Source organism: Gouania willdenowi, unplaced genomic scaffold (genome assembly GCF_900634775.1).
Source record: "Gouania willdenowi unplaced genomic scaffold, fGouWil2.1 scaffold_3_arrow_ctg1, whole genome shotgun sequence".
In the NCBI taxonomy this organism is placed as follows: domain Eukaryota; kingdom Metazoa; phylum Chordata; class Actinopteri; order Blenniiformes; family Gobiesocidae; genus Gouania; species Gouania willdenowi.
Genome location: NW_021145162.1, coordinates 36,873 through 181,051, shown reverse-complemented (window position 1 = coordinate 181,051; position 144,179 = coordinate 36,873). Strand labels below are relative to the sequence as shown.

General features: G+C 38.9%; 1 protein-coding gene and 1 pseudogene across 4 annotated transcripts; both read right to left on the bottom strand.

The window, feature by feature from the left end:
- Window positions 1–28,449: 28,449 nt before the first annotated feature.
- On the bottom strand, window positions 28,450–33,943 carry LOC114460110 (importin subunit beta-1 pseudogene; annotated as a pseudogene).
- A 20,700-nt stretch (window positions 33,944–54,643) lies between these two features.
- Window positions 54,644–115,395, bottom strand: mios (missing oocyte, meiosis regulator, homolog (Drosophila)). Of its 4 annotated transcripts, XM_028442165.1 has the most exons (13): window positions 115,285–115,395; window positions 113,330–114,137; window positions 108,568–109,054; window positions 106,165–106,263; window positions 105,839–106,093; window positions 86,954–87,123; window positions 79,998–80,063; window positions 79,768–79,926; window positions 75,190–75,342; window positions 61,702–61,906; window positions 59,590–59,719; window positions 54,921–55,023; window positions 54,644–54,830 (listed from the first exon to the last, which is right to left on the bottom strand). In XM_028442165.1, the coding sequence occupies exons 2-12, from the start codon at window positions 114,119–114,121 to the stop codon at window positions 54,933–54,935; spliced, it is 2,607 nt and encodes an 868-aa protein (XP_028297966.1). In that variant the 5' UTR covers window positions 114,122–114,137; window positions 115,285–115,395; the 3' UTR covers window positions 54,644–54,830; window positions 54,921–54,932. The 4 variants fall into 4 exon arrangements, with proteins under 4 accessions (XP_028297966.1, XP_028297965.1, XP_028297967.1 ...); XM_028442164.1 differs by lacking the exon at window positions 54,644–54,830 and having other exon boundaries at window positions 54,872–55,023; XM_028442166.1 differs by lacking the exon at window positions 54,644–54,830 and having other exon boundaries at window positions 54,872–55,023; window positions 113,330–114,166; window positions 115,287–115,380.
- Between the last annotated feature and the right edge of the window lie 28,784 nt (window positions 115,396–144,179).

Here is a 144,179-nt window from a genome sequence, read left to right as displayed (position 1 = left end):
CCTGACCATAGGATAGACAGGCAACCAAAGTTTCCAAAACACCACGGTGCCATGTACTGAGTTCACCTCTGTACCGATATGAAAATAGATTAAAACCCCAACCCTAACCTAAAGTGTAGTGAAGACTACAGGGAGTAAAACACTAATAATGGGAATCAAAAAAGATGAATCCAATAAACAAATAATATATGCATCCACATATACAATCTTGGTATGATGTGAACTCAGATCATGCTTTCGGTGAGTTTTACTTTTTTATCTTTGTTTTTATTTTGTTTAAACGTGTGAATGGAATCAGATTTCTCCCTTTGGTTGTTTGGCTTAAATGTTTTCATTTTGACGAGAGTCAGCTGCTGTGTTTCTGTGCGTTTTGTTTTTTTGTTTTTTTTGTTTTTTCTCTCAGCTGAGAGAGACCCCCATACACACACAAACAGAGAGAGAGCCACACCCACACACACAGAAAGAGAGAGAGAGAGAGAGGCCACACCCACACACAGAGAGAGGAAGGCACATCCACACACACACACACACACACAGAGAGAGCCACACCCACACAGAGAGAGAGAGAGAGAGAGAGAGGAAGGCACACACACACACACACACACACACACACACACACAGTGCCATTACACCACAGACACTATTTTTATTTTTATTTTATCTGATATATCTGGGTTCACTCTAAAATGACTATGAGCAACACACACTCAAACACACACAGATGAATACAGTATTTCATTTTATTTTATTTTAATATTACTGTTATCATCATTATCATTTTTTATTATTTTATTGTTAGTTTCTGTTGGCTTTGCGGTTGTCCCTGAAGACACGACATCTTCAATGAAAGCTCTTAATGAATGAAATCACCTTCAACTCTTATGCTAATGAAATGTCAACATCATTCAAAGGACCAAGTTTCAGAGGGAAATCGACTATCAAAGGACTCGACTCTCCCATTCAGCAAAGCAATGCTGCAACGAAATAACTCGCTCAGTCCCAAGTCAACTCTTCATCGTCTATGGAATGGGCCGCATGCCAATGCTGGGATTAACACATCCTGCCCCATCATCAAAGACTGAGAACCTGTGGGCGTCGGAGTTGGTTGGACACTCCCCCACCAATGAGTTGCGGGTTAAACGCCACGATTACTGCCTGAACGATTGGCAGCAACTGCAGACTGATCACACGTCTGCTGGAACATCTTCACCAAAAAAGACACTGTTTCAAAAGCCACGAGGATACCAAGCAACAAGAAGTCCACCACAGCCTTTGGTGGTAGTGCTATATCACCTTAGCCCTGAACTTTGGCATGGAGGGGGACAACTAGCAAATAGCCAACAAGCTTCTCCTTCGATAGGACAATACTAACCCCTCTATTTTCTGACTGTATGCTAGATTATTTTGTTTTCATTTATTCTCTCACACACTTTGAGAAGATGTGCTCTAAGCAGACAGACCAGACATACAGTCACACACTCACGTTCATAACTATGAGCTGAAACACAGGACCACCATAACTTCACACAGAACCCTTCTGTTTGCCACATGAGACCATGTGTCCATCATTTATCTTTGGTTTTATTCATTATGTTGCTTATTTATTTACACTGCTTTTGCCTTTATGAGAAAAGAACAAACAAAAGGGAAGAAAATAGTGTTACTGATAAGGTTGTTTTTGTTTGCTTTTCTTTCATTTTATTTTCTTGTTGAGGGGAGACCCCCCCCCCCACAATGCAAGATATGGTTACATTCGTTGAAGAAAGAGCCCTCTGTTGCCTCAGCTTTTGGAGTTGAAGTTTTAATTTTTTATTTTTTTTATTGGCCATGATTTTTTTGAGCTCACACGTTTTTTCTCCTTTGTTATTTCTGAACGATTCTTCTTTTTCTCTTTTGTTTTTACTCAATTTCAGGAAAATTGAGACAGAGATTGAGGACTGCAGCCTCAACCAAGTTTACATTTTGACATTTTTTGACCGATACCCTCGTAAACAATCTGAACCTTACTCTTTTGAAGCTGCTTGCGACAAACAGCCTAGTTCAACATTCGTTTTCATTTTGCGCGCCTCCTCCTTACCGCGTCGGACTGTCTTGCCGGCCCGAAGCCACTCGACAGCAGGGGGGGGTACCAAATTTTTCCTGAGAAAACTGTCCCATTAGTTGCTATGAGTACATAGACAATTACTCTTCAAACAAGAAGTCCTGGTTTAATGTGCAGAAAAAGGATAAACCTTGCCAGGGAAAGCGCTCTTTGAGGGATAGTGGTCCACCTGATTTGATACATGCTTGGTAACTGAATACCGTTTTGAACAAATTTCTACGTTCCCTTAGAGTGAGGGTTATTAGAGGTTGCGTGCTCCGTTCAAAGTTGAGTAATGTCAGAGGTGCCCACTAAAGTCCTGACAGTTCTGTGTTGAGGTGTTTATAGAGAGGTTCTCCTGCTAATTCTGAGGGTTTTTATATCTCCGGAGTAACGAGTGGTCGAGTTTATAATTCTCCCAGCTTTATATTTTCATGAAGTCACAGGTTGAGAGGTTCCCCCCCCCCCCCCCCCCCATAATTCTCCCCAGCTTTGTATTTACAGAGTCAGAGGTTGAGAGTTTCCCCCCATAATTCTCCCCAGCTTTATATACAAAGTCGGAGGTTGAGAGTTTCCCCCGGTTGCGGACCGGGGTTGAGTTTGGTTATTAAGTGCACGGCCGTGCCAATTCTGCCTGATCAGCAGCTAGCAGACTGTCAGTACTACCATGGGCAATAATCTAAGTGTAGACTCCGCAAAGGCGGAAGTAAAAAGCAGCGTACCTCTTATTAATCAGATGATACCAGTGAAAAGCAATTAATTAACACTAAAAGGTTGCCAAGCATGAGGGGACAATAAGAGCTCATTGACCCCGAGAGATGAGGTGGACTGGCTATCGCCGCTGGTGGGTTAGATGAGGCCTATATTCTACTTAGACACTATGCAGCAAAACCTTGTGAATGCATGGACGTGAAAATTGAGGCATGAACGTGTGCGTTGCATGAATGACGGAATGATGACACGTTACGTATGCCTGAGAGAACCGCATTGTGAGTGTGAATGTGCCGTGGACGTGTCATTGAGTGATTGACCGATGAATGGCTGTTTGACTACACATGTTCCTCTGTTTCACCTTCCTTTCCTCCTGGGTTTTGATGCACTAGATCTTCTCCCTGTTTTTGCCAATTATGTAGTGGGGTGTTCAGATCTCACTGCTGCTTGTTAATAGAATTATGGTTTTAGGCCTTGGGCCTTCTAAAAAGTTTACCAGGTTTTAAAGGTTATTTTTCTGGGTGTTTAAAAACACCAAACGACATTTTTAATATATAATACCACTTTCAGTGGAATGACTGGCTTTGACCTTGACTGACCTTACTGTTCATGTTCAGTGTCCATGTTTTTGTTGTTGTATGTGTATACTCGTTGTGTACACTTGTCTATGTCTTCGTCTTAGTTGTTGTTATTGTGTAGCTTTTTCCAAAATACAGGTCGCTGGCTGTATACTCAAAGGAGACGAATCAAATCCAACTAAAGAAAAGAGATATTTAAAATTATTCATTTAAGTCTTAATGTTTTCCTCTCTTTCTGTTTCTGAGTGTTTCCTAACAGACAATGCCACCGCCTTCTCGACTCCGATCCTGCCTCCTTCAGCCGTCATGCCTGGTCACTGCTTCTTATGATGAAGGATGAGAATTAAAGGGAAGTATTGTCCATAACTATAACTGGGAAGCAAAGGGGAAATAGATTGAAATAGACACGTGACAGTATGACATATTGTGGATGTTCCAACATAATATCTATTCCAGAGACTACAGAGACTTCCAATCCAACTGAGAAAGTGGGGACAGATCTTCAAATTTCCAAAAGGAGCGTACAGTTGACCCTGGCTTTGACCTTTATGGCTGAGGAGGAGGAGGTCGAGGAGGCTGGAGGGCACAAAAGCAGGCGGACACAAGAGAGAGGAAAACGGAGACACATCCAAAATGATCAGATAAGTGATTTTCCAATGATATTTATCATATGGTTTTAAGAATCCAAATGCATTCTTATGTAAAAAAGGGAAGGGAGGGGCCAACGTCCCTCTGATTTTTGATTTATATTTTATCATAACCCTAACCCTATAAAAAAGGAGTAAAAAAGAAGCTTCCATCCTGAAAGAATGAAAGGCAAAAGGCTCGTGACAGAGCAAAAAGGCAAGACCCGCTCTAACTAACAGTTTCACAGCTTTAGCTTTTATACAGTTAACAGAAAAGGTTCCACCCTGAGGTGAGGAGAAGGAGGGGGTCAGATGCCCAACAGTGGAAACATTTGAGGATGATGAAGACGTGTATATTATGAGGAAGATTGGGCGCCACTCTTATCTTTCCTTGATAGTGTGTGTGTTCGTGTATATCTGCATGTGAGTTTGAGTTTCGCCTTCAGCAGAGACTCTGTGTTCCACTTCGTACAATACGATCTGTACTGTGACTCAGCTCTTCAAAAGTGCGAAGAGTAATGGAGTCATCATGTATTAAAACATGACAAATTGTACACATGAACACACATTTGACGATATTATGATGAATATAAAAATTACCATAACAATTGTTACACATCATCCTGTATGTGCATTATATACAGTATAAATGTGTAGATTTAACCAACTGTTGGAGAAACCATTTTATTAAATACAAAGCAAACGACATGTAAACAGAAAAACAAAGGTAGAAATAGTTTATTTAAATTATGAAATTAGTGAGTTGTTAAAGTGCTGAGGTGCAGTGGAGGGTCTTCTTCTGCAGAGACGTGATGATGAGGGGTTTGAGTAAAACCCAAAATTCCATGGTAATGTTGAGGGTATAAACATGCATATAAACACATTACTGGTATATTAACCCATATAAACCAAAAAATATAGAAATGGGACATTTTACGGCTGCAAATGTGTAACATATTACTGGTATTTTGAGAACAGGACACGTGTAGATTTCTGAGCAATTCATTATAGTTGTGCAGGACTAACAGGAACTCCACATACTGAAAATTGGTATTATCACATGTGCACTAACACGACACGACCTAAGAAGAGAAATAAAATAAGATTAAAAATAAATAAATAGTTGCAACAATTTGCAGTCTTGTTCCAGGTTCTGCTGTCATAATATTCCCATCCTTGTACTTCCAATGTTTAAATGTTTTGTTTTTAAGGTTCATGTTACATTTTGCAAAAGGTTGCACTTTATTTCTGGCTTATTGATTTTTGTTTGGAAAATTATTACCTTTCTTTCAGACATTTCATTTATTTGGGCTGTATTTGTGATGTTCTGTTTTTGGTTACATTGAGATGAATAAATTAATACACTACACTTTGCTCCTCAAGACACTGTGTTTGTTTTCATTCTACAGAGTTAGTGAGTATGTGTCCCAGAACACTGAAACACCATATATATATATATATTTATATTATTTATACATTAGCAGCAGTACAATGTCCAATTTCTGTTTTTTTCTGGGTTATATAATAGCCAACCACATGTGTCCTGTCCACAAAATACCAGTAATATGTTACACATTTGCAGCAGTAAAATGTCCCATTTCCATATTTTCTGGTTTATATGGGTTAATATACCAGTAATATGTGTTTATATGTATATTTATACCCTCGGAAATACCCGGATAGACCTGATGATGAGCTGCTACACTCCGTTACTGTCCCGCTGTCGGCTGAACAAAGAGAAGTCCTGACGGTCATGTTGTCCTCTTCCTCCATGAGTTCTCTGTGGTGTTGTTCATATATATCAGGTAACGCCAACTCTGAACTTTTCATCAGCTAACTACCACTTCTGACACCGCTATCATTGTGGAATACGGATGTTTATGTGCCGTAAAGCGTCGCGCGGTACCAACGTCATCACATTTTGCGCGCGAGTCGAGTTGTGCGTGCGCATGCGCGGCCAACCGTGCCAGTCTGGTACGCTGTTTGGACCACCTCTTCTAGCAGGACCATCGGGCCGTTAACCCCCCTCTGGTGCAGTTCACACCTATGCAGGCCAGACAATGGCCCCCCATGGTTTCACACATGCACAGAGCTGGTTAGGAACGGCCCTGGTTGCCAGTGTGAGTACACCCTAAAGAACAACTCAGCTTCTCATGGACAGTCAAAGATTGACTTTAGCACAACCATGTACGTAAGCAATGAGACAAATCAGATCTAACTGGGGCAGATTGAAACTAAAAAGACAGTTTTTAACAAATAATTCTAATTTAAATACTAAACTTAATACACATTAAACAACTCACATACAGATACCAAATAAATCAAATAAAGCAGGCACAATAGACCCATAAATGATAAATAATAATAAATCAATTAATAGATCTTTAACATAATGTTAGGGTTTGTTCTGTTTCCCCTCCCCCTTGTTTTTTTGTTTCTCTGCAGGGCTGTTGGGTGACGGGGGCGTGGCTGAGACCTGCAGCAATGAGGCACACCTGATCCTTGTTGATGAGCCTGATACAAAAGCTCTGTTCAGTCCTCTCCACGCTGCCAGAAAATTCCGTCACGCTCGGTACTGTTAGAGCTGTTTTGTTTGAACATTAAGGATTTTTGATACTTACCTGTTTCCTCCTGTGCTCAGGATATCTTCTGTGCCTCACTGCGTTCCTGGGTCCGTCCGCTCCCAGCCAGCCTCCGTCACCTCAGCCACTTCGTTTTTTTTTGTAAAATAAATTCTTAAAGCTTTCCTGTCTCCATCTCCGCTTTGGGGTCCAACTTGAAACCTTAACAGAATTTTCTGGCCACTATGGACCCCGCAGAGATGGAAAGATTCAGGCAAGCTTTGGCTTTGCAAGGGAGTCCTGTTGGTCAACATGAAAAGACTCTTAATGAGATCGTGGATTCACTCCGTCAACTCAATACCAATTTTTCTGAGTTGAGTAGCCGTCTTAACCAAATTACAACTCACATTGCCGCAGCCAACCCTCCACCAGCTCAAGTTGAAGCTCCATCTGCTCCTGCGCCTCCAGACAGTCACCATTCCCTACCTCGTGAACCGTTCATCCCCACTCCTGCCAGATATTCAGGTGAAATAGGGTCATGTGGTTAGTTTATACACCAGTGTATGCTTGCTTTTAACCAACAGCCATTCACCTATTCCACTGATAAAGCTAGGGTTGCTTTTATTATAAATTTGCTCGCGGGTAAAGCTTCAGCATGGGCTGTAGCTCTAGTTAATAGCAATTCTCCAGTATGTGATACCCTGGGTTCATTCACTAATGAGATGCGTAGAGTGTTTGACCACCCACTCCAAGGAAAGGAAGCCAGTAGCCGGCTACTTTTATTACGTCAAGGTGCTGGTTCAGTTAGCACCTACTCCATAGATTTCCGTATCCTAGCAGCCGGGACTGGGTGGGATGAAAGGGCCTTGCAGGGAGTATTCTTCCGGGGTTTGAGTGAAGAGATTAAGGACCAGCTAGCTGCCCATGATGAGACCACCATTCTTGAGGAACTCATTTCCCTAGCCATACGTTTAGACAACCGTTTAGCAGAGAGGCGTAGGGAGAGAGCAGCTAGGAGAAGCCAACCCCCTCCACTTCTCTACACCAATCAGCCTCGTCAGCCAACACCTGCAGCTCGTCCACCTCCACAATCATACTCCACTTCGGTTCCTGCTACTTCAACCCAGAGTACTGAAGAACCCATGCAGCTGGGCAGGATGACACTCAGTTCTCAAGAGTGTCAGCGCCGTCTAAGCCTCGGACTATGCATGTATTGTGGACAAGCTGGACACATTGTTGCTTACTGTTCAGCTCGGCCAAAAAGACCAGGCTCATTGACCAGCGGAGGGGCGCTGGTGAGCCACACTCCCACGGATCCCCCCTCCAGGCGAATCCAGCTAGAAAGTACTGTGTCCAACTCTAAAGACTCTTTTTCCCTCCTAGCCCTAGTGGATTCCGGAGCGGATGATAATTTTATTGATAATTTGTTTGTTTCCCAGTGAAACATTCCCTCCGAGCCTCTCCCTGAGCCTAAGAATGTCTATGCCCTAGATGGGAAACTGCTGGCAACTGTAACTCACCGCACCATTCCCATTTCTTTGCGACTTTCTGGCAATCATCATGAGACCATATCCTTGTACATCGTGAGTTCGCCTTCCTCTCCATTAGTTTTAGGCCTTCCCTGGCTTAAACGTCACAACCCACATATAGACTGGTTAAAGCTGTCCATAGTAAATTGGAGTTTATTTTGTCACAATCATTGTCTCCATTCAGCCATTCCTCCTAACACAAGCACACCTGCAAGCCTCAAGCCCATAGATCTGACCTTGGTACCAGTTGAATATCATGACCTCCAGGAGATTTTCTCTAAGGATCAGGCCTTATCACTACCTCCTCACAGACCATATGACTGCAGCATTGACTTGATCTCAGGTGCACCGTTGCCTACCAGTAAACTCTATAATTTGTCCAAGCCTGAGAGGGAGGCCATGGAGACGTACATTTCTGATTCCCTAGCTTCTGGCCTCATTCGCCCTTCCTCTTCCCCTGTTGGAGCTGGTTTCTCTTTTGTTGACAAAAGGGACCGGACTCTATGCCCGTGCATTGACTACAGGGGGCTAAATGACATAACGGTCAAGAACAAGTATCCTCTTCCCCTAATTGATTCCGCTTTTAGCTCTCTCGAAGAAGCCACCCTTTTTACTAAACTTGATCTCCAGAATGCTTATCACCTGGTCCGCATTAAGGAAGGTGATGAGTGGAAGACAGCATTCAACACTCCTCTTGGACATTTTGAGTACCTAGTTATGCCATTTGGTTTAACAAATGCCCCAGCTGTTTTCCAGGCACTCATTAATGATGTTTTACGTGACATGTTGAATCGCTTTGTTTTTTATACATAGATGACATTTTGATTTTTTCTCGCTCGTTAGAGGAACATGTCCAGCATGTACGACTGGTACTTCAACGTCTTCTGGAGAACAGACTTTATGTTAAGGTTGAAAAATGTGAGTTTCATTTACATTCTGTTTGTTTCCTTGGTTTTGTTGTCGAAGAGGGGAAGATTAAAGCAGATCCAGCAAAAGTAAAGGCCGTGGCTGATTGGCCAACTCCCACCAACAGAAAGCAACTCCAGAGTTTTTTGGGATTTGCCAACTTCTATAGGCGCTTTATTAGAGACTATAGTAAAGTGGCTGCACCTCTCAACAAACTTACGTCTATAAAGGTGCCTTTCAACTGGTCTGCTGAAGCAGGGGGAGCTTTTGTCAAGTTAAAGACTCTATTTTGTTCTGCTCCAATCTTGTGTCACCCAGATCCTTCATCACATTTCGTCATTAAAGTGGACGCTTCCGACTCTGGCATTGGAGCTGTTCTTTCTCAACGCTCTGTTTCAGACCAGAAGCTACATCCATGTGCTTTCTACTCCCGACGACTGACCCCTGCGGAGAAAAATTATGATGTTGGCAACAGAGAGCTGCTGGCAGTCGTTGTGGCACTTAATGAGTGGAGGCACTGGCTGGAGGGCTCGGTGCAACTGTTTATGGTATGGACAGATCATAAGAACTTATCTTATCTCCGCTCTGCACGCAGGCTAAACTCTCGCCAGGCTCGATGGGCGCTTTTCCTGGGTCGTTTCAACTTTACTTTGACTTACCGTCCAGGTTCCAGAAATGTCAAGCCAGATGCCTTGTCTCGCCAGTTTGCACCTCCTGTGGATGAACCTCCAGTGGAAACAATCCTGCCTTCTTCTTGTGTGGTTGGGGCAGCCCACTGGGAGGTCAAGAAGACCGTCCAGGAGGCCCTGGTTAACCGTCCCTCACCTGATGGGTGTCCTCCAGGTCGCCTGTTTGTGCCTCCTTCAGCCAGATTCGTGGTGCTTCAGTGGGGCCATTCGTCCAAGCTCTCATGTCATCCTGGATTTCATTGCACCCTCGCCTTTGTTCGGGAGCGTTTCTGCTGGCCCACTATATCCGCCGACACTAAACAATATGTTGCTGCTTGCTCTGTCTGTGCCCGCAGTAAATCGTCCCATCGCGCTCCAGCTGGCTTACTCCGCCCGCTGCCTATTCCACACCGTCCCTGGTCTCACATCGTGGTGGATTTCGTTACCGTTATACGTACACGTGTGTGTGTGTGTGTGTGTGTTGGCACATGAATAAAAACACTTGCTCTGATTGGCTACCATGGAACATGACGCCGCCTTAGCCAATCATAAGAGTGTTTATAACCCACCCCCTCACTACAGCTGAGTAAGAAGCCAGGGATGCTTTCGGATATTGGTTTATTCAATCAATGCATGTAACGCACCGCATTTAGCATTCAGTAATGATAACGACATAAAAAGTAATTAGTTAGATTACCCCGTTACTGAAAAACAAACGCCTTTACCTAACGCCGTTATTTTAAACTCCGTTATTCCAAACACTGGCTAAATGTGGAACTCACCCACCCATGCATCAATGGGCTAGTCCATTGTCTATTTATCAGTGACGTGCAGTCAGGGTAGGCAAGGTAGGCAGTGCCTACCAAAGGGTGAATTGATATTTTCATTATTTGTTTTACTTAAATATTATTATAAATGATTTATTTTTTTAATTTCCAATAGCCTACAGTACCTATAAGTTTAATAGTGTCAGCATTTTGTGCGTTTCATAGACCAAATGACTAAACATCACTATTTCTTGGTACGGTTGCACAGTCTCATTCCGCTGTAAGGCAGTAGGAGGCCACACCCACCTTCCAAAAGCACACGACTGCTCTGCCTCTGTTCCCATAGCGTGTTTTTATGTGTTTACGCATGTGCAGTCAGTTCCCCAAGTTTTGCTTAAAAATGCAGCTGCCGGGGTGGTGTTTAGCTCAGTGGGTAGAGCGCCCGCCCCATGTACAGAGGCTATAGTTCCTCACCTGCAGCGGGTCCAGGTTCGATTCCCGGCCTGGGACCCTTTCCTGCGTGTCATTCCCTGCTCTCTCTGACCCCCTTTCCTGTCAAGCAACTGTCATATAAAGGCCACTAGAGCCAAAAAAAATCCTTTAAAAAAAAAAAAAAAAAAAAAAAAAAAAAAAAAATGCAGCTGCCTTTGGATGTAACCGTGCTATGCTAAATGCTATACCTAAGTTAGCAGTGCATTAGTGAATTGATGTCACGTGGCCGCCACTGCTGTGTTGTCTAGCTAGAAGCGGGATAACACTACAGGATGGATGACAGCGCTAGAGATGATAAAGAAACTTTCTTTTGAGGAAAAACAACAACTTTTAAAAGATGGAGACCAACACCTGAGCTACCAGACCTTCAGCAAAGATAAGGTCAGAACATTGTTCATATTTTCTACAGTGAATGGAACAAAAGGAAGGATTGACTTTGTGGATGCTCCTCACTGAGGATGTTCTGAGTTGTTGTTGTTGTTGAGATATATCTTGTTGGGAGAGTATGGAGGCTATGTTAAATAATTGTTTATGTTTCTTTAGAGGTGTTTTACAATGTTGATTTTGTTTGATTAACACTTGCCGGCAGAAACATATGAAATTGTCATTGGTGGTCTCAATTTGCAACATGCCTATCCAACCCTAGTGGTCACGGCACGTCACTGTTATTTATGGGTTGTAAATAACAGTGACGTGCCGTGACCACTAGGGTTGGCTAGGCACACAGTCAGTGTGAACCAATACTTTAGTACAAATACGTGTGTGTGTGGCTGAGTAATGGTTTATAAGGACAGAGTGAAACATATAAGGTCATACAGTAAAATACAGTTTGTCACATCACAGTTTTACATGATTTTAAATATTGGCATGACAAAAGCAGTTTTAGGATCAAATTTCACCATGTTTTTATCAAGATATGTATTTTCTTATTGAGGAAATACAGTAAATATTGTGAATCTGTACAGTAATGTTGAGATGATATTTGATGAGTGAGTTAGCAGATCTTAGGAATTTCACCTCATGATTGTCATTTTTTATCATAAATTAAATTTTTCATCTAATTAATTTAAAATGAGTTTACATAGTGTACATCTTCAAATATAAAGGAATTGATAATTGGTTATTCAATTAATTGCAGGATGTTATTCATGATCAAAAGCCAAACCACATATGACCAGTGTTGTTCTATGAAAAAATGTAACTAGTTACTGTTACCAGTTACTTAATTCACAAAGTAACTCAGTAAGTATTTTGATTACTTACACCAAAAAGTAATGCGTTACTGGAACAAGTAACTTTTGAGTTACTTAGTAATTGTATTATTTTTTGGGTCATTAGTGTCTGTACAGCTTCATATCAGCGCTTCTGATAAATGAAATGTTATTGTATCCAACCCTACAGTTTATAATCATTTATATTAACAGAACTAAACTCTGCACATTATTAATCTTTACAAACACCAATCTGACTCAAACACTAAGTATTCTTTCAACACCAGTTTAATTACCTGAGACCAGCAGAAACTGAAAATGTTACAAGGAATTGTGAAATAAATAAAACACAAAACAACCTAAATATTATTAAAAATCAAAGATCAAAATTTAAAGTGGCTTCAGCATCATAAAACCGTTGTGTTTAGCCTTATAATGTTCCCTTACAGCTTTAGTACAAAAACTAGCAACAATGTTCAACATAAACACACAAAACCTTCTAAAACAAATTAAAGCAATCTGAATTAACATTCGGAATAAATTTTGACCAACTCTGCTTTACAAAAACTGCTATAAAACAACCATAAATGATATTCATATAAAGCAAAAACCACTGCTCAAAACTGCAATTTTTCAACCTTAGCACAGTAATGCAAAGTAAGCTGTGCATATTCCAGGTGCACATTCTGCTGTTGAAAATGCTTATGAATAAATAAATAAAAATAAATGTGGAAAAACTAATTCACAGCATTTTTCTCAGCTACACAATGCTAAACGTATCAGGCTGCTGTTAGCGGTGACTCAGCAGTAGCGACAGGCTGCTTATTTACAACAACATACCGTGCAATAGCTTTGCTGATCTATCCCTGGATAACGGTCACGGTCCGTTAAAATCCAGCCGCTGTTGTTTTGGTGCAGAGGCTTCCATCACGTCCATCAATGCAGCGTTAGCTTAGCTTCACTGATGCATCTTTTGGAGACAAATTGGTAAAACGATGCACGTATTTCTACTCTGAGAAGCTCGTCCTGCTCTCGCATTGACTCACCATGATTGGTGTGCGTGATGTAAACAGAGCCACGCCGACAATGCTTCTTCACCAAGATGGCGCCGCGAATGGTTGCCTCGGTACTGCGCTCTCTTGTAGTTGTTACGTTTTTCTTCTTTTTTGTAGTTTCTTGCTCCCCTTCTCTGGTCTCTTTCACCAGAGAAGAACTAATAAATGTTGGACAGTCCTCTGCTGATCGTTTTTCACCGGTTCTCATTGAACCAGAAAGTTATGCAGAGATTCTCACCAGAGGAGCAGCAGCTCTCTATGGAATTTGCAGGAGACGCCGCAGACGCAGACGGGGTAAACGAGCAGGCGCGCTCGTCAAACTGAGGCAGCGGGGATTACGCACTGCGCTTCCATCCATTCACCTGGTGAATGTCAGGCTCTCTGGCAAATAAAATGGATGAACTGCTGCTCCTAAACACCAGAAACTCGGACTTTTGCAGATCCGCCGCCCTGTGTTTTACTGAAACCTGGCTCAGTGAACTCATCCTGGACAGCTCTCTACATCTACCGGACTTTCAGCTCCTCAGAGCGGACCACGTAAAAGAGCTGTGGGAAGACGAGGGGAGGTGGAATATGCTTTACATTAACCAAGGTTGGTGTACAGATGTTACAGTGTTGAAACAGACGTGTAGCCATAATCTGGAGAGTTTTTTTATAAACTGTAAACCGTTTTATTCTCCTCGTTTGTCATGGTCTGTGTTTACATCCCACCTCAGGCTTGTGTAACAGAGGCGTTACAGCACCTGGCTGACCAGATAGCAGACGTGGAGAAACAACATCCTGACTCTTTGCTAATCATTCTAGAGGATTTTAACAGAGCAAATCTAACCCATGAACTCCCTAAATACAGACAACATATAAAGTGTCCCACCAGGGGGGCTAACACACTGGACCACTGCTACACTGTAATAAAGGATTCATATCACTCTGTTCCCCGTGCAGCTTTGGGGCTCTCTGATCACTGTCTGATTCACCTCATCCTGACCTACAGGCAGAAGTTTAAATCTGCTAAACCTGTAGTAAGGACTGTAAAGAGGTGGACAGAGGGGGAGGAGTTACAGGACTGCTTTGACTGCACTGATTGGAGGGTTTTTGAAGCTGCATCAGACCTAGATGAACTGACTGATACTGTGACATCTTACATCAGCTTCTGTGAGAACATGTGTGTGCAGACCAGGACCTTCTGCACATACAACAACAACAAACCCTGGTTCACACCTCAACTCAGGATGCTGAGTCAGGCTAAGGAGGAAGCCTACAGGAGTGGGGACTGGGTCCTGTTTAAGCAGACTAAGTACACACTAACCAAGGAGATCAGAGTAGACAAGAGGTGCTACACTGAGAAGCTAAAACAAAGCTTCTCAGACAAAGACCCTTCAGAAGGTCACCAACTACAGGAAACCCTCCCCCCACCCTGCAGGTAACAAAAGACTGGCTGAAGACCTGAATAGCTTTTACTGCAGGTTTTCACACCCACCCCCCAGCTCATTAGCATCAGCCCATCACCTGGACTCTGCCCTTCCTGCTCCCCCCACTTCCCCCCCTACCTCACCCTCTGACCCCCCACCTGCCCTGAAGATCATTGACAGAGATGTGTGCCAGCTATTCAAGAAACAAAAGATCAAAAAGGCTCCAGGACCAGACAGAGTATCTCCTTCCTGTCTGAAAGCCTGTGCTGAGCTGCTGGTCCACATCTTCACACAGATCTTCAACACATCACTGAAGCTGTGTGAAGTACCTTCTGCTTCTTAAGCTCCAGCATCATCTCAGTCCCAAAGAAACCTGCCATCACAGGATCAATGACTATCGACCCATTGCTCTGACGTCCGTAGTCATGAAGTCCTTTGAGAGGCTGGTATTGAGCCACCTGAAGGACATCACAGGACCCCTGCTGGACCCCCTGCAGTTTGCTTATCGGGTAAACAGGTCAGTAGAGGATGTAGTCAACATGGGACTGAACTACATCCTGCACCACCTCGACTCCCCAGGGACCTACGCTAGGATCCTGTTTGTGGATTTCAGCTCTGCGCTCAACACCATCATCCTGGACATCCTTCACCAGAAACTCACCCAGCTCACAGTGCCGGCCTCCACCTGTCAGTGGATCACCAACTTCCTGTCTGACAGGAAGCAGCAAGTAAGGCTGGGAGGCATCACATCCAGCACCCGGTCACTCAGCATTGGTGCCCCTCAGGGGTGTGTTCTCTCCCCACTGCTATTCTCCCTCTACACCAATGACTGCACCTCAGGGGACCCCTCTGTGAAACTCCTGAAGTTTGCAGACGACACCACCGTCATCGGTCTCATCAGGGATGGGGACGAGTCTGCCTTCAGATGGAGGTGGAACAGCTGGATCTCTGGTGGAGTCAGAAACATCTGGAACTGAACCCGCTCAAGACTGTGGAGATGACAGTGGACTTCAGGAGAAATCCCCTCCACTCCCCCCCCCTTACCATTCTGAATAGCAAAGTGGCTACTGTGGACTCCTCCAGGTTCCTGGGATCCACAATCTCACAGGACCTGAAGTGGACCTCCCACATAGACACAACCAGGAAAAAGGCACAGCAGAGGAAGTACTTCCTGTAACAGCAGAGGAAGTACTTCCTGCGTCAGCTGAGGAAGTTCAACCTGCCCCAGGAGCTGCTGATCACGTTCTACACCTCCATCATTCAGTCTGTTCTGTGCACCTCCATCACTGTCTGGTTTAGATCTACAACCAAACTAGACAGACACAGACTACAAAGGATAATCAGGACTGTAGAAAATATCATTGGTGTTGATCTGCCCTCCATCCTAGACTTACACCTGTCCAGGGTCAGGAAACATCACTGCAGACTCCTCCCACCCTGCACACAATCTGTTTAAACTCCTCCCTCCGGCAGACGCTACAGATCACTGTACGTCATAAAAACAGTTTGTTCCCTCAGGCTGTCACTGTGATCAACACTAAACAGTCATAGAGAGTCAGACCTGGTTCTGTTTCTGTGAAATAACCTGGAACTAACATAACAACCCTGGATCAACCTGTCACTGTGAATGTTCATGTACATAATATTTTCATTTAAATGTTCACCTGCACTACTCATCAATGCACTACTGCACTATTATCTTATTATTATTATTATATTTTATAATTATTATTATTTTTAATATTATTATTATTATTATTACTATTATTATTATTATTATTATTATTATTATTATTATTATTATTATTATTATTATTATCTTGTTATTTTATTTAGTTTGCACATATTAGTCTAACTACTCTTATACTTATATATTTATTTTTCTTTATTCTAGTTGATTGTTATTATTTAATGTTACACTATCTGAAAGAGCTCAGGTCACCAAGACTAATTCCTCGTGTGTATTCATACACTCCTCCATGAACCGCCACCTTAACGTGGTGGAGGGGTTTGAGTACCCGAATGATCCTGGGAGCTATGTTGTCGGGGGCTTAATGCCCCTGGTAGGGTCTCCCAAGGCAAACAGGTCCCAGGTGACGGGTCCGACTAAGAGCGGTTCAATAGCCATATATGTATAATAAAAAACAAAGGCAGTTCACGTCGCCCGGATTGGCGCTACCGGGGCCCCACCTTGGAGCCAGGCCCGGGGTTGGGGCTCGAGTGCGAGCGCCTGGTGGCCGGGGCTTTGCCCACGGGCCCCGGCCGGGCAGAGCCCGAAAGGACGACGTGGGCCCGCCCTCCCGTAGGCCCACCACCCGCAGGAAGGATCATATAAGGCCGGTGCAGTGTGGATCGGGCAGTCGTCCAGGGCGGGGGCCTTGGCGATCTGATCCCCGGCTACAGAAACTAGCGTTAGGGACGTGGAATGTCACCTCTCTGGCGGGGAAGGAGCCTGAGCTTGTGTGCGAGGTGGAGAAGTTCGGACTAGATATAGTCGGTCTCGCCTCGACACATAACAAGGGCTCTGGAACCAGCCTTCTCGATAGGGGTTGGACTCTCTTCTACTCTGGAGTCGCCAATGGTGAGAGGCGCCGGGCCGGGGTGGCTATACTTCTTGCCCCCCGACTTAGTGCCTGTACGTTGGAGTTTACCCCGGTAGACGAGAGGGTAGCCTCCCTCCGCCTTCGGGTGGGGGGACGGATACTGACTGTTGTTTGTGCCTATGGGCCAAACAGCAGCTCGGAGTATCCACCCTTCTTGGATTCCTTAGAGGGAGTACTGGAGAGTGCTCCTTCTGGGGATTCCCTCGTTCTGCTGGGGGACTTCAACGCTCACGTTGGCAGCGACAGTGAGACCTGGAGGGACGTGATTGGGAGGAACGGCCCCCCTGATCGGAACCCGAGCGGTGTTTTGTTGTTGGACTTCTGTGCTCGTCACAGATTGTCCATAACAAACACCATGTTCAAGCATAAGGGTGTCCATATGTGCACTTGGCACCAGGACACCCTAGGCCGCAGTTCGATGATCGACTTCGTAGTCGTGTCATCGGACTTGCGGCCGCATGTCTTGGACACTCGGGTAAAGAGAGGGGCGGAGCTGTCAACTGATCACCACCTGGTGGTGAGTTGGCTCCGATGGCGGGGGAGGATGCCGGTTAGACCTGGCAGACCCAAACGTATAGTGAGGGTCTGCTGGGAACGCCTGGCAGAGTCTCCCGTCAGAAGGAGCTTCAACTCCCACCTCCGGGAAAACTTCAACCATGTCTCGGAGGAGGCGGGGGACATTGAGTCCGAGTGGGCCATGTTCCGTGCCTCTGTTGCTGAGGCGGCTGATCGGTGCTGTGGTCGCAAGGTAGTCGGTGCCTGTCGTGGCGGCAATACCCGAACCCGTTGGTGGACACCGGGGGTGAGGGATGCCGTCAAGCTGAAGAAGGAGTCCTACCGGGCCTTTTTGGCCTGTGGGACTCCGGAGGCAGCAGACAGGTACCGACGGGCCAAGCGAAGTGCAGCCACGGCGGTCGCTGAGGCAAAAGCCCGGACATGGGAGGAGTTTGGTGAGGCCATGGAGAACGACTTCCGGACGGCTTCGAAGAGATTCTGGACCACTCTCCGGCGTCTCAGGAGGGGGAAGCAGTGCACCGTCAACACTATGTATGGTGCGGATGGTGCGCTGCTGACTTCGACTCGAGACGTTGTGGATTGGTGGGGGGAATACTTCGAAGACCTCCTCAATCCCACCGACACGCCTTCCAATCAGGAAGCAGGGCCCAGGGGCCCGAGAGTGGGCTCTCCTATCTCTGGGGCTGAGGTTGCCGAGGTGGTTAAAAAGCTCCTCGGTGGCAGGGCTCCGGGGGTGGATGAGATCCGCCCGGAGTTCCTCAAGGCCCTGGATGTTGTGGGGCTGTCATGGCTGACACGACTCTGCAACATCGCGTGGACATCGGGGGCAGTGCCTCTGGATTGGCAGACGGGGTGGTGGTCCCCCTTTTTAAGAAGGGGGACCGGAGGGTGTGTTCCAATTATAGAGGGATCACACTTCTCAGCCTCCCCGGTAAGGTCTATTCAGGGGTACTGGAGAGGAGGGTCCGCCGGATAGTTGAACCTCGGATTCAGGAGGAGCAATGTGGTTTTCGTCCTGGCCGTGGAACTGTGGACCAGCTCTACACCCTCAGCAGGGTCCTCGAGGGGTCATGGGAATTCGCCCAACCAGTCCACATGTGTTTTGTGGACCTGGAAAAGGCATTTGACCGTGTCCCTCGGGGATTCCTGTGGGGGGTCCTCCGGGAGTATGGGGTATCGAACCTCCTGATAGGAGCTGTTCGTTCCCTGTATGACCGGAGTCAGAGTCTGGTCCGCATTGCCGGCAGTAAGTCGAAATCGTTTCCGGTGAGGGTTGGACTCCGCCAGGGCTGCCCTTTGTCACCGATTCTGTTCATAACTTTTATGGACAGAATTTCTAGGCGCAGTCAGGGCGTTGAGGGGGTCCGGTTTGGGGGCCTCAGTATTGCATCACTGCTTTTTGCAGATGATGTGGTCCTGTTGGCTCCAACATACCGTGACCTTCAACTCTCACTGGATCGGTTCGCAGCCGAGTGTGAAGCGGCCGGAATGAGAATCAGCACCTCCAAATCCGAGTCCATGGTTCTCGACCGGAAAAAGGTGGAGTGCCTTCTCCGGGTTGGAGATGAGGTTCTGCCCCAGGTGGAGGAGTTTAAGTACCTCGGGGTCTTGTTCACGAGTGAGGGAAGGATGGAGCGAGAGATCGACAGGCGGATTGGTGCGGCGTCTGCAGTGATGCGGAGTCTGCACCAGTCCGTCATTGTAAAGAGGGAGCTGAGCCAAAAAGCGAAGCTCTCTATTTACAGGTCGGTCTACGTTCCAACCCTCACCTATGGTCATGAACTTTGGGTCATGACCGAAAGAACAAGATCACGGGTACAAGCGGCCGAAATGAGTTTCCTCCGTAGAGTGGCTGGGCTCTCCCTTAGAGATAGGGTGAGAAGCTCAGTCATTCGGGAGGGGCTCAAAGTAGAGTCGCTGCTCCTCCGCATCGAGAAGAGCCAGATGAGGTGGCTCGGGCACTTAATTAGGATGCCCCCTGAACGCCTCCCTAGTGAGGCGTTCAGGGCACGTCCCTCCGGAAGGAGGCCCCGGGGAAGACCCAGGACACGCTGGAGAGACTATGTCTCTCGGCTGGCCTGGGAACGTCTCGGGGTCCCCCCGGAAGAGCTGGAGGAAGTGGCCGGGGAGAGGGAAGTCTGGGCCTCCCTACTGAGGATGCTGCCCCCGCGACCCGGAAACGGCTAAGCGGGAGAAGATGGATGGATGTATTCATACACTCTTGGTCAATAAAGTTGATTCTGATTCTTCTGTTTTACCGTGGTTGGCACGGCATCCCGCAAAAAAATGTAGCACCACTGTGAACAGGAAGTGCACTGCTGCTAGCAAAGTAACGGGCAAACGCACCATATTGTAACGGTAACTGTATTATTTCTTTTAAAAATATTGCATTAGAGTATTAGTTACTGTCAAAAGTAACGTTAACACTGCATATGACCCGTGTTTCTACTATGGAGCCGTGAGTTTGGATGTCCGTGTAATCATAAGTTTGGCCTTACAGCTCATATCAGGACAAAAATTAGATCCATGGGGTCAAAAAATTGAAGAAGAGCTGGAGACTGTTGTAGCAAGACACAAATCTGGACAAGGTTGTTTGTTGGTGTTTTTTCTAAGAGCTCAGTGGTCTCCATAATTTTGATATGGTAAATGGACATGATTTATATAGAGCTTTATCACCACTGAAGCAGTCTCAAAGCGCTTTACATATCAGCTCATTCACCCAATCACTCTCACATTCACACCCCAGTGGGACAGGACTGACATGCAAGGCACTAGTCGACCACTGGGAGCAACTTAGGGTTCAGTGTCTTGCCCAAGGACACTTCGACACATAGTCAGGTACTGGGATCGAACCCCCAACCTCTCGATCAGAAGACGACCCACTACCACCTGAGCCACGGTCGCCCTATGGAAGACGTTTGGGTGGAAAAACCCAAATCTCTAGTAGAACTGAGATGTAAGGCGGTGTGGTGGACTCACTGGCAATTATTGAGAGGATTAAGTCCAAAATAAATCATCGTAAGAAGTTTTTGGAATGTGCTTTACAAGCCCAGTATGAAGAACAGTGTGACAGTATCCAGCATGAGGAGACGGAGAATGAGAATCAGAGTCTCAGCAAAGAATTGTTGCATCTCCGGGAACAGTTGGAAGCTGCAAAAACTGGCCTGTTAACACATACTACAGAAGAAAAAAGACTTAAAGAAGTGAACTTGAAGCTTCAGGAGCGTATACAAGGTTTGGAGTTAGAACTCCAAGAGCAAAACAATTGACTTGTAGCTCAGATAGAGAAAATGGAAAGTCACAGGATTTGGAGATTCAAAGTCTTAAGGACAAATTGAGTGATCTTCAGACTGGAATGAAGAAACAAACCAATCCCTTTCCTCCTGAGAACGACATGGAAAACACTGTTAAGGAGTTGATGGAACGTCACCAGGAAATGAACGGACTGGAAGGAGAAGAGACCAAACTAGAAACACTTTTGGAAGAATGTGAAGATGCAGAAACCAATGTTCCGTTGGGTGAACCAGTGGAGCTCCAGACTGGGACCAGTACTAGCTCTGCTGATGGGGAGCAGACATTTTCACACAGCTTGTAAAGCAGCTTCAACACTAGCGTTAGCATACGTGGTGGTAAAAGGACGTCACAGTTTCCTTTTCTCAGGCAACATATTTTAAACTGTCATGACATTAAAGTTCTGTCACTAGGCCAGCAGGGTCTGGACCATGTGAGGGGCCCTCAGGAGCTCTAGTCATCAATGAGCTCCTTATGAGAGAACTTTCATACAGGGACACATCAGGGCATATCACCTCTGAGGAAAACTGGCAGTTGACAGTTGAAACATGTCAGGAGATAAAACGTGCTTGTTCTCCCCATGCTGCGTGGGTTTCCTCCGGGTACACCGGCTTCCTCCAACAATCCAAAAAAGTGACAGAAAGAAAAAAGAACTGATGTTGACAGGTAGTCATGGTAACTCAGGATAAGTTAGAACTGTGAGCGCTTCACTGTAGTTACTTGACCCACAGTACTTTGGACCATCGTCAGAGCACACAGAGGTATGTAGAAACTAGCCTGATAGCACTGGTAATAGGTGTTTGATGAATGTGATGATGCATTTATTCTGTTGTTTACCTCAAAGATGTCTGGGGCGCCATTTGTAAAGTTGGATAATGTCAAAATAAAGAGCAACTTTTTGCAATATTTAGCAAACCACATTTAAAAAATGTAAGTTAATTTTTCTGTTACTTTTGAACAGATTTACAGCAATACTTGTAACATTTGGGACATTTTTTTCTCTTGTATAAATATTATGTAAATGTTAAATCTAAATATTAAATATTAAATGTTAAATATTAAATGTTAAATGTTAAATGTTAAATATTAAATGTTAAATGTTAAATGTAAATGCTAAATGTAGATGTTCAATGTTAAATGTAAATATTAAATATTAAATGTTAAATATTAAATATTAAATGTTAAATATTAAATATTAAATGTTAAATGTTAAATGTAAATGCTAAATGTAGATGTTAAAAGTTAAATGTTTGATGTAAATGTTACTACTAAATGCTAAATCTAAATGCTTAAATATAAATATAAATGTTAAATATAAATAATAAATATAAATGTCACAGGTGAAACTAAATATTTAGCTATTATGCAAATTCACAAGCATTTGTTTTATGTTATGCTTTAATTTGCATAATTAGCTTCACCTATGACATCTAGATTTAACATTTAACAATTACATTTAACATTTAGATGTAACATTTAGATTTGACATTTATATTCAGATTTAACATTTATATTCAGATTTAACATTTAGCTTTAACATTTAGATTTAACATTTATATTCAGATTTAACATTTAGATTTAACCTTTAGCTTTAACATTTAACCTTTAGATTCAGATTTAACATTGATATGTTTTTACAAGAAAAGACATTTCACGAATATTGCTGTAAATCTGGTCAAAAGTAACAAAAAATTCATACATGTTTTTAAATGTTGCAAAAAGTTTATTTCAGTATGCGTAACTTTACAATCAACGCCTCATAGAGACGATGAATCTGAATGTGTCTTAAAATGAGTCCTTGAACTACCGTGACCCTAAACAGATCAACATGGCGTCTAACGGGCTGAAAAAGATGATTTGCTTCCCCCACATTTATGCAACATTTATTTTTGACAGAAAGTACAAATTTATGTTGCCAGTCAGTCGCCAAATTTAGGTTTGTAGACTATTCTGCTTCTTTCTATAGACTATAAAGATCTTTAATACAAAAAAAATCCTACAACCTTAATGATCAGTTACACTAAGATTATTGAGTTATAAAGTATTTGTATTTGATGGCACTTGTTTTAGATAATTTGATGTTGTCTAATGTCTTCCTCTCTCCCCATTTGTTCCTTCACAGCATCTATCATTGTTTACCAAAGAAATGGAGATGGAGACGTCAAGTCCCCTGTTTGTAGCGCAAGAGTTTGTGAGGCAATATTATAGCCTCCTAAACAACGCTCCAGATGTTTTGCACAGGTAAATAAAGACTTCAAATGCTATAATCAATGACCAGAATAATTAATTAAAACGTTGTTAATTCTTCCTATGTTCATGGAGGACTTGATACAAATGGAAACCTGGCTGAACCTGTGAATGGACAAGCGGTAGGTTTTGCCAAATCTTGAAATAATTGTGATTCAATGTGTTTTATTATCACTGTTATGTTTTAACAAGAAAGCTTAGGATTTATAAATGTCGAATGTGGATTTTATTTTTTATTGTAAATTCTTTTTGTGCCATTTCTGTCTTTTAGGGAATCCATGAGAAGATGGTGTCACTCAGTGAACGCCACACAAAGATCAGGCACGTGGATGCCCATGTCATGCTGAATAATGGACTGGTTGTGCAGGTACTTGGAGAGTTGTCCATCAGTGGACAACCAATGAGGAAGTTCATGCAGACGTTTGTTCTTGCTCCAGAAGTGAGTATTTTTTTGCATCATCTTGTTCACCTCAAAAATAATTTTGTATCGTTCTGGTTTTAGCGTCACTACACAACATTTATCAATGTGGTCATTTTATTTCTGACTGAACAGTAGAGTTTTGTGTGAACAATCCAACGCCCTGTGAATACAGCTTAACGATGGTTGGAAAGAGAAGCCGTAGTTAATAAAATATACTTATTCACACTAGAAGAAAGAATCTGTTGACCACTGTATGGATTAAGTACAATAAGACTGGTGATGTCAGTGGTTACGGGTCATTTGTGATAAACACGGGCTTGAAAGTTGGGGTGTAACGATTCATTTTGACATTGTACTATGAATGTTTTCAGGGTTTGGATGCCAAAAAGTATGATATACACAACAACATCTTCTGTTATGTGGATGAAGTACTTGGTGACTCTGATGCTGAGCTTGATGAAGGTAAGATGCTCATTATTATTTTTCAATGATCTCTAATGTTAAATTTCAGTGTTTTACTCTTTTTCCTCATTATTCTGTTCAATCCTCTGAGAATCAAAGGAAGATGTGGAGCCTGAACTAAAAACCCAACAGACACCCAAGGTAAAGCAGCGGTCTGTAGTTTCTTTAAAACTGTATATTACACAAAGTCAATTTTTAAATGTAATCACGTAATTGATAATTAATTACACTTAATCATTCATTATAATTGTAATCACATAATTGATAATTAATTACACTTAATGATTAATTATAATTGTAATTGTAATTGACAATATCTGTTACAGTTGTAATCGTATTTTGATTGTAATTGAGTAAAAATTGTCAATTAGAATTTGATGAAACACAAAACAGTTCCATGGCGTACACATATGTAGTTTACAATTATTAAAATATGTTTCAAATCAAGTTTTCTAAACACCTGTAAGTTAATCTTTACACCCCTACAGGTGTAAGGGTCAGAAGAGTGAGTGTATCACATAATAATGATATAGGGACAATACAGTTTTACATAGTAACAATAACGTGAATGTAACTGATGTTTTGTACAAAGAGTTTAGAGCATAGCTACTGTAAATACCAACTCCTCTCCCTATTTGGGCTTTTACACAAGATATTATAATCAATGCACGACATTGTACGCATACAAAATCACATACAGTACAATCACCACAACACTATATGAAAAAAAGTTAGTAAAATTGTAATTGAACTGTAGCAATTGAGAATTGTAATTGACTTACAGGGGAAAAATAATATTTCAAATTTATCTGCAATTGAAAAAAAGTACTGATTACCATAATTATAAATGAATTGTAATTGAACATATTATTCTGAGGACTGTGTTGGGTTTGTGACTCAACAGTAGCTGACATTGATCAAAGATGAAGCCTTTATAAAAAGGTTTAGCTGCCATAAATATAGCTGTGTAATTAAAACAAAACCAATTCAAATAACGGGGTCATCTTTTGATTTTTCTTCTGTCTGTTTTATCTGGTGTAGCCCAGAGTTGGGTCCAAATCAAAGATGCAAAAGGCCCCCCTGGCCCCCCTGGCCCCCCTGGCCCCCAGAGCCCAGCACAATCATGACCGACGAAGCTTCCCTCCACAAAGACCTAGAACTGGTAAGGCTGAGAATGAGGGAGTGGTTCACGTGTTGGTGTTTTCTTGTGGGTTTAGTTGTAGGATTATGAATGGGCGCACACACACACACACACACACACACACACACACACACACACACACACACACACACACACACACACACGTCTCATGTTGTTTGTTTGCCTCTGTCACAATTAAATGGTGTTCCTTCAGAATCACAAGCAGGAAAAGTTCTGTTAATAAAGATAAATATTCCTCATCTGAAGGAATATTTGTCCTGTATTTAACACTATAGAAGTGACCCGGTGTGTAACTTCTCTTCTGTTTGTTGCTTTGACTGGCAGGTGGCAGAGATGGTGGACCTGGAGATACAGACAACAGACGTATTGTTCCATACCCTGACAGTCACCAGCTATTTGTCAGAAATCTTCCACATGACACCGATGAGAGCGAGCTCAAAGAATTATTCATGAGTAGGTTTTTTTGCCAAACACCAGTAGTTTCACTAGTCTAAATAAAGATATGCTAATTACATAAGGTTAAAAAAAGAGAGATAAGTTGAACCGATTTTTGTGGTAAAATGATTTTCAAATCATTTGATTCATTTGCCACCACATTTTGGTACAAATAAACTGTTATTGAATCGTCCTGCATCTGTGTTCCCGCAGCATATGGAAATATGGTGGAGGATTAACACCAGGGGTAGAAAGTTGCCCAAGTTTGCATTTGTGGTCTTTGACAACTCTGATCCTGTTCAAAATATCCTTCAGGATGAGGTCAGGGGCATTTATCAAAATGTATTATCAACTTTCATTCACATAGTGGTGGTTTGGTTCTTGATTTAACTGGATGGTGTAGTTGTGATTGGCTCACCTTGTTTTAAATATACTGACTTGGATTATCTCTACAGCCTATATGGTTCCGAGGTGAGGTGCGTTTGAATATGGAGAAGAAGAAGGCATGGGCAGTCCGTGAACGTGAACAAGAACGCCGCAAAATGAGGTGCAACAATAGGACACCGCCCCCCTCCGCGAGGCCGGCGGTCAAGGAGAAGGTCGCTCCACGACCCAGCACCACTAAGAAGAGAATTGCCAAAAGAGTGGATGAAGTCTAATGTGGTCTTCAAACGTTCTTGTTAATTAAGAAAATCTTCAATAAAAAGCGAACCATGTAAAAAACATCAAGTGATTTGATTGAATGACTCAACGTCCATAGAAATATACTATTACATTCAAAAATAAGAGTTTTAATTAAAGTTAATATCTAGCACAGACACACAGGTAGGAGTGGGTGATGTGAAAAAATAAATAAATAAATCACATCACAATTTTTTTGTAAAATCAATTTTTTTCATTCAAATCATTTAGACTATTTTATAGTTTTTTACCAGTAAATCAAACCAATTCACTTAATTAAAAGGAAAAAACAAATAAAAGATAATTGATGACAATGGGGGGAGTCTCCACGACCCAAAACAAACGGAGACAGGCAGACAAACAAACAAAGATTTCTCTTAGTTGAGCTCTGACTGATTCAGTGATCTGACACTGACTGAAGTCCAGGGTTCTGCCTTTATGGGGCTGCTGATTGCATTCTGCAGATGGAACTCATCAGCAATCATGCCACTCACTCACAGCACCACTGGAAAAAAGAAAAGAAAAACAGGGAGGTGGAAGACGTGACAATTTCACACAGTTTAGACAATCATATCCTTTACAAGATAAAACGTTACTGCTTTGGTTACATTAGGCCTGGGTGATATGGACCAATATTCATATCTATATATTTTTACTCTAAATGGCAATAGGCAATATAAACCATTTCTTTTTTATCAATAGTTTTACAAGAAAAACAATAATAGGTCAAAGTCAGTGGAGCCACAAAGACCCTTTTATTAATCAACAGTAGCTCAATAACAACATTTTGTGTCACTTTTGTCTTTTTCCGTCATTAAGGCTGAGTGTGATTGAATTATGTAGTGTTGCTTTTTTTAGGGCAGCTCTGAGTTGCTGAAATTCATTTTTAAAGAAAATCACATTCAGGACACTGTCTCTTTAAGAGTGTGTGACTCAAACACACACACACACACACACACACACACACCAGTATAAACAGTGAACAAAATTGGGTAGTTACAAACCATCTCAGACGGCGTCTGTGTCCTCTACAAACGCTTTCTTTCTGAAAGCATGTCGACAACTCGGTGCATGTTGTGTGAGGTATCGTTAGGCTCGTCAAGACAGACCTTACGTTGCTTCTGATTGGTTTATTATTGTGTGATGCCTGCCTAGATTTAGGCACAAGGAGACATGGATTGGTCTGGGATTGGTTATCTCAGTCAGTCAATCAGAGTTACTCGACCTACAGCAAGCTGTGGCAACCAAAGTTCATTATCATGAAAAAATAAAAAGAGTACTGAATGGGAAAATATAAGCGTGACAATTGTCAAGTGAAGCGTGCGGTGTGAGAATGCCTCAAATTGCGTGACTGTCACACTCAAAGCGTGAGGCTTGGCAGCTCTGCCTTAGCATGGTCTCTCTGCTTGATTGTTTGACTATCATGGATTCATTAATCGTCGTAGATGTTCAAACACTGGCTTACTTCTGGCTTTTCCACAGTTTCCTCCTCTTCTTTTCATTTTTTTCCCCCTGAGCACCAGATCATTAGTTTGGTTGTTTAGACATGACGCCACTTGCAGCATCAGTAAACAGTAAACAACTGGTCTGAGCTGCCTGCCCTGGGTCACGCTTCAGAATTGAACTGTCAATCGATTTGTGGGGCGGGAATAAAACTTTTTTGGGGATTTGCATTAAAACTAGACTTGTTAGTTATTAATATAAATAAAGGTAAAAAGCATTAAAGAGGACATATCATGGTTTTAAATCCTTCCTTTTTACATATAAATCATACAGTTGTTGTCTATGTAAAGCGGAACTGCAATGCTTGGGTGTGAATTGAAGATAAGATAACAAAATTATCTTATCTGATCATGCAGGGAAGCCAGGTGAAAAGCCAGAAAACCAAAGTCCACGTCACTCTCACACACACTTTGCTTGGAGGAGGTAATAACTAGTGCAGTGCCCATAGGAAGTATGTATTGCTATAGAAAAGTGGGAGGTTTAATATTTAGCACTGTAATGTAGCCTAGCATACATCTGCAGCAGAGAGAGAGAGAATCTTTAATATCGCTTTATTGTTTGAAAAAATAGACCAACAAAAAAGAGCTTCCACAGAAGAAGAAGTCATCCACCTCGGCTCAACGCTCCTCTGAAGTGTCTGATTGGTCAGATTCAGCCCCTCTCCTCAGCCATGTGTGGTGGAAAGAGAGCTGTCTGAGAGAGGTGGATTGTAGGAGGAGCCTGTCTGAGGTGGCGGAGTCAGTCAGAGGAGGGGTGATGTCATCTCTTGCTCGCTCACACATCTCTCTCTCACACACACACTCTCTGTTCATTCTGCGACCGACAAACACCAATGTTCAATCCAGTGAGTCATCAATGTGTTTACAGGCTGCTGCCATGGCAACCATCAGGCCTGGCTCTTCAGCTTCAGGAGCACCATGGTGGCCCAGGTCGCCAGTAATTTGGTTCTATTGATCTTGGATCGTCGTCCCTCTGTCAGCAGGTCGTTAATAGGCGGATGAACCTCCACCAGCTTCATCATGTCCTTCCCAAACACCATGCACAGTTCTCCGATGAGTCCAGCTGCACAGGCGACGACTTCATCAGAGTGATATTCATCCTCAGCGATGTGATGGATGAACGAGAGGATGAACTCCACCCAAGGCTGGATCAGCATCACATCAGGGTCCACGCTCTCCTGGTCTCCCTTGAGCCCTTGGATGATCCCGGTGTAAGCCTCTAAACATCCTTCCCTCAGCTTGTTCAGGTAATCCACCATCTCATAGTCCATCTTGTCCACCTGAGTCTGTGAGGCCTGCTGCAGTGTGTTTAACACAATGTGCAGATATTTCTTGAACTCTCCCCCGATGGCGAGGGCAATGTCACCGAGCACAGAGAGAATCTGAGGCTTCACCGAGCGATGCAAGTTCTCATTCCTCAGATTCTCCAGCAGCAGCTGCATGATCTCATCACAGTAAGGAAGGATGTTGGACATCAGAGCTCTGCACAGATCACACACTAGACCCACAGCAGCCAGACACACCTGATACTCAACGTAATTCGTCAGTCCGGTCACCAGGAAAGGTTTTAAGGTGTCCATGTATTTCTGGAAATCACTGCCCAGCACCTCCACCAGCGTGGACATGGCCAACAGAGCATCCTCCCAAACACCACCAGAGCCCGCCGTGCTCTGGAATGATCTGAGCAGAGACTCCATCACCATGTCAGAGATCTGTAGAGCGTCCTCATGTCGGACCTTCCTCAGAATGGGTTGTAGCGTTGCACACAGCAGTGACTGCAGGTCATTGAACAGGATTCTGTCAGATTTGCTCTGGATATGAGACTCCATCTGCAGCACCTGCAGCAGCCGCTCCAGGATGACCAGGGTGGTCTTCTGCACTGCAAGGTAACAGTCCTTCGCGCTGTTCTTCACAATCTCCATCAGAGCCTCGTACGCTGCAGAGCGCAGGTTGTTCTTGTGACCGTCGGGTCTGTTGGCGGTTTCCAGCAGTTTCTGGATGATGATCTCAAAGAATGAGGACAGGCAGTAGGTGCTGGGCTCATTCTGGCCCTCAGCGATCTCTGTGGCTTCATACGCTGCCTGAGCCAGAGATGAGAATGCCCAGCACACAATAGAGGCTACGCGAGGCTCCGCCCCTAGGCCTTCGATCAGACAATGCAGCAGTGGCACCAGGAAAACCTCGTTGATGGCAGCCTCTGGCAGCAGCTCACAAATCATTCCCACCACCCACACCGTGGTGTCCCTCACCACCACGCTGGGGTCCTTCATCAGCTCGATCAGAGTGGGCATCGCCTGGATAGCTAGTGGTTTGAGCTTGTTGGGCTCCGGTCCATCAAGGATGGATCCAAAGGCCATGACGGAGGCGTCTCGGTAGCGCCAGTCGGGGTGTTTGATGTGTTCTTGGATGAAGGGCAGCAAGTAAGGAACCACATCGTCCTTGCAGCACATGGACAACAGTATGAGACACACGCCCGCTGCTTTACACGGGTTCCAGTCGTCGCCATCGTTCTCTTCCTGTTTGATGAGGGTCTGGGTGAGGATGGGGACCAGAGACTGCAGCGCACCTTTAGCGTAAAACTTGCTGGTGTACACGGGGGGGCGTCCCTGCTCTGAGGCTTCTGAAGATTCGATGGCCAGATCTATCTCCTCTTCACACACGTTGGACCAAAACTCGATTCCCTGCAGCGCAACTTCATCGATGTCGCTCTTCATCGCCTTCACTGTGATCACAAACAGAGCGCTTTCCATGTACTTCTCCATGTATTGATAGTACAGAGACATGATCTTCACCAGGTTCTGCAGAGCCGCCAGACACACTCTGGTGTCGAGACACTGTGTGGCTTCACACACAACCTTCATGATGAAGTGTCTCTCCGTCTCCTTGTCAAAGTTGGCCTGGGTGAACGCCAGTGAGTTGAGCAGAGCGTTGGTGGCGGCCAGCCTCACGTTGTTGCTAGGCTCCTCCTTCCTCATGCCCTGGATGATGGCCGTGAGGATCTGGTTGGCATTTTCCTGCAGCTGCTCTGGATCAATGTCCTGGCAGATGTATCCGATGGCCTCCAGCGTGGACTCCTTCATGCGCTCGATGGTAGCTGGGTCCATCATGTTGGCCACCAGCTGAGGGATGAGCTCCGGCCACTGGTTGACGGGGATCTCGGCACAGGCAATACCAGCTACGCACTGAGAGGCTGAACTGGGACGGTACGTCTCCGTGCCCAGAGTCTGGAGAACGTTGTTCTTGATCTCGCAGCGAGTGTTAGCGTTGATGGCCAGCCATCTCTGCTGGTATTGCCTTTTAACGTCAGGGTCTTTAGATGTCAGAGAGTTCTTCACTTGCAGGCCGGCGGCCACCCGAACTACCTGCGTGTTCCCAGGATTCGCAAAAACACGAGACAGCTCGACCAGGAAGGTGGGCAGGTTCTCTGTCGCTGCCTGTTCCAGAAACTTCTGAGCCACCTTCAGTTCATTTTGATCTGGTGAGACAGTTTTTTCCAGAATCAGGATGAGCTCCATTCTGTCTCGCTGCTGCGGTTTCGGCTTCACTCGGAATTCCTTGGGATACGTTCACTCGGTTCCTCGGCTGTTGTTCAGCTCCCTGTGGACAGCTTTGGCTTCACTCGGACTTGTTTGATTGCTATGTGGCAGAGAGAGAAAGAATATTGATGTCTGACGTCACAACTATTATCATCAATAACTATGTAAATCATCAGTAAATATGTAAACTGGTAATTATAGTATTTTTAAAGATAGTCAAAACACAAACTAATTGCTTGTTTTTACCTAGTTTAGAACATCTCAAGGTAAGTTACGGATAGGTAAAGTATTTTTTACATGATAAAATGTAAAGTGAGCACATGTGATCTGAGACAATCAGATTGGCTATTCCTTTAGGCGTGATTGACATGTTGATGTCTACTCAGGTTGCCAAGGAGACAGCTTATTTAGAACAGGCAATAAACCCCCTTGGTTTCACCAAGGCAAGACAGGAAACGGTAACATTTGCCAAGCAGTGCCCATACCTGCTGTTCAGTGTAGACATTACTACTTTCTGACACACACACACACACACACACACACACACTATGGGGGGTGGATCACTTCTAAACTCATACACACCAGTCTAACACACGTGTACATGTATAACTTTCACTAAACTTACCTAATGTCAGTAGTTAGATGTAGTGACAGGTGTGGTGTGAGTGAAGCTATAGTGATCAGGTGACCATAACTATGTAGCACCATCTATGTGACATGTAAACACTTAGAAATAATTATTACGTGTCCCGGCGTGTACACGTGTGCAAGTCGTGTGTGAGTATTGAGTGTTGTATTCTGTCCAATCACAGCAATGATCTGACTCAGAGTGTAACACTACAGTCACTACCACTCTATGGATGGGTGTAGTGACACAGACTGTAACCAGACTAAATGGTGGTCTGTTATACATACACACACACACACACACCCACTTTCCAGGACAAAACATGCCCCGAATGCCACGTTGAAAGTGAATGAGGTGTTAACAGTCACAGCTCAGAAGGGTTTGGTGAAGTGGAAATGAGAAGGCAACAGAAGGCCTTACAGTTTGGATTATGTCTATCATTCATGTCATCATCATAGTCAGCACAAAGAACAAAGCTAACATGATCTGAAATAAGATGAAATATGGCCGTATAAACAGACTAACTTGTAGCTAGACGACTAAATTAACTGTGCAGAGTATAATATTTAGCACTGTAATATAGGCTACATAAATATAGTGAAAGTCTATTTTTACTTTATTTTATTATTTTTTATTAATATTATGACTCACCTTAGTTGCAAACGTTGCTCACTGAGGACACCTGCTGGTCAATAGTCACGGGGTGTTTTTTTTTTAGGATATTAAACCCACTTTAGTGGTTTTTAAAAGCTATTTGTGCAGTCACTGGTAGATTCTTCTTTTGTGTAGCTTTACTGCAGTTAGCAACCAACGCAAAGAGCATTACTGCCCAAAGGTTCTACACAGCTTTTAACTTACCATGAGTTATCATGACTACCTGTCAACATTGAACTGTTCTAACTTACCATGAGCTACCATGACTACCTGTCAACATTGAACTGTTCTAACTTACCATGAGCTACCATGACTACCTGTCAACATTGAACTGTTCTAACTTACCATGAGCTACCATGACTACCTGTCAACATTGAACTGTTCTAACTTACCATGAGCTACCATGACTACCTGTCAACATTGAACTGTTCTAACTTACCATGAGCTACCATGACTACCTGTCAACATTGAGCTGAGGAAAAAAGAAGAAAATGATTTAATTACTGAACTTATTTTCTTTTCAAATATCTTGTCAGAAAATATATGTGACTTACAACAAGCAGAGTTATTAACACTCCAAGTGAAATGATATAAAATGTACATTGATAAAGCTAAAGGAGCATTTATACGATCAAAGGCAAAATGTTTAGAAGAGGGTGAGCAGAATTACAGTTATTTTTTTTAAACTAGAAAAACAAAGACAATCTAAAAATAACATAAACACACTATCTATTAATGGTGCTATTGTGAATGAATCAAAAGATATATCTACATTTTATGAAAGTTATTACAAAAACGTACATAAATCTAACCTCTCACTATTAATAAATGAAGCGATGGTGGGTTCAGTGTAATAGATTTTCATACCTTACATTGTTCATTTAAAATCAAATGGATAAAAATATATCTGTTAAAACCAAAGTCACTATGAAATTTCATCTCAACACATGTATCTGAAGCATAAGGAGGGATAAACTTTGTCCTATAATGTAATGATAGCATCCAAACGCTTCTAGTTCAGCTCTACAATTTTCATAACCAACTGTTGTTATGTTGGTCTTTAGTTCACAAACACAAGGATTATATATGGAATAATAAGGACATTTGTTTTAAACTATTTTCTTTAAAAATGGGTTAACTATTCTTCATGTACATTAACTCTTTAATAAAAAGGCATCACCTGTTCATATAGTGAATTTCTCAATGTTTTCCAGTTTTGCCCAAAGAATTTGCTGATGTAATGGATGATGTTCCCTCTGGTGTGAAAATGTTGATGTCATCCTATGTACACACACCAAATGATGACTCATCACCTGAGCTGTTGATTGATAACTCTTTTTTAGTTATAAAACTAACAATAAATAGCATAGCATCAGTAAACCAGCATCTGTTTTTATATAGAACAATGCTTTTATGGACTATGTTTGGCTCCTGCCTGGGAAATACTTTGTAACTAATAACATTTGAGAAATATGCCTGAAAATGTTACATTTATGTTACCCTGTAAACAATATTAATTCATAATTTCACCCAAATATAGATCCTCTGCTCTGTCATAACGCTGAATAATCAATCACTCATGTGTTTGGGACTGCTCACATACTGTAATATTATGAAATGACATATGTTTGTTTGTGAATAGAAAGCTTAATATGAATATACATTTTGATTTTTTAAAAAAAGATGTTATTTTTGGTGTTTATGGAAAAAAATCCTCCAAAAAATCCTTTTTTGTAAATATCCTAATATTGGCAAAATACCATATACACTGTTCTAAATGATACAATCAGAAAGCTACATTTATAGTATTCCAATCACTTTTATCTTCATACATAATCACTTGAAAATGCTGCACCAACTCTAAAGCTGTGAAGATCAATAAACTTTGTACTGCATTTAAACTGTAAATTGTATGCATAATTATTTTTATCTCTTTAATATATTTTTATTCCTGTATATTAATAACTAATGTAAAATATTTCATTTGTAAATGTACGTAACTCAAGCCTCTTGCTTTGTAAATTGTATTAATAAAAAAAAGCTAAAAAAGCACGAGCTAAACATGTATTGGTTCATATACATAGTAACTAAACATGTATTAGTACATATACATAGTAACTAAACATGTATTGGTACATATACATAGTAACTAAACATGTATTGGTACATATACATAGTAACTAAACATGTGTTAGTTCATATACATAGTAACTAAACATGTATTAGTTCATATACATAGTAACTAAACATGTATTAGTTCATATACATAGTAACGAAACATGTATTGGTACATATACATAGTAACTAAACATGTATTAGTTCATATACATAGTAACTAAACATGTGTTAGTACATATACATAGTAACTAAACATGTATTAGTTCATATACATAGTAACTAAACATGTGTTAGTACATATACATAGTAACAAAACATGTATTAGTACATATACATAGTAACTAAACATGTATTAGTTCATATACATAGTAACTAAACATGTATTAGTTCATATACATAGTAACTAAACATGTATTAGTACATATACATAGTAACAAAACATGTATTAGTACATATACATAGTAACTAAACATGTATTAGTACATATACATAGTAACTAAACATGTATTAGTTCATATACATAGTAACTAAACATGTGTTAGTACATATACATAGTAACTAAACATGTATTAGTACATATACATAGTAACTAAACATGTATTAGTTCATATACATAGTAACTAAACATGTATTGGTACATATACATAGTAACTAAACATGTATTAGTACATATACATAGTAACTAAACATGTATTAGTTCATATACATAGTAACTAAACATGTGTTAGTACATATACATAGTAACTAAACATGTATTAGTACATATACATAGTAACTAAACATGTATTAGTTCATATACATAGTAACTAAACATGTATTAGTACATATACATAGTAACTAAACATGTATTAGTACATATACATAGTAACTAAACATGTGTTGGTACATATACATAGTAACTAAATAAGTATTAGTACATATACATAGTAACTAAACATGTATTGTACATATACATAGTAACTAAACATGTATTAGTACATATACACAGTAACTAAACATGTATTAGTACATATACATAGTAACTAAACATGTATTAGTACATATACATAGTAACTAAACATGTATTAGTACATATACATAGTAATTAAACATGTGTTGGTACATATACATAGTAACTAAATAAGTATTAGTACATATACATAGTAACTAAACATGTATTAGTTCATATACATAGTAACAAAATAAGTATTAGTATATTTACATAGTAACTAAACATGTATTAGTACATATACATAGTAACTAAACATGTATTCGTTCATATACATAGTAACTAAATAAGTATTAGTACATATACATAGTAACTAAACATGTATTGTACATATACATAGTAACCAAACATGTATTAGTAAATATACATAGTAATTAAATAAGTATTAGTACATATACATAGTAACTAAACATGTATTGTACATATACATAGTAACCAAACATGTATTAGTAAATATACATAGTAATTAAATAAGTATTAGTACATATACATAGTAACTAAACATGTATTAGTACATATACTTAGTAATTAAACATGTGTTGGTACATATACATAGTAACTAAATAAGTATTAGTACATATACATAGTAACTAAACATGTATTAGTACATATACTTAGTAATTAAACATGTGTTGGTACATATACATAGTAACTAAATAAGTATTAGTACATATACATAGTAACTAAACATGTATTAGTTCATATACATAGTAACTAAATAAGTATTAGTACATTTACATAGTAACTAAACATGTATTAGTTCATATACATAGTAACTAAATAAGTATTAGTACATATACATAGTAACTAAACATGTATTGTACATATACATAGTAACTAAATAAGTATTAGTACATATACATAGTAACTAAACATGTATTAGTACATATACATAGTAACTAAACATGTATTAGTTCATATACATAGTAACTAAATAAGTATTAGTACATATACATAGTAACTAAACATGTATTGTACATATACATAGTAACCAAACATGTATTAGTAAATATACATAGTAATTAAATAAGTATTAGTACATATACATAGTAACTAAACATGTATTAGTACATATACTTAGTAATTAAACATGTGTTGTACATATACATAGTAACTAAACATGTATTAGTACATATACATAGTAACTAAACATGTATTAGTTCATATACATAGTAACTAAACATGTATTAGTACATATACATAGTAACTAAACATGTGTTGGTACATATACATAGTAACTAAACATGTATTGTACATATACATAGTAACCAAACATGTATTAGTACATATACATAGTAATTAAATAAGTATTAGTACATATACATAGTAACTAAACATGAATTAGTTCATATACATAGTAACTAAATAAGTATTAGTACAAATACATAGTAACTAAACATGTATTAGTACATATACATAGTAACTAAACATGTATTAGTACATATACATAGTAACTAAACATGTATTGGTACATATACATAGTAACTAAACATGTATTGGTACATATACATAGTAACTAAACATGTATTAGTACATATACTTAGTAATTAAACATCTGTTGGTACATATACATAGTAACTAAATAAGTATTAGTACATATACATAGTAACTAAACATGTGTTGGTACATATACATAGTAACTAAATAAGTATTAGTACATATACATAGTAACTAAACATGTATTAGTTCATATACATAGTAACTAAATAAGTATTAGTACATTTACATAGTAACTAAACATGTATTAGTTCATATACATAGTAACTAAATAAGTATTAGTACATATACATAGTAACTAAACATGTATTAGTTCATATACATAGTAACTAAATAAGTATTAGTACATATACATAGTAACTAAACATGTATTAGTATATATACTTAGTAATTAAAACATGTGTTGGTACATATACATAGTAACTAAATAAGTATTAGTACATAAACATAGTAACTAAACATGTATTAGTACATATACTTAGTAATTAAACATGTGTTGGTACATATACATAGTAACTAAATAAGTATTAGTACATATACATAGTAACTAAACATGTATTAGTTCATATACATAGTAACTAAATAAGTATTAGTACATTTACATAGTAACTAAACATGTATTAGTTCATATACATAGTAACTAAATAAGTATTAGTACATATACATAGTAACTAAACATGTATTGTACATATACATAGTAACTAAATAAGTATTAGTACATATACATAGTAACTAAACATGTATTAGTACATATACTTAGTAATTAAACATGTGTTGTACATATACATAGTAACTAAACATGTATTAGTACATATACATAGTAACTAAACATGTATTAGTTCATATACATAGTAACTAAACATGTATTAGTAAATATACATAGTAACTAAACATGTGTTGGTACATATACATAGTAACTAAACATGTATTGTACATATACATAGTAACCAAACATGTATTAGTACATATACATAGTAATTAAATAAGTATTAGTACATATACATAGTAACTAAACATGTATTAGTTCATATACATAGTAACTAAATAAGTATTAGTACAAATACATAGTAACTAAACATGTATTAGTACATATACATAGTAACTAAACATGTATTAGTACATATACATAGTAACTAAACATGTATTGGTACATATACATAGTAACTAAACATGTGTTGGTACATATACATAGTAACTAAATAAGTATTAGTACATATACATAGTAACTAAACATGTATTAGTTCATATACATAGTAACTAAATAAGTATTAGTACATATACATAGTAACTAAACATGTATTAGTACATATACTTAGTAATTAAACATGTGTTGGTACATATACATAGTAACTAAATAAGTATTAGTACATATACATAGTAACTAAACATGTATTAGTACATATACTTAGTAATTAAACATGTGTTGGTACATATACATAGTAACTAAATAAGTATTAGTACATATACATAGTAACTAAACATGTATTAGTACATATACTTAGTAATTAAACAGTGTTGGTACATATACATAGTAACTAAATAAGTATTAGTACATATACATAGTAACTAAACATGTATTAGTACATATACTTAGTAATTAAACATGTGTTGGTACATATACATAGTAACTAATAGTATTACATATAATAGTACTAACAGGTATTAGTTCATATACATAGTAACTAATAAGTAGTAGTACATTCATAGTATAAACATGTATTAGTACATATACATAGTAACTAAATAAGTATTAGTACATATACATAGTAACTAAACATGTATTGTACATATACATAGTAACTAAATAAGTATTAGTACATATACATAGTAACTAAACATGTATTAGTACATATACATAGTAACTAAACATGTATTAGTTCATATACATAGTAACTAAATAAGTATTAGTACATATACATAGTAACTAAACATGTATTGTACATATACATAGTAACCAAACATGTATTAGTAAATATACATAGTAATTAAATAAGTATTAGTACATATACATAGTAACTAAACATGTATTAGTACATATACTTAGTAATTAAACATGTGTTGTACATATACATAGTAACTAAACATGTATTAGTACATATACATAGTAACTAAACATGTATTAGTTCATATACATAGTAACTAAACATGTATTAGTACATATACATAGTAACTAAACATGTGTTGGTACATATACATAGTAACTAAACATGTATTGTACATATACATAGTAACCAAACATGTATTAGTACATATACATAGTAATTAAATAAGTATTAGTACATATACATAGTAACTAAACATGAATTAGTTCATATACATAGTAACTAAATAAGTATTAGTACAAATACATAGTAACTAAACATGTATTAGTACATATACATAGTAACTAAACATGTATTAGTACATATACATAGTAACTAAACATGTATTGGTACATATACATAGTAACTAAACATGTATTGGTACATATACATAGTAACTAAACATGTATTAGTACATATACTTAGTAATTAAACATCTGTTGGTACATATACATAGTAACTAAATAAGTATTAGTACATATACATAGTAACTAAACATGTGTTGGTACATATACATAGTAACTAAATAAGTATTAGTACATATACATAGTAACTAAACATGTATTAGTTCATATACATAGTAACTAAATAAGTATTAGTACATTTACATAGTAACTAAACATGTATTAGTTCATATACATAGTAACTAAATAAGTATTAGTACATATACATAGTAACTAAACATGTATTAGTTCATATACATAGTAACTAAATAAGTATTAGTACATATACATAGTAACTAAACATGTATTAGTATATATACTTAGTAATTAAACATGTGTTGGTACATATACATAGTAACTAAATAAGTATTAGTACATAAACATAGTAACTAAACATGTATTAGTACATATACTTAGTAATTAAACATGTGTTGGTACATATACATAGTAACTAAATAAGTATTAGTACATATACATAGTAACTAAACATGTATTAGTTCATATACATAGTAACTAAATAAGTATTAGTACATTTACATAGTAACTAAACATGTATTAGTTCATATACATAGTAACTAAATAAGTATTAGTACATATACATAGTAACTAAACATGTATTGTACATATACATAGTAACTAAATAAGTATTAGTACATATACATAGTAACTAAACATGTATTAGTACATATACTTAGTAATTAAACATGTGTTGTACATATACATAGTAACTAAACATGTATTAGTACATATACATAGTAACTAAACATGTATTAGTTCATATACATAGTAACTAAACATGTATTAGTAAATATACATAGTAACTAAACATGTGTTGGTACATATACATAGTAACTAAACATGTATTGTACATATACATAGTAACCAAACATGTATTAGTACATATACATAGTAATTAAATAAGTATTAGTACATATACATAGTAACTAAACATGTATTAGTTCATATACATAGTAACTAAATAAGTATTAGTACAAATACATAGTAACTAAACATGTATTAGTACATATACATAGTAACTAAACATGTATTAGTACATATACATAGTAACTAAACATGTATTGGTACATATACATAGTAACTAAACATGTGTTGGTACATATACATAGTAACTAAATAAGTATTAGTACATATACATAGTAACTAAACATGTATTAGTTCATATACATAGTAACTAAATAAGTATTAGTACATATACATAGTAACTAAACATGTATTAGTACATATACTTAGTAATTAAACATGTGTTGGTACATATACATAGTAACTAAATAAGTATTAGTACATATACATAGTAACTAAACATGTATTAGTTCATATACATAGTAACTAAATAAGTATTAGTACATTTATATCAGAATCAGAATCAGAATCAGAAATGTTTTATTTGCCATGTACAGTTTTAAGGACAGTACAAGGAATTTGACTTGGTGGTTGGTGCACAAAACAAGCAACAAAAAGAAATAAAAGAAATAAAAACAACACAACAAAGAACAACCCAGCAACAATAATAATAATAATAATGATAAATATAAAGGATGAGGGATAAATAAAGGATAGATAGAGAATAAAGGATAAATATAAATATATATATACAGTGCAGCAGGTATCAAGCTGGTGGAGGTGGTGATCGGGTGGGGGGGGGGGGGGGGGGGGTTCAGTGGGTGACTTGGGGTGTGTTCATGTGGATGGTGGCAGAGGGAAAGAAGCTGTTTTTGTGTCTGGAGGTTCTGGTCCTGATGGACCTAAACCTCCTACCAGAAGGGAGAGATTGAAACAGTTTATGACCGGGGTGGGAGGGGTCGGCCACAATCTTTCCTGCACGCCTCAAAATCCTGGAGGCGTACAGGTCCTGGAGGGAGGGCAGATTGCAGCCGATGACCTTCTCTGCAGAGTGGATGATACGCTGCAGTCTGGCCTTGTCCTTGGCCGTAGCTGCAGCGTACCAAATGGTGATGGAGGAGCAGAGGATGGACTGGATGATGGAGCTGTTGAAGTTCACCATCATCTTTGTTGGCAGACTGAACTTCTTCAGCTGCCACAGAAAGTACATCCTCTGCTGAGCTTTTTTGATAAGGGAGCTGATGTTCAGCTCCACTTGAGGTCCTGAGTGATGATGGTCCCCAGGAAGCAGAAGTACTCCACAGAGCTCACTGTAGAGTCTCCCAGGGTGAGGGGGGTGAGGGGGGCTGGGTTCTTCCTGAAGTCTGCTATCATCTCCACTGTCTTTAAAGCATTGAGCTCCAGGTTGTTCTGGCTGCACCAGGACACCAGCCGGTCTGTCTCCCACCTGTAGACAGACTCGTCTCCATCAGCGATGAGACCGATGATGGTCGTGTCGTCTGCAAACTTCAGGAGTTTGACCGACTGGTGAGAGGAGGTGCAGCTGTTGGTGTACAGGGAGAAGAGCAGAGGAGAAAGAACACAGCCCTGAGGAGATCCAGTGCTGATGGTCCTGGAGCAGAGATGGTTTTTCCCAGCTTCACGTGCTGCTTCCTGTCAGACAGGAAGTCTGTGATCCACCTGCAGGTGACAAAGGGCAGCCCTGGTGGAGACCAACATGCACTGGGAACAGGTCTGACTTACTGCCAGCAATGCGAACCAGACTCCTGCTGTGGTCATACAGGGAACAGACAGCCCTTAGCAAAGGGCCCCGGACCCCGTACTCCCAGAGCACCCCCCACAGGGCACCATGAGGGACACGGTCCAACGCCTTCTCCAGATCCACAGAGCACATGTGGACTGATTGGGTGAACTCCCACGAACCCTCAAGCACCTGATGAAGGGTAAAGAGCTGGTCCTGTGAGCTGCGACCGGGACGAAAACCACTTTGTAGAACGGTCTGAGTTATTTATAAAAAATGTTTTTAAAAACTGTCGTACATGCAACCATTTCACCCACAGTCTAGAGCCCTGTCAGAAAAACAAACTATCACTGAACAAATATCACTGAAAATGATGAACTGCTATTTCTGCATAGTATTTCATTTGCATTTAGATAGATGACAATGGATTTTTGCTTACCATTTCCATGGGCTGCTTCCCATGATTCCTTGTGAAGTATCGCGACAGTCGCGTCTTCTCGTGCAATGTTCGCTTTGCTTTTCCCGCCCACCATAGGAACGCAATTGCCTCACTTTATGGCAACATGAATGAATCTAATTCATGTTTAGTTGTTTGATTTCATGCATCCTGATCATGATTTAATCATGTTCACCTTGGAAACATGAAAATATAGCTTTCACAATACATGTTATACTTTAGTTAACGTAACAACTCACCAGTTTGCTTTGTTTGAGTGTAGTTTATTTTTTTGTATAAATATTTAGTTTTGTGAATATTGAGTCATTTTCATGTTTTTGTTGTCGTTTGGTGCATATTTCTGTAATATATGTTTTTTGGAGCCTTTTTGTATAATTTTGTGCATTTCTGTTGTCACTTTAGAAAGGGGTCCAGCTGCAGAACCTCCATGTCCAGCTGCAGAACCTCCATGTCCAGCTCCTCCATGTCCAGCTCCTCTTCTTCTTCTATTGTTATGTGGCCAATCGGTGATGGAGAAAACGAATAAAGGTTTTCATTTTCCGTTTTTTGTTTTCTGTACCGAAGCAAAAGAGCTTGAATTTGAAAAACAAGGCGTTTTCCGTTTTTTTCATTTTGGTTTTGGAAACAAATATCAAATAATGAGTGTTTTTTTCGTTTTTTATGTTTTTGTTACATAATGAAAAACGAATGATACACGGATTCGTGTATCATTTATTGTTTGGTTATTTAATTTCAAAACCAAATTAAAAAAATGTATTGTTTTTCTGTTTTATTAATTTAAAACCACAAACAGGAAAGGCCAAATTCCAAAAAAACGATGAATTTCTGATTTGTTTTAAGTTTAACATAATCAAAATACCAATGGTAACATTGTCTTTTTTAAAAGTACAGTTGATTCTATATCTATACCGGAAAATATCTGGTTTTGAAACAAAATAACCGAAGAATTATTGTTGTAGAATTAAAGCGACTTTTTCAAAATGAACCTAGTTTAACTCACTGATGTTAATGTTTTAAACGTTTGTGTTTTTTTCAGATGCATGTTTCAATTTTTAAAAAGACGTCAAACCTGAGGTGATCTGCTGCACAACGTGCTGCACAACGTGCTGCACAACGTGCTGCATCAGGATCATTTTCACTAAACTACAATAACATTTAAAGGTAAGATTCATCTGCACACAGACAGACTATTGTGTAAATCTGATATCAATGCTGATTAAAATAATTGATCCTATTAGTTATACAAGTTATTTTTGTTCTATTCTTTGTCTGTAATAATCATTTTATTTTGCTTCTATTTGTTTTACAAATGTTGATTTGCTGTTGTACTTTACAGTGCAGAGATGTGTCATATAGAATACACCTCAATATGTGCAGCTGTGCCTAATGTCTACGTCCCTCTACTGAACCATCCTAGTCACTCCTTCTCCTTCTCAACCTGCTTCAACACCAGTTCCTCCACTCTTTCATCTACAGTATGATCTAAAATAGTCAAATATCTTCACTGTAGCCTCTTATTATTCTGGATAAATGTTCCTACACGTATCCAAAACAAACACACACCATCACCTTCAGGAGGAACCTGGTAGGCTACGCTCCTCATCATCAATGGTGACCTGGTGGAGAACGTATGGTTCTTCAGGTTCCTGGGTGTTCACATCCAGGAGGAGCTCTCCTGGGCCACCACCAGACCCATCCTCTCTGACCCCTCCCACCCTGCTCCCCTCAGAAGGAGATACGGATCAATCAAGTACCGAAGTTGTTACACCAGTTGTTATTGGTGTTTATGTAAACACCACCACCCTCATCTCCTGTCTTACATTTAAATCCAGCTCCAGGTCCAGTTTGTTCTCCAGGGAACAGACATTAGAACACAGGATGGAAGGAAGTGGTGTTCTCTGAGGATTAGCTTTGAGCTTGGTTGCTAGCTCCGCTCCTGCTTCTGATCACACCGCTTACGTCTCCTCCACTGGTGGAATCCGCTGGTACGAGGCTCCGCTACTCCAGCGGCTTATCAGAGCTGCCAAGTCTCACGCTTTAAGTGTGACAGTCACACAATTTGAAGTATTTTCACACCACACGCCACACTTGACATTTCTCACATTTATATTTCCCCATTCAATACTCTATTTATTTTTTCATGATAATGAACTTTGGTCCTCATGACTTGCCGTAGTTCCAGTAACTCTGATTGACTGACTGAGATAACCAATCCCAGACCAATCCATGTCTCCTTGTGCCTAAATCTAACCAACCACAGCAGGCATCACACAATAATAAACCAATCAGAAATAGAATAGAATAGAATAGTCTTTATTGTCATTGTACTCGGTCATTGTGCTCACATCGACCTACAGTACACCACAGAGCATAAATTAAGAGACAGGAACAAAAACAAGCGCATTGAGTATATACAAAGGTAATAAAAAACAACACACAACATTTAAAAAGGTAAAAAAAAAGGCATTTTTTCTCTTAAAACGAGACATAGGTGAGTAATTTACAGAAATAATTAACAGTTTAAGGTGCTAAAGTGTTTAGTGCTAATGGAGGGGGGGGGGTTAAGGGAGATTGTTTGTGAGTGAGTGTGTGTGTGCGTATCCATGGGTGTTTGCAGTCCGTATGAGGAAGAAGCTGTTTGTCAGTCTGCTTGTATGAGATTTTGTTGACCTGTAGCGTCTTCCAGAGGGCACCAGGTCGAACAGGGGGTGAGCAGGGTGTGAGGGGTCTCCTGTAATGGCCTTGGTTCTCCTGAGGCAGCAGGATGTGGCGATGTTTTCTAGGCTGGGCAGAGGGCAGCCGATGATTTTTTGGGCAGTGTTTATGACCCTCTGCACCGCCTTCCTGTCCTTGACTGTTGAGCCTGCGTACCACACACCCAGACAGTATGTCAGCACGCTCTCCACAGAGGAGTGATAAAAGGCCAACAGCAGCTTCGTGTCCAGATGGTTCTTCCTGAGGACACGCAGGAAGTGTAGCCGCTGCTGAGCCTTCTTGACTAGGGCCCTGATGTTCTCAGTCCAGGAGTGGTCAGCAGAGATGTGGGTGCCCAGAAACCTGAAGGTGGTGACAGTCTCCACCTGTTCTCCATTTATGAGGAAGGGGGTGTGGTCCTGTCTGATCTTCCTGAAGTCCATGATCAGTTCTTTTGTTTTCTGGATATTCAGGGTCAGGTTGTTTGCTGAGCACCAGTGTGATGGTTCCTCTACCTCGGCCCTGTACGCTGTCTCATCCTCGCCTCGGATGAGTCCCACCACAGTGGTGTCGTCCGCATATTTAATAATGCGGTTGGTTGGGTGAGTTGAAGAGCAGTCATAGGTGTACAGGGCGTACACTTATGACTGATGAAACAACGTAAGGCGGGTCTTGACGAGCTGGATATGATTGTCTAAACTGTGTGAAATGAGGCGTTCAAACACTGTTTAAAGTATGATTTTATTAATATGAGTGTGTTACCTTAATAACTAATAGAAATCACTAGACTGATATGATGCCTTGTTATGTAGCAAGTGATGCTAATGCTAATGCTACACTACTTACGTTAAACAAAGTAAAAACACTGTGTGACTATAAGAACATGTCAGACCTTTAGTTTGATGTTAATTATACTTAGAACTAGTCAGTGATGTGCCGTGACCACTAGGGTTGGACCACCAATGACAATTTCATATGTTTCTGCTGTCAAGTGTTAATTCAATTCAAATCAATTTTATTTGTATAAAGCAATTTACAACAAAATCATCTCAATGCACTTATCAAAATATAAAATTCATAATAAGAAAGAAAAAACCCAACAAGATCCACATGAACAAGTATTTATCATCAAACAAAATCAACATCATAAACACCATTAAAGAAACATAAACATTATTTACTATAGCCTCCATACTCTCCAACAACATATATCTCATGACACGACAGCACATCTGTTGTTTGTGTTGGAAACACAGAAACATGGAGAAAATGACAACAACAACAACTCAGAACATCCTCAGTGAGGAGCATCCACAAAGTCAATCCTTCCTTTTGTTCCATTCACTGTAGAAAGTACCAACAATGTTCTGACCTTATCTTTGCTGAAGGTCTGGTAGCTCAGGTGTTGGTCTCCATCTTTTAAAAGATGTTGTTTTTCCTCTAAACAAAGTTTCTCTATCATCTCTAGCGCTGTCACCATGACTGTAGTGTTATCCCGCCCACTAGCTAGAGAACGTAGCAGCAGTGGTCACATGGCATCTATTCACTAATGCACTGTGAACTTACGTATAGCATTTAGCATAGGACGGTTACATCCAAAGGCAGCTCTCTACACTGCCTTTGGATGTGAATGGATGTCACATTGGGGACCTGACTGCGCATGCGCAAACACGTAAAATCACGTAATGGGAACAGAGGCAGAAGAGCGACGTGCCTTTGGGAGGGGGCGTGGCCTCCCTCTGCCTTACAGCGGAGCGACTGTGCAGCTGTTCCAGGAAATAGCATTGTTTAATAATTTGGGCTATGAAATGCACAAAATGTGGACACTTTCAAACTTATAGGTACTGTAGGCTATTGGAAATGGAAAAATAAACAATTAATAATTAAAAAAATAAATAAAAAAATTATAATTAAATAATAAAAATATCAATTCACCCTTGGGTAGGCACTGCCTACCTTGCCTACCCTGACGGCACGTCACTGGAACCACTTTGATAAATTGTTTACATACTATTTAAAAAAATTTTTGAAAATGATCTCGTCTTAAATCATCTTTTATTCCTTTTTTCCATTTAGGGTGATGATTTTAATTAGGTGAATTGTTTTGTTTTATTGGTAAATAACTTTAAAATAGTCTAAATGATTTGAATGAAATAAATTGTGATATGATTTTTCCCCATATCACCCACTCCTATGTGTGTATGTCTGTGTTAGACATTAACTTAAATGAATTAAAACTCTTTTTCAGCTACTACCAGTGTTATGATCACTGGTAGTAGCTGAATTACACTTGTAGGTTATATGGTAAATGTTAAATGAACATGATTTATATAGAGCTTTAAAACCACTGAAACAGTCTCAACGCGCTTTACATATCAGCTCATTCACCCAATCACTCTCACATTCACACCACACATTTATCATCATAAATACATAGTAAACTAGCACATGCATCCTCACTTGCATTTTCCTGAAGAAAATGCAAGTGAGGATGCATGTGCTGGCCCGCGTCGCACTACATTAGCATAGCATTAACCTAGCAATAGCCTTAACGTTGTAATAACCTAGCAACAATCGCTATGAAGGTTGAAAAAGTTTGAAAAGGTTGAAAAAGTTGAAAAAGTTGAAAAAGTTGAAAATTTTTGATGAAGTTTGAAAAATTTGAAAAAGGTTGAAAAAGGTTGAAAAAGTTGAAAAAGTTTGAAAAAGGTTGAAAAGGTTGAAAAAGGTTGAAAAAGGTTGAAAAAGGTTAAAAAGGTTGAAAAAGGTTGAAAAAAGTTGAAAAAATTTGAAAAGGTTGAAAAGGTTGAAAAAGGTTGAAAAAGGTTGAAAAAGGTCAAAAAGGTTGAAAAAAGTTGAAAAAATTTGAAAAGGTTGAAACAGTTAAAAAAGGTTGAAAAAGTTGAATGGTTTGGATCAGTTTCAAAATGGCCGACGATGAAGAGGTGCACAAGAGGGTCAAAAAGGTTCGAATTTTTAATGTAAGTGGAAGAGAGCAAAAATTTCCACGAGAAATAACTCAAAAAGTTGAAAATGTTTCAATACACAGAGATATAGCAGAGATGTGCAGAATTTTCTGAAGAGTTTGATACCTTAATTGTTGAAATTGGTTAAAAATTGTGGGAGTAGATAGAGTGCACGGAAGAAGAATAAAAACATATAATAATAATAATAATAATAACTAGAATTTTTGCATTTCATGAAGAAAATGCAAGTGAGGATGCATGTGCTGGCCTGCGTCGCACTACATTAGCATAGCATTAAGCTAGCAATAGACTTAACGTTGTAATAACTTAGCAACAATCGTTAAAACCAGTTAGATTGAAAAGGTTGAAAAAGGCTGAAAAAAGTTGAAAAAGGTTGAAAAGGTTGAAAAGTTTGAAAAAAGTTGAAAAGGTTGAAAAAGTTCGAAAAGGTTGAAAAGTTTGAAAAAGTTAGCATTGCGTTAGCATCAGCGTTAACATTGTGCTAGCATTAACATTGCACTAGCATTGTGCTAGCATTAGCATTGCGCTAACATTAGCATTGTGCTAACATTAGCATTGTGCTAACATTAGCATTGTGCTAGCATTAGCATTGCGCTAACATTTACATTGTGCTAGCATTAGCATTGCACTGGCATTAGCATCACGTTAGCATTAGCAATGCGCTAGCATTAGCATTGTGCTAGCATTAATATAGCATTAGCATTATGCTAGTATTAGCATTGCGCTAACATTAGCATTGCGCTAGCATTAGCATTGCGCTAGCATTAACATTGTGTTAGCATTATGCTAAGATTAGCATTGTGCTAGCATTAGCATTGCACTAGCATTAATATTGCGCAAGCATTAGCATTGCGCTAGTATTGCGCAAACATTTGAATTGTGCTAGCATTAGCATTGCGCTAGCATTAACATTGCATTGGCATTAGCATTGCGCTAGCATTAGCATTGCGCTAGCATTAATATTGCGCTAGTATTAGCATCGGGTTAGCATTGGCATAGCGTTAGCAATAGCATTGTTTTAGCATTCAAAAAGTTTGAAAAGGTTGAAAAAGTTTGAAAAAGGTTGAAAAAGTTGAAAAAGTTGAAAAAGTTGAAAAATTTTGAAAAAGTTTGAAAAATTTGAGAAAGTTTGAAAAATTTGAAATAGGTTGAAAAATTTGAAATAGGTTGAAAAAGGTTGAAAAGTTTGAAAAAGGTTGAAAAGGTTGAAAAGGAGAAAACTGAACCAAACATAAAGTGATCAAAAATCACTTTATGTTTTTTACATGACTAGTACAGTGCTCGTTGGAAGTATCCATTCATGTGGGAACATAAGGAACCCCTTATTTATGGGTGCAAAATGTGGGTGCAATTTTCCTGGTTTATTTCTATGGGACATGAATATGATAAATGTGTTTGTTTTTTTTACCTACTTTTACATTTTTTTGTTTGGTGTATTTTTCTGTAATGTATGTTTTTTTGAGTCATTATGTCTTTTTGTGCATTTTTTGTATAATTGTTTTTGGTTGCCATTGTAGTGATTCTGGAGTCATTTTGTGTACTTTTTGTATAAATATTTAGTTTTTTGTTTTATTTTACTCATTTATTAAATTTTATTACAAATAAATACTGTATGTGTGTGTGAAATGTTTGAGACGCTGATAACCAAACTCCGTAGACATTGTAGCGCCAATCAGAAAAACCACAAAACTGAATGTAAAACAAAATGTAAAGCTTCAAACTACAGTGAAGAAAATAAGTATTTGAACACCCTGCTATTTGGCAAGTTCTCCCACTTAGAAATCATGGAGGGGTCTGGAATTTTCATGGAAGGTGCATGTCCACTGTATGAGAGATAACCTAGAAAGAAAAATCCAGAAATCACAGTCTATGATTTTTTAACAATGTATTCGTGTGATACAGCTGAAAATAAGTATTTGAACACCTGTCTATCAGCTAGAATTCTGACCCTCAAAGACCTTTAAAAGTCCTTCTCCACTGTATTATCCTGAATCAGATGCACCTGTGTGAGGTGGTTAGCTGCATAAAGACACCTGTCCACCCCATACAATCAGTAAGACCCAAACAGTCAGCATGGCTAAGAGCAAAGAGCTGTCCAAAGACACCAGAGACTAAATTGTACAACTCCACAAGGCTGGAAAGGGCTACGGAGAAACTGCAAAGCAGCTGGTGAGAAAAGGTCCACTGTTGGAAAGGCTCCAGATGTTTTAAGTTATTAGGCTAAGTCATTGTTTATTATTATTTGCATTTACTGTGTCCACCTTAAGGGTTCATGTTAACTCACCCGTTCCACCTTAAGGGTTCATGTTAACTCACCAGTTCCACCTTAAGGGTTCATGTTAACTCACCCGTTCCACCTTAAGGGTTCATGTTAACTCACCAGTTCCACCTTAACAGCATAAGCACTGATCATTAGCAGCTGCAGTAGAGAATAAACTCTGGTTAAGTTTAGTTTTCTTCCTCTTTAAAGTCCATTGTGCAGTGTTCACGTGTTGGTGTGTGTTATTGTTGGATGTAAGTACAGTGTTTGGTTAATTATTGAGTGAGTTCTGCTATAACGTTTGTCTCACGTGCTGTTGTGACTGTGTTCGTATATGATGCAACATCAGTTTTCTTCTTAAGTTCACACTGTGCTTTAAACATTTTCCCTTCATATTTCTCAGTGGTTTATTGTTTAAATCGTTTATTTAGGTTAATAAGCACTTTACTAAATGTATAGCATGTATATTGTGTTAGTCCGATGTCTGTTTGGACATGCCCAACATACGTGTTAGTTAGCACCGCCTTTTATTGGGTTGATTGACAGGTGCATTGCAGCCTGCCTTAGATCTCTATTTAAGTTACATTGATGCCGTTTAAGACCTTTATTTAGTTATGGTTTACTGCTTACATTATTTGTAATGCTACAGTAAATGTGTGTCAAAGTTATCGTCTTATTTGAGATTGTTTATTTAGCTTATGCGCTGTGATAACCTGTGTATTAGAATTATACAGTATTGTTATGTGATATTGTGTATATTTATTGTGGTATTATTTCTTGTCTGTATTCTACAGAACCACACTCATACACCTGTTCAGAGCTGTACCCATTATTTCTGTTATTCACCTGTGCCTGCAACTATTGACTAAAAGTTAAACTTCATCCATTCAAGCTCTCATTATTGTGTCCTGACCGACGCCCTGGGGGCGAATGAAGCTTAAACACACAACGAACCAACCTATTATACAGTCCTTCAGTTTAATCTAATCAACATCCACTGTTGGAGCAATCATTAGAAAATGGAAGAAGCTAAACATGACGGACAATCTCAATCGGAGTGGAGCCCCATGCAAGATATCACCTCGTGGGGTCTCAATGATGCTCAGAAAGGTGAGGAATCAGCCCAGGACTACACGGCAGGACATGGTCAATGACCTGAAAAGAGCTGGGACCACTGTTTCCATGGTAACTGTTGGTAATACACTAAGACGTCATGGTTTGAAATCATGCATGGCACGGAAGGTTCCCCTGCTTAAACCAGCACATGTTAAGGCCCGTCTTAAGTTTGCCAATGACCATTTGGATGATCCAGAGGAGTCATGGGAGAAAGTTTTGTGGTCAGATGAGACCAAGATTGACCTTTTTGGTCATAATTCCACTTTGCGTGTTTGGAGGAAGAAGAATGATGCGTACCATCCCAAGAACACCATCCCTACTGTGAAGCATGGGGGTGGTAGCATCATGCTTTGGGGGTGTTTTTCTGCTCATGGGACAGGACGACTGTACTGTATTAAGGAGAGGATGACTGCAGCCATGTATTGTGAGATATTGGCCAAAAACCTCCTTCCCTCAGTCAGATCATTGAAGATGAGTCGTGGCTGGATCTTCCAACATGACAATGACCCAAAGCAAACAGCCAGGAAAACCAAGGAGTGGCTTCGTAAGAAGCATATCAAGGTTCTGGAGTGGCCTAGCCAGTCTCCAGACCTAAATCCAATTGAAAATCTTTGGAGGGAGCTGAAAGTCTGTGTTACTCAGCGACAGCCCAGAAAGCTGACTGATCTAGAGAAGATCTGTGTGGAGGAGTGGGCCAAAATCCCTCCTGCAGTCTGTGCAAACCTGGTGAAGAACTACAGGAAACGTTTGACCTCTGTAATTGCAAACAAAGGCTACTCTACCAAATATTAACGTTGGTGTTCAAATACTTATTTTCAGCTGTATCACACGAATAAATTGTTAAAACACCATAGATTGTGATTTCTGGATTTTTCTTTTTAGGTTATCTCTCATACAGTGGACATGAACCTTCCATGAAAATTCCAGACCCCTCCATGATTTCTAAGTGGGAGAACTTGTAAAATAGCAGGGTGTTCAAATACTTATTTTCTTCACTGTACATGAGTTAGTAAATAAATTAAAGTATTATCTACAAGTCAGCGTCTTTTTTTAAAAAAAAAAAAATCATTTTTTACCTTTTACCAGAGTTTAACTTCCATGTACGGCACCACAGAGAATGTGTAGTTTATCAGATGGATTATTGAACGGGTTGAGATCAATACTGACTCTAAAACAGCTATGACATCACTATAAGGAAAAAGCTGAAGCAGGAAAATGTTGGCTTTGTTTCTCTTATACTACAAACATTTAACCATACATGTATCACAGCCATCATCTGTATTTTCTATTAAAATTAACTTGTTTTATCATGACTCGAGGATTGTAAGAAGATTGGCATGAAATTGAAAATGTCCTGTTTGTTGCGTCCCACCTGTCATGTCTCAATTCCCCACCAGGGGGTGTGCCCCACACTTTGAGAAGCACTGAAAAACAAAAACATGATGCAGTTGTTCTTCATACCATCAGAGGTGTGTTCCATAAAGGAGGTTTAACAAACTCTGAGTCTATCCATAAACTCTAGGTCAACATACCCTCCATAGTAAACTCTGTGTATCTGATTCATTACAGCTGGTATGAAGTGGGTTAATAAACCCTGAGTATGTAAACCTTGGGTTAAAAAGCCATCATCAATGGATCAAAGATTTAATCGAGCTGCCATGACAACCAAACGGAACACAGTGATTTATTCACCGTAATGGGTGAAATAAGTCGGTGTTTGATGAATATGATCCTGTTCTAAAGGTGTGTTCAGTCTTCAGTGATTATAGTGATTAAATCACCTGTAATTAATAACACTTTATGATCACTTCATCACTTTATCTCTTCAGTGACGTAACGAGTGGTGAATAATAATAATAATAAAATGTGTCTGAGGAGACGTGTCAGCATCATAGGATGTCTGCATAGAGAGTCCTCCTGTTACACTGGATATAAACACAGTGACTGATGCTTCATATCTAATCATTTATATTGATTTTTAATGTAATATTATCACCAGATTCATCTCAACATCCTAAAAAATGTCATGAAAAAACACTGAAGCGGGACACGAACCCACAACACTTCACTGCGCGATCATAACTTCGAAGATATAAGATCTACAGATTTAACTGTATAATAATATAAAACAATAATCAAGCCTTAAATGTGTATTAATTTAAATGATCATCTCCTCCTTTATATTATCTACAGGTTTATATTCAGTGAACTTTACTACAGATGTCAGTAGATGTTTTAATGTAGATCAACCTCTCAGTGTGTTTCACTAAATGATCTACATCTATAATGTTATAAAGAAAACTACTGTTATCACAATAAATCAACACAACATTATTAATGATGTGAACACGTCTGTGGTGTGTGATGTCACTAATGTGTTTCAGAGAAAAGTGTTAAGGTTCATTAAAGTGTTCAGGTGGGCGGAGCCAGGTAGAAACCCAGGGTTTCTTTGATAAAACCTGTCAGTGACCAGGTTTAGTTCATGGACAATGTTACCATGGTAACATACTCAGAGATAAACATACTGTACCTCATGTTTAGGAATGAGATACTCAGAGTTTGAACATAACCTGTTTTATGGAATAAACCTCTGATGATTTTATGTGTGTGTGTGTGTTTGTGTGCGTGTGTGTGTGTGTTTCTGTGTGTGTGTGTGTGTCTGTGTGTCTGTGTCTGTGTGTGTGTGTGTTATGATGGTCTGTTCTGAGCAGCTGCTGTTTTCCAACCACTTCCTGTTGTTGGAGCACCAGCCTGTAGCATCAGCTCAAAGCAGACGTGGCCCCTGACGTGGCCCCTGACGTGGCCCCTGAAACCCTCCTCAGATAAAGGTGACCCTCAGAGAGTCACATGACAAGCCTTTAAAGAACCAAACCAAACTTTAAACAATAAAACAAAGCTGAAAGCAGCTGACGTGTTTATTAGCTTAGCATAGTTAGCGCTCCTCACTGAGCATGTCCGTTAGCTGCTGTCAGCAGGAAGTAGGTTTCCAGTGGTGTCCAGCTGCATACACCTGCAGGTACAGGCTGAGACTGGACACTCAGTGTGGTCTCTGTGAACACAAAGCACAGTGTTAGTGTGTGTTTATACAGTAACACTGACTGTATATGTTTATGTTTATGGACAAACAGAGGAGAATGAAATAGTTTGGCAACATAGAAAAAAAAAAAGAAAAAAAGAATTAATAATTTGGAAAAAAGAGAGAAAAAAGTAAAAAATGTACAAAAACAACTTATTTGTCAAATCTGAAAACAATAAACTGCTCATACCACAATTTAACCACTGATAACTATAACACTAAACAAAGGGGTGTGTCCATTCCCTAAAATATGTTTTACACATTTGTAGCAATAAAATGTCCCATTTCCATATTTTTTGGTTTATATGTTAATACATCAGTAAAATGTGTTTATATGTATATTTATACCCTCAGCACTTCATAATTTAAATACTATTACTACTATTTCTACCTTTGTTTTTCTGTTTACATGTCGTTTACTTTGTATTTAATAAAATAGTTTCTCTAACAGTTAAATCTACACATTTATACTGTATATAATACACATACAGGATGATGTGTAACAATAATCAGTAAAATTAGCTGTAAACACATTTTGTAGAACTAAATATAAAGTTATGATGTGAACAGAAAGAAAGGAAGACGAGCCAGATAATTATAAACTTTAGAATATAATACAATCATAACTTTTAATCATAAATATGATTCTTCTCAAAATAACAACCTTTGATATCTTTGTCACACAATATCTAAATGTCATCATCAGTGAAGTTTTATTTATTTGTAAAATATTCACTGGAAGTTTCTCTGGTGGCGTGAAATTAGTGCTGACTCAAGTAAATCACCATTATTATAACAATCTGTGTTTGAAACAAATCATATAAACATTCATTAAGTCTCTAAATTATTGAAACAATAAAAAACATCTAGAAAATAAAATGACAGAACATTAAATAATCATTTAATATACATTTCTATAAATAAGTGCATCTCATGTTGAGCTTTATTCTGTCTGTGATGAGTCTAGACCTGAAACTAGATCAGCTCATGGTTTTAATGTCTAGGGAGGGGCGTGGCCACTGCATGGACTTAAAGAAGAAGAAATAAAAGAAGAGTTAGATGATGTCATGTTCATCAAAAGGAAAACTGAAAGTGATGGAGATAAATATGATCAGATGGACACACACACACACACACACACACACACACACACACATATTAAAAGCATCTATTTACACTTATAATAATGTACACAAAGACTAGCTCCACAAAAGCAGAACGACATTTATTGATCCATAAATTAAACTGATCTATGGACACAGGTCAGATAGTGGAGCCCAGAGCTCACAGTAACCATGGTGATGCTGTGTTTAGTTGTTATGCTGCAAAGAAGTGGAACAAACTGCAGCAGAGCTGAAGTCAGCATCACATGTGAACATTTTTAAATCAAAGTTAAAGGAACTATTTTATCTACTGTGTATGATTGATAGAGATTTATGGTCATGATGATGATGTCATGTGTTTGTTGATGATTTTAATTGATTTTAAATGTTTTTATTGATTTTAAGCTGTTGAATGTTTTCTGTTGCACTTTTTGATCATGTGAAGAACATTGAGTTGCCTTATGTATGAAATGCACTGAACACATACATTTGCTGTGGATGTACAGTATGACTGACTGACTGACTGACTTCACCCGTCCATGCATACAGACACACAGACTTCATCAATTGACTGTAGATCAGTCCATCAGATATAAATCTATAACTTTCCTAAATGATCCATCCATCCATCCATCTTCTCCCGCTTAGCCGTTTCCGGGTCGCGGGGGCAGCATCCTCAGTAGGGAGGCCCAGACTTCCCTCTCCCCGGCCACTTCCTCCAGCTCTTCCGGGGGGACCCCGAGACGTTCCCAGGCCAGCCGAGAGACATAGTCTCTCCAGCGTGTCCTGGGTCTTCCCCGGGGCCTCCTTCCGGAGCGACGTGCCCTGAACGCCTCACTAACGCCTCACTAGGGAGGGTTGGAACGTAGACCGACCTGTAAATCGAGAGCTTTGCTTTTTGGCTCAGCTCCCTTTTCACAATGACGGACTGGTGCAGACTCTGCATCACTGCAGACGCCGCACCAATCCGCCTGTCGATCTCTCGCTCCATCCTTCCCTCACTCGTGAACAAGACCCCGAGGTACTTGAACTCCTCCACCTGGGGCAGAACCTCATCTCCAACCCGGAGAAGGTACTCCACCTTTTTCCGGTCGAGAACCATGGACTCGGATTTGGAGGTGCTGATTCTCATTCCGGCCGCTTCACACTCGGCTGCGAACTGATCCAGTGAGAGTTGAAGGTCACGGTATGTTGGAGCCAACAGGACCACATCATCTGCAAAAAGCAGTGATGCAATACTGAGGCCCCCGAACCGGACCCCCTCAACGCCCTGACTGCGCCTAGAAATTCTGTCCATAAAAGTTATGAACAGAATCGGTGACAAAGGGCAGCCCTGGCGGAGTCCAACCCTCACCGGAAACGATTTCGACTTACTGCCGGCAATGCGGACCAGACTCTGACTCCGGTCATACAGGGAACGAACAGCTCCTATCAGGAGGTTCGATACCCCATACTCCCGGAGGACCCCCCACAGGAATCCCCGAGGGACACGGTCAAATACCTTTTCCAGGTCCACAAAACACATGTGGACTGGTTGGGCGAATTCCCATGACCCCTCAAGGACCCTGCTGAGGGTGTAGAGCTGGTCCACAGTTCCACGGCCAGGACGAAAACCACATTGCTCCTCCTGAATCCGAGGTTCAGCTATCCGGCGGACCCTCCTCTCCAGTACCCCTGAATAGACCTTACCGGGGAGGCTGAGGAGTGTGATCCCTCTATAATTGGAACACACCCTCCGGTCCCCCTTCTTAAAAAGGGGGACCACCACCCCGGTCTGCCAATCCAGAGGCACTGCCCCCGATGTCCACGCGATGTTGCAGAGTCGTGTCAGCCATGACAGCCCCACAACATCCAGGGCCTTGAGGAACTCCGGGCGGATCTCATCCACCCCCGGAGCCCTGCCACCGAGGAGCATTTTAACCACCTCGGCAACCTCAGCCCCAGAGATAGGAGAGCCCACTCTCGGGTCCCTGGGCCCTGCTTCCTGATTGGAAGGCGTGTCGGTGGGATTGAGGAGGTCTTCGAAGTATTCCCCCCACCGATCCACAACGTCTCGAGTCGAGGTCAGCAGCGCACCATCCGCACCATACATAATGTTGACGGTGCACTGCTTCCCCCTCCTGAGACGCCGGATAGTGGTCCAGAATCTCTTCGAAGCCGTCCGGAAGTCGTTCTCCATGGCCTCACCAAACTCCTCCCATGTCCGGGCTTTTGCCTCGGCAACCGCCGTGGCTGCACTCCACTGCTAAATGATGTCATCAGTAAATGAAAGGATTACATTGATGTCTAAATATTCTCTCTCCTGTCAGCCTAGACAGAGCAAAACCTTGTCCTGACCAGGCTAGTCATTCAGCCTAAGTTACCGTGGTAATTTAGCTCCGTAAGACATTAGCCAGCTTTGTAGGACAGCACACACTGATAAAATTCTGAAAGTTAGCGCGACAGGAGGTAATCTAGCTTCGTAACATACCCTACGGCCCTATAAAATTTGCGTTGAGGAATCGCGTACGGAATCACAGAATCAACCAATGAAAATGGTTAAACGTGGAAATGGACAAAATCAGCATGAAACACCGTCATCGTGGTGCAATGTTTGACCGCTTATTAGGAGCACCGCCCTCCCTCCTCTTGTCCTGGCTGCATTAAACTCATCTTCAATCACCACTAACTCCGTCTAAAACAATGCAAATCATCACTGACTCCTAAATACAGAGCCACCAGTGACCGTTTAACTTTGCTGTGCCTGTGAAGCATTGTCCGTTTTCGTGTAGCGTAGTGTCGCTCCGTGAGAACGTGATCAGCTTTAGCCCCAGGCCACCCCTCCACGGCCGAGCAGCCCCCCAGACGCCCCCAAGATCCCAGGCCGAGAGGCAGCCATCGCCCCCCACACACACATCCGAGGAAGCCCCAAGCAGCCAGCATCCCGCCCACCCACACCCAAGCACCCATCCCCCGAGGGGAGGGCCCAGAGAGCCCCCCGCCCGAGACCCCAGCAAACGGCCAGAGCCGTGCCGAATGGGCAGCCGACGGGCGCCCACCGGTGGGCCCAGAGCCAGCAGGGACCGGACCCCAGGCCAGAAGGACCCGGAACGGAAGCAGCACCGAGAGCAGCGCCCCCAGGGACGACGACCACGCCCATAGTGGCAGAGGGCCCCACCGGATATCACGTGACCGCTGCTGCTACGTTCTCTAGCTACTGGGTGGGATGTGCTGTCATGTCATGAGATAAATGTTGTTGGAGAGTATGGAGGCTATAGTAAATAATGTTTATGTTTCTTTAATGGTGTTTATGATGGTGATATTGTTAGATGATAAATACTTGTTCATGTGGATCTTGTTGGGTTTTTTCTTTCTTATTATGGACTTTATATTTTGTTAAAACGCTTTGAGATGACTGGTGGTGTGTGTGTGTGTGTGTGTGTGTGTGTGTGTGTACCTGAACCAGCTGAGCATGTGACCAGCGTGTCCTCCATGTCTACAGTTGTGACACCAGGTGAACCAGTTGTTGAACTGAGCCAGTTTATTTTCTCTGGTCAGATCAACTTTCTCTTCTGACCTCCCTGTTCCTGTGGAACACATGTCATTATTACTACATACATAATGACTATATAAACACATGTCATTATTACTACATACATAATGACTATATAAACACATGTCATTATTACTACATACATAATGACTATATAAACACATGTCATTATTACTACATACATAATTACTATATAAACACATGTCATTATTACTACATACATAATGACTATATAAACACATGTCATTATTACTACATACATAATTACTATATAAACACATGTCATTATTACTACATACATAATTACTATATAAACACATGTCATTATTACTACATACATAATTACTATATAAACACATGTCATTAATACTACATACATAATGACTATATAAACACATGTCATTATTACTACATACATAATTACTATATAAACACATGTCATTATTACTACATACATAATGACTATATAAACACATGTCATTATTACTACATACATAATGACTAGATAAACACATGTCATTATTACTACATACATAATGACTATATAAACACATGTCATTATTACTACATACATAATGACTATATAAACACATGTCATTATTACTACATACATAATGACTATATAAACACATGTCATTATTAATACATACATAATGACTATATAAACACATGTCATTATTAATACATACATAATACATTATTACTACATACATAATACATTATGACTACATACATAATACATTATTACTAAACACAATACATTATTACTACATACATAATACATTATTACTATATAAACACATGTCATTATTACTACATACATAATACATTATTACTACACACATAGTACATTATCACTACACACATAGTACATTATTACTACACACATAGTACATTATTACTATATAAACACATGTCATTATTACTACATACATAATACATTATTACTACACACATAGTACATTATCACTACACACATAGTACATTATTACTACACACATAGTACATTATTACTATATAAACACATGTCATTATTACTACATACATAATACATTATTACTACACACATAGTACATTATTACTATATAAACACATGTCATTATTACTACATACATAATACATTATTACTACACACATAATACATTATTACTACACACATAGTACATTATTACTACACACATAATACATTATTACTATATAAACACGTCATTATTACTACATACATAATACATTAGTACTACATACATAATACATTATTACTACACACATAGTACATTATTACTACACACATAGTACAATATTACTACACACATAGTACATTATTACTACATACATAGTACATTATTACTACACACATAGTACATTATTACTATATAAACACATGTCATTATTACTACATACATAATACATTATTACTACACACATAGTACATTATTACTACACACATAATACATTATTACTATATAAACACGTCATTATTACTACATACATAATACATTAGTACTACATACATAATACATTAGTACTACATACATAATACATTATTACTACACACATAATACATTATTACTACACACATAGTACATTATTACTACACACATAGTACATTATTACTACATACATAATACATTATTACTACATACATAATACATTATTACTACACACATAGTACATTATTACTACACACATAGTACATTATTACTACATACATAATACATTATTACTACATACATAATACATTATTACTACACACATAGTACATTATTACTACACACATAGTACATTATTACTACATACATAATACATTATTACTACATACATAATACATTATTACTATATAGATATAAATATATCTTTAGTGTTTATAGACAATGTTTTAGATCTTTGAGTTCATCAAAAACACGTGTTGTGTTTATATTTTTGTTCAGTATAAATATTTGCACTTATTGAATATCTGTTGTTGTATAAACGTCAACATGTTTAGTTTCAGTGAAACAAAGCGTTTATTTTGTTCACCTGGACAGTGTGAGACGGGCGTGCCCATGTTCATAAGGCACAGGGCACAGCGGGGGAGGGGCTTCCTGCAGCCAGGGCAGCTGGTCACTTTGGACTTGGTGGGTGACCCTCCCACACCGTACTGGCTGAACCCCCGGCCCTGGTGGGGGACGGCCGCCCCACTGTAGGAGATGGACTTACCACAGAAGTTACAGCTAACAAACACCTGTAGGAAACACACACACACACACACACACACACTTAAGGCCAGGTGGTATAAACTGGGTACTAAGCCACGCCTCTCAGCTCTCCTACAGCGTCCTGTCCCTATCATTTGACAGTGGATTGTTATAATCACCTAATTGATCATTAATTACAATTATGACATAAATAATCTATTGCTGTTGTAATGGTAATTGGATGGTAATTGAGTTCAAATAATTTACTTTGTAATTATAATTGGCATTGAAATTCTGTAAAAACTTTCAATTGCAATGTAATTAAACACAAACCTGGTGTAATAGTTCTATTACACATACATAGTTAATAATTATTAAAATGTGTTACCATTTGTAATGCTTTACTATTATTACTTATTATTATTACTTTTAAAAATGGTGGTTTTTGGAAGTATGTTGGTGTGTGTGTCTGTGTGTCTGTGTACACAATAAATTGAAAAGTTATGAATAGATTTTGATGAAATTTTCAGGAAATGATGATAATGGGACAAGGAACAGGTGATTCAATGTTAGTGAATGTCTGCCAGCAGGTGGCGCTATAACCAAGGTCAAAGCAGTTTGGCCTATAACTCCCATAACGTATGTCGCACATTCAAAAACTTCATATCCACAGATTCTCTGAATAACATTGGATCAAATATCGAAAACCAGTTAAAAACTAAAATCTGATCCTGAGATTGTATTAGATCACGTAATCTTGGTTTTAATCCAAATCAAACCCTTAGTTTGTGTTGTTCAAAAGTTTTTAGTAGGATTAGGATAACTTTGATCCAAGAAACCAGGATTAATCTGATCCAGCAGTGTGTTGGATTAGGGCTGGGTTTCAGGAACAAATATATATATATATATACTACTACAGTGCCTGTCAGAAGTATGTATTCATATAGTGGGAGGAGCTTAAGTAGAGCTCTGAATTATGTCCAAATGAGTATGTGTTTGAAGGTTGTATGTAGATAGAGGTGTACACACTGTACTCTGTAGTGTTATAAAGGGTTTATTTATGGGTGTAAAATAAAATAGTGTGTGTGATTTATCTGGTTTAATTCTATGGAACATGAATATGATAAATGTGTAAAGTTTGCAACAATGCAGCGATTTAAGTTGAATCTGATTAAAAAAACACATACATTTGTACAAATAAAACTATTTAGTATTTAGCATTTCTTAGTGCAGGGGTGATCTATAATGCATGTGTGTGGCTCACACTTCCAGAGGAAACATGGTGTGTGTGTGTGTGTGTGTGTGTGTGTGTGTGTGTGTGTGCGTGTGCACGCGCGTCTTGCTACCTGTCCATCTCTCCTCCCTGGGCTCACTCTCACACACACGCACACATTCAGTGATTCACATCAGGTTGAAATGCGTGTCTCACGCCGAATGCATGAGACTTGAGAGCTTTGCTAACAACAAAGTCATAGAGCCGCTTTCGTTCCGTGAGTACCGCAAGATGGTCGCTCACTCACCGTCAGAGAAAGACTTTTTGCTACTAAACGCCAACAAAGAAATTACCAAACTACAGGAAGAGATTCATTTCCTTTCTAACGAGCTAAAAAAGAAAGATGAATTACTCACCAAATATACAGACACGGTTGTACAACAGTCAGTAACGCTGTCATCCTTCCTCCATAATATTCCATGTGATAACGACACAGTTCCCTGGGAGAATCCAGGTCCAGGACTGTCCTGTTCCACACCATGCCTGCCATTGTGGACTGAGGTTGTTGTCTGACATAGACGACAGAATGACACGGAAAATGTTGTCCCTCCTCCTCCTCTTACTCTCCACAATGGTTTTGAAGCTCTCTTATATGACAACGGGGACAAACTCAGTTCAATTAAGCCGACTGAAACAACCACCAGGAAAACGCCTCCGCCATCACCTGGATTAAATTCCCACCGGCCGAAAATCTCCTCTGTAGCCCATCGAAACCTCCTCAAAGCTGCAGTCCAGAGACATGCTACTGCAGCACCCCTTCAATGCCAGCTGATGACGGAGGACCACCCACAGACATCAGCGACCCTCACGCCGTTAGAAACAGAGCTGCTTCAACGCCAACCGGAGCCAGAAACAGACACTTTCCCGCAGCTTTCTGCAACCCGAGCACCACCAGACGTTCCCACACACACACCCCAACACCAGTCAACTCCGAGGATGGAAACTCCCCCACAGCCAGGTGTGATCCACCCGTCGGACCTTCCCGGCAAGTATAACCGGCGTGCACTCACTCCTAACACTCTCTTCCCACAAACTACACTCATTATCGATGATTCAATAACGAGAAATATTAGATTCTTTAATGTCATCACACACTGTATTCCAGGTGCTACAGTTCACACTATCTTAAACAAACTTAATCAAATGTTACCCACGCTGCCAGCAACTGTCACTAAAATAGTGTTACATGTAGGGACGAACAATACCACCCGACGTGAAACGATATGGACCATGAATGAGTTTAACCTTCTCTTTAACGTTCTAAAGGCATGTGGGAAATAAATGTTCATTTCTGGCCCTCTTTCTACATTAAATAAGGGTATAGAACAATTTAGTCGCCTTTTCCAGCAGCACAACTTCTTACAATCCTGTGGATCTATCAAAAAATGACAGAGTCCACTGTAATTTAGATGGAGCACAAATGCTAAAATTAAATTTACAGTCTGTGATTCACAACTCCACACGCGCATGACTAGCTGAGAATAAACCAGCAGTTACAACAAACACTTCCATAGATAAGTCCTTTACTCAAAATATAGAGCACATATACAGTACCCCATAAACACTGTGCTGAGCTGTACAGAACAACATGCAACACAAACTAAAGCCCACAATAGAAATGTTAACCATAAAAATCTCATCAAAATTAAAACTACAAACAGAACACAAAACAATAAAAAAAACTATTAAATGTGGACAATTAAATATCAAATCGCTTTCATCTAAATCTCTTTTAGTGAGTGATCTTATAACTGACCATCAATTAGGTTTATTATGCCTCACTGAGACTTAGCTCAAAAATGAAGATTTAATTGCTCCTAATGAAGCCAGCCCTCCCAATTATGGTAATCACCATATTCCCCGTGAGAGTGGTCGGGGAGGAGGAGTGGCAGCAGTTTTTCCCTCAAGCTTATCAGTTACCCCAAAAACCAAACTTAACCAAAATTCATCCGAAAGCCTCTCACTTGAAATTTGTAATCCCCAAAAACAAGATAGAAAAACCCACTTTATTGTTTATAGTTTATCGTCCTCCTGGTCTATAATCAGAGTTTCTCTCTGAATTCTCTGACTTTCTCACTGATCTGGTGGTCTGATGCATTCATGTTGATGATGAAAACAACAGCTTAAATAAATTATTTATCTCACTATTCGATTCAATCGGCTTTACACAACATGTAAACAAACCAACTCATTATCTTAATCATGTCCTGTACCTTGTTCTAACATATTATTTAGATACTGATCACACGACAATATATCCTCAAAATCCTATTCTTTCAGATCTAGAAATCTGAATTACGTCTTTTAAAACAGGCATTGCAAAATTGGAAAGGTAATGTCTCTCCTCAAACATGGTAGAAGTTCATACTGCCTGGAAATAAAGTTTGTTAGCTTGTAAAAAAAAAAGCTCTTTGCAAAGCTAAAACCTCCTATTATTTAACTTTAATAGAGGAAAACAAAAACAATCCATGGTTTCTATTCAACACTGTAGCCACGCCCACCAATAGCCACAGCTCTGTTGAACCCTCTATTCCTGTCAACCTGAGCAGTGATGACTTCATCAACTTCTTTACTGATAAAATTCTAACAATTAGAAACAAAGCTAATGTCCCCCCTGCAGGAGTGATCAATACTTTATTAAACAAAGCAGCTCCTGACATATCCTCAACATGCAGCTTTTATTTACATAGTTTCACTCCAATTGGTCTATCTGAACTGACCTCAATAGTTAGTGCTTCTAAACCAACAACCTGTCTTTTAGATCCAATCCCATCTCCACTATTTAAAGATGTTCTTCCACTAATCAGCACTAATATGATGAAGTGGATTAACACATCTCTAGTAACAGGTTATGAACCACAGGCCTTTAAAACCACTGTAATCAAACCTCTCCTTAAAAACAACCATTGATCCATTTATAGATCAATATCTAATCTACCTTTTATTTACAAAATTATTGAAAAAGTCATCACAGGTCAACTATGTGATCACCTATAGGAACAATTTATAGAGAGCTTTCAGTCTGGCTTTAGAGCCAATCACAGCACAGAGACTGTCTTAGTAAAAGTAACCAATGATCTCCTCTTAGCCTCAGACAGAGGGTTGGTCTCAGTTCTGGTGATCTTAGATCTCAGTGCAGCCTTTGATACAGTGGATCATCATCTACTGCTGCAGAGACTGGGATTAAAGAAACAGCGCTGGGTTGGTTTAAATCCTACCTATCAGACAGAACCACTTTGTTCATGTTAATAATCTGTCCTCAGCCAGAGTTCATCATGGAGTTCCACAAGGTTCAGTTTTAGGACCAATATATTATATATGCTTCCACTAGGTAACATTATCAGAACATTATATACATTTCCATTGCTATGCAGATGATACACAGCTTTATCTCTCAATGAAATCAGATGAAACTCATCAGGTATTAAAACTCCAGGTTTGTCTTAATGACATCACATCCTGGATGAGTCGTAACTTTCTCCTTCTTAACCAGGATAAAACCAAAGTGATTTTATTTGGTCCAAAACACCTCAGAGATAAATTATCAGAGTAAATAGTGTCTCTAGATGACATCACTCTGTCACCCAGCACCACAGTAATAAACATAGACATTATCTTTGATACTGACTTATCCTTTAATTCTCATATTAAACAAATCACAAGGACAGCCTTCTTCTACCTCCATAATATCTATAAAATCAGGAATATCTTGACCCAGAGTGATGCTGAAAAACTGATCCATGCATGTGTTACATCTAGATTAGATTATTATAACTCTATACTGTCAGGATGTCCTAGTAACTCACTAAAAAGTATCCAGTTAATTCAGAATGCTGCAGCTAGAATACTAACAGGTACTAACAGGAGAGAACATATTTCTACAGTATTGGCTTCTCTTCATTGACTTCCTGTAAAATCTAGAATAGAGTTTAAAATCCTCCTGTTAGCATACAAAGCTCTACATGATCTAGCTCCTGTATATCTAGAGACCTGTTAGTGTCCTATTGTGCAGGTAGATCACTCTGCTCTCAGTCTGATGGTCTTCTGGAAGTTCCTTTTTTTATTTTATTTTACCTTGTCTGCACATGCTGTCAAAGGTCAACACTACAAGAAGTGCAATAATTTTAAGACAGCAATGCATGTTTTTTTATTGCAATTAAATAAATGAATTCCAGTTCCCACTGCGGAACAGCAGCCCCCAGTCAAGGGCACCCCAGACCCACCAACCGGTCCGCAAATAGCAGGACAGACCTACCCGGCAGCCGACAGCGACCTCAACCACCGGAACAGCTAGTGCCGTCCCCTAGCAAACAGCTTCATCCAAAAGCGCCAAGCAACCACGTCCTACCCACTGCACACCACAAGGACCGCCCCCAAGGCAACCAGTGTGTGTGTGTGTGTGTGTGTGTGTGTGTGTGTCTGTGTCTGTGTGTGTGTGTGTCTGTGTGTGTGTGTGTGTGTGTCTGTGTGTGTGTATGTGTGGAGCAAATATCTCCCAGACGCGGTGCGAGTTCGACCTGAAACTCGATCGACGGGTTCCAAATTCCCTGAGTGTGTGTATCTGTTATTTTGGAGTAATTTGGTCATTTCAAAATGTTTATTTTAATATTATTTCACTTCTGGACGGCCCCGAAATGAAACCTATTCAACTTTTGAGCTCAGGGTGTGAGGGGGCGCTAGCGCACCATCTATATCTATCGCCACTTTCGGTTCCGGGTTCATGACGTCTGTTTGGGTTAAAAAAAAAAAAGGTCAATATTAAAAAGGTTTTTGTACCACTAAAAGTCATTTAAGTTAATATTACATGGTTATTTAATATTATTCCTGTGATTCCAAACTTACTTTAAATCTCGGGTCACAGACGTCACTTCCTCCTTCATCTCCATGAGTGTGGGCGGTGCCTGTGCTGACGGTCGTTAGCCGACCTTATCACAAACTATCTGGTTCTTCAGACAGAGGAATGTAACGTTATTATGAGCGGATGGGTTCACTATGATTATTGTTTGTTCTGTGCAACGGTGAGTGTTTCTTCTTATATTCTTCTATGTGCTAAGAAAGATGCTAGCAGCTACAATGTAAACAAACACACACACACACACACACACACACACACACACACACGGCTGATGCGCGTGCGTGCGTGCACTACATCGGGACACACACACACAAACACACACACAGTATTATATAATCTCTATCTAATCGTACTACTACCATATTATTGTCATTGCTATTCTTATATTTTTTTTTCTTATAGTTAGTGGTATTCTCGTGGTATTATTTTTTATTGCTTATTACCTTATTATTTTATGTTGTTATTATTTTTTATTGTATTATACTTACTGGATTTTCATTATATTAATTTGTTATTGTTATTGTATAATTTTACTATAGTTATTGCTATTCTTATAATTACCATTATATTCTTTTTCATTATTAATATATATTTTTATTATAGTTACTGGTGTTCTCATTGTATTATTAGCATTGCTATATTATCATTATATTACCTTATAATTATTTTATATTGTTTATTATTAATATTGTTTTTAGTTCATTATTATATTATTTTGTTAGTGCAATTATTAACATTAATATTACAACATTACTTTTATTACTATTACTACTTTCACTATTCATATTATATCCCTATCAACATATTTATTATTATCAGGGCTCTACACAAACTTATCCAGTGGTGGCACTGGTGTGACAAACTTTCTCTGTTAGTCGAGGGGTTGTACAGTATAGACATACATGCTGATGAATAGTTGACTTAACTGGCTACCGTAGTTACCGTGTCCCTCTTAACAACCTGCGACGGATTATGTGCAAGAAGCGGAGGAGATGGCTGGCACACACACACACACACGCACACAGTATTCATCTAACTAAAAAGCAAGGGACGTCTGTGGGGATGTGTGTGTGTGTGTGTGTGTGTGTGTGTGTGTGTGTGTGTGTGTGTGTGTGTGTGTGTGTGTGTGTGGAGCAATTATCTCCCAGACGCGGTGCGAGTTTGACCTGAGACTTAGTCAACGGGTTCCAAATACCCCGAGTATGTGTAAGTAATTTGGTCATTTCAAAATGTTTATTTTAATTTTATTTCACTTCTGGACGGCCCCGAAATGAAACCTATTCAGCTTTTGACCTCAGGGTGTGAGGGGGCGCTAGCGCACCATCTTCACTGCACAGCTCAAGAGTAAGAGCAAGAGTCACGTGTGCGGCCAGAGCAAATGGCTGCGCACACAGCTAAGCAGCTGTAAACACACGAGCGATAGAGAAGAAGATGGTTTAGACCGAGACACGGAGCTCTGAATAGATTGTTTGAAACCATCAGCCACTAGTGAGTCTTTTAAAGACACGTTTCCAACCCGTTCAATTCTCCATCTGGAAAACTACAGATTCTCTGTGGTGCCGTGCATGGAAGCTAAGCTCTGACCACTCGGTTCAAAAGTAAAAAATAATTTTTGTTTTTTAAAAAAAGACAGCCGAATTGTAGATAATACTTGAATTTACTTACTCACTCATGTAGTTTGGAGCTTTATGTTTTGTTTTGCGCAGTTTTGTTACTTTTCTGATTGGCTCTACAATGTCTATGGAGTTTTGTTATCAGCGTCTCAAACATTCACGGGAACACACACGGGATTTATTTATTTGATGCGCGTTCACGGAGTCGGATGTAGACACACACACACACACACGGCTGATGCGCGTGCATGGAGTAGATGGATGTAGACACAGACACACACACACACAGACACACACGCACGCACACACACACACACACACAATTAAACCAGGAAAATTGCACCCACATTTTGCACCCGCAAATATACCCCTTATGCTCCCACATAAATGCATACTTCCGACGGGCACTGTACTAGAAATAAAAATATACCAAATGAGTAAAATAAAACTAAACAATATTTATACAAAAAGTACACAAAATGACAACAGAAATGAATACAAATATACAAAAAGGCTCCAAAGACACACAAAATTACTCCAAAAAACATACATTACAGAAAAATACACCAAACAACAAAAAATATATGAAAATGACTCAAAATACACAAAACTAAATATTTATACAAAACTACACAAAATAACAACAGAAATGTACAAAACTACACTAAAAAAATACAAAAATACACAAAAACATTCCAGAATCACACTGCAATGGCAACAAAAAACAATAAATATACAAAAAATGCATAAAAAGACAAAAGAAAGATACAAAAATACACATAATGACTCCAAAAACATACATTACAGAAAAATACATCAAACAAAAAAAATATAAAAATGAGTAACAAAAATAATAATTATACAAAAAATGCACAAAAACACAACAGAAAGATACAAAAATATGCAATTATACCCCTTATGCTCCCACATGAATGCATACTTCTGACGGGCACTGTACTAGTCTAACTAAAAAGCAAGGGACGTCTGTGTGCGTGCGTGTGTGTGTGTGTGTGTGTGTGTGGAGCAAATATCTCTCGACGCGGTGCGAGTTCGACCTGAAACTTTGTCGACGGGTTCCAAATACCCCAAGTGTGTGTATCTGTTATTTTGGAGTCATTTGGTCATTTCAAAATGTTTATTTTAATTTTATTTCACTTCTGGACGGCCCCGAAATGAAACCTATTCATCTTTTGACCTCAGGGTGTGAGGGGGCGCTAGAGCACCATCTATATCTATTTACTACACAGCTCACTTCCTGTGTGTGCGTGAGCTCCCGTGGACTTCTCTTTTCTCTTTTGAGGAAAAATACTTTTTTTACTGTTCTTTATTTGGTGATGACGTTTCAAAACGTTTATTTTCATGTTAGTTTGACCGTAGTTCGATATTTAGACCAGACAGACTCACCCTGAAGTTATTGACGGCAATGGCTGCTGTGTTGAAAGATGCATATTTATCAGCAGCGTGTGTGTGTGAGATTAGAGTCTAAGGTACAGAGTCACACACATACACACACACACACACACACACACACACACACACACACACACACACACACACACCCGATCGGGTGTACTTCACAATTGATCACCGTCTACATGTCTACGTGTATAACAGACCACCATTTAGTCCGGTAACAGTCTGTGTCACAACACCCGTCCATTGGGTGGTAGTGACTGTAGTGTTATAGTCAGATCAGTAAACAGTGCTACATAGTGAAGGTCACCTGATGATTACTGCAGCTTCACTCACGACACAGCTGTTACTACACTTAACTACTGACAATAGATATGTTTAGTGAAAGTTAGACACACACACACACACACACACACACACACTAAATGACAACAAACATGAAAATGACTCAAAATACACAAAACTAAATATTTATACAAAAAATACACAAAATTACCCCTGAATCACACTACAATAGCAACAAAAACAATAATTATGCAAAAATACACATGACTCCAAAAAAACATACATTACAAAAAAATTAAAATAAAAAACAGCAAACATTTATGCACAAAAACACAACAGAAAGATACACAAATACATGACTCCAAAAAACATACGTTACAGAAAAATACACCACACAAAAAAATATAAAAGTGATGATGAAGTCATGCACATGTCCCATAGAATTAAACCAGGAAAATTGCACCCACATTTTGCACCCGCAAATATACCCCTTATGCTCCCACATGAATACATACTTCCGATGGGCACTGGACTAGTATAAATAAACATTACTTACTGACTACTTACTTACACACACCCCAGAGACCCACCTCCCCACCACACCTGACCATCCTGATGTATTTGTACTCTACACAGTGGCCCAACCATCAACAGGCCCAAATGTGTGCACCTACCCACCACCCTACCCACCATTCCCCAATGGAGAGGCACTTCCCTATCCCCTGTGTGAATGTGTATTTAGTGAATGTATGAGGTGCAATTAAGAGAAAAACCTCTGTGTATTTATGTGTATGTGGTGAATTAGCTCTGGTGGTCGTACCCTCCGCGGGGTGGTTGGAGATTGGGATTAGTAGGGCAACTTGAGGTGGGAGTGCCGCCCCCTGCCAAAACTTAGTAGCACAGGCGCCGCCCCCTCCACCCCCAGCCCCCCAAGGGTTGAGTATGGGTGTGTGGTACACCAAGTGAGTGGGCCAGACCAGCTTGGAGTGAAGTGAAGTGTCCATGTAGGGGGCCTGTCTGGTGTGAGCCTGGAGAGGGTAGATGACGCAGACGGGCACACGGCATCGCAGGCCCAGGGACGCGCCGAGCAGCACAGCCGGAGACCCACATCGGGTATTACGTTGTGCGATTCTCGGATAGATTCAGAATGCATCCATATCGATTTTTATTTTATTTTTCAAAATATAATAATATATTTATATTCTTTTTTTTAACCTTTATTTAACCAGGAAAGTCTTTTCCACTGCAGGACACATTGTAACTACCTAAAGAAGTGAGCTATTGACCAGCTTGTGTTTTTTCAATAAAATCTAAAAAGAAAGGACTAACTTTCTGCATTTATTTGTTGTTCAAGGCATAAACCTCAGTTAGGCTGCACTAAAGTCAAAGGGAGGACTTTAGTGCAGATTGTATGTTTATTTTTTATTTTTAGTTGTTGGCACATGGCATGTTAAAGCCAATGTTTTGAGTGTAACATATGCCAATAAAATACATTTCATACATAATGTTCTCATGAAGGTGTAAACATTTACAGATTCTTAAGTTATATGTAAAAATGTTTTTTTGCAATAATCGCCTTATACTTTAATATCCAGATATATCGTATCGTGACCGATGTATAGGGATACGAATCGTATCAGATGTCAGGCAAAACACACCCCGAGTCCTCTCTGTAGTGATCGCTGAGATCATTACATGTGACCAGGAGAAGATGAAACCTGGTCTGTAGTGGTAACATCTCAGATCATGGAGGATACTGTAATACATTTAATATTAATATTAAAGAGGACATATCATGTTAAATCCACTTTTTTAGCCCTTAAATGCATTTTGTTGTATATATAGATTGTTTATAAGTACAGAAAAGTTCTATATAATCTCTTCAGGTGCTCCATAGATATCTTTATATTCTGTTTTGATCATATTTTTCAATCTGTTTAGATTTTTCTATTCTCTATTATGTTTTTTGAACTATTACATCACAGTATTTGCAGCAGAACTGCCAAATTATGACATCAACTCACTTTGAGCAATCCGTCATTTTTATTTCTGGCTTTTATTTTGTAGTCCAAGCTCCAGGATGCAGAAGTTACGAGAGGATAAGTCTAAATGTTGGGTTGTTGGATGTAGTAACCCACACGCTTCATTACAACGTCTCCCAGCATCAGAACCTTTTCAAAGTGTCTGGTTGAGTTTTATTTTTTATAGAAATGTACCACATCTGTGGATAAGGTCATTTTTGTGTGTGTGAAGCACTTCAATGATGACTGCTTCATCAACCTCCACCAGTATAAAGAAGGATTTACAGAAAGACTTTGTCTGATTGAGGGTTCAATTCCTTCTATCTTTGGAGACGATGAACAGAGCACTTCGGTAAGCTGTAAATAACGCTACAAAGTGATGATAAGACGTCCCTGTCATTGTTTTGTTAGCATTAGCATTAGCACCGTCTTCATATGTTAGCGCTGTGTGCTCGTTTTAGATCCTTGATGATATGGCCTACGTGATTTAATTTAAGTCTAAAGTTTTCATTAGTCATTTCATTTTGACGTTTTTGTCTTTGAAAAGACTGTATTAAAATGCATTTTGTGACGTTAGCTTGGCGCTAGCGTTAGCTCGGTGCTTGTGTTAGCTCACTTGTTAGGGTTCTGCAGGTTCATCATCTTCATTTTCATGTCGCTCCACTGGGTCAGACTCTGGCTGGAACATGTAAGGCTGGATGGACAAGTCTAACGTTGTTGACATTTTGTAAATAACCTCTGAATAAAAAGTTTATGATCCGCTACATAGCCGTATCTCTTCTATCAAACTACAAAAATGGTCGAACAGGGTGGAGCTGAACCTGGAGAGGGGGCGGGGTATGAAGTGTCTCATTTGCATTTAAAGAGACAGCACCAAAACGAGTTGCTCTCAGAAGCACATCAGAAAAGGGGTAGAAAAGGGGTGGAGCTATAATAATGAGGAATTCAGACCCAATCATTGCAGTTCTGCTTTATATAGACCACAACTGTATGATTTATATGTAAAAAGGAAGGATTTAAAAGCATGATATGTCCCCTTTAACATAACCACTAGGAACGAGTGTATCATGTTGTTCTGCAGTCTGTGTCTTCTCCTCTAACTCTGAGGGTTCTCTTTTCTGGTGTTTTGATGCTGGAGCTGGTGGTTCCTGATCAATGGTTCACAACTAGTCTAGAACATTCTGATGGTCTATCCTTCTATTCTATTCTGTTTGTCCTTCTGTTCACTAACAACAACCAGTGGAACCAGATGTTCTCCACCTCTGGACCTGGTTCTAACAGAGATTTATTTCTATAAAATAGAAACTTTATATTTTATGGAGATGACTTGTTGTAATTTGCGCTATAAAAATCAAATTGACATAATAGTTGAGTATATCAGGGTTAGGGTGAGGCTGCTCAGCAAACCCCCACCCCCACCCCCACCCTCTGCGGTCTAACCCTCTGTCCAGTGTAATCAGCGTTGATTCCGCGGTGATTTCAAAATAAAATGAAAATAAACGTTTTGAAACATAATCATCAAATAAGTCCAAAATAACGGATGCACACACTCAGGCTATGTGGAAGTTCAAGGTCAAACAGACACCACAAACACACACACACACACACACACATGTACGCATGCAAAACTTCTTTGTTTCTATAGAGATAGAGTTTGGATCTGGATCAGAATGATTTAATCTCTTTTTGCTTTGAACAACTGGGAGTTTGATCAGGTTTTTATAATGTTATTTATTTATCTCTTATGTCCTTTTATTATTACTTAATGATTTTATCTCTTACTCTGTCACTTCCTACAACCTCTCTCACACACACACTGTAAATATAGATATATAAGATTTATATAAATAACAGTGGAACACTAACAGACCTGAGCCAGAGGTTTAGAACTCGGGTCCAGTTTTCCTCTGTGAATGTCAAACTCAGCTCGTTTGTGCCAGAACCTCCAGGCGTCCAGAAGGTTCCTGTAGTTCTCAATCCAGCACTGGACCCGAGGATCCTTTAGAACATCCACAGGAGAACCCTGAGGACATAGATGTATATAGATTAGTTCTCAGCTAATGATGTTAAAGGTGAAATAAAAAAAAATTATTCCCAAAGAGCTGCTTTTCATTTTATAATGAAAACTTTAACCTGAAACATATTAAAAGAAATAAAAGGAACATAAATCTACAAAAGCTTTAAAGGATTTTGATTTTATGATTATCAATGGGAAAAATAATTAGGTTTAAGTAGAAAAGAATAAAGTCTTTTTTGGGTCCTGACCCACAGTTTGAGAACATTAATCTGTGTGAGACGTGTGTGTGTGATGTGTTTAATGTCAAATACAGAAAATTCATTCAGGCTTTAAACGTTCAAAGTTGTTTACGTTGGTCACATGATCAGGTGTTGATCACAGACTGAAACTCTGATCCAATCATAAAGGGATGCATCTGTGCCTGCAGTAGGATGGAGGTCAGGGGTCAGAGGTCAACCTTTGTAAAACCATGAGCTACTTCATAGCTGTATAGTCCTCAGTGCTACCACTTAGAATAGAGCTTCATTAACACTTTCATTAAAGACTAACAGTAACGTAAAAGGGTAGGACATGTTTCAGGCCTCTGTGGGGGTGGGGGCTCTGTGGGGGTGGGGGGCTCTGTGGGGGTGGGGGCTCTGTGGGGGTGGGGGGCTCTGCTGGCGGCATTGGTGTGGGGTGGTGGTGCCTGGCTGGGGGTGCTTGGGTTGCCTGCTTATCGGTCTGTGGCTGGCGAGGTGGCCCTGCTTGGGCGGTAGATGGCGTCCTCTCTTGTCGGGGGGGCCGGGGTCTATTTAGGATTGGGATTGTGCAATATTATGTGCCATGTTAAGAATTAGTTGATGCTTTAGGTGTTGTGTGCATGCGGTGAATGTTTGGGTGTGTGAATGTGTATCTGTGTGGGTACAAGCTACTTACGTTTCCTCTTGTGTCCAGGGTGGCGGTGTCTGGCCAAAAGATTCCCCAGGGAAACAGACGCCGCTGAAAGGCGTTCCGGGCTGGACCAAGGGGCGAAAAAGCTCGGGGGTGGCTGAATAGGTTTTAACCGGTTTTAGGATGTAGTTTGATTCAGTTAGGGGATGTTGGTAGGGAGTTTATTGTAGTGGGGTTTTTCTTTGTTTATATTATGGCTATGGGTTTTATTGGAGGATTTGAATGTGGTTTTAGAAGCTAATGTTATTTTCTACACCTGCTTAGCTTTTATGGTTTTATCCAGTTTAGTGGGAGGGTATTTAAGGCGCCTGATGCCCTGACTCTAGGTTCTGCTGCTGGAGGAGACCTGTCAGTCCTCTGATGCACCTTTGTTTTGCACTGAGCACTTTATTGTATTTTTGCACCAAAAAATAAATACCCAAAAAAAAAAAGGAAGTGGACCACTAAGACGGCCTCCCTGGTATTTCTCATTACTCACCGCCTCCTGCTCGTGCCGCCTTGTCACACTAATTATTATTAAGTCTAATATCACTAATTATTATTAGTCTAATAATCACTAATTATTATTAAGTCTAATAATCACTAATTATTATTAAGTCTAATAATCACTAATTATTATTAAGTCTAATAATCACTAATTATTATTAAGTCTAATAATCATTAATTATTATTAAGTCTAATAATCACTAATTATTATTAAGTCTAATAATCACTAATTATTATTAAGTCTAATAATCACTAATTATTATTATTAAGTCTAATAATCACTAATTATTATTAAGTCTAATAATCATTAATTATGATTTAGTCTAATAATCACCAAATTATTATTAGGTCTAATAATCACTATTTATTATTAGTCTAATAATCACCAAATTATTATTAAGTCTAATAATCACTAATTATTATTAAGTCTAATAGTCACTATTTATTATTAGTCTAATAATCACAAATTATTATTAAGTATAATAATCACTAATTATTATTAAGTCTAATAATCACTAATTATTAGTAAGTATAATAATCACTAATTATTATTAAGTCTAATAATCACTAATTATTATTAAGTCTAATAATCACTATTTATTATTAAGTCTAATAATCACTAATTATTATTAAGTCTAATATCACTAATTATTATTAGTCTAATAATCACTAATTATTATTAAGTCTAATAATCACTAATTATTATTAAGTCTAATAATCACTAATTATTATTAAGTCTAATAATCACTAATTATTATTAAGTCTAATAATCATTAATTATTATTAAGTCTAATAATCACTAATTATTATTAAGTCTAATATCACTAATTATTATTAAGTCTAATAATCACTAATTATTATTAAGTCTAATAATCATTAATTATTATTTAGTCTAATAATCACCAAATTATTATTAGGTCTAATAATCACTATTTATTATTAGTCTAATAATCACCAAATTATTATTAAGTCTAATAATCACTAATTATTATTAAGTCTAATAGTCACTATTTATTATTAGTCTAATAATCACTAATTATTATTAAGTCTAATAGTCACTATTTATTATTAAGTCTAATAATCACTAATTATTATTAAGTCTAATAATCATTAATTATTATTAAGTCTAATAATCACTAATTATTATTAAGTCTAATAATCACTAATTATTATTAAGTCTAATAATCACTATTTATTATTAAGTCTAATAATCACTAATTATTATTAAGTCTAATAATCACTAATTATTATTAAGTCTAATAATCACTAATTATTATTAAGTCTAATAATCACTAATTATTATTAAGTCTAATAATCACTAATTAATATTAAGTCTAATAATCACTAATTATTATTAAGTATAATAATCACTAATTATTATTAAGTATAATAATCACTAATTATTATTAAGTATAATAATCACTAATTATTATTAAGTATAATAATCACTATTTATTATTAAGTCTAATAATCACTAATTATTATTAAGTCTAATAATCACTAAGTATTATTAAGTCTAATAATCACTAATTATTATTTAGTATAATAATCACTAATTATTATTTAGTATAATAATCACTAATTATTATAAAGTCTAATAATCACTAATTATTATTTAGTATAATAATCATTAATTATTATTAAGTCTAATAATCAGTAATTATTATTAAGTCTAATAATCATTAATTATTATTAAGTCTAATAATCATTAATTATTATTAAGTCTAATAATCATTAATAATTATTAAGTCTAATAATCACTAATTATTATTAAGTCTAATAATCACTCATTATTATTAAGTCTAATAATCACTAATTATTATTATTCTAATAATCATTAATTATTATTAAGTCTAATAATCATTAAGTATTATTAAGTCTAATAATCACTAATTATTATTAAGTCTAATAATCACTAATTATTATTAGTCTAATAATCATTAATTATTATTAAGTCTAATAATCACTAATTATTATTAAGTATAATAATCACTAATTATTATTAAGTCTAATAATCATTAATTATTATTTAGTCTAATAATCACTAATTATTATTAAGTCTAATAATCACTAATTATTATTAAGTCTAATAATCACTAATTATTATTAAGTCTAATAATCACTATTTATTATTAGTCTAATAATCACTAATTATTATTAAGTCTAATAATCATTAATTATTATTTAGTCTAATAATCACCAAATTATTATTAGGTCTAATAATCACTATTTATTATTAAGTCTAATAGTCACTATTTATTATTAGTCTAATAATCACAAATTATTATTAAGTATAATAATCACTAATTATTATTAAGTCTAATAATCACTAATTATTAGTAAGTATAATAATCACTATTTATTATTAAGTCTAATAATCTCTATTTATTATTAGTCTAATAATCACTAATTATTATTAAGTATAATAATCACTAATTATTATTAGGTCTAATAATCACTAATTATTATGAAGTCTTATAATCACTAATTATTATTAAGTCTAATAATCACTAATTATTATTTAGTCTAATAATCACTAATTATTATTAAGTCTAATAATCACTATTTATTATTAGTCTAATAATAACTAATTATTATTTAGTATGATAATAACTAATTATTATTAAGTCTAATAATCACTAATTATTATTAGTCTAATAATCACTAATTATTATTTAGTCTAATAATCACTAATTATTATTAAGTCTAATAATCACTAATTATTATTAAGTCTAATAATCACTATTTATTATTAGTCTAATAATAACTAATTATTATTTAGTCTAATAATCACTAATTATTATTAAGTCTAATAATCACTAATTATTATTAAGTCTAATAATCACTAATTATTATTAAGTCTAATAATCACTATTTATTATTAGTCTAATAATAACTAATTATTATTTAGTCTAATAATCACTAATTATTATTAAGTCTAATAATCACTAATTATTATTTAGTCTAATAACCACTCATCAATAAGTATAATAACCAATAATCATTATTGATTACCTTCAACATACAGAAACTGGCCGTCTGAACGTCTCCAGTTCGGTCTACGTAACTCTCCATCAGATCCACTCCGTCATTGGTCAGCCCAGTCAGCAACACGCCCTCCAGGTTCCCCGCCCCCTTCATCTCATTGGTCAATTTGTCAATGTATCGCGGGAGCTTCAACACACACACAGTTAAGTTAGCTTAGCTTAGCTTAATTAGCTTACCTTAGTTAGCTTAGCGGTTACCTGCACGTCGTTGAGGAACATACAGGCAAATGCAACTCTGTCTCTCACGGCAACGCTGCTCTCAAACTGAAATAAAAACAAGTTAGCATTAGTGAATGTATTGATCATTATTACTGATGTGTTTAATTAAATAATAGTTAGCATTAGAGAATGTATTGATCATTATTACTGATGTGTTTAATTAAATCATAGTTAGCATTAGAGAATGTATTGATCATTATTACTGATGTGTTTAATTAAATAATAGTTAGCATTAGAGAATGTATTGATCATTATTACTGATGTGTTTAATTAAATAATAGTTAGCATTAGAGAATGTATTGATCATTATTACTGATGTGTTTAATTAAATAATAGTTAGCATTAGAGAATGTATTGATCATTATTACTGATGTGTTTAATTAAATAATAGTTAGCATTAGAGAATGTATTGATCATTATTACTGATGTGTTTAATTAAATAATGGTTAGCATTAGAGAATGTATTGATCATTATTACTGATGTGTTTAATTAAATAATAGTTAGCATTAGAGAATGTATTGATCATTATTACTGATGTGTTTAATTAAATAATAGTTAGCATTAGAGAATGTATTGATCATTATTACTGATATGTTTCATTAAATAATAGTTAGCGTTAGAGAATGTATTGATCATTATTACTGATGTGTTTAATTAAATAATAGTTAGCATTAGAGAATGTATTGATCATTATTACTGATATGTTTCATTAAATAATAGTTAGCGTTAGAGAATGTATTGATCATTATTACTGATGTGTTTAATTAAATAATAGTTAGCATTAGAGAATGTATTGATCATTATTACTGATGTGTTTAATTAAATAATAGTTAGCATTAGAGAATGTATTGATCATTATTACTGATGTGTTTAATTAAATAATAGTTAGCATTAGAGAATGTATTGATCATTATTACTGATGTGTTTAATTAAATAATAGTTAGCATTAGAGAATGTATTGATCATTATTACTGATGTGTTTAATTAAATAATAGTTAGCATTAGAGAATGTATTGATCATTATTACTGATGTGTTTAATTAAATAATAGTTAGCATTAGAAAATGTATTGATCATTATTACTGATGTGTTTAATTAAATAATAGTTAGCATTAGAGAATGTATTGATCATTATTACTGATGTGTTTAATTAAATAATAGTTAGCATTAGAGAATGTATTGATCATTATTACTGATGTGTTTAATTAAATCATAGTTAGCATTAGAGAATGTATTGATCATTATTACTGATGTGTTTAATTAAATAATAGTTAGCATTAGAGAATGTATTGATCATTATTACTGATGTGTTTAATTAAATAATAGTTAGCATTAGAGAATGTATTGATCATTATTACTGATGTGTTTAATTAAATCATAGTTAGCATTAGAGAATGTATTGATCATTATTACTGATGTGTTTAATTAAATCATAGTTAGCATTAGAGAATGTATTGATCATTATTACTGATGTGTTTAATTAAATAATAGTTAGCATTAGAGAATGTATTGATCATTATTACTGATGTGTTTAATTAAATAATAGTTAGCGTTAGAGAATGTATTGATCATTATTACTGATGTGTTTAATTAAATAATAGTTAGCATTAGAGAATGTATTGATCATTATTACTGATGTGTTTAATTAAATAATAGTTAGCATTAGAGAATGTATTGATCATTATTACTGATGTGTTTAATTAAATAATAGTTAGCATTAGAGAATGTATTGATCATTATTACTGATGTGTTTAATTAAATAATAGTTAGCATTAGAGAATGTATTGATCATTATTACTGATGTGTTTAATTAAATAATAGTTAGCATTAGAGAATGTATTGATCATTATTACTGATGTTTAATTAAATAATAGTTAGCATTAGAGAATGTATTGATCATTATTACTGATGTGTTTAATTAAATAATAGTTAGCATTAGAGAATGTATTGATCATTATTACTGATGTGTTTAATTAAATAATGGTTAGCATTAGAGAATGTATTGATCATTATTACTGATGTGTTTAATTAAATAATAGTTAGCATTAGAGAATGTATTGATCATTATTACTGATGTGTTTAATTAAATAATAGTTAGCGTTAGAGAATGTATTGATCATTATTACTGATATGTTTCATTAAATAATAGTTAGCGTTAGAGAATGTATTGATCATTATTACTGATGTGTTTAATTAAATAATAGTTAGCATTAGAGAATGTATTGATCATTATTACTGATGTGTTTAATTAAATAATAGTTAGCGTTAGAGAATGTATTGATCATTATTACTGATATGTTTCATTAAATAATAGTTAGCGTTAGAGAATGTATTGATCATTATTACTGATATGTTTAATTAAATAATAGTTAGCATTAGAGAATGTATTGATCATTATTACTGATATGTTTCATTAAATAATAGTTAGCGTTAGAGAATGTATTGATCATTATTACTGATGTGTTTAATTAAATAATAGTTAGCATTAGAGAATGTATTGATCATTATTACTGATGTGTTTAATTAAATAATGGTTAGCATTAGAGAATGTATTGATCATTATTACTGATGTGTTTAATTAAATAATAGTTAGCAGTAGAGAATGTATTGATCATTATTACTGATGTGTTTAATTAAATAATAGTTAGCATTAGAGAATGTATTGATCATTATTACTGATGTGTTTAATTAAATAATAGTTAGCATTAGAGAATGTATTGATCATTATTACTGATGTGTTTAATTAAATAATAGTTAGCATTAGAGAATGTATTGATCATTATTACTGATGTGTTTAATTAAATAATAGTTAGCATTAGAGAATGTATTGATCATTATTACTGATGTGTTTAATTAAATAATGGTTAGCATTAGAGAATGTATTGATCATTATTACTGATGTGTTTAATTAAATAATAGTTAGCATTAGAGAATGTATTGATCATTATTACTGATATGTTTAATTAAATAATAGTTAGCATTAGAGAATGTATTGATCATTATTACTGATGTGTTTAATTAAATAATAGTTAGCATTAGAGAATGTATTGATCATTATTACTGATATGTTTCATTAAATAATAGTTAGCGTTAGAGAATGTATTGATCATTATTACTGATGTGTTTAATTAAATAATAGTTAGCATTAGAGAATGTATTGATCATTATTACTGATGTGTTTAATTAAATAATGGTTAGCATTAGAGAATGTATTGATCATTATTACTGATGTGTTTAATTAAATAATAGTTAGCATTAGAGAATGTATTGATCATTATTACTGATGTGTTTAATTAAATAATGGTTAGCATTAGAGAATGTATTGATCATTATTACTGATATGTTTAATTAAATAATGGTTAGCATTAGAGAATGTATTGATCATTATTACTGATGTGTTTAATTAAATAATAGTTAGCATTAGAGAATGTATTGATCATTATTACTGATATGTTTAATTAAATAATAGTTAGCATTAGAGAATGTATTGATCATTATTACTGATGTGTTTAATTAAATAATAGTTAGCATTAGAGAATGTATTGATCATTATTACTGATATGTTTAATTAAATAATAGTTAGCATTAGAGAATGTATTGATCATTATTACTGATGTGTTTAATTAAATAATAGTTAGCATTAGAGAATGTATTGATCATTATTACTGATATGTTTAATTAAATAATAGTTAGCATTAGAGAATGTATTGATCATTATTACTGATGTGTTTAATTAAATAATAGTTAGCATTAGAGAATGTATTGATCATTATTACTGATGTGTTTAATTAAATAATAGTTAGCATTAGAAAATGTATTAATCATTATTACTGATATATTTAATTAAATAATAGTTAGCATTAGAGAATGTATTGATCATTATTACTGATGTGTTTAATTAAATAATAGTTAGCATTAGAGAATGTATTAATCATTATTACTGATATATTTAATTAAATAATAGTTAGCATTAGAGAATGTATTGATCATTATTACTGATGTGTTTAATTAAATAATGGTTAGCATTAGAGAATGTATTGATCATTATTACTGATATGTTTAATTAAATAATAGTTAGCATTAGAGAATGTATTGATCATTATTACTGATGTGTTTAATTAAATAATAGTTAGCATTAGAGAATGTATTGATCATTATTACTGATATGTTTAATTAAATAATAGTTAGCATTAGAGAATGTATTGATCATTATTACTGATGTGTTTAATTAAATAATAGTTAGCATTAGAGAATGTATTGATCATTATTACTGATGTGTTTAATTAAATAATAGTTAGCATTAGAAAATGTATTAATCATTATTACTGATATATTTAATTAAATAATAGTTAGCATTAGAGAATGTATTGATCATTATTACTGATGTGTTTAATTAAACAATAGTTAGCATTAGAGAATGTATTGATCATTATTACTGATATGTTTAATTAAATAATAGTTAGCATTAGAGAATGTATTGATCATTATTACTGATGTGTTTAATTAAATAATAGTTAGCATTAGAGAATGTATTAATCATTATTACTGATATATTTAATTAAATAATAGTTAGCATTAGAGAATGTATTGATCATTATTACTGATGTGTTTAATTAAATATGAAGACAAAGTGACTAAATAGCTGATGTTAATGTGTCTCCATGTTTGAACATTTAGGTGCAGATCTATTCTTGACAGGTCTGTAAACAAAGGAAACAATCTATATTCTAGATTGTGTTCTCAACCTTGGGGTCAGGACCCCATTTGAGGTCATAAGATACTGGGAGGGGGTCACCAGATACCTTCAAGAAACTAAGAATATTATTGGAACAATTTTAACCCATTTTTGCTTCTTTTTACAATTTTTCTGCAAATCCACCAAACTCACCATATTTTAACATATTTTCATCACTTTTTCTTACCATATTTTTGCTCCTTTTAATGTATTTTTGCTACATTTCTCCCATTTCTGACACTTCTACATCACATTTTAATGACTTTTCTCCACATTTTTTCTATTTTACAGACATGTTCATTACTTATAAACCATTCCTACCACTTTCACACCTAATGTCATGTGTTTTTTTGTCTGTTTGTTGTTGTATTAATTAAAAAACAAATGTCATTTTCATAGACAGCTGTTCAAAAGTATCCGTCATATTTTACAACATAAAACAGACCAAAACAGAAGAAAGTAGAACAAAGTAAACAATGATAAAAATAAGTTTAAGCGCCTTTTTCTTACACATCTTTTGATTAAATCATGTAATTGTGTACTCACTTATTCTAATATATATATATATATTTATATATATACAGTCTCTCCAGTTTTTGCAGAAAGTCGTCTTTAGGTTTCCATTCCTCTACCTCAATAATAATGTCTACTTCTTTCTCCCCTAATGTTCAAATAAACATTGCTTTTTCTCATATGTATAAGGGTTAGGGTTAGTAGAGCTTTCCTTTAACTTTATTTTAACTTCTTAGCTGTAAAAACTTAAAAAATTGTTTTTGGTGTTATTCATAAGTTATAGCTATTGTGTCTAATGAATGTCACATATGTTGACCCATTACTGTATTTAATTTAATTATTTTTTTGATTTTATTATTAATGTTTTTTTTTTTTTTACTTTTTATTTCAACTTTAGAAACATACAGGCACATAAGTACAGCTTGATTGTTTGACTATACATTCAAATATTATCAATGCACTCAGTATCCAGATACAGAAACTAGTGAAAAATATAATAAAAAAATGATACATATATAAGTAATATAAGTATACATATAAATATACACATACATACATATGCATACACACATTACAATTGTTTAATGTTTGTCTTTTATGGGCTAGTTATTGTTATTAAAGTAGTCTATTAAAGGTTGCCAGATTAAATAGGAAATGTTTACCTTTTCTCTCAATATAAATATTATTTTCTCCACTTGTAAAAGTTTCATCACTAACCCTAATGACAGGTGTGTGGGAGGAGCTTAACTCTTCCAGTGTAGAAGAATCAATCTCCGTGCTAGTAGTGTCACATACAATACCATATTGTGTTGGTATTATGAGTTCTATTGATGCAGGCTTCACCCCAAACAATGTGATCAATGGGTCAGGATCAATGCACTTCTGCAGGATCTCAGAGGGTTGTGAATATCTCCTCCAGCATTCATTAATGAGAGGGCAGCTCCAAAACATGTGGGCTAAGGTAGCAGGTTTCTGACCACACCTTTCACAAGACGGGTCCACATCTGGAAACATCTTTGATCATTTTGCCTTTGACAGATGTAAACGTGTGTTACACACAGAAGAGGAGTGAACGTAGGTTTGTTCATTGGTCCTCAGTCATTTCTATTATTGTCACTTTTAACCTCTTTTCACCATATTTCATGAACATTTTTTACCAATTTAACCACACCCACTGTAGCTGAAGGTGGTTGAACACAGACATGAACATTGAAGAACATGTGGAGACAGGACCATCTATAAGGGGGAATAAAGGAGAGATTTTTGGGATCCATCCATAAAGTCAGTAAAATGATGGTCTATTGTTCTATGAATCTGTGATAACCATATTTATTTATTCATCTGAATAATATCCACTGTTATCCAGGAACGTTTATTATTATTATTATAGTCATCTTAAAGATGGAAATCATGGTTTTAATCACTAATAAAATGGTTCAAAGTGAATAAAAATGGTGGAAAAGGAGGTGAAATGAGATTTTAAAAACATGTCTGGAAAGTGGAAAAAAAAGACATTGAAATGTGATGAAGAAGTGTCAGAAATGGGAGAAATGTAACAAAAATACATTAAAAGGAGAAATTGAAATTGTTCAGAAAATATTCTTAGTTCCTTGGAGGAATCTGGAGACCCCAAGGTTGAGAACCCCTGTGTTAGATAATGGTCTGTGTGTGGTGATAGTGATAGTACCAGGACTCCGTCATAGGCTCCAGGTTCACTGGTGAGGAACGCAAACATGATGCAGAGGTACGAGTTGTTCAGCTGGAGCCTCAGAGAGCTGCACATCTCCCTCCATAGACACACCTTCTCATCACTGTAGCCTGATAGAGCCATGGCCACCACGTTCAGGTTCAGCTCCCCTTCACACACACATAGGCACACGCACACAGACACACGCACACATAGGCACACACACACAGACAAACGCACACACACACAGACACACGCACACATAGGCACACGCACACACACACAGACACATGCACACATAGGCACACGCACACAGACACACGCACACATAGGCACACGCACACAGACAAACGCACACACACACAGACACACGCACACATAGGCACACGCACACACACACAGACACATGCACACATAGGCACACGCACACAGACACACGCACACATAGGCACACACAGACATACAGACACATGCACACATAGGCACACGCACACAGACACACGCACACATAGGCACACACAGACATACAGACACATGCACACATAGGCACACGCACACACACAGACACATGCACACATAGGCACACGCACACAGACACACGCACACATAGGCACACACAGACATACAGACACATGCACACATAGGCACACGCACACACACAGACACATGCACACATAGGCACACGCACACAGACACACGCACACATAGGCACACACACACAGACAAACGCACACACACACAGACACACGCACACATAGGGGCACACACACAGACACACGCACACATAGGCACAGACACACGCACACATAGGCACACACACACAGACAAACGCACACATAGGCACACGCACACACACACAGACACACGCACACATAGGCACACGCACACACATACAGACACAGACAGACACACGCACACATAGGCACACACACACAGACAAACGCACACACACACAGACAAACGCACACGCACACAGACACATGCACACACACACAGACACACGCACACACACACAGACACACGTACCCATAGGCACACGCACACAGACACACACGCGCAAACAGATACACACATAAACACACACACACAGAAAAACACACGCAAACGTGCAAACACACACACACACACACACACACACAGTATTGGTTCTGCCATGATGATTTAAGTGTTACTGCTTCAATATTATCATTGTATTTTAATATTCTACAATGTTTGATAATTTATACTATAATGATGGAAAGGTCTGTGTGTGTGTGTGTGTGTGTGTGTGTGTGTGTGTGTGTGTGTGTGTGTGTGTGTGTGTGTGTGTGTGTGTGTGTGTGTGTGTGTGTGTGTGTGTGTGGAGCAAATATCTCGGTGTGAGTTCAATCTGAAACTTTGTTGACAGCTTCCAAATACCCCGAGTTTGTGCATCTGTTATTTTGGAGTAATTTGGTCATTTCAAAATGTTTATTTAAATTTAATTTCACTTCTGGACGGCAGCTTTTGACCTCAGAGTGTGAGGGGGCGCTAGCGCACCATCTATATCTATTTCACTACGCAGCTCCTCACCCGAGCAAGAGTCACATGTGCAGCCAGAGCCAATCACTGCGCACACAGCCAATCAGACACAGACTGTAAACACATGAGTGAGAGAGAGGAAGATAGTTTAGACCGGAGAAGGGGAGGGGCATCTGAGCAGCCGTGCTCACACTGATAAACTAGCATTAGCCGACCAAACTATCTGGTTCTTCAGACAGAGGAATGTAACATTTTTGTGAGCGGATGGGAACTTTCGGGTCTCTCTCTTTTTTTTTTTTCATTTATAAATCTCTCAACAACCTGACGGATTATGTGCATGACGTGTGCGCAAGTGTGAGAGAGATGACGCACGGAGGAGTTAGAGGTACACACACACACACAGTATTTATAATAAAAAATATACTAAATGAGTAAAATAAAACAAAAAACTAAACAATATTTATACATAAAGTACACAAAACAACAACAGAAATGCCCAAAAATGTACAAAAATGCTCCAAAAACACTTACAGAAAGATACACCAAACAACAAAAAAGAAAATGACTTAAAATACACAAAAAATAAATATTTATACACCAAATGACAACAGAAATGCACACAAGTACACCAAAAAAATACAAAAATACACAAAATGACTCCAGAATCACTACAATGGCAACAAAAAACTATAATTACAGAAAAAATGCACAAAAAAACAACAGAAAGATACAAAAATACACATGACTCCAAAAAACATCCATTACAGAAAAATAACACATTTATCATGCACATGTCCCATAGAAGTAAACCAGGTAAATCACACACTATTTTATTTTGCACTCCTTTATATCAGTAACAGAGTATCTGTATACATCTAATCTTCAAAACACATACTCATTTGGTCATAAATGACAACTGCACTTATACTCCCACATGAATGCATACTTCCAACTGTACTAGTCATTGAATAATTCTAATTATTAAATATTGAAATGAGATTATTTACAGTTATAACCCAACACAGTAGATGGTGAAGAGCTGTCTGTGGTAGAAGTAGCTTGTGAGCACCAAATATTACAATTACTCGATTCATTCAATGCTAGAACCACAATGCTAAATAATGGGTAGCACCTCAATGCTAAACATGTAGCTGCTACCAACTTAATGCTAAACACATAGCAGCTAACACCTCAATGCTAACCATGTAGCTGCTAGCACCTCAGTTCTAAACACGTAGCATCTAGCACCTCAATGCTTAACACCTCGCAGCTAGCACCTCAATGCTAAATACATAGCAGTTAGCACCTGAATGCTAAACATGTAGCAGCTAGCACTTCAACGTTTAACATGTAGCAGCTGGCACTCAATGCTAAACATGTAGCAGCTAGCAATTCAATGCTAAACACATAGCCGCTAGCACCTCAATGTTAAACAAGTAGAATCTAGCATCTCAATGCTTAACACGTAACAGCTAGCACATCAATGCAAAACACATAGCAGATAGCACCTCAACGCTAAACATATAGCAGCACCTCAATGCTAAACATGTAGCAGCTAGCACCTGAATGCTAAACATGTAGCAATTAGCAGCTCAATGCTAAACATGTAGCAACTAGCACCTCAATGCTAAACACGTAGCAGCTACCACCTCAATGCCAAACACGTAGCAGCTACCACCTCAATGCTAAACATGTAGCAGCTAGCACTTCAACTTTAACATGAAGCAGCTAGCAACTCAATGCTAAACAAAGAGAAGCTAATACCTCAATGCTAACCATGTAGCAGCTAGCACCACAATGTTAAATATATAGTAGCTAACACCTCAGTGCTAAACATGTAGCAGCTAGCACCTCAATGCTAGACATGTAGCAGCTAGCACCTCAATGCTAGACATGTAGCAGCTAGCAGCTCAATGCTAAACATGTAGCAATTAGCAGCTCAATGCTAAACATGTAGCATCTAACACCTCAATGCTAAAAACATAGCAGCTAGCACCTCAATGCCAAACACGTAGCAGCTACCACCTCAATGCTAAACATGTAGCATCTAACACCTCAATGCTAAACACGTAGCAGCTAGTACCTCAATGCTAAACACGTAGCAGCTAACACCTCAATGCTAAACATGTAGCAGCTAACACTTCAACGTTTAACATGTAGCAGCAAGCAACTCAATGCTGAACACATAGCAGCTAGCACCTCAATGCTAACCATGTAGCAGCTAGCACCTCAATGTTAAATATATAGTAGCTAACACCTCAGTGCAAACATGTAGCAGCTAGCACCTTAATACTAAACATATAGCAGCTAGCAGCTCAATGTTAAACATGTAGCATCTAGCACCTCAATGCTAAACACGTAGCAGCTAGCACCTTAATGCCAAACACGTAGCAGCTACCACCTCAATGCTAAACATGTAGCATCTAACACCTCAATGCTAAACACGTAGCAGCTAGGACCTCCATGTTACACACGTAGCAGCTAGCACCTCAATGTTAAACACGTTGCAGCTAACACCTCAATGCTAACCATTTAGCAGCTAGCACCTCAATTTTAAATATATATATATATATATATATATATATATATATATATATATATATATATATATATATATATATGTTTATTTTATAGGGACAGAACAAGGAGCATTGTTACAAGTAACCGATGCCATATTCATAGGCCATATAGCTAACAACTAATTTGCAGACCTGGTCCCTAGTATATAGTAGCTAACACCTCAGTGCAAAAATGTAGCAGCTAGCACCTCAATGCCAAACACGTAGCAGCTACCACCCCAATGCTAAACATGTAGCTGCTAGCAAATCAATGTTAAACACATAGCAGCTAGCACCTCAATGCTAACCATGTAGCAGCTAGAACCTCAATGTATAATATATAGTAGCTAACACCTCAGTGCAAACATGTAGCAGCAAGCACCTCAGTGCTAAACATGTAGCTGCTAGCACTTCAACATTTAATATGTAGCAGCTAGCACCTCAATGTTAAACACGTAGCAGCTAACACCTCAATGCTAAACATGTAGCATCTAGCACTTCAACGTTTAACATGTAGCAGCTAGCAACTCAATGCTAAACACATAACAGCTGCACCTCAATGCTAACCATGTAATAGCTAGCACCTCAATGTTAAATATATAGTAGCTAACACCTCAGTGCAAACATGTAGCAGCTAGCACCTCAATGCTAAACATGTAGCTGCTAGCAACTCAATCCTAAACACATAGAAGCTAACACCTCAATGCTAACCATGTAGCAGCTAGCACCTCAATGTTAAATATATAGTAGCTAACACCTCAGTGCAAACATGTAGCAGCTAGCACCTTAATACTAAAAATATAGCAACTAGCAACTCAATGTTAAAAACATAGCAGCTAGCACCTCAATGCTAAACATGTAGCAGCTAGCACCTCAATGCTAGACATGTAGCAGCTAGCACCTCAATGCTAGACATGTAGCAGCTAGCAGCTCAATGCTAAACATGTAGCAATTAGCAGCTCAATGCTAAACATGTAGCATCTAGCACCTCAATGCTAAACACATAGCAGCTAGCACCTCAATGCTAAACATGCAGCATCTAACACCTCAATGCTAAACACGTAGCAGCTAGTACCTCAATGCTAAACACATTGCAGTTAGCACCTCAATGCTAAATATGTAGCAGCTAGCACTTCAACGTTTAACATGTAGCCGCTGGCACCTCAATGCTAAACATGTAGCATCTAACACCTCAATGCTAAACATGTAGCAAATAGCACCTCAATGCTAAACAGGTAGCAGCTAGCACGGACAACGGTCCTAATCTGAGCAGGCAGTGTCCAACTTTTATAATTGGTTGAATAAAAAAAGTAAATAATGATTGACAGTGTGGGCCAGGCTGTTTTTCAATAAATTTGATATTGACCCCCTGCTGTAATAATTTCACCCATAACATGAACATACGAAGGATCAAGTGATAATGGTAGTTTCTTCCCACTCTAAATTGGCCACTGCAAAGTGACAGTGTACGAGTGCATAATGACAGTGTGTGTGTGCGTAGTGACAATGTTTGTGCGTATGACAGCGTGCGTAGCGCTGCTAGGATCCCAATGGGGGTGCACAAATATGATCATACCCCCATCCTGAAATCATTGCACTGTTGCCCTTTGTAACAAAAGATTGAATATAAGATCTCCCTCCTCACCCACCAGTGTGTACATGGAAATGCCCCAGGTTAGGGTTAGGGTTAGGTAACACTAGGTTAGGGTTAGTTAACACTAAGTTAGGGTTAGGGTTAGGTAACACTAGGTTAGGGTTAGGTAACACTAGGTTAGGGTTAGTTAACACTAGGTTAGGGTTAGGTAACACTAAGTTAGGGTTAGGGTTAGTTAACACTAAGTTAGGGTTAGGGTTAGGTAACACTAAGTTAGGGTTAGGGTTAGGTAACACTAGGTTAGGGTTAGGTAACACTAAGTTAGGGTTAGGGTTAGGTAACACTAAGTTAGGGTTAGGGTTAGGTAACACTAAGTTAGGGTTAGGGTTAGGTAACACTAGGTTAGGGTTAGTTAACACTAAGTTAGGGTTAGGGTTAGGTAACACTAGGTTAGGGTTAGTTAACACTAAGTTAGGGTTAGGGTTAGGTAACACTAGGTTAGGGTTAGTTAACACTAAGTTAGGGTTAGGGTTAGGTAACACGAGGTTAGGGTTAGTTAACACTAAGTTAGGGTTAGTTAACACTAGGTTAGGGTTAGTTAACACTAGGTTAGGGTTAGTTAACACGAAGTTAACACTAGGTTAGGGTTAGTTAACACGAAGTTAGGGTTAGTTAACATTAAGTTAGGGTTAGGGTTAGGTAACACGAAGTTAGGGTTAGGTAACACTAGGTTAGGGTTAGGGTTAGTTAACACTAAGTTAGGGTTAGGGTTAGGTAACACTAAGTTAGGGTTAGGGTTAGGTAACACTAAGTTAGGGTTAGGGTTAGTTAACACTAAGTTAGGGTTAGGGTTAGTTAACACTAAGTTAGGGATAGGGTTAGTTAACACGAAGTTAGGGTTAGTTAACACTAAGTTAGGGTTAGGGTTAGGTAACACGAAGTTAGGGTTAGGTAACACTAGGTTAGGGTTAGGGTTAGTTAACACTAAGTTAGGGTTAGGGTTATCTAACCCTAACTAAAGGAACTTCTTATCCCTCAGACCTCCTCATAGGCTAGTGAGATTCCCCTACTGAAGGTAGAACAAAACCTAACATCCTCATCTCTAAAGTCTCCCACATAAGAAATGGATTCTTAGGTTAAAACATTTTACTGCAAACATTGTTAAATTGATACATATTGTTATACATCTCAGACCTAAAACAGAAGAACAATATAACCTGGCCGTGTGGGAGTTAAGAAATATAAACTTATGTAGATTAATAACAAGCTCTGACAGCTTTGAAACTTGACACAATTGTGATCAGGAAGTTGCTTTGCCTATTAGAAAAAACTGGATGTGAATATCTTGATGTATGTAATATATAGAGACCCTAACCCTAACCCTAAACACTTGCCTAAAGTAAGCGGACATACACAAAATTATCTATGTAGAATATTCTCATTTACTTTGTAGTTGCTTGGTCATGGATTGTTGTAGAAACACATGATAGCTTGTTAAAAAGATGGTGTTGTGCTGAATCTAGTGATACCAGATATGTGAATGTAGCATGCATAGTCAGCGTGTTACATCACTAACTGTATGAGGTGAAACATCGACACATGGTTGTGCTGAATCCAGCAATACCAAATAGGTAAATACTACGCATTATCATTCATCACTAAATATATAATCTGTCCAAATTAAAACAATATGTTGCATTGCATAGCAACAGCTCAGCAATAGCAAACAAACAGTGGTGCAAAACAGTATTTAGTCACCAATCGTACAAGTTCTCCCACTTAAAAAGGCCTGTAATTTTCATCATAGATAAACCTCAACTATGAGAGACAACATGAGAAAAAAAATCCATAAAATCACATTTTAGGATTTTTAATGAATTTATTGGTAAATTATGGGGTCAAATGTTTTCTGTTTTCACACACTGTTGCTGGTATGTTGGTCCATTCCTCCATGCAGATCTCCTCTAGAGCAGTGATGTTTTGGGGCTGTCGCTAGGCAACATGGACTTTCAACTCCCTCCAAAGATTTTCTATGGGGTTGAGATCCTTTGTTGCCAGGGCGATGTGTTTGTGATCATTGTGGTGCTGAAAGACCAGCCACGTTTCATCTTCAATGTCCTTGTTGATGGAAGGTTTTCACTCTAAATCTCACGATACATGGTCTCATTCATTCTTTCCTTTACATGGATCAGTCGTCCTGGTCCCTTTACAGAGAAACAGCCCCAAAGCATGATGTTACCACCCCCATGCTTTACAGTAGGTATGGTGTTCTTTCTCCTCCAAACACGATGAGTTGAGTTTTTACCAAAAAGTTGTATTTTGGTTTCATCTGACCATATGACCTTCACCCAATCCTCTTCTGGATCATCTACATGTTCTCAATCAAACTTCAGACGGGCCTGGACATGTAGTGGTTTAATCAGGGGGACACGTCTGGTACTGCAGGATTTGAGTCCCTGGTGGCGTAGTGTGTTACTGATGGTAACCTTTGTTACTTTGGTCCCAGCTCTCTGCAGGTCATTCACTAGGTCCCCCCGTGTGGTTCTGGGATTATTGCTCATCATTCTTGTGATCATTTTGACCCCACGGGGTGAGATCTTGGAGCCCCAGATGGAGGGAGATTATCAGTGTCTTGTATGTCTTCCATTTTCTAATAATTGCTCCCACAGTTGATTTCTTCGCACCAAGCTGTTTACCTATTGTAGACTCACTCTACCCAGCCTGGTGCAGGTCTACAGTTTAGTTTCTGGTGTCCTTTGACAGCTCTTTGGTCTTGGCCATAGTGGAGTTTGTGGACAGGTGTGTTTTATACTGATAACCAGTTCAAACAGGTTCCATTAATACAGGTAACGAGTGGAGGAGGAGCCTCTTAAAGAAGAAGTTACAGGTCTGTGAGAGACACAAATCTGGCTTGTTTGTAGATGACCAACTATTTATTTTACAGAAGAATTTACCAATTAATTCATTAAAAATCCTACAATGTGATTTTCAAATTTTTTTTCTCATGTTGTCTCTCATAGTTGAGGTTTATCTATGATGAAAATTACAGACCTCATCTTTATAAGTGGAAGAACTTGTTCAATTGGTGGCTGAATAAATACTTTTTTGCACCACTGTAGGAGACAAGGTGACAGGATTGTAGTTTGGTCTTAACTTCACACAGTACAAATTAAATTACTGTCTCAAATCAAACAAACCACTGAGGAGGAACGAGCCCTCCTCACGCTAAACCCACCAGCTCTTTGGCTGGTGTTCTTCATGGGCTGCTTTTGGTCGTCATCCCTGTCACTCATCCACATTATCATCAGTGACAAAGTGGGTCATATTTGTGCAGTCTGTGAAAGAGCAAGAGCAAAACTCAGTGCAAGTCAAGCCCACTGAAAGACACTGGTATATGCTGGTTTCATTGCATTTTCCATTTTTACAGTACAAGTGGGTGATGTCTCCATCTTCTTTAGGTACTGGTGCCTTCTGGAACATGACAGGTTCAATGAACCCATCTTGTCTGAGCCTCTATCCTCTACCAACTGGGTTCCAAAGATGAGCCTTGGCCAGGTGGCTGTGACACCACACTGCTGTTTGGTAAGGCTACTAATACTGGACATGTTGCTAGGAGGCATCTTTTGTTGGGGTAGATGCTCGTGTGTACCTCAGCTCATCTAGGTTGGTGCAAGGACGGCCATTCTCCTTTTTCTTCTGGCCATACAGGAGGAGTGCCAAAAGCAATAGGCTGCTGTACGTGAGCCGTATGGTTCAGTTTGGTTCCACCAAACAAGGGACTACTTTTTCTTTTGCTCATTCAACGTTAATTAAATGTATCCAAGCAAAAAGTTCTCCACGCATTATTCTGCAGTTAATGAGAAAAGTGTAATTTATAGGTGCACTACATTGACTGCACATTGAGACAAATACACTGTTGAGCTCAATTTTCAACCAATCAGCATGGAGAATGTAAGGAGGTCACAGTATAAATCAATCACGTGTAAACATGGAGGAGAGTTAGCAGCACAGCTTCACCTGATAGCGGTGATATTGTGTCGGACACTACGGAGCTAGCTATTGCTAATCAACATGTTGGACAAACCGGTCTCTGATGTCCCAACAAACCCAGTCTGATCTCAGTGTTTTATAGACAACAACACTGGACTTGTTCACTGAAGGTTCTAAAGACTTGTGAAATTTAGCTTGTTAGCTCTCACCCCTTTGTCTAAATAAAATTATATATATATATATACACATTTTCATCACCATGGCACATCAATCAATAAATAATAACCACCAATAATCATTAAAGACCATTATCAATAATACATTTTCTTGAACTGGTTGATATTTGGACTTGTTCCACAGCTTGACACCAGAAATAGATTTACAGAAACTTTAAGGTTGAATTGAATGTTATGCTAATGTTTTACCAATTGGATTTAGAATTTATTCTTCATATCTTTAATGTAGGACTTCTTTGTGAAGCAGCTTAAATGAAATCAGATGAGAGCATTCTGACTAGGGCTGAACGATTAATTGCATTTGTGATATCGCAATATCAAAAAACACGATTTTCTAATCGCAAAGACTGCAATTTTCTTTAATGAGTGGCTCGTTGCCTCGCATCGAGCCACTCACTCCATTACACTATTGTTCTCCCGTGTCTCTTATAATAATAATCATTTTTCATCTTCCGCCAAAAGTTCGGGGCGTAAATAGTCCCAGAGTTTTGAGAAAACCCACGCAAAAGTTACATCAAAACGTGGGTTTAGGTCATCATCACTCACCAATTCACCTTTAGTGTGTGGTTCACACTTCACACTTCAATCAATAATTACTTAGACAATTTTCAACCAATTTCCACCATTCAAACGTTGAAATGTGTCATAAACCCTAGGCTATTGCTAATGCTAGGTTAATGCTAACACTACGCTATTGCTAACACTATGCTAATGCCAATGCTACGTTAATGCCAACGTTATGCTAATGCTAACGCAATGGTAATGTTAACGCTACGCTAATGCTAACATAATACCAATGCTAATGCTAAAGCAATGCTAATGCTAGCGCAATGATAATGCTAGCACAATGCTAATGCTAGCGCAATGATAATGCTAGCACAATGCTAATGCTAATGCAATGCTAATGCTAGCAAAATGCTAATGTTAGCGCAATTCTATTACTAGTGCAATGCTACTGCTAGCGCAATGCTAATGCTAGCGCATTGCTACTGCTAGCGCAATGCTATGGCTAGCGTAATGCTAATGCTAACTCAATGCTAATGCCAATGCTACGCCAATGCCAACGCAATATTAATGCTAATGCTATGCCAATGCTAACATAATTCATTGCTAATGCTAACGCTAACACAATGCTAATGTCAATGTAATGCTAACGCAATGCGAATGCTAACGCAATGCTAATGCTAATGCTAATGCAATGCTAATGCCAATGCTGCGCCAATGGTAACGCAATGCTAATGCTAACGTAATGTCAATGCTAACACAATGTCATTGCTTATGCTAGCGCAATGCTAATGCTAATGCGAAGCTAATGTTAGCGCAATGCTAAACACAAAACTTAAAACTTTAACTGTTTGGCCATTTGTTGATGGATTTCCACCTTTCAAACCAGTAACCGCCCACGAGCCCCTCCCACGATTTCCGCGGAAATTGTCTAGTTTTTTGTCTTGTACTGTTAAGTTCAGAGAGTGTTTAAGAAGTACAGTCCACATGTTATCATGTTTCATGAAACGTGAAGTTATTTAGATATGTTGAAGAGGTAAAGCCACAGATTTGTTTGCTTTATTGTTGTAATCTGTGCTTTAAAATTTATATTTTATATTTATTTAAAGTTTAAATAAATCTGAGATGGTTTATTATGAAACTGATTGATTTATTGCTTGTGTTCATTGAAAAATACATGACAAGAGGCCCTTGAAAAAACAATGGCATATTAAATCACAATATCAGAAAAAAAAATTGCAATTCAAATCATTTTCCAAAAATGTTCAGCCCTAATTCTGACAAATTCGTAGATTCATTGTGACTAGATTTACTTATGAGTGAGTGTTTTTTGTCCCCCACAGTCCATCACATGCACCTCATGAACATCTTTATCTGGACACGCCCCTCATGCACAGTAGAGGAAGCTGTAGGTCTGAGGTTATAGCAGTGGCTCCACCCATTTTAGCTTTTTTTATGATAAACCTGAGGAAATAGGTTGTATATTTATCTTTTTTTTTTCTCCCCCAAAAAAATTGACAAAATACTTGATTACAAAACTATCTGATATCTGCAGCACTAAACGTGAGTGTCTCAAAGTGTTTCTCAGATATAACTTTATGCTGATGTGTTGCTTTTTCACAATTTATTCATTTAAATATATGAAAACACAATAATTATCACTCTACACACTTCACAACAAACCTAAATGTCCCTGATGTCACACCTTCAAACACAACCTCATTTAACCATCCATGAAAAAGCTACTGGCCCCTCCCACTTTTCTATAGTAATACATACTTCCTACGGACACAGACCTAAAAATGTATTTCTAAAACATTTTCAATATCTGTATTATGGTAATCTTCTGATCCCCATGCTTTTTTTGTCCCAAAAATCATACTTTCTGTGTTTTTTCCAGTTTAAATACAAATCATTCCTGTCAAACCATGTTTTTAAATCTGTCATTTCAGTTCCCATATTATTGATTAGTGTTTCTGGATCAGATCTGGTTTTGTACACAGTGGTGTTGTCTGCAAATAAAAGAAAATCCATGTTTTTGCTGATCTCATAAATATCATTGATAAATAAAATGAAAAGTTTTGGCCCAATTACTGAACCTTGTGGAATTCCTGATATAATTGCTTTACACTCAGATTTCTGATTGTTTATTTGAACATATTATTGTCTGTTGTTTAGATTACTTTCTAACCATTTATACACATGCCCTCTTATACCATCATTATTTAGTTTTGCCAACAATAATTTATGATTTACAGTATCAAATATATTGATTTTTAACAATTGCTGCTAATATTTCATCTGTTAAATGAGTGAGAAGTTGATCTATTGGATCTGAATCTATACTGGTGTTCAAAAAGTAAGATATTTGTCTCTAAAAATGAGTCCAGTTTCTGTGTGAACCATTTCTCTATGATTTTAGAAAACTGAGACAGTAATGACACTAGTCTATAGTTATTAAATACATGATCATCACCATTTTTGAATAATGGTATTATTTTGGCAGTTTTCATTTTTTGAGAGAAAATGCTGAAAGGAAGTGTAAACATGTCTATCAGAGGAGTGAGGACAGTATATTGTCTATAATCATGTCTAACTCATCACAGTCACTGAAGATTTATGTTTACATTTTTGTACAATAGTGAAAATCTGACTTTCTGTAAATTTATTAAGGTTAAAGTACATTGATTGTAGAATTCTACTCCCTCCACTTTCAGAACTGTCATTCATGATAGTTTGGCTGGTTTTGGGGGCGGGGTCAGAGGTTATGTTTGTCTGAAGTGTTTGTAATGTTGCCTCCCACATTCACAAAGAAGGAATTAAATTCTTTAACTATATCAACTTCATTATTTATTTGTTTGCCATTGTGCATAAAATATTCTGGTCATTTCTTTGATTGGGCATTTGGTCTTATTACCTTATTTAGAATTTTCCAGGTTTCTTTTAAATTGTTCTTATTGTTTTCTAATTTATTTTTATAATAGTCTTTTTCTGCCCATCTCAATATGGTTGTTGACTTATTTTTGTAAGTTTTGTATTTAGTGTCAAGAATGTGGGTTCTGTATTTCATGTAGTCTCTGTACATTTTATTGTTCTTTATTATGACCTTTGTAGCCCAGGGGTTACCATGGCAACTTATTCGTCTTTTCACATTATTTTAGTGGGCAATTTTTATTGTAGAGATTTACAAAAGTGTTTACAAATTCATTGTAAGACTCATTTACATCTGACACAAACACCTTTCCCCAATCATTTCTAAATGAGTTTATTTCCTCTTCTGTATGTATTTAGATTTAGCATTAGTACAAACTATGAACATGTGATCACTGAGATCTGTGACTAATAAACCTCTATGAAGGATAATATCAATATCAATAAAAAAAGATATTGTCAATTAACGTTGCAGTAGTGCATGACACTGTGGTGGGCTGAGTTATAGCTGGAAACAAGCATCTACTGTACATTTTGTTTAATTAATCCTTAGTTGTGGTAAGATTGTGTGGATTTATAAAATTGATATTAAAATCCCCACATAACAGCATTGTTTTGTTTGATGAGTTACAATCAATTAATTCAGTAAACTTCTCTTTAAATTCTTCAATATTTGAGCTTTGTAGACACAGACAATGATCACATTTTGTTTCATCACCACTTTGATTTCTACTGCTACACATTCCATAAGGCCTTCAATTATAACAGACATACTGTATGTTCCACCATTTTACATTGAAGTGTTTGATCAATGCTACAGCTCTTTTCCCTTATAACCATTTAAACCTACATCCTTTTCTATATTTAACCAGGTCTCAGAAAATGGGATGACATTAAACTGATATTTCAACGTATTCAAATATTCATCAATTTTATTTACGTTTGCATATAAACTTCTGCAATTAAAATGTGTCAAAGAAAAATTACAGCCAGTTTCCATTTTTAAATTAAATTATTCCTCGCTGTAATAGTTACAAGAAAACAAACTTAAATAAAACATTCTTTTCTGGATCAAGGTCTGCTTCAAAATTATGTATTTTTAAAGAACAATTATTGTTTGAGCCCAGCATTGGGCATCATCAATCATCCAGTCAATTGTCTCAAATAATCTTGCAGTGTAGCATAAACCAAAGCCAACAGAAAGTTTGTGATGCGAGAGATGAAAAAGTTGATCATTACCTTATGAGCACCGCGCGCGTCGTTCTTGGATTTTAATCTACGTTATTTATCATACTCATCGGGTATTTCCATTGAAATTCTTGCGTCCCAGTAAAGCTTTCACAGCATCCATCGTCTCGGTCTCAGGTCTCCTCTTCTTGTAGGAACTGGTTGTCTGCCAGCCGTTGCGTGAAGCATTGCGTCCAAATCTGGAACCTCCGCTGGTAAATCCATTGAAATACCAAATTCACGCAGGTCTTCCGCGGCAGCTGTTGAGTCGTCAAACACTTTAATTTTACCATCCTCACAGAATATTTTCAGTCTGGCTGGAAACAAGATGTGATGCCGTATCTTCCTTGCACGTAGCACTTTACGCACGTCTCTGTACTTCTCGCGTTCCTTAAAGACTGATGGAGTGAAGTCTTCATCAAAGTAGATTCTTAATTTGTCCAGCTGGACGATTTTCTTGGTCCATGCAGCCCTAAGCACATTTTGTTTGTGACATAACTCTGGAAACACACCACTATTGAACTCACAAAGAACTGCTCCAAGACTCTGAGCAATTGAACAAACTGGAACAAATATTTCCTTTAGGCGATGTCCGAGTGCATGAACACTTCTGAGGATCCAAACATCCCTTTGCTTGAGTAGTAAATAGGGATGTAACGATTAATCATAAGGCAGTTAAAAATCGATTCATAGGTATCACGGTTCACATTGATGCTCTGAAAATTAAATTGCAATACTTTTTTAAACAGCAGAGGGCGCTATATATATATCCTTCTCGTCCAAAAGTGTTGGTGGCAGGCTGAATCTGCTACTACTTTCTTTCTGGCCGCCTTCTACTCTTAAACATGTTAATAAATGATTACTTAGCCCTTTAGCACCGAAAGAATATCTGTAATATTACGTGAATATTAGGGATGTAACGATTCACTCAACTCCCGATACGATTCGATTCACGATACTGGGTTCACGATACGATTCTCTCACGATTTATTTTACAAAATGGGACTGTAGACAAATTTTTTTTGGGGGAAAAAAACTAGAAAATACTGTATTATTTTCCTTTTATTTTTCATTGTCAAAAGAATTCCTTGATAAACAATTCAAAACAATGCAATTTAACTAAAAATAAATCTTGAATGAAATAAATAAAGTTATAATACAAATGAAAATGAAGCCTATTAATTTAAATTCTGGTTCTATAATAAACAATGCAAAACTGCATAATAGTTCTTTTTCTTTTTAAAAGTGCAACTGAAAATTTATTTTGTGCCTTAACAATTGGACTTTAAAAAAAAAAAAAACCGTGATTACACTGATTTACGTCATATTTGTTTGGACCAGCAGAGGGCGCTGGTAATACAGTGGTCGGTTGGCAGGCAGATATCTTGCAGTGAAGAAGAGAAGCTATGCTAGCAGACAGAGCTAATAGAAAAACATGACTTTTACAGATATTCAAGTAATATTACAGATATTCTTTCGGTGCTAAAGGGGTAATGAATCATTTATTAACATATTTAAGAGTAGAAGGCAGCCAGACAGAAAGTATTAGCAAACTCCGCCCGCCGCCTACACTCTGCTGGTTAAAAAAAGTACTGCGATTCAATTTTCAAAAAATCGATATCAACCGTGATACCTATGAATCGATTTTTAACTGCCTTACGATTAATCGTTACATCCCTAGTGAATATCTGTAAAAGTCACATTTTTCTATTAGCTCTGTCTGCTAGCATAGCATCTCTTCTTCACTACTAGATATTTGCATGCCAACCGACCACTGGGTTACCAGAGCCCTCTGCTGGTCCAAACAAATATCTGACGTAAATACATTTTCAGTTGCACTTTCATAAAGAAAAGGAACTATTATGTAGTTTTGCATTGTTTACTATAGAACCAGAATTTAAATTATTCGGCTTCTTCTTCACTTGCATTATTACTTTATTTATTTCATTCAAGATTTATTTTTAGTTAAATTGCATTTTTTTGAATAGTTTATCAAGGGATTCTTTTGACAATGAAATATAAAAGGAAAATAATACAGTATTTTCTAGTTTTTTTCCCCCAAAAAATAAAGGAATATTTTTTCAGTCATCATTTGTCTACAGTCCCATTTTGTAAAATAAATCGTGAGAGAATCGTATAGTGAACCCAGTATCTTGAATCGAATCATATCTGGAGTTGAGTGAATCGTTACATCCCTCGTAGTAAACAAGCAAAACTAGTACATCTGTATCATCACATTTGACAATGAGATGAGAATCGGACTCTGGAAGGTGTATTGAATGTAGGTTGTACATTGGTTTCTTTTCTCTGGGTCCCAGAAGCTCTTTGTTCTTTTTGATTTTGTCAAACGTTCAGTCAAGACGGCATTCTGCTTTGCACCCTCTTGGAGGAAGTTTGAGAGCTCTTTTGCAACTTTCTCTCAATGCAACCTGACCACTTGCAATATTGATCAGTTCCTCAGGAACACTATCAAGGTCAAAGGGATTCTGCTTCTGCTCCACAGCTTCCATTATCTTCTGTATGTCTCTCTCGTCTCTGTCCATTCTAGATGCTCTATGCACCTTGTGTGCTCTTGGGCTCTTTCATGCCATCAACATATGCTGTTGTCACATGTCTTGTCATAAGCCATCTTGTGAGAGCTCCCTTCGGTAGTGTGAAGCCAACAACTCCACCCTGACTGTTGCCTTCTCTGTTGATGTTTGCTCCAGTGCCTGAGCGGTAGCCACATAGGTGAAGCTTCGATCCTCAGACCGACGGACAACAAATCCTCCTTGCTGCATGAATGTGTATGTTTGTGGTTGTTCATGTTCAAGGGATTTCATTTCTGCAAAATAGACTGGCATGTCCTTGGCATACTTTGTCCTTCCAGCAACCAACGCATAACCTCACACATGCAATTTAGGTGAAGTTGAAAGTCAGCTTCACGCTCTGAACAAAGCATCCTGAGCAACAGATCAGCACCATTTAGGAACATTAACAGTACCCAAAGGTTGCTGATTGCTTATGAACTGTATAAGGTGTCATATGAAATATATATTAATAAAATATTTATAAATACAGAGTAGAGCTTACCTCAAGTGACTTAATTTGCAGTAACATTGAATTGGTCAACATTCTTGTCACCATTGATAATGGGCTGTGGAGACTTGATTATGTCAATGTATCACTTTCTTTCATTTGGGACACCTCATACAGTTAGTGATGATGCATGCTATATTCACATATCTGGATTCAGCACAACCCCATCATGTGTTTCTACAACAATCCATGACCAAGCAACTACAAAGTAAATGAGAATATTCTACATAGATAATAATTTTGTGTATGTCCGCTTACTTTAGGCAAGTGTTCATAGGTCTCTATATATTACATACATCAAGATATTCACATCCAGTTTTTTCTAATAGGCAAAGCAACTTCCTGATCACAATTGTGTCAAGTTTCAAAGCTGTCAGAGCTTGTTATTAATCTACATAAGTTTATATTTCTTAACTCCCACACGGCCAGGTTATATTGTTCTTCTGTTTTAGGTCTGAGATGTATAACAATATGTATCAATTTAACAATGTTTGCAGTAAAATGTTTTAACCTAAGAATCCATTTCTTATGTGGGAGACTTTAGAGATGAGGATGTTAGGTTTTGTTCTACCTTCAGTAGGGGAATCTCAAAAACTAAAGTGACAGTTAGTCACTAACCTATCACACACCCTCCGTTCTGGAGTCAATGTGGAATGTTCCACAGACTGTGGATTCTTTTAAACGTAGCCTAAAGATTCACCTTTTTACAAAGGCCTGTCTGCATCCTTTTTATATGCCTCATGTTTTATACTGTTTTGCTAGTTATGTTCATTGTAGGTCTTAGCGTAGCGACAGTGTGCGTGCATATGACAACTTGCGTAGTGACAGTGTGCGTGCTGGGGATGTCCCAATACAACCCTTTTCACTTCCGATACAATACCAATATTGCAGCCTTGGGTATTGGCCGATACAATAGCGATCCGATATCAGCAAGAATCATACATACTTTTATGACTTATTTTGTAGTGTGGAATGTTAGGAAAGGTTTGATCATCTGATATTACACAAAGACAAAACATTAGTCAGCAACAGTAGGGATGAGAAAAACCGACCCAAATCAATTGGTTATATAAATATTAACCTTCAACATAATATCTACAATTTTAGTATCGGAACGATATCAGCCAGTGCGTGCGTAATGACAGCGTACATAGACAACGCATGTGCATAGTGACAGCGTGTGTGCGTAGTGACAGCGTGCGTGCGTAATGACAGGGCGAAGCGACAACGTGCATGTGTCCCAATGTTTAGGCCGTTCCAAGCTAACCTTTAGCGGTTGACGCCCCCGTGTTGAGGATCTGGATGGCTCGTCGGATGTCAAGGTTGAACAGAGCTACGGCAGCCGCCCTCTCCCACTCTCCTTCCTGCTCCAGCGAGCGTAGGAACGTCTCCACGTCGATGTCTGAGCCACGGCTGATCCATCCACAGAGCCTCAGAGCAAGGCAGCGCTCGTCGCTATGGAAACGAGGCACGTCTGTCTGCCACTCCGAGCCGCTCCAGCTACGTCGGCTCTCCGTTGCACCTGCACCAAATCGCAATATATTAAGTAAAGCAGCCAATCAAAGGGTCCGTGGCGTCAGTGACTCCGCCTACCTGAGCTGGTCTTCACAATGTTCTTGATGCCAGAATAAACCAAAGACTGTTTGTTTCCCTGAATCTTCAGCTCCAAGTCTTCAGCACAAAGCTTCATATGTGTCACCATCATAGGAAGAAACACACTCATGGACTGGTTCATACTGGTTTATACTATGTTATACTATGTTATACTATGTTATACTGGTTCATACTGGTTCATACTGGTTTATACTGGTTTATACTGGTTTATACTGGTTCATACTGGTTCATACTGGTTTATACTATGTTATACTGGTTTATACTGGTTCATACTGGTTCATACTGGTTCATACTAGTTCATACTATGTTATACTGGTTTATACTGGTTTATACTGGTTTATACTGGTTCATACTGGTTCATACTGGTTTATACTATGTTATACTGGTTTATACTGGTTCATACTGATTCATACTGGTTCATACTGGTTCATACTATGTTATACTGGTTCATACTGGTTCATACTGGTTTATACTGGTTTATACTGGTTCATACTGGTTCATACTGGTTCATACTAGTTCATACTAGTTTATACTAGTTTATACTATGTTATACTGGTTTATACTGGTTTATACTGGTTTATACTGGTTCATACTGGTTCATGCTGGTTTATACTATGTTATACTGGTTTATACTGGTTCATACTGATTCATACTGGTTCATACTGGTTCATACTATGTTATACTGGTTTATACTGGTTTATACTATGTTATACTGCTTCATATGTGTCACCATCATAGGAAGAAACACACTCATGAACTGGTTCATACTGGTTTATACTATGTTATACTATGTTATACTGCTTCATACTGGTTTATACTGGTTTATACTGGTTCATACTGGTTCATACTGGTTCATACTGGTTCATACTGGTTCATACTAGTTTATACTAGTTTATACTATGTTATACTGGTTTATACTGGTTCATACTGGTTCATACTGATTCATACTGGTTCATACTGGTTCATACTAGTTTATACTATGTTATACTGGTTTATACTGGTTTATACTGGTTTATACTGGTTCATACTGGTTTATACTGGTTCATACTGGTTTATACTGGTTCATACTGATTCATACTGGTTCATACTGGTTCATACTATGTTATACTGGTTTATACTGGTTTATACTATGTTATACTGCTTCATATGTGTCACCATCATAGGAAGAAACACACTCATGGACTGGTTCATACTGGTTTATACTATGTTATACTATGTTATACTGCTTCATACTGGTTCATACTGGTTTATACTATGTTATACTGCTTCATACTGGTTTATACTGGTTTATACTAAGTTATACTGCTTCATATGTATCACCATCATAGGAAGAAACACACTCATGGACTGGTTCATACTGGTTCATACTGGTTTATACTGGTTCATACTATCTTATACTGGTTTATACTGGTTCATACTGGTTCATACTGATTTATACTATGTTATACTGGTTTATACTGGTTCATACTGGTTTATACTATGTTATACTGCTTCATATGTGTCACCATCATAGGAAGAAACACACTCATGGACTGGTTCATACTGGTTCATACTGGTTTATACTATGTTATACTGGTTTATACTGGTTCATACTGGTTTATACTATGTTATACTGCTTCATACTGATTTATACTGGTTTATACTAAGTTATACTGCTTCATATGTATCACCATCATAGGAAGCAACACACTCATGGACTGGTTCATACTGGTTCATACTTGTTTATACTGGTTAATACTATGTTATACTGGTTCATACTTGTTTATACTGGTTCATACTATCTTATACTGGTTCATACTTGTTTATACTGGTTTATACTATGTTATACTGGTTCATACTAGTTCATACTTGTTCATACTGGTTCATACTTGTTTATACTATGTTATACTGGTTCATACTTGTTTATACTATGTTATACTGGTTCATACTGATTGATTCTATGTTATACATGTTTCATACTTGTTTATACTGGTTCATACTGGTTTATACTGGTTCATACTGGTTCATACTGGTTTATACTGGTTCATACTGGTTCATACTTGTTTATAATAGTTCATACGTGTTTGTATTTGTTTATACTGGTTCATACTGGTTCATACTGGTTCATACTGGTTCATACTGGTTTATACTGGTTCATTCTATGTTATACTGTTTCACATTGTATGTGTGGTTGTTCTTTCAGGCTTCAGTGATTGATGATGAGGTTGATAAATACACTCAACGCTGAGTACCTGCAGGGTATTTGTGATCATAGATCATAGTATGATTGGTTCTAACGAATCTTTATGATATATTTAACACCTTCCCGTGTGTCATTAACACAATTATTCTCCTGTTCCTTCATGGGCGGAGCTAAAATACTTTTGGTGTTAAAAAGGATATGGGACAGATCGTACCACAGAGACTTGAGCTGGGGGTCGTCCCCCCCTGCCAGCAGATGGTTCCTCCACAGCTGGACTGTGTCGTGGCCGTACCCGGACCCCGCCCTCTGCCTCATTTTCGTGGCGATGTCTCTCTCGGCGCTCCCCTCTCCTCCGCCCGAGTCCTCGGCACAGTCATACAGGTGTCGGCCGCAGGCCCACATAAGCGAGGAGGTGGAGCTCCAGGCCAGGGAGATGCGCTCGAACACCGTGAAGTCCGTCATGACACGGTTGGTCGCCGACACCACCACCATGCGGTTCTGGGAGGAGGGGTGCCAGGCAAAGCTGCCAATCTGCCCGTCACAGGGCTGTACGCTGCGCTCGATGATAGTGGGCTCAGTTTCGTCTCCGATGGGCGTGGGCGTGTGCTGCATGTCGTACAGACGAATGATGTTAGTGTCCCGGGTAAGCGTGGCCAGGAGGCCAGTCCGTGTCGGACACCAAGCCACCTGAGAACAACAACACACCACTATTAGTCACAGCTAGGGATGTAACGATTAATCGCAAGGCAGTTAAAAATCGATTCATAGGTATCACGGTTGATATCGATTTTCTGAAAATTGAATCGCAGTACTTTTTTTAACCAGCAGAGGGCGCTATCCACAAGTGTAGGCGGTGGGCGGAGTCTGCTACTACTTTCTTTCTGGCGGCCTTCTACTCTTAAATATGTTAATAAATGATTCATTACCTCTTTAGCACCGACAGAATATCTGTAATATTACTTGAATATCTGTAAAAGTCACGTTTTTCTATTAGCTCTGTCTGCTAGCATAGCTTCTCTTCTTCACTGCAAGATATTTTTGCGGTTTTTTTTTTTTTAAAGTCCAATTGCTAAGGCACTAAATACATTTTCAGTTGCACTTTTAAAAAGAAAAATAACTATTATGTAGTTTTGCATTGTTTATTATAGAACCAGAATTTAAATTAATAGGCTTCATTTTCATTTGTATTATTCCTTTATTTATTTCATTCAAGATTTATTTTTAGTTAAATTGCATTGTTTTGAATAGTTTATCAAGGAATTCTTTTGACAATGAAAAATAAAAGGAAAATAATACAGTATTTTCTAGTTTTTTTCCCAAAAAAAAAAATTTGTCTACAGTCCCATTTTGTAAAATAAATTGTGAGAAAATCGTATCGTGAACCCAGTATCGTGAATCGAATCGTATCGGGAGTTGAGTGAATCGTTACATCCCTAGTCACAGCACTCAGAACTCACAGGATGAAAATCCGTGAATCATTCGTAACAAAAACACAAAAAACGGAAAACTATCACCTTCATTTGTTTTCTCCATTACCGACTGGCCAAAGTACGTGACCCGGAAGTGAAGCGTTACCCGTGTCAGTTACCTGTCCGATAACACAAGCTGTGTCATGGCTGGACTGGAGGAATATACGAACACATTTTATTTTTTTTTATTTTTTTTATTTATTTATTCAGTTTATTTCTGACATGGTTACATTCACTTTTTTTTTTTTACATTTTTTTTTTTTGTACATTCCGAAAAAGGAGACGAGAGAAGCAGTTTGCTTATCTGGGTCCCGTCCCCTGTTTTACCATCGCAAATTTACATGGGTTTACATGTCTCTCTGGTCAAACATTCTTGAGTTGTTCTGAACAGTCCTTTTTTGTGTATTCTTATCTGGAGTCAGTGTTGTCTTTTTTTTTAATTTTTTTTATTCCTCCTCCTTGCTATTGTTGTTCGTGTTGGCCTTGTTCCCTGCCAGACGTTGTTAGCATTCCTCCAGTTAAAGAATAGTTCCTCTTTCGAAGGTGTTTTCCCTTTTCATCCATAATGTCACCACTCGGGAATGTCTCTTTTGGACACACAAGTTTGCAGCTTGTTTTGTCTCTACATCAAGATTAATCCAGCTGTTGTTACTTCTATTGGCAGTGTTGTATTTTCCACTGTTAGATTTAACTTGTATAAACACATTATTATATCTTAGTTCATAAGCAAGGTAGTAATTTCATTGTATTACATCTTAGTTCATAAGCAAGGTAGTAATTTCATTGTACAGGAAAACGTGTTTCTAACTGCACATATGACAATAAACACTTTGAATTTAAATTTAATGTAATCCTTAATCACCCCACCACCTAGCAATTGAAATGAATAAATGACAGACCTTTTTTACTCTTGGTTTCCACATTTAATTCAGTCTCCGTAAAATAATCACAGTCTGAGTTTTGTTTCCAGTGTTTATATAGATCTGGGTCCATATCCATGATTACCATCAATCAATCAATCAATCAATCAATCTTTATTTGTATAGCGCCAAATCATAACCAATGGTATCTCAAGGCACTTTACAGTAGAGCAGTCTTAAGGACGGACTCTTCATTTTATGGATACACACATATGCATATATACGTATATACACATACATATGTATCCCACACCCAACATGAATTCATCATGGCGGCAAGGAAAACCTTCTGTCAGTAATGTTGTTGTTTAGGTGGATCCTTCGTATTTTCCCAAGTCCTCCATCGTTTTGATGAGGATTGGTTTTCCGTTCTCTTCTCCCAGTGGTGTGATGTAAACCCTGCAGTTCCTTGTCCACGTCTTTAGAATCTTTCCTCCTTTTTTTATATGGCGTGCCTTCCATGCGATGCTTGCATTTTTCTTTGTCAGGCTTTCATTAATAAAAACCTTTGTTTCCTTCAGTTTTCTTCCTTGCCTCAGTAGTTCTCCTTTGAATTTCATATTCGTGATGGTTATTTTTACAGCTCTGTTATCATTTTTCTTTGGCAGGAGATGGCAGGAGTTGATGTTGTCAGGGTTCAGGACAATGTCCTTCGACTCCAGGTAGTCAATGACCTGCTGTTCAATCGATTTTGTTTCTTCGTCACTCGCATAACTCCTGGGTTTTATCTTTAGGCCTGTGATGATGACATCTTTCTCTCTTTCCTTTTGTTCCAGCTGTTCAACCCTGGCGTTCAACAATTTTATCTCTTCAGCATTTCTTTCATTCTTTTCTTTCAGTACCTTTGCTTCGCTTTGTAGGTTTTCCAGTGAGTTTTCCAGCGTCTTTTCCAACGACTTTATCTCGGCAGATAGGTTTCGTAGACCCTCGCGTATCATCTCCTTGACCTCTTCCAAACCCGAATTGGGTTCTGAAGGGCCTCCCTGCGGTTTTTTCACCATTTTCCTTCAGTCTTGGGCCCAATTTTTCAGGCTGTTCAGCTGTAGCCAGCTGTAGCCAAGGTCGTGTTATCGGAGCGAATGAAAACACGTCTGCTCTCTCCAAAGACCAGAGATTGAATTCTGAGATATCTTTATCTCTGGAACACTTAGGAGTCTCTAAATCCTCTGAAATGTCCGTGAGGACATTCTGTGCCCAACACCAGCTAAAGCGAAAAGGACACGTTTCTGATGCACAGTTGGAAGCAGCGATATTATCATTAATTATGGCTCATCCACTCTATTGATATTTCCAACCAACAGCGTTTGCAAATTTATTCCAGAGATCGTTAGTGTTTTAATAGTGTTCATATTATTATTATTACACATATTCAGACTAGAAGAGGTGTCCAGGGTTTTCCGCTGATGTCACTTTCGGCCGATCCGAGCACTTTTAAAAACCGATGGAGCAGCTCAGCAGCAGAATGAAGTAAGACAACAACAGCTAACTATAACAGCAGCTAACTATAACAGTAGCTAACAACAGCTAACTATAACAACAGCTAACTATAACAGCAGCTAACTATCACAGCAGCTAACAACAGCTAACTATCACAGTAGCTAACAACAGCTAACTATAACAACAGCTAACTATAACAGCAGCTAACTATCACAGCAGCTAACTATCACAGCAGCTAACAACAGCTAACTATCACAGTAGCTAACTATAACAGTAGCTAACAACAGCTAACTATATCAGCAGCTAAATATAACAGCAGCTAACTATAACAGTAGCTAACTATCATAGCACCTAACAACAGCTAACTATCACAGCAGCTAACAACAGCTAACTATCACAGCAGCTATGTATACCAATTGTCGCTAATTGTCACAACAGCTAAATGTCACAGCAGCTAACAATGGCTAACTATAATAACAGCAAACTATCACAGCAGCTAACAACAGCTAACTATCACAGCAGCTATGTATACCAGCAGCTAATTGTCACAGCAACTAACTGTCAAAGCAGCTAACTGTCAAAGCAGCTAACTATAACAGCAGCTAACTATCACATTGACCTGACACTGACCAAACAAACACTAAGACATTGACCAAACAAAAGCTAAGCCTGAGGTTGTTTCTGTGGAAAGGAGGGCGAGGGCGGCGGCGGCAGCAGCACACGGCACTGTCTACAGAGCAGCAGTCTTGCAGGGTGTGGGTGGGGTAAATGATCTAAAAAGCTACTAAATGATCAAAAAAGTTGCTAAATGATGTAAATATCAGGCTGAATGTTTCACTCCAATAGAAAACGATGGGATATTTACAGGCAGTGGGGCCGTGTGACATCATCAATCATATGATTTCAAGATGGAGGAACACAAGCTCGAAAACTGTAAAGCAGTCCCATTTTCAAAAGGCAATTATATGATTATGGTTCATAATGATGTGTTTTGTTGGACATAGATCTACTAATAAGGACATTTAGTAGCTTTTAGGACACATTTGTAAAAACAGAAGAGGATAAACTTTAACCTTAGTCTGCAGCTTAAATACGACTGAGGCTGATTTGAACATGTTGCGTTGGGAGTGAGGTACCTTGGTGAGGGGCTTGGGCTGCTCGGTCAGCGTGAGCACAGGTTTCTCAAACTTCCTCAGATCCCAAATGGCCAACTGACCTTCGTAGTAGGAGGCCACGCGGTCGTGGAAATGCGGGTCGACGCTCACGCCCTGGATGGCTTTGGTGTTGACGAAGGTCTTCTGGCTGGTGTTCCTCAAGTCGAATATGGCCAAGTTCCGGTGCATTCCGGCCAGCAGCAGCTTGGAGTCGCGCAGCAGCCAGCACAGCGATAGGCACGCGTCATTCTGACCGAGCTCATACAGCGGCTTTGTCACCACCGAGCCAGAGTCCGCCTCTGCCAACGAGAGGCGAAGCTTCTCATTGGCGGAGGCGCCACTGTCCAGAGCCATCCTACTGCTGACGTCCCAGATGAGGACGGAGAAGTCAGCCCGGTGTTTGTCCAGCCCCGCAGCAAGCAGGTTACTGTCCACAGGGTTCCAGGCAAGGGTGTTGCACTGACGTGCATGTTTGGGAACAAACTCCTTCCCTACCAGCTCTTTGCACGCCGAGCTGTGGGTCTGACCCAGGCTGGTCAAGACCACCCGACCATTGGCCTGGCCCACCGCCAGCAGACACTCCGGCTCATGTTTGGGGTACCAAGCCACGCATTTCATATAGGGGGTGTCTGAGTTGATGGCCAGCAGCGTAGCCGTCGTTTCCTCAGCGCCGCTCGACGGTCCAATCCGGTACAAACCCAGCTCAGAGTCGCAGATGACATATCGGTCAGGGTGGTGAGGGGACCACAGGATGTCCGGCTTAGAGCCACTCATGGTCCACCAGCAGCTTCTGAAAACACACAGAACACAGAGATGACATCATAAGTTTTTAGTAGAACACAACTGTAACCTATAAACTCACTCAGTAACACTGCTACATGCTAAGCTAAGCTACGTGCTAAGCTAAGCTACATGCTAAGCTAAGCTGCATGTTCATGTGTCTTCATGGAATAACTGGTTCATATTTCTACATGTATAACTATATAAATAAACATTAAAGATATTATAATTATATTAACTGAATGTATACCTATTAAAATAAATATTGATATAATAATAATATTAACTGAATGTATAACTATATAAATAAATGTATAATAATAATGACTGAATGTATAACTATATATAAACATTAATGATATAATAATAATAATAATAACAATAATAATAATAATAATTGAATGTATAACTATATAAATAAACATTAAAGATATTATAATTATATTAACTGAATGTATACCTATTAAAATATATATTGATATAATAATAATATTAACTGAATGTATAACTATATAAATAAATGTATAATAATAATGACTGAATGTATAACTATATATAAACATTAATGATATAATAATAATAATAATAATAATAATAATAATAATAATAATAACTGAATGTATACCTATATAAATAAATGTATAATAATAATAATAATGACTGAATGTAGAACTATAAGTAAACATTAATGATATAATAATAATAATAATAATAATAATAATAATAACTGAATGTATACCTATATAAACAAACATTAATGATATAATAATAATAATAACTGAATGTATACCTATATAAATAAACATTAATGTTATAATAATAATAATAATAATAATAATAATAATAACAATAATAATAATAACTGAATGTATACCTATATAAATAAATGTATAATAATAATAATGACTGAATGTATAACTATATATAAACATTAATAATAATATTAACTGAATGTGTAACTGTATAAATAATCGTCTGTGTCTGTTTAATTACAATAAAGTTAAAGTTTCTTGAGGGAACTTTTTAGGGTGCTAATTGGGCTATGCTAATGCTACAGCTAGCGAGTGAAGAACCCGTGGGACTGGGACCGGAAGCGTCCGTTCGCTTCAGACACATTGAAACTTTCAAAGTCGATCACGTTTGATTTCGTTACTTACACACACTCAGAGGACTGGACGAAAACACTCAGAGGACTGGACGAAAACACTCAGAGGACTGGACGAGTCTCTGTGTGTCACAAAAATAAGTCCGACTGATGCAGAACAAAGGTTCCGCTTCCGTTTTAATGACAGTTAGAATGACGTAAACCTCCGAAACATCTAAACATCTAACCTGCTCTAAGATATCATTCATCGTTTGACTTCCAGGATGAAAAATGATCATTTGATCAAAATGATGTTTTCAATCTTTAAAACAAGAAGTTTAAAACATCAAAGAATAATCTCATCTCTATTAATATGAGGCAGTGATTGTAAAGTTGATTAAGCTCAAATAAACAGCAACTTTTGAACTACAATTAAAAAATGCACGTGAATTATTTTTGTTACTTTTTACCAGATTTACAGCAATATTTGTGAGAATTTTTCTCTCATAAAAATATAATGTAAATGTTAAATCTAAATCCCGGTGCCTCATTTATTTGTGTTGAAAAGTGATCTTATGACACATTTAATTATCTAAACTGCAATAGTGTGGAGGAAATGTTTAAGTTAAAAATACAAAAATAAAAATCACTCCTATATGATAAGTTCAAAGTGGGTTTCAGAATTATGCTGCATTCACACCAAACGCATTTTTTGCGGCACAAGCGAACAGATTACATACAAAGTCTATGCTTCAGACGCGCTGGGAGGCGGATTATTCGCGGGGCGGTGCGGACTGTTTCACGATGGTTGATGTTAGCGCGCTTTCGATTATCGTGTTATTCGCCGTTGGCTTGAGTTGAAAATATTGAACTCCAGCGGCTGTTTCGTGTGACGCGCAGGCGTGAAAGCCAATCAGAGTCCTTGTTGGCAATGACGTCAGGCAGGCAACACGGAAACCAGTATTTTCCCCCGTTCAACCATTGAGGAGAAGCTAATGGTAGCGGTGTGTGACCACAGGGAGCTGTATGACACGGCCTGTTATTTTAACCAGGACCAGGAAGGATTTGATGTGGAGGAGAACCATCGAGGAGGTGGAGCAGCAGGTAAATGTTCTCTGTAGTTTTCATCTTTGAAAGTCAGCAGTGAGCGAGGATAGCATTAGCTAATGATAGCATTAGCCGCTAACACCAGCTATTTTCACTTATGGGTTATGAGAGGAAAAAAAAGTCAGTAGAACCGTAGTGGGTCATCTGCAGGAACATCTAAACTGTGGAAATACCCTGTGGTCATGTCCTTCATAGACCCCTTTGTTTCACCGCGAGAGACAAGCAGTAACATGGGGTAGAGGGTTGAGGAAGACAGGACCACAGAGTATGGTCAACCATCAGAGACTGGAGGTTTGTTTATCAGTGCAGACATATAGAAATATATACCAGGTTAATATTCAGGCCTTTATGCATCACAGGGCTTCTTCTAGTGGGGGATCTAAATCTAGTATAGTGATTTAAAATGTATAGTCATGTGTTTATATATTGTGTTTGCTGTCACTCAGAGGTAAACAATCAGATGAGTGATGGAGAAGGACAGGGAACAGATAGTGTTCAGGGAGCAGGAGAAGATGATGATGATGATGATGGTGATGATGATGATGATGATGATGGTGATGGTGCTACAGCAGCATCTCCTGCAGAAACAAGTGCAGCCAAACCATCTGATATGAACATGACAGAAGTTGTTTTGCATTCTGTTATAAATAAAATGTATCTATAAATGTTTGTTATATCAGTGATGACAATGTTGATCATTACCTCATTTAATGTTTAATTAAAATATATCTATGATCTTATTTAAGTAACAGTGACTTGATAAGCTATTTTATGTATATATATATATATATATATAATGTTTGTTTATTTTTAAGGAAAAAGAACAAAGAAGAGGTCCAGCCAAGGCTCTCCAACAGAGGTGGAGCAGCTTATCCTACAGACCTTCAGGAGACCACCTCCTCACCACCAGCTCTGACTGAGGATGAGATGTTTCTCAGACCTGCTTCCTATCCTGTAAAAAGTGCCACCAGAATTTATGGAACGTTAAATTTCAAAGTTATAAACTTCTTGATTATCATCCGGTAACACTAAATTTGGAATATTTTAATTAGGTTTTTGATTGGTCTGGATGGGCTGGGGTGGGCGGGACTCTTTGCATGGCAGGAACCACATTGTGAATAGTTGTTTATACTAGTTTGTTTATTATGTAAGTATTATAATATTGAAGTAAATAGTTTGTTTAAAATTGAGGTATTATGTTAATGTACATGGTGTTCTTTCAGAATTGTTGATTAAAAACACATTTTAAAGTGTACTTTTGCTTTCTTTTTCATTTCTATCAATGCATATTAACAGCTATGTGTTCACCACATCAAGGTTATATATTTTGTTCATACAAGAATATATATTTTCCTCATATTGATTCTCTGTGAGACCTTTAATGCCTTAAATTAATTTCAGAGGTGAGGTTTCTGTGATTATTTCTTTCTGGTTAAAAATGAAGCTGACAGACGTTTCTCTTCTCATTCTTCCATATTTATTATACACATGTTAATACAGTAGGAAGTTTGCTCTATAGAGGTATGTGGTTGGCTCTTTAAATAGTCGTTGTGGGTGTTCTGGTGTAATATGTCTAGCCATGGAACGGCTCCTGTAGAGAAGATGTGAAGACCTCTCGTCCATATCTGTTAGCTGTGGTCCTGAAGGAGTCACCTGTGGCCAGATACCTGCACAGTGAACAACATAGAAAAGCTCAGATCATTGATAATCAGATATATATAATGTGGGTGTGTCTACGTGTGCATAAAAGGTGGAGAGATTAGAGAGAGAACAGGCCTTATCTCCCAGAATGTGTTACCATGACAATAATTAACAGTAGTAAATAAATGATTTATTAATAATATGAGTTAAAAACAATAAATATTAATGAAACAAATCTTCCAGAATAGATCTCCAGAGGACAAAAAATAACAATAGTAAATAATTTATTATAATGATTAACTTTTATTTTAGTTGTAATATATTTATGATAAAAACAATAATAAAGCAGGGATTAATATAGTATTTATCTTTATTGTGTATTTAAGAGATGTGTCTGATGAATCATAACATCTTCAGTTGCTTATGAAACTTACCAGAGACAGACAGACAGTCTTTATGCTGCAGAGATGGAGCTCCGGTAGTTGGTATCCTGGGGGACATCCGTGGGCCAATCAGACCCATCAGGTCGTTGATAGGGGCGTGGTCATCCACAGGTACCTCTGGAAACAGTCATCATCCAGGTGTAGCTTCTGAAGCAGGTAGTGAAGCTCACCTAGTTGGATGTGGCGCTGGTTCACCTGGTGAAGCCAGGAAAGCCGACGTTTCTTCCCCTTCTGAGGTTAGGAGCAGTGAGTTAACGGAGGTCCTCCATAGTTGATGGTGGAAACAAACACAGCCTGGTTGTCGCCGTTTGGGAGTCTGGTGGGCGGAGCTTCGCTTCAGACATGAATGAAGCGAATAGGGAAACATTTTTTGATCCCGCGAATCCTGTGGAAGGTTTCACGCGACAGACGCGAACAGTCCCACAGAAACCGCGTTTGGTGTGAACGTAGCATTAAAGAAAACATTTGACCTCTGTCATTGTCAACAAAGGCTACATTACAAAGTATTGAGATTAACTTTTGTTATTGACCAAATAAATATTTTTCACCATAATTTACCAATTAATTCATTAAAATCCTACAATGTGATTTTCTGGATTGTTTTCTCATGTTGTCTCATAGTTGAGGTTTATTTATGATGAAAATTACAGGCCTCTCATCTTTTTAAGTGGAGAACTTATACAATTGGTGGCTGAATAAATACTTTTTTACCTCACTGTACCTCCCACAATGCACCAGTTATTTAAAGCTACAGGCCGTGACCATCAACCAACATGAGTCATATCTTGTTTATCCATAGTTTATGACAAAATATATAAAATCATTCTAAAAAGTCATTTTAATGTGTTTTTATTAAAAGGTCCAGTATTATGCTATTTTTCACCCATTGTTCTAAGAGTAAGAGTCTAATAGTATTTGAGGTTAATTTTCCCAAACTCACCTGTTTTCTGGAGTTTTAGCCTCTGAAAAGTGACGTTCTGAGCTAATCTAAAAACGGGCTGTTCTGTGGCCTACTTATACATGTCTGTAGACGCCTACTTTACATAACAGTTGATCACTCGCAGTTTTCTTTTGCTATTCACCTTCTAATCAATGTTTTCAGCCAAAAAACTGCACTTTACAGTGAAACACATGGATATTTAATCGACTATTGTGAGTCAGAAAAACATTGTTTCATGGACTGTGTGCGCCGTGTACAGCAGCAAAAGCAGCTGAGTCAGCTCCTTCCAACACTTATCGGATCTGCTACGTAGCGTTCTTATCATCATCTCCTTTACTGATTACAGGAAGAGTCCATTCCAGATGATAGTCTACTGTTTTAGTGGAATGGGCGGATTCTAAGATGTCAATCTGATCTGGCAGCACTGATTTAACTTGTGATGTCAAAAACTAAGAACATTTGAAATGGAGCAGTTTTGTCTGTGTTAGACTTACACAGACCACATCAAAAAAGGACTGATCAATATAAAATTAAGCTTTATGATAATCATCATTTACTTCCAGAACAGTTAGGGTTAAATAAATAAATTAGACACGTTACACATTAAACAGAACGACTAAAGACTTTTTAAACACCTTCACTTATCAATTAAATAACTAATATTTAAATAAAAATACATCGTTGCTTTGATAAAGTCAATCACTATCTTTCTGTAATTAAAAGAATAGAATATTCTATTAGGATTGAGACATGTTTGCAATCACATGACCAGTGTTTTTCAACCTTGGGTCATGACCCCATGTGGGATCACCTGGAGTATCTATTAATCCACCAAATTAAATACTGATTAAAAATTTATTTTATTTTTTAATTTTTGTTTAAACTAAAACACATTTTAAACAACTGTATTCTATGCTTTCACTTTCTCAAATATAAATTTAGTTTAAATAAAATGCAGTTTAAAGTAAATAAAGAGAATAAATAAGAAAAAAATAATAAAACAAATAAAATAGAGTAATCTGCGATTCTCTACATTTGTAACACTATAACAAACATGATTAAAGACTAATTCTAGGAATAAATAAATAAATAAATATTTTATAGTGATATAAAATAGGGTCATGATTCAAAAGAAGAGGAACCACTGCTTTAGACAAATACTAATTGTGTAACTTGTTCATTACAAATAAGAATAAAATAAAGAAACATTTTGAAAAGGTTAAAATTATATAAAATATAATTATTACTTGTATTGAACAGATAAAAGAGCATTATATACTGTATGTATATTGTTAAAAAGGAAACTAAAACAGGAAGTCGAACCTGTGGGAGACCCATGAGGAACCATATTTCAGTCCCTTTGGTTTGCCTCACTGCCTTTGTGTTATTATGTAACGCCCATGTAAACTGCTGACTCAGCATGAAATGTATAAGTCATGACTAAGGTTCTTGGACTAAAGAAAAAGGTGTTTCTGTGTGAAAACATTTTGCTACTAAAGAGAATAAAAGAATTGAATCATTCCTATGAAAACTCTTGTTTTCTCTTCATCCTGGAGTTGATTTCAGAATCAGAATCAGAAATGTTTTAATGGCCATGTACAGTTTTTAATACAGTACAAGGAATGGTGCACAAAACAAAGAAAAACAAAGAACAAAGAAACAACCCAGCAACAATAATAATAATAATAATAAATATAAAGGATGAGGGATAAATAAAGGATAGATAGAGAATAAAGGATAAATAGGATATATATATATATATATCTTTGCTGTTCCTAGAACTGCACTTTTCTGGACTGAGATGTCTGATGTATTTCCTGGGATCTGCTGGAGCCACTCCTCCAGTTTGGGGGTCACTGCCCCGAGTGCCCCAATGACCACGGGCACCACTGATATCTTCACCCTCCAGACCTTCTCCAACTCTTCTCTGAGCCCCTGGTATTTTTTTAGTTTCTCGTGTTCCTTTTTCCTGATGTTGAAGTCACTCGGTGTTGCTATGACAACCACAACGGCTTTCCTCTGCTCTTTGTCCACCACCACAATGTCTGGTTGGTTCTCCATTACCATTCTGTCCGTCTGTATCTGGAAGTCCCACAGGATCTTACCAAGCTCAGGCAGCCTCCCCTGAGGCGGAGCCGGCGAAGCAGGGGACCAGGAGTCCGGCGGCCTCCCCTGAGGCGGAGCCGGCGAAGCAGGGGACCAGGAGTCCGGCGGCTTCCCATGAGGCGGAGCCGGCGAAGCAGGGGACCAGGAGTCCGGCGGCCTCCCATGAGGCGGAGCCGGCGAAGCAGGGGACCAGGAGTCCGGCGGCCTCCCATGAGGCGGAGCCGGCGAAGCAGGGGACCAGGAGTCCGGCGGCCTCCCATGAGGCGGAGCCGGCGAAGCAGGGGACCAGGAGTCCGGCGGCCTCCCCTGAGGCGGAGCCGGCGAAGCAGGGGACCAGGAGTCCGGCGGCCTCCCCTGAGGCGGAGCCGGCGAAGCAGGGGACCAGGAGTCCGGCGGCCTCCCCTGAGGCGGAGCCGGCGAAGCAGGGGACCAGGAGTCCGGCGGCCTCCCCTGAGGCGGAGCCGGCGAAGCAGACGAAACCAAGCTCAGGCAGCCTCCCCTGAGGCGGAGCCGGCGAAGCAGGGGACCAGGAGTCCGGCGGCCTCCCCTGAGGCGGAGCCGGCGAAGCAGGGGACCAGGAGTCCGGCGGCTTCCCATGAGGCGGAGCCGGCGAAGCAGGGGACCAGGAGTCCGGCGGCCTCCCATGAGGCGGAGCCGGCGAAGCAGGGGACCAGGAGTCCGGCGGCCTTCCATGAGGCGGAGCCGGCGAAGCAGGGGACCAGGAGTCCGGCGGCCTCCCATGAGGCGGAGCCGGCGAAGCAGGGGACCAGGAGTCCGGCGGCCTCCCCTGAGGCGGAGCCGGCGAAGCAGGGGACCAGGAGTCCGGCGGCCTCCCCTGAGGCGGAGCCGGCGAAGCAGGGGACCAGGAGTCCGGCGGCCTCCCCTGAGGCGGAGCCGGCGAAGCAGGGGACCAGGAGTCCGGCGGCCTCCCCTGAGGCGGAGCCGGCGAAGCAGACGGGAAGACCTCCGGCGGGCCGGGGCGAAGAGGGCTCAGACGAGGCAGGCGGGAAGACCTCCGGCGAAGAGGGCTCAGACGAGGCAGGCGGGAAGACCTCCGGCGAAGAGGGTTCAGACGAGGCAGGCGGGAAGACCTCCGGCGAAGAGGGCTCAGACGAGGCAGGCGGGAAGACCTCCGGCGAAGAGGGCTCAGACGAGGCAGACGGAAAGACCTCCGGCGAAGAGGGCTCAGACGAGGCAGACGGAAAGACCTCCGGCGAAGAGGGCTCAGACGAGGCAGACGGAAAGACCTCCGGCGAAGAGGGCTCAGACGAGGCAGACGGAAAGACCTCCGGCGAAGAGGGCTCAGACGAGGTAGACGGAAAGACCTCCGGCGGGCCGGGCGAAGACGGGACAGGCGGGAAGACCTCCGGCGGGCCGGGCGAAGACGGGACAGGAAAGCTGGGAGTTGGCGGCCTGGTGCGGGGAGCCGGCACTGGCGGCGACGTTGGCGGCCTGGTGCGGGGAGCCGGCACTGGCGGCGACGTTGGCGGCCTGGTGCGGGGAGCCGGCACTGGCGGCGACGTTGGCGGCCTGGTGCGGGGAGCCGGCACTGGCGGCAGGGCAGGCGGCGGCCGGGTGCGTGGAGCCGGGAACTGGCGGCAGGGCAGGCGGCGGCCGGGTGCGTGGAGCCGGGACTGGCGGCAGGGCAGGCGGCGGCCGGGTGCGTGGAGCCGGGACTGGCGGCAGGGCAGGCGGCGGCCGGGTGCGTGGAGCCGGGACTGGCGGCAGGGCAGGCGGCGGCCGGGTGCGGGGAGCCCGGACTGGCACGCTAGCCTGACAGCTAGGGGACACAGGAACGCTAGCCTGGGAGCTAGTAGACACAGGAACGCCAGCCTGGGAGCTAGGAGACACAGGAACGCTAGCCTGGGAGCTAGGAGACACAGGAACACTAGCCCGGGAGCTAGGAGACACAGGGACGCTAGCCCGGGAGCTAGGAGACACAGGGACGCTAGCCCGGGAGCTAGGAGACACAGGGACGCTAGCCCGGGAGCTAGGAGACACAGGGACGCTAGCCCGGGAGCTAGGAGACACAGGAACGCTAGCCTGGGAGCTAGGAGATACAGGAACGCTAGCCCGGGAGCTAGGAGATACAGGAACGCTAGCCTGGGAGCTAGGAGACACAGGAATGCTAGCCTGGGAGCTAGGAGACACAGGAACGCTAGCCTGGGAGCTAGGAGACACAGGAACGCAAGCCTGGGAGCTAGGTAAAACAGGGACGCTAGCCTGGGAGCTAGGAGACTGGCGGGGCTGACCCTTCCTTCTCGACCGACCTTTACCTCGTTGTAGGCTCCGGGGTCCTCCCAAAGCCAGTCGAGTTCCCCAGTAGGGATCCCTAACAGGCTCGTCCTCCCATCCATACAACAGATCTTCCCTTGTCTCCAGCAGGTAGCTCTGCCAGTAGGCAGTCCTTTCGGCCATGTCCATCTCAGCCAAATCTGTCTCTGCTGGGTCCACTTGTGGCGGGATCATTCTGTCACGGTCTGTGGTGGTATGGACCCAAATGCAGGGAAAGATGGAGGCAGGATGCAGGAATAGCGTTCTGGGAACCAATCCATGTCTTTAATTCAAAAATCCAAAATCAAAACTAAAATCCAAAACAGGCAGCATGAAGGACTCAGGGAACAAGACGCAGCAGGACACGAGGAGGAGAGCCAACATACAAACACACATTAACACACAATGATCCCGCAGCCATACTGTGTCCAGACACTCAGCTAAATAGTGGAGAAGGCCTGATTGGGAATGGGCCACACCTGGGTGAAAACACGAGGGAGCTAATCATTCACCAGCCAAGCACACAGACATCACTGAGGGGTGGAGCCACAAACAGGAATCCCTGAAACACAGACGAGAGTTAACACAAACCAAATAAACAAAGACACAACAGGAACCCTCCGTGCATGGTTAGGAGCTTTGGTGTCTTAACATCTGTGGTCTGTATCTCATCCTTTGGCCAGCTTATTATTCCTGCAGGGTATCTGATTACTGGCAGGGCGTAGCTGTTTATTGCCCGGGACTTGTTCTTGGCATTGAGCTGGCTTCTTAGGACACGTCTTACTCGTTGGAGGTATTTGGCCGTAGCCGCTTTCCTTGTCACCTCTACGAGGTTGCCATTTGCTTGTGGGATTCAAAGGTACTTGTAACTGTCCTCAATGTCTGCTATTGTTCCTTCTGGGAGTGAGACCCCTTCTGTGTGGACTACCTTCCCTCTCTTAGTCACCATCCGACCACACTTCTCTAGTCTGAATGACATCCCAATGTCTGCGCTGTAGATCTGGGTGGTATAGATCAGTGTCTATGTCTCACTCATTCTTAGCGTACAGCTTGATGTCATCCATGTAGAGGAGGTGACTGATGGTGGCCCTGTTCCTGAGTCGGTATCCATAGCCAGTCTTGTTGATTATTTGACTGAGGGGGTTCAGACCTATGCAGAACAGCAGTGGGGACAGGACGTCTCCTTGGAATATGCCACATTTGATGGAAACTTGTGCAAGTGGCTTACCATTGGCTTCAAGGGTGGTTTTCCACAACCTCATTGAGTTTGCAATGAAGGCTCTTAGAGTCCTGTTGATGTTGTATAGCTCCAGGTATTCAATGATCCAAGTATGTGGCATTGAGTCGTAGACTTTCTTGTAATCAATCTAGGCAGTGCTCAGGTTAGTATGTCGGGTTCTGCAGTCTCTATCGACTGTTCTGTCTACCAGGAGCTGGTGTTTGGCACCTTTGGTATCTTTGCCGATTGCCTTCTGAGCTGTGCTCATGTATTGATCCATGTGCTCGCTTATCTTATATATATATATATATATATATATATTCAGTGGGTGACTGGGGGTGTGTTCATGTGGATGGTGGCAGAAGGGAAAGACCTAAACCTCCTTCCAGAGGAGAGACTGAAATAGTTTATGATCGGGGTGGGAGGAGTCAGCCACAATCTTTCCTGCACGCCTCAAAATCCTAGAGGGGTTCAGGTCCTGGAGGGGTTCAGGTCCTGGAGGGAGGGCAGATTGTAGCCGATGACCTTCTCTGCAGAGTGGATGATACGCTGCAGTCTGGCCTTGTCCTTGGCCGTAGCTGCAGCGTACCAGATGGTGATGGAGGAGCAGAGGATGGACTGGATGATGGAGCTGTAGAAGTTCACCATCATCTTTGTTGGAACACTGAACTTCTTCAGCTACTACAGGAAGTACATCCTCTGCTGAGCTTTTTTGATGATGGAGCTACTTGAGGTCCTGAGTGATGATGGTCCCCAGGAAGCAGAAGTTCTCCACAGAGCTCACTGTAGAGTCTCCCAGGGTGAGGGGGGTGAGGGGGGCTGGGTTCTTCCTGAAGTCTGCTATCATCTCCACTGTCTTTAAAGCGTTGAGCTCCAGGTTGTTCTGGCTGCACCAGGACACCAGCCAGTCTGTCTCCACCTGTAGTCAGACTCGTCTCCATCAGAGATGAGACGATGATGGTCGTGTCGTCTGCAAACTTCAGGAGTTTGACCGACTGGTGAGAGGAGGTGCAGCTGTTGGTGTACATGGAGAAGATCAGAGGAGAAAGAACACAGCCATGAGGAGATCCAGTGCTGATGGTCCTGGAGCAGAGATGGTTTTTCCCAGCTTCACGTGCTGCTTCCTGTCAGACAGGAAGTCTGTGGTCCACCTGCAGGTGGAGTCTGGCACGTTCAGCTGGAAAAGCTTGTCCCGAAGGAGAGCTGGGATTATAGTGTGGAAAGCAGAGCTGAAGTCCACAAACAGGATCCTGGCGTAGGAGCCTGGGGAGTCCAGGTGCTGGAGGATGAAGTGGAGAGCCAGGTTTACAGCATCGTCTACAGATCTGTTGGATCTATAGGCAAACTGCAGGGGGTCCAGGTGGGGGTCAGCGATGTCCTGACATGACCACAGATGTCAGAGGGTCTGTAGTCATTAAGTCCTGTGATCCTCAGCTTTTTAGGGACAGGAACGATGGTGGAGGCCTTAAAACAGGCTGGTACGGTGCATGTCTCCAGTGAGGTGTTAAAAATGTCTGTGAACACTGGAGACAGCTGATCAGCAGTGCTTTAAGGTGGAAGGAGAGACAGAGTCCGGTCCACAAACCTTATGGGGGTTTTGTCTCCTGAAAAGTCTATTTACATCTCTCTCTTTGATGGAGAAAGGTGTCTCTGTAGGAGGGGGGGAGGAGGGGGGGAAGATAGGGGAGAGAGCCTCTGTAGGCAGCTGTGGTGAAACTGTAGCTTTGATGTGGGGGGTGAAGGTGTTGGAGTGAGGCTGGTCAGAGGTGTGAAGGGGAGGAGTCAGGTCTGTCCCATCGTCTGTAGAATCTGCAATCGAAGTTATTCAGACTGTAGGTCAGGTAGAGGTCGTTAGCAGCAGCAGGAGCTCTGGGCTTGTAGTTGGTTATTTACCTGAGCCCCCTAAAGACAGAAGCCGTGTCATTCGCAGAGAACTGATGTTGTAGCTTCTCTGAGTACAAACGTTTGTCTTTTCTCACCTCCTTTCCAAACGTGTACTTTGACTCTCTGTACCTGGCTCTGTCTCCACTCCTGAAAGCGACCTCTTTGTCTGCCCTCAGCCCTCTGAGCTTAGCTGTGAACCAGGGTTTGTCATTGTTATAACTCATCCTGGTCTTTGATGGAATACAGCTGTCCTCACAGAAGCTGATGTAGGACGTCACAGCGTCTGTAAACTCATCCAGAGAACTGTTCGCAGACCTGAAAACATCCCAGTCAGTCCAGTCCAAACACTCCTGGAGTTTCTCCACTGCTTCACTGGTCCATTGTTTAGATTCCTTCACCACAGGTTTACAGAGCTTCAGCCTCTGTCTGTATGAAGGAATCAGGTGGACCATCACATGGTCCGATAGGCCCAGTGCAGCACGGGAAACGGCGTGATAAGCACTGCTTAGTGTGGTGTAACAGTGATCCAGTGTCTTCTCCTCTCTGGTCGGACATTTAATTAATTGTCTATATTTGTGGAGCTGGTGTGAGAGGTCCCCTTTATTAAAGTCACCAAGCACAATGATAAAAGAGTCCAGGTAGGTCCGCTCCATGCACAGGATCTGGTCGGCGAGTGTGCGCTGTGCCTCGCGCACATCAGCTGACGGTAGGATGTACACACCAACCAGGATGAATGAAGTGAACTCACGGGGGGAATAGAAAATCAATGTCAATGTCAGGTTTATTTATATAACACATTTAAAAACAGCTACAACTGTCCAAAGTGCTGTACAGCAAACATTATAAAATACAATGTAAAAAATATACAACATAAAACAATAATAATAAAATACATGGGATCTGCTCAACTTGTGTTGAAAGCCAAAGCAAAAAGATGGGTTTTCAACAATGACTTAAAAACATGAATGGACTGGACCATTATGACATTCAGCTGAAGGCTGTTCCAGTGACTCGGAGCCGCTACGGCAAAAGCCCGGTGTCCTCTGGTTTTACGCTTAGCTATAGACACCACCAGAGTCATCTTATTGGAGGATCTCAGTGTTTGACCTGGATCACGGATCAACAGAAGCTCCGAAAGGTAGGATGGAGCCAACCCATTCAGACATTTAAAAACCATCAACAGTATCTTGAACTGAATCATAAAACTGACAGGAAGCCAGTGCAGAGAGGCCAACACAGGAGTTACTGTATGTGCTCACGTTTCCTCGTTCCCCTGAGCAAACGCGCCGCTGCGTTTTGAACCAACTGCAGACGCCAGATGGAAGTTTGATGGAGCACATAGTACAGAGAGTTACAATAATCTAAGCGACACGTAATAAAAGCATGAATGACACGCTCCAGGTTGGCGTGAGGTAAATAGGATTTGATTTTGCTGAGCAAACGCAGCTGAAAAAAGCTATTTTTAACGACTGAACTTATTTGTCTGTCAAATTTAAATAAACTGTTCAAAACAACCCCAAGATTCCGAGCAGACTCGTGGAAATAGATACTCAAAGGGCCCAGAGCAGTGACATCACATGAGTTACCAAATACAACAATTTTAGTTTTGGAGTCATTGAGCTTTAGGCAATTTTGAGTCATCCAGTCCTTTACTTCCTGTAAACAATCAAACAAAACTTGAGCATTGTCTGTGCCTGGCTTCAAAGGCAGATACATTTGCAGGTCGTCTGCAAAACAATGAAAGTCAATTTTATATTTCCTGAAAATTGACCCAATGGGCAACATTTAGACTGAAAACAATAAGGGGCCTTCTCTGAGATGTGTCCCAGTGAAGAAGGGAGAACAAAGAAATTGATTTATGTTTGAAAAGTTACAAATGAAACTATTATTGGAATGGTTTCTGCAGAAATTGAAATGCAAATATTGTCTGTACTATGCCACTCTTTCCAGATAATTTTATACCCACAGAATGCTATTTTAAATGTTTCCTCATTTAAAAAGTGCTTAAAATACCAGAAAACATCACAAAAGTTAGTTTAAGGTATCAACTGCAACCATATAGTAAAGAAGAGGCATAACATGACATAACATTTATGTTTACGAGTAATTATGAGTAAAATTCAATAAACGGTTCCTAAAGTAATACTAGGCTATTTTCCAGTCGTGTTTGGTATCACCATCACCACCATCAACACCACAGCATCAGCATCAGTCACCACCACCACCACCACCACCATCAATCAATCAATCTTTTATTTGTAAAGCGCCAAATCATAACCAATGGTATCTCAAGACACTTTACAGTACTGTATATTGTCTGCATCTTCTCCTGTACTGTTAGAAGAAACACTCGCTGCAAGTGGTTTGGTGTAGATAAAAATAAACTTTATCTTAATCTGCAAAATCATGTCAAATAAAACCATGTGCCCCTCTCCATTCATTCAAAAATTAAAATCCCCAAAACAAAGAAATATATATCCATTTTGAGCCTACAGTCTCATATTATAGTCATTTTGGAAAAGTCATGGTGTCATATGACACAAAAAAGAATTAATTACACTGTCCTTGTGCAAAGACAAAGCGATCTAGCCTCCACAAATATATAGTGAAATGGTCCTTATTTCAGACACACCATCAGCTGTTCCAGAAAGTCCAAAGCACTGAAGTGGAGGAATGTCCAAGTACGACGTCAACAATGGGCAAAGACGGTCATGCTGAGGTTGATGTTGTGGCCAATCAATATCCACCATAAAATGAAAAAAACTATGAAAGGCATATGGTTCAGTACATTCTAAAGAACAAGAAATTACCTGCTTTCCTGCCAGAAAAGTTTGTCCTTCCCTCGATGGAAAACCATTAATCTAAACATCTCATTCCAGAGGAGATGATGTGCCAGCATTGCCCACATAAAGATTTCATTGTATTTACAATACAAGGAGTTTGTCATAGTGGCTGGTGCAAAACAACAATAATAATAATAAATTATATTAGTCATTTAAGAGGAAAAAATTAAATACATAAGAATATGAACATATAGAGATGTAATGCAATGCATATTTTATTACAATCAACGACGTAAGCTTTTCTATACTTTCATTAAGTCATTTTATGTGTTTTGACTGTCTTTAACTTGTTGAATGTTTGAATTTGCAGATGTCTCTACATACTGCTAATCGTGCTATCGATGTGGAAACTTCTACAGGTACCAAGAATGAAAAGATGGCCTGCACAATTTCAATGATTGGATACTCCTTGATCTTTCTTTATGTATAACCATACATGCTACAGGTCATTTGTGAGCTAAATTATCTCAAGCCTAATCTATGATATAATTACTTCATTTGGTTAATGTAAAAATACACAATACATTTCTACAATACATTTGTTTTTTCGTTGTTTCTCCCATAGGTCCATACTGCAGTGAGCCGAGTGGTGGAGTACTTGGAATTGACCACAGGAGTACAATACCCATCTGCAGATACAGTCCTACATGGGTATCTCTACTTTGAAGCCCTGACAGAGCATGAATACGAATATTGTCATGTGACCTGTGGTGATCATCATGGACCTCCATAAAAAAGGGAGCCTTCCATTTGTCAAGTAACAATGCTTTCATACAATTGCAGACTTAATGTTTCCCTCATTTAACTTTTTATACAATGTTTTTACATGAGTTCTTCCACAACCCAGAGAAGGTTGATGTTGAGTTATTTTGGAGGCTTCAATGGAAAAGATTAGCCGCGGAGTTGTAACAAGTAATTAATGAGTAATTAGTAAACATGTTAAACCTTTTTCAATGATTGCAAAATAGAGATGAACACATCAGCATTAGAATGTTTCATACCATGTTTACATTTTGCAATATGCCACTCAATTTCAACTGTGAGATGTACTGACATATTTTTGTTTTAATATATCCAAAGGTCACCAAAGCAATCTATTTGCTGTTCTGCCAACTTTCCACTTTTGGGCACCATGGATTGGCAAAAATACCCGTCAAGCTAACTGTGTGCTTAACACGGAATTTCAAAAGGTCTGTGAAGTCACAGAAGACCAGCTGGGAGATGAACTCTGCAAGCAGAAGGTTGTTATGGCAATTATTATATTCATCATCATATCATCAAATGTGTGTTCATGTGTACAATTTGTAATGTTTTAATACATGATGACTCCATTACTCTTTGCACTTTTGAACAGCTGAGTCATGTTAGATTAAACAGTACAGATCGTATTGTATCCACAGTGCAACACAGTCTCTGCTGAAGGCCAAACTCAAACTCACATGCAGATAAACACGCACACACACTATCAAGGACAGATAACAGTGGCGCTCAACCTGCCGTGACAAGGTGAAAACACAATCTAAAATACATTATTTATTCTATTTTTTCGTTTATGAGTTATTTATGTGCCATAATTTAACCTAAATCAATGACATATTTGATAGGTTCATGTGATTTGGAAATTATGCAGGGAATGTGGTTCACTGGATCTCCTTCTGAGATTGTTGAATGAAATAAAGTCAAGACAAACATATGACAAGGTTTTTCAAAAGATATGTTTTTACGTATGTGGGGAGCTGCTATAATTAGATCTGTTTTCTCCAAAGTTGATTGTGTTTAATGGTTTTTTTTTTCCAGGTGGTTTGGCTGTGATTATGTGCTATTGTATGTAGCATAAAGTGTAACATTCGAGCTGAAAGCCTACGTGACTTTGCTGACATCCTTCTGAAAACACATGCCAAATATTGTTATAAATGACTTTGCACAAGGACTAGAACATACACATACAAATCTAAGAGAACCAGAAAGATTGTATTTCAACACATTTGAAGGACGTTAAGATCACCAACTACCGATAACGTATCAAAAGCCAAAGATGGAAAACTTCAGGTGTCATTACCTTGGCTGATACCAACCTTGAGATGCCTTGCTCAAACTTGGTCAACAGTCAAATAGCAGAGAAACTTTTTGCAAAAATGAAAAAAAACAAAAAACAATTACTTCTTAAACATGGCTTTACATCTACTCATCTGTTCCTAAAGAGAAATATCATCCACCATCACAACACCCACAAAAACAAGAAACGATTGGACGCCATAAAAAACACCTTTAAAACTAAAGTATCAATGAACATCTACAACTAGGCAGTGTTGGGTAACTTCAACCTACTTTTACGATGCAACATTAAATACACCACATTAATTATTCATTGAATTATTTACCTTCACTTTTTTAAAAATTAGAAAATCAAAGATCTTCAGGGACATACAGTACTGTTAAACCTGGTCCAATGAACACCAACAGGTGAGTAATGATGTCATATTTTATTTTTCTCTATGGATTAAGCTTAAGACATGGATTCCAATGTAAGTAGTGACAACTTGGTAAAAAAAAGAAAAATTGTTTTTGTTTATGCTTTTTCACGTATGAAATTGACTCTTTTACAGATCAAAAATTCCTGCATCAGAATCAGAATTTCTTTATTAATCTCACGGTGAAATTCCTTTCATTACAGCCATTTAAAAAAAAAATCACAAATAATAGAATAAAAACGTTTAACAAAGATGAAAGAAAGAATAAATATTAAATAAGTGTATAATTATGTAAAAGACTGTTAAAAATAGGGATCAGATACACACACATTACAGTTGTAAAACATGAAGTAATATTATTATTAATAATAAAAATAAAAAATAAATAATAATAACAATAATATACAAATTATATACAAATATGATTTAGATATTTCCAACAATCAAGCTGTGAGGTTACAGTGATAAATTATACAGTTTGATCTCCACAAACAGGAATGATTTCCTATGACGTTCTGTGGAGCACCATGGTTGGATCAGTCTGGTGCTGAAGGTTCTAAAGGTTCTAAAGGTGCTGAAGGTTCTAAAGGTTCTAAAGGTGCTGAAGGTTCTAAAGGTGCTGAAGGTTCTAAAGGTGCTGAAGGTTCTTCTGTGACTGACCAGCACATCATGGAGTGGGTGGGACTCATTGACCAAGATGGTCTTCACCTTAGACAGGCTCCTCCTCTCTGAGAGTCCAGTTTAATCCACAACGTCACTGACCTTGTGGATGAGTCTGTAGAGTCTGTAGGTGTCTGTGATCCTCAGTCTGTTCCTCCAGCAAACAACAGCGTAGATGATCACACTCACCACCACTGACTCATTAAACATCCTCAGCATTTTCCTGCAGATGTTGAAGGACCTCATCTTTGGTCCTTCCTGTAGAGGGAGTCAGTGTTCCTCCCCCAGTCCTGTTTATTATCAATCACCACTCCCAGGTATTTGTTCTCCTCCAGAATGTCCACACTGACCTCCTGGATGGAGACAGGACTGACTGGTCTCCTGGTTCTCCTCAGGTCCACAATCAGCTCCTTGGTCTTTGTCACATTGAGCTGTAGATGGTTCAGCTCACTCCATGTGACAAAGCTGTCCACAGCAGCCCTGTAGTCCACCTCGTCCTCCTCCCTGATACATCCAACCACTGCAGAGTCATCAGAGAACTTCTGGAGATGACAGGTGTCAGTGCAGTAGCTGAAGTCCATGGTGTAGGTGGTGAAGAGGAAGGAGAGAGGACAGTCCCTTGAGGGGCCACGCCCCAGTGTTGCTGACCACTTAGTCAGACACAGTGTCTCAGGCGTACATACTGTGGTCTGCTAGTTAAGTAGTCCACAATCCAGGACACAATGAAGGAGTCCAGTAGACCCTAACCCAGTAGAACCAGACCCTAACCCTTAGCCAATCTGCTGATTCACAGTTTTGCAGCAGATGTGAAATGATGTTCTTGCAGGTAGAAGATAGTAACACAACCTTTGGAGCACAAGTAACCGAGGAGTTGAGGACAATTAAAAACTGCTCTAAAGACACGAGTGAAGAGAATAACAATGAATGATCTCTACGAGAACATGACCAAGCATTTATGACCCTAACCCTATTTATTAGTTCCTACTGCTTGGAAACACATGGAAACCAGTTTATTATTGTTTTATTCTTTTAATGGAACACAAAGTACAAACAAACTCACATGATCTAAGCAGCTGGTAGTGTGGGTCACTAGTAATTACACTACAGAAAACTGACGTGTTATTTCGATGTTTTGAAGATTTTTTGTTTTTGTTTTCATGATTATAAAAAGTTGTATTTTTAGAATTTCATTTTAAAAGAAAGGTTTCCTCATTCAGAGGTACGTATGTGTTCATAACAGAACTATGCACAATAACAAAGCAATAGTTATAAACTTGTAAATATGCAGTAGGAACTAATCACTGGTAAATAAAGCTACAGAAAACAATAACCAGGAATAAATATTAATATTTCATTAATTTAAAAATAAAACAAGTATCTGAGGGTTAATACCAGTCTCTACTTTGTGGTAATGGTTCACAAAATGAACTCCAATTCCTCCGCATTCATTCACAGCAAACCCTTAAAACCCAAACTGTCCTGTATCTGTCAACAGAATGGATCGACATGTTCGTCAGTGTAATAACATTGCTAACTCATATTTTTACTTGCTAGCACTGGTGCTAGCATCTAGGTCAAACCTTTGCTCTCTCTAAGCAACCTGTAATAGTAGAAATGTTTTCTCACCTCCAACTCTCGCTGTAATGCATACAACACACACACACACACACACACACACACACACACACACACTATAGATTAGAACACGGAGAACCTGTGTGACCTTATCATCAAGTGTGTGTTCTCTAAACCTGTGAATCCTGTCGTGTGTGTCTCCTGTTCTTTCAGATAAACCAACCCTACTGAGAACTGATGAACATTTCACTCTTAGTGTTTTATTCTTCAAAACTACAACCAAACTTTACTTTAGTGGTACTTTTATGTGCAGTTATTTTACTGCTGCGTGTGAACTCCCTGTTGTGTTGATCCTTCATCTGTGAACACGTTTTATTCTATTATAAAAACACAGCAGGTCAAGGAGGAGAAGTTAGTGTGTGTTTGGTCTCATTCATACAACTTTAATCATTCAACTGTGCAGCTTTGTCTGCATGTTGGTTCATTCATTCCCTCAAAGCTGGAATAATCATTTCTATCAGAAACACATTGTCTTACACAGTGTGAGCTTTGTTTTTCATTTTAAGAAAACTTTTAAAACTGTTTTATTTGAGTCATAAGCAGCGTTCTTAATAAATATACTGTTTGCTGTCACTCTAAAAAACAAACAGATATGACCCTCACACTGTGATATAATATCATATCATATAAAATACCAATACACCAACATATCAATATACCTATATGCCAATCTTTACAGAGGAAATATCATCACATTATCATGTTATAAAACAAATGACAAATAACAAATAACCCTAACCCAAACATAAACAATGACACCATAGCCCCGCCTCCCTCTACATGCACGACCCCCACAACAACAGTTACCATGGCAGCAAAGCTTAAGTGATGTATGTCTTTTTTTTTATAGTTTTATGTCCATCCTCGAGTGTCTTCTTCTTCTTCTTCTTCTTCTTCTTCTTCTTCTTCTTCTTCTTCTACCACCTCCTAGGGTTAGGGTTAGGGTTCTTAAAAGCAGGGGGTTAGGGTTAGAGTTAGGGTTAACCCTAACCCTAACCCTAACCCTAAGACCTGGACACAGGGAATGTGGTTGGAGCAGTGTTCTTAGACCTTCGTAAGGCCTTTGACACTGTCAACCACCTTATCCTCATGCATAAATTAAAGCACTTTAATTTTTCAGAACAAACTCTGAGCTGCTTTACATCATATTTGGATTCCAGGACACAGAGTGTGAAAATCAGTAGCACTATATCTGCACCTCAGGAATACAAAATGGGGATACCACAAGGTTCTATCCTGGGTCCCATCTTATTTTGTCTTTACACTGAGGCTGAGTGCCAACTGTACGCTGACGACACTGTCATCTATGTCTCAGCAAAGACGCCACAGAAAGCTGCAGAGCTGCTAAACAGACAAATGATCAGGGTCTCAGTGGCTGGAGGATAATTTTCTGTCTTTAAATTGTTCTAAAACAATGTCTATGTGTTTTTCAAGGAGGTAAAAGTCTATGGACAGCTTTCAGATACAAATAAATAATAAAAATATTCAAAGAGTAGATGAATTTAAATATCTTGGAGGACTCTCATCTTAAATCTGGAGCTCATGTAAAGAAAATAACTAAGACTATTAGGATTCATTTGAATTGTTTTCGTCTAATAAGATCTTGCCTGTCAATCAGTGCAGCCAAGTTGTACTTTCACGCAATGATCTTGTCTCACTTTTCATATTGTATCAGTGTGTGGGGCCAAGCTAATCAGTCCACTCAGAAAGGTGTGATCTCCCTGTACAAACAAGCTGTAAAAGTGCTTGATAAAAAGCCCATGATGTGGCACAATTGAAAAATTCAAGAGAAGCAAAATCTTTTAAGTTTTGAACATTTTAAGAAGTACTCTTTTGTGAAATTTGTTTTTAAATGTGTCAACAACCTCGCTCCTGATATCGCTGCAGGGATGATTGAAAAATGTGCAGCTCACGGGATTGTCACTAGGGGGCGCTGTCAGTGGAGACTGCAGACAGCGTTCACAGTACAAGGGCCACAGATCTGGAACACTTTACCTGCTGATCTGAAAACGAGTTTAAAAGTAAAGTTAAACAATGGCTCAAACTGAATCAAACTTATCTCTTATATTTTATTGCTGGTTTCTTTCCCAGACTGCATAGAGTGAAATGTTGTTTCCAGGCGTGTGAGGCAGATGAGCGTCACTCCTGCTTCTATCTGTGTTATTTGCTTTTCCCACTGTGTAAACTGTGTGAGAGCAGCAGCAGATATGGATGTTTCCTGGTGTTTACTTTCCTCATCCATCCAATATGACATGAGATGGTTGGTAGGCTCAGGTAAGATCAAACACTGTTGGTTTTTATTTATTTGTGGCTTTAGTAAAAAGTTCTCACTATGTTAACAAACAGTCAATGTTTAACAAACCAAAATATTCTCATGTGAGGACATAAAAGTGGTTTATTTAACACATGTAAGTGATGTATGGAAGAGGATTAGGGTCACAAACAGAGCCAGTAGTCGAGGTCCCAACCGGTCCATCTGTACTCTAACCCTCACCTCCGTACCTTGGGGTGTGATGTCCTCAACCCCAGGCGTGAGGAAAGGACTACAAAGGGCTTCTTACACATGAGAGTTTAAAGCCCGTAAAAATGTTCAGACACTTCAAAACTAAACACCTGGTGTTGTTGATATAGATACGATCACCATTCCCACCTGTCAGACACATGCAGAACTCACTGATCAACTAGTTAAAGCATCTTAAACACAGCTGTTCGTTCAAAGACACTTTCTGAGTTCTGGATTTCAGCGGAGAGTGAATATCCACAGCTATAGATCCAGGGCCAGGTTGGACGCACTGAGGCCGTTTTGTTAAGCTGCGTTCACACCGAATGCGTCTTCTGCGGCACCGGACGCATCTGCCGTAAGAAACGTACCACAGGGTCCGCAGGATTAAAAAATTTCTCCATTCGCATCATACGAACGTCTAAAGCGAAGCCCCGCCCACCAGCGACACATCCAACTCGGTGAGTTTCACTGCTGCTGAAGTGAGGAGCTGTGCTCCTTTTTCTCCTCTCATAAACATAAACCACCAGTGAAAAAAGCCGTTGTGATTCGCGGCTAATGCTATGCTAGCTCAGTGCTATAGAGAGAACTTTTACCTGCTACTACCACCTCCTCAATGATTCTCCTTCACGCCTAATCCTTCCTAGTCCTGGTTATAAAGGGCGTGTCCTACAGCTCCAGGTGGTCACACACAGCTTCTACTCCATGGTTGAATGGATGAACAGACCAGTGTCTGTGTTGACGGCCTGACGTCATCGTCAACAAAGACTCTGATTGGCTTTTGTCATGCGAAACAGTCGCAGGAGTTAAATATTTTCAACTCTTGCGAATGTGCGGATATGCGTAAAATTGGGAGCGCACTCACACAGCCAATGCACTTGACGTGCGGATCGGACCGCACCGCCTCACAGGTAAGATTTAGCATCTGGGACGCATCTATCCATTGTCTTTGTTTGCAATCTGGACGTACAAACATTTTGTGATGCATCCGGTGTGAACGCAGCATTAGGGTTTGTTTTGTTCTCCTTTGTGTTTTTTTCTCTGCAGAGCTGGTGGTAACGGGGGCGTGGCTGGAACCTGCAGCAATGAGGCATACCTGGTCTTAATGAGGAACCAGTCTACAAGTACTCTAATCATTCTGTCTCTGTCGATAGAAGCCTGAACTGTTTTTATTCTACTGGAATTTTTTGATACATATGTAGGGAACCAAACCACATCAAGCCTAAAGACCCTCTTCCTAGCAGGAATTAACCAAGGAGCCTGTTTCTTTATCACAAACTGTCGCCGCAACTTTGAGGTGCATAGCTAACCCACTATGCGGCCTTTGAACCCAATACCGTAGCCAAAAAGACTGACCCAACTCTTTGAAATATTCAGTACAAACTCTTTCTACGACTCCACACGGGGGAAGAACATCCGTCTTCTCCCTCCTTTACAAACAGATACTTTTGGGATGCTGTAAGATCACAGAACTGTCCCACTGACCCCTGACCCCCTGTGGTGAGATGTCACAGAAGGACACTTTCCAGGCCTCTTCTCTGAGATGTGTCCCAGTGAAGAAGGGAGAACAAAGAAATTGTATTATGTTTAAAAAGTTACAAACTAAAACATTATTGTAATGGTTTCTACAGAAATTGAAATTGCAAATATTGTCTGTCCGATTCCACTCTTTTCAGATAATTTAATACCCACAGAATGCTATTTTAAATGTTCCATCATTTAAAAAGTGCTTAAAATACCAGAAAACATCACAAAAGTCAGTTTAAGGAACTACTGCAACCATATAGTAAAGAAGAGGCATAACATGATTTTTGACATTTATATTTGCGAGTAATTACAAGTAAAATTCATTAACCGGTTCCTAAAGTGATCCTAGGATGGTTTCCAGTCGTGTTTGGTATCAAACTGTTTCGTAATACATGATATTTCAAGATATGATGTTGAAAAGATTATTTGAATATGCTGAACTCATTATTATGGTTTATGTGTAAATCTAGGAATCATCCCTCCTGTTTGTCTTTGTCTCACATACACACACACCCCAGACACACCCACAGACATCCAGCTGAGATGCTGGCAACTTTAAACCAATCAACGAAGTTTCCTTCTTGGGAGGCGAGTCCCATAGATAAGCTTTTAAAAGGAAGAAAACCGGCCAAAATTTTAGTTTTGGGACGCTGGCGTTTCAATACTCAACGCGTTTCCCTCCCCACCTTTTAATTTAGTTCATTTTATTTTTAGTTGAAACAGTTAGATTTTGTAATCAACATCTGCTTGGTTCAGATGAATCCAGCATCTAGTGACGTGCGTAACAGCCAAAAGAAGCCCGGCCTGCGACCCACTGTGGTAAGCCACGAGCCATTCTCTAAGCCAGCTGTGAAGGCCAGAACCGCCTGGATCGGCTGAAGGTGCTACACTCTGTGGAAACACAACAGAACCAACGGTGGCACAACCTGCTGCATTGCTTCAAACAGCACCTCCAGGTCCAACCCTGACATCATCTTCAAGGTACCTGAATGACTTTCATCAGCAACTTCATCCACAATAGATCACATACATACTTTCATAACTACACACTTACACACACTCACAACATGATCCACACACAGTTCATTTCATTCATGTGTGTTCGTCTCCCCTGTCTGTCTTCCTCTCTTTGTTATGTGCTCTTTTTATGATTTTATTCTTTGATTTTATGATCTTATTATTCGAATATGTATCCTGCATTTTTATTCAATATTTAGTAGACTAGCATTCTCCTAGAATAGTGATTTCACTTTATTACATATAATCCTCACTTTTATTAGCCTAGAAATGCATTTTATCATGATTTAATTATTACATTTCAATTGATATTTTGACTGTGTTAATTGTTGACTTTTGAATAAAAGGTTAAACATAATATTTGATTATGATTCATTAAAGCTGTGATGATGGTGTAGATGTTGCTGGTAGAATTCACTTTTCCCTGGTTTCACATTGATGAGTTTAGTCTAAAAACGTAGACATATTTCTCCTGTTAAAAGGAGTGGCACCCCGCAGAATTTGAAGTAATAATAATAATCATAATTAATATTCTTAGTTATATAACCCATTAATAATAACTTATCCTCCTATATTTATTTTGGCACCCCAGATGGGATTCAGCTGAAGCCATGAACACAGCGTTAATGAATAATCATTTAAATCAAAAGCCGGTCTAAAAAACTGAACACTCCGTGTTGCCAGATTGGGTCGGAAGCCGCCGCGCCCCGACCAATGTTGTATTTTAAGCAAAGCCGCCGCGCTAATGCTTAGAAACTAAATAAATAAGACCGCCGTGTCTTTGTGTTTAAAGCGCTAATGTTTTGAAAGGCCACCGTGCCAAAAAAGTTAAAATTAATCACTGCGCCCTCAGTGACTGTGACGTCTGAAGGTAAACAGTAAGTTGCCAGAATTGTGAAAACCCCGTAAAGATATGCAGAGACACTGCAAACTAGGAATTTGCTACCCCGAAGAGCTCTGAAACTCTAGTATCTGCCGACGCAAACAGTGTAAGGCGTCTGAATCTTCCGTTTCCTGAAAACGGACAAGCTATCGTTGTATTAGCTCATGTTAGCTCATTTTGGTTGGAACACATGTGTGGAACGCTCCGGAAACCGGAAGCAAGTGTGTCAAGCCGCCGTGGCTTAGACGAAGACAGGCCTTCCTGTCCCTCTTTGAGACGTGACTGCCCCTCGTGACGAGCTCGCGAATAACAGGCTAACGAGAGCCGAAGCATAGCAGCAGCAGCCTGCTACTAAGCAGTTAGCATCCAGCTAACCTAACGTGCCCAGTGTGGCCTTTTTAACACATTTAAGTTACAGCGTGTCTTTTAGACACGTTTGGCTTGACAACTGAACTTGAATTTAATTTCAATAAAAACATTTTTTTAATTGATTAAAAATACCTGTTGATTAATTCAAAGAAATTGAATTAAGGTAAAGTCGATTTAAATAAAAGTCTCAGATCAGTTAAGAACAATTCTTGATTGAGTAAGAACAATTATTTAAAGTGAATACACAAAAAAAAACCTTTTTCAAGTTTACCACTCAGTTTCATTTACCAAACAGTGAATTGCTAAGAACAAACAGAATAAGATAAAACAATTTACTACCATTGTCATTTTTTTATTCAAACTTTATTTGAAAAATTATTTGAAATTCTTTAGATTTCTTCGTACGATTTTGACCCACAACAAATCAACATGTCTGTCTCCTCAGAAGACCATCCAGCCGAGAACTTAGAATTCCTCCTCATAGAAATTTTAGGGGACGGAAAATCCACAATTGATGCCAAAATCCGAGAATCTCCTCCTCAAGAATTAGGAGACCTTTTGGCCGATTGCGTCACTGCAGCCGTTTAAAAAAAACTGAAAGATAAGGAGCTGGTTTAACAGCTTGGCTTTGTAATATCAGCATGCTCCGCCCAGTTAAAATACGAACAGAATCGGGTTAAAACCCTCGAGAGCGAACGCGACGCTCAACTCGAAGCCATCGAGGAATGCGAAGCCCGCTGCTTGAACATCACGGTCCAGTATGAAGAAACACGTGAAGAAAATGGACTGCTCCAAATGCGTGTGAGTTACCTAGAAGAAGTGGAAGATCAAGTGAATCAATTAATTACTGAGAATAAAGAATTAGAAAAATCCACGACTAAGCAGTTTATGTGCTTCATAAAGTTCTATAAAGGAATGAGAATCCTTCCACTCATCATAGAACAAGAAGCCATAACATTTTGAAGAGCTGCCCAGGACCAACATATGGATCCACAGCGGTTTCAATAAAAGAAACCTGGGATATGTTCAATATAATTGAGGAGGTTCTAAAATGCACCAACTTGGAGGGAAGAAGAAACTATTCATCGTGTGAAGTCATTACCAGAATAAGTCAAACATACCACCCATCATGAGGTCCTCCACATCACAGGAGATGTCAACATGACCATGGTGAGCTTTGTGCAGAAGAAAGGAAAGTCTGTGGTCCTCCTGAGTACTATGTATGATGACACAACAGTGGAGGACAGCAGTCAGAAGAAGAAACAAACAGAAGGAGGAGTGGTCTCAATGGATGAGATGGTTAACAACAACTCATGTAAGTGAAGAACACAGAGGTGGTCAATGGTGCTCTGGTACAATATGGTGGATGTTAACAACACCATGATTACATGAGTGTTATAAACAATGCACAGCAGCTATTCATCAAGGAGCTGGACAAAGAACTGCTCATTCCACATATACAGTAAGGATGGAGGGTACAACACAACTACATAAGCATTTCAATGATGCAATGAGAAGATGTGTGATATAGAAACAGAACACTACCATCATACAGCCATAAGAAGACATCAGGCTGGAGGGCAGAGGAGAAAAGTAGGCGGTGCTCAATCTGTGGTTTCCATAGACAGAAAAGTCTCCAGCTGGTGTTCCCAGTCTCACCCAGTCTGTGTACAAATATGTAGGGCTCATTTGTGGAGAACGTATATAATGAGTAGTTTGTGTTCTACAGATGTGGTTAGTTGTGGTTTTATTTGGTCACATTCACCAAAGTTCAATGACCATGTTTTCTGTTATTATCACTATGTGTATGTGTTACAAAATGATAAACATTAAATGTTTGACCAAAAAAACTCCTAAAGTGATTATTTGAAGTAAAGTTTTGGTACAGTATGGAGTCCATTCATTTAGAATCACACTTAGGAAAATGTTTGTTCTTTTATTTATTATTTATTTTTATTTATTCAGTTCATTTCCGACATGGTTGCAATCACAGAAATTCAGATCAAAATCACATCATTGTTTTTTTTTTTTTTTTTTGTCTTTTTTTCATGCTGGAAAGGGCGACGGAAAAAAACGTTTTGCTTTTCTAGATCCGTCCCCTGATTTGAACACAGATAATTTTATATCAAACCTCGTTTCTTCCCTTGTCAAACATTCTTATCTTCTTCATAATTTCATCTTTTCATTAACGTTTTTTTTTTTGTCCTTTTTTATGTGATGTGTTCTCGTCTACAGTCATTGTTCCTGTTGTTACTCCTCCTCACTGTCCTTTTTCTCCGTATCTCCTCAAGCTTTCTTTTCCAGTCGTTGTTTACGTTCCTCCAACTCTCCAAACAAAAACTTCTTCTTCTTTCAAAGAACTGTCGTAGCAAATTATCTAATAATGTTTAATGATACATTTATATTTGTCATGTGTGTATGATTAAGGGGATAATTTGTTTTTTTTAACTCTGTGCCTGTTTTCTCTTCTTCTTCTCCTTGGGGGTAGCCATTACACAACACATCCACACACACACACACACATCATATACACATCCACACACACTCACTCATCCACAACACACACACATACACACACACTCACTCATCCACAACACACACACATACACACACACTCACTCATCCACAACACACACACACACACACACACACACACGCACACACACACACACACACACACACACACACACACACACACACACACACACACACACATCATATACACATCCACACACACTCACTCATCCACAACACACACACATACACACACACTCACTCATCCACAACACACACACATACACACACACACACACACACACACACACACACACACACACACACACACACACACACACACGCACACACACACACACACACACACACACACACACACACACACACATCTAACTTTCACCCCGACATCGGAGGTGTCAGCAACTGCAGACTGACCTCCCCCCCTGGTCTCTTCTTTGTTGTCTGTGGAAGGGGGAGGTGGGACAGTGGGGTATAAATGTGTGTGAAAAGGAACTTTTGGGTCCTTCTTCTTCTTTTTCTCCTGCTTCTGCGCGTCTCTCCTTTGGCCAAAGGAGACCACTGCTTTGTCTATCTCGCTTTGTACCTTTTTGTTTAGTTTAGATTAAATCATTTTTTATTACTTCATCATCTCTCTTCATCATTTATCACCACAGAGTGTGTTTTCAAGTCAAAGACGAGGTAACGGTAAATTTCACCGTAACAGTACCTTCATATCCTCTGAAAGTCGCCTCAGCTTATGATCCATCAGAAAGGCACATACACATACACATACCCCCATCATTAGCAGGCCAAAGATCATGACTCCTAGCAGATAGATGTCCTCCACATCTTCTACTGTCAACAGAGAGAGACAGAGCATCTGGTTTCTCCCTCGTGCATCCATGACATATCCACCTGGGTATGTGTCCTTAGGA

Bases quoted from the DNA above. Each gene is read 5' to 3' on its own strand.
- mios (XM_028442165.1), bottom strand. From the start codon at position 114,121: ATGAGTGGCTCTAAGCCGGACATCCTGTGGTCCCCTCACCACCCTGAC. The intron at 106,094-106,164 runs GTAGGCGGAGTC...GATTTGGTGCAG, and splicing joins CATTGTGAAGACCAGCTCAG to GTGCAACGGAGAGCCGACGT. The intron at 75,343-79,767 runs GTAATCAATAAT...CTATGTCCTCAG, and splicing joins CCAGTTTCTGTATGTTGAAG to GGTTCTCCTGTGGATGTTCT.